This window comes from Clavelina lepadiformis, chromosome 1 (genome assembly GCF_947623445.1).
Source record: "Clavelina lepadiformis chromosome 1, kaClaLepa1.1, whole genome shotgun sequence".
Taxonomy (NCBI): Eukaryota; Metazoa; Chordata; class Ascidiacea; order Aplousobranchia; family Clavelinidae; genus Clavelina; species Clavelina lepadiformis.
In genome coordinates this window covers 27,770,994-27,881,692 of record NC_135240.1, presented here as the reverse complement: position 1 = coordinate 27,881,692, position 110,699 = coordinate 27,770,994, and the positions used below count along the sequence as shown (strand labels likewise).

The following is a 110,699-nucleotide window of genomic DNA, read 5'->3' as shown; positions in this document are numbered from 1 at the left end:
AAGGTATTGTGCAATTTTCTTTCCCAGCGGATCGTTGGTCTTCAATGCATATCGTGTACGGTTAATATTGACATTATTTTGTAAATGTAATGTTCTACATGATAATTAATGCATTCTTGAGTGTTCTTGGCGATGACTATACGCACTTGGCCATGGCCATAGGGAGGGGTTATGTGGAGGGAGGGGTTATATGTGGAGACCTTAAAGTTGTGTCACTTTTACTCGGATTGCAGTTGGGTTACACCAAGCATATGTGTTTTCTCTGTCTGTGGGACAGTCGAGACGATGCAAACCACTATAACACAACCGAATGGCCAATGAGAACTAACTACATTGTTGGAAGATTTAATGTTAAGTGTCAACCCCTAATTGATCCCAGCAAAGTGTTTTTGCCACCACTTCATGTTAAACTCGGCCTGATCAAACAATTTGTGAAGGCAATGGATTTCAATGGAGATGGATTCCTACATATAAAAGAAAAGTTTGGTGCAATACTAAGTGATGCTAAACTGAGAGATGGAATATTTGTTGGCCCCCAGATACGTGATTTGATCCGTGACGCAGTATTTCCATCCAAGTTTAATTCAAATGAATTGGAAGCCTGGAATGCATTTGTACAGACTGTACAAAGTTTTCTTGGGAACTATAGGGCAGAAAATTACTTGGATCTAGTCGACAATTTGCTGGATTCATATCGCGAAATGGGCTGCAGAATGTCACTTAAACTGCATTTTCTTCGTTCACACTTGGACTTTTTCCCACCAAACCTGGGTGATGTGAGCAACAAGCATGGTGAAAGATTTCACCAAGACATGTCTTTGATGGAATCGCAGTATAAAGGTCGATTTAACCCTAACATGATGGGGGACTACTGCTGGTTTCGCCAGCGTGAAACTGACACTGAACATGCTCGAAATAGCAAGTGTATAAAGCACTTGTAATGAAAAGTGGTTTATGGTCCCTTAACCTGTAAGGTTTACCCACTTACACTACAAAGTCTGTCTACTTGTGTATATCTTAACAGTGAACTTTGATAGACTTCAGCAATAAAGACACAGGAATGACTACTGTATAATCTGATTATATTTGAAGCTTCTTTGAACGAATAAATCAAAATAGAACATTGTGACAGCAACAGCACAAAGACATGTTGCGGCGTTGAACGTAAAAACCAAAAGAGACTGAATGAATCAAAATGCACGCACAGGGCAACAATCGATTACGTCACGCAGTGTTATGCTTCACTGATTCGATAGACGAGAATTCTATGTCGTACACAATTTTATATTATATTAAGTGATATATTTATCACATAACCTTCCGCAAGAAAATTTCGTAAGTTTTGAAAAAACTCACGATATTTTCTGATCATGATAAAAACAATTCTCGGTGAACAATAATTAAAACAATAGTGTGGATAACAAAAGTCAATATAACACGTTAAATGTAGATCACATAACAATAAACGTTGAAACATAGTTACAATACAATTCATATTGGCAATACATTCGCAAAAAGGTGGTAATATGTTGTCCTTAAGTCAGAAAGCAAAATTGGTGTACAAAACAAAACAATGTCACGACTTTAAATAGAAAACAGAACACAGGATGTCATTTGACACACAACGCATTAGCTTGTTTGAGCAGATTCGCAAAATTAGGAAATCGTCAGCAAATTTTTCATCTCACGTTTCTTGATGCTGATTTCCGTAAGCAACTTATAGTACAAAATTCTCTTATGCTCACGCGATTTCAGCATCTGGTTTTACCAGTATAGCTGTGTGAATATTTCACTTGGAAATACGCGTATTACAAAACATATATATAAAATTAGTCAAATACGTATTGTAATTGACATTCAACATAGTGTATCGGTGTTAGCCTTGGGCATTTGTTTAACCTTCGAAAACAACCGCTATGTTTTAAAGCATAACAAAATAACACAAAGAAATATTTCTCCACGGCATGACTTAAACCGTTTAGAGAGTATGGCAACTAAGCCACCATCAATTAAGGTAAACTACACAATAACGCTATAATATATACTACATAGAGAAAAAACAAACAAAAAATCATTACTGAATGTCCAAATACCGACAAAGTGTTTTCACTGGAGTGCTTTGTTCGTCGGTCATTGTTGCATTCGAAGTTGGTTGAAGTCCAGGCGATTCTTCGTCACCGTCGTTGTAGTTGATTTGTTCGAATATCATATTGTCGAGATGTCCGTTGGCTGGATCCAATGAGTGTTGCATGGGTTTTAGACGATACATATCTTCGAAACTTCTAGTCTGAGATCACTAGACTTCTCTCAACCTCAAATTTAATTGTTCATAGGTTGCTCAAAAAAGAAAAGCGTAGTTCTCAGCGATTTCGGCTCCACCACACTTGTAATGGAAATGTCTTCTTTTTATCGTCAATTCGTCCTCACTCGGCTGCATCAGTTTGTAATGAAAGTGGTTTATGGTCCCTTAACCTGTAAGGTTTACCCACTTACACTACAAAGTCTGTCTACTTGTGTATATCTTAACAGTGAACTTTGATAGACTTCAGCAATAAAGACACAGGAATGACTACTGTATAATCTGATTATATTTGAAGCTTCTTTGAACGAATAAATCAAAATAGAACATTGTGACAGCAACAGCACAAAGACATGTTGCGGCGTTGAACGTAAAAACCAAAAGAGACTGAATGAATCAAAATGCACGCACAGGGCAACAATCGATTACGTCACGCAGTGTTATGCTTCACTGATTCGATAGACGAGAATTCTATGTCGTACACAATTTTATATTATATTAAGTGATATATTTATCACACACTTTTGAGGGGATACAATGCTATTTTGGTTTGTTTTAATCATCCTGGGTTGTGTTAAACTGTGCAATATGATAATGCTGTTATTTTCACTAGCAATTACTGTGTTGATTACATCTAATGTTTTGTTCTGCACAGCCAAAATTAGCTGAAATGACAATTAAGGGTTGTCGTGTGCATACATCAAATCTCAAAAACGTGATGTGTTAGAAAAAATCTAAGGCCAGATTTGGATTCAGCATGGCCACATTAGTCTAGACTCTAGAACACTCTAGATAAAGTTGAAACGAGCAAGGAATAAAAAATAAGTTGAAAAATGTTGCCCAGTGTTATGCTTTCTTTATGACGTGACACTAAATTTCACTTGTGCATTTTACGAGTACTGTAGTTGAAAGTATAAGACAATAGAAGTGTGAAAAAAGGTTTAATTGCGCTCAGCGGGAGTCAGCCTCTACGTAACAAAGAATGTTCAAACTTACTAAAAAGTGTAAAACGCATTAGCAATGATACTCTTTTAGCCGGTTAACCGGCAGAATTATATCCGGATATCAGATAGGAAAAAAATGCGGTTAATTGGTTAACTGTTATCCGGATAATCCAACCCTAATTGGTATAAATGACGTAGTTGAACAATCTGGCTAAGTTTCAGTTCCAGGTTTCTCAAGCTTCAGAATATTTTCTACGATCATGATCAGGAAATTAATACCAAATTTATCAACAAATTGTTATAACCAGTTTTCGATGTACGTGAGAAATGCTAGCCAATTAATTTATTGTTGTAGTACGTATATACATATTTGTACATTTTGTCCGTATACTCATGATTTCAAATATTCACTCATGCGGTTGTTCTAATTCTGCTAAGTCTATAGTTATCAAGAATTCTGTAAGCTGTACTTATAAATAAAACTATTGAAAGAACAGTTTCTGGGTGGAATTAAGATCTATCAGTCATCTTATCATAAGACGCAACCAGATCGGAATTGAAAGTTGACGCTGATGTTTCAATATCGTTGGAATTGATCGACTATCCCTACATCAGTAAATGAACCAAGCTGTGATTTTAAAACGGGTGAATCAAGATGCATTATGTAGTCGGACATTTGATCATTACAACGCCATAGACTTGACTTAAAATGTTTTTGCGCCAATGGTTGCTTAGCAACTATAAAGTTGTATGTAAATGAAACTGTTATGCAATGAACTTTAAATTCTACAAATCAACGAGCTATGCACAGAACTAAAACATTGTTGCTTACGATCTGCACAGCGCACTCAAGAAAAACCTTTTTAGTTTTTAATTACACCAAGGAGTTCATGTTTTAATGATTGGTTTCCTATCTACTGTATAGTGTTCGATAGTCGAGTGGTTTACTGTAGTTAGTGCACACTGGACTCATCAAAGTCATGCAAAGATTTTCTCAGACTGAAAATAGAGTTTATCATCTCACACCATCCTAAAAACGATGATTAAGCAAAGAAAGCTGATAAAATTCCGACCATGGACAGATTTGTGAGAATAGCTTCTTCATTATATAACATGTCTCCAAAGCCCAGACTGCAGAGTTTGGCATAGGCACACTAAGTACTACTTATTGGATTATAAGGAAAAAAGTTTAAAAGATTATTCAAATATCACACAATTTTTGTAAAACCATTGCAAACCTAAACCGGCTGGCATTTTTAGCTGGCTGTTGCTACACTTTCTACTATGGTTTGTAGTCTATAAAATGATTAAGTAATTGCTGGAATTTAATGTTGGTAGGCTTGTATGAATTAGCATATGGTGAGTGTTTTACTGTCAGGTACATGATCTGTAATGTGCGTTGTTTGAATAGCTTGACCATCACCAGTTGGAATTACTTTAAAATGGACTGGGGCGATATGCTGCCTGTGGAAGGAAGCAGTCAAATGACGAGGTCCATGCTGGAGATGAGAAATCCAAAATGTTTTGATCTTTCTAAGGAAAAACATCTGGAGGAAATAAATATCAATGAGAATGAGGCAGACAAAGTGAGTGTTCCAGGATGCCTTTACGTGGAGCACAGCCTTGAACTTGTACATGGAATTAAAAATAAAGAAAAGTTACTCGACGAATGTGTCGATATGAATTCAGCAACGATGACTATCAACAAAGTTTCAGAATTCCGAAACACAATGAATGATCCAGCTAAGAAACAAAATTTTAACAACACTTCCAGCTGCCTTAGTTGTTCCGATGTTGATGACGCTATTGAGTGGGGACTTTCTAGGATACTTTTCTGTCACGGTTTCGAAGTTGCATCAAAATCAACTCTCAGCGTTTTGCGTGACGTCATTAAGCATTACCTGAGTAACATGTGCACCACACTAAAGAGTTTGATTGACAACGAAGCATTGACAGGTCGCACTGGTTTCTATGATTGCCTGGATAAACTCCTTCACGACATGAACATCGGAGACATTCATGCACTGACAGACTTCTACGAGAAAGACGTTATCCAGTACCACAAGCAATTGAAGAACAAATATGACAAAGTTCAATCTAATATGGGGGCAGGGTCAAGACTTAACTCCACACACTCAAATGTGAAAGTCGAAGTGATTAGTTCATATGAAGCCAGCGGAAGTGGTAGATGGCGACCGATAACAAAAGCAAATCAACCAACTCGTCACTGATGTTCTAAATGCATTTTATTTGCATAAGATCTCTTACTTGTAATTAATATATGTTTATTCTAATATTATTCGTTGTTTTCAGAAGCAAGTGTCACCTATTGGCGTCATTGGGTAGGGATAAACCATATCATTGCATCAAAATTTCTGCCACTAGGAACAGACTAATTCCAGAAAAACCACAACTTACAAAAGAATTTCATCTGAAAAAAGTCGAGACGAGATTTAATTGCACAATTATTGAAAAGCACCTTGAAATTTATAGTGACAACTTGAACAATCTAGAAGATTTTAATTTCCAATCAAATCCATAAAAATGTCTTTAAAATTATACGTATCTCAGTGGTGCGTCGTTACTTTAAAAACAATATTTAAGGCATCATCACCTTCATGGTTTAACATTTTCATGTATATTTAATAGATACAATACAATAGATAATTTAAGGCTGACACAAATAAAATTGATCCCTTGAGTGAAACAAATCTGGCAACAGAATTGAGTTGCGATGGATTAACTTTAATAAAGATTTATTTATATGTGCCTTGTAATTATGTAGTATACCATGCCTATGACTGCAAGGAATGATTTTTTCAACCAAAGCAGAGTGTGGGTTGAGATGATGATGCATAGTTTTAGCACTAAAGATTCTTCATGGCATCTTTAGACACCAGTTAAAATTTTAGCTTTAGTTCCAACATCAGCATTTCCACCACAGAGAACCACCCCAATATTCTTGACGTCATCGTGCATGCCTTTCGCTTTTGAAAACTTCTCACTGACGATGGCTGCAATGCCCACACCTGATGTTGGTTCAATTACAAGCTTAGCTCTTTCCCAAACTAGCCTTGTTGCCTCTATGATTTGCTCTTCTGACACAGTGATGACATCATCCACCAGATCTCTTATAATGGGCCAGGCATTTTCACCAATTGTCACTTTAACACCATCGGCGATTGTAACCACAGGATGGTCCACTAGTGTGATGTGACTGTTACATTTTGATATGTAACAATCGTTTGCTTTTTCTGGTTCAGCTGCATAGATCTTGATTAAAGGTTTGATGTGTTTTGCAGCGATGGTGATGCCACTTATCATTGCTCCTCCTCCAACTGGAACTACAATTGCGTCGAGATCAGGATTTTGTTTCAACATTTCAAACCCGATTGTACCTTGACCACTGATTACTTCGGCTGTCTGATTTGCGTGGATAAAACATCCCCTTTTTCACGACAATCTTTTTCTGCTCCTTGCTCTCGAGCTTTCTCAGTTGGTGCGCATTGCACAACGAAACCGCCATAACTCTTCACTGCATTTTTCTTGCACTCCGGGGCATTGCTTGGCATCACAATATATGCAGGAATGTGGAAATTGTAAGCAGCTTTTGCCACGGCTTGTCCATGATTTCCACTGCTGTGTGTGACAATGCAGTCAGGTTTGTTTTTCCTTTCCACAAGATAAGCGACCGCATTCGTTGCTCCTCTGATCTTAAATGATCCGAATTTCAGGAAGTTTTCTGTTTTCATAAATACATTTCTTCCACATAACTTGGAGATGGCCCGCTTGTAAAAGGATTTGGAACAAACGTCGCATTGGTATGGCTACTCTCCTTTAGCCAACATTTATTGGAGAATGGAGACTGCTTAACCTTGTTAGTGTTGCGTTTATCACTTGATGTACATTTATCCAATCGAGATGCGTTAAATTCTACCAGTGAGTTTCTTTCATTTAAGTTTTCAAAATCCGAAAACTTCATCCTTGATTGTGACATTTCTTTCAATCTCTGACTGATGGACAATACTTTTTATCATGGGAGCAGTTTTATCACCAGTGTCAAATCGTGACATCTCCCAATCCTGTAAAGGTTCTTCTTTAGTAGGCATAAGATGACGACAAACTGACGCCTTCTCTGAATAAACTTCTTGAATACAAATACCAATATCAGTTTCTACATTCGATGGTTGCGATAGTTCTTCAACTGGCATTACATTGTTTGTGGTTTCACATTTTTTTTACTTCTGCAAGAAGCTTTGAATACATATCTTTCATGTTTTCTTGCATTTTGGCAAATCCCAAATTCAGATCATGTCGCATTGATTTCAATTCTTGCAAAATCAGGTCGCTAAATTCTTTTAACATAATGGCTACTGGCAAACCACTTGGATGACACTCCATACTAAATAATAACACTTTTAAACTCCTATTGTAAAAAAACAAAAAGTACGCTGTAATGTCAAGTTTGAAATAAAACATATTTGGACACATTGCGCACCGTGTTTGAATAACACAGCATAAGATGATAAACAAAGACCATAACAGTTATGCTTAGTGTCGTAGTTTGCAGAATTTCAGAGTTGCATCTCATGCAAAGGTTAAGAAGAAAGAACAAAGAATTCAGCATTAGCAAAATTTAACAGTAAATCACTTGGATAACAAACCATGTAAAGAGCTCCCTTTGGAAACAGCATAATAATAATTAATCATCAATCGAACATTTGACAAAAAACATTGTTAAAAGTGTTATAAAGTTAATGGATTATAAATATTGACACAGACTTAAAGTTTATAGTTCGCTGGTTCAGGCCATAAACGCAGATGATATATGAATTATAGAAAGATCATGAATGGGAAAAATCTAAAAACATTCCATTTGACAAAACGTAAAAAATGTGAGAAACAGATTCGTAAAAATATCCTTTTACTGTAATTCTTGTAAATAAACAAAATGTTAACAATATGTTTCCAATATAATATATTAAAAACATAAAATTAACCAAATAACACTCAGACCAACTTTGGAAGGCAATCAACAATAAAAGTAGTAACTAGTTAAAAGTTCTGACAAGAACGCAAATTACTGCAGTTACACGCCGATAACTTTCCTCTATCATTTATCATAGTTCTATCAGTACAACATTTTTTCAAGTGAATGTTGTACAAAGTTTAGGCAAAGAATGCTGTTATTGCATAACATAATTTTTGCTAATTACATTTTAGAAAAAATTTTTACTTGAAAAACAAAGTTAAACAAACGTGTAAAACAACTTAACTGATGTCTATGTCGTCATGGTTAAGCACCTATACAGCATACAAAACAAAAGAGAGCAACACAAAACAATAACTTAACATACGAAAGTGAAAAATGTTAAAAAAAAAAACTTATAACAAAGTTTTTAACAAATTCATCTCTAGCTTTGCTGATTGAAGCTCAAGTTTTTAAATGACACTCAATTACTTACATGAAAAAGTAAACAAATCTAAAACTAAAAATATTGTTACAAAATGTATGTTGACTGAAGCATTAAATATCTATCTCTTGGCATTAAGAAAACAATCTTAAAATGTTGTAGCAAAAATGATTTCAAAACATGAATCATTAAACAACAGAATCTTTAAGAATAAAATGTAAATGATTTTTAGAAGTAAATTCATGTCCAAATAGCTTTTTAAAATGTCATCATTTATCTGGTGATCTTGAGTTGTAAACTTTCCTGTGACCTGATAAATTCGACTTCAATCCAAACGATTTCTCACAACAAGAACACTGCTGTCGTTGTTCTCCAGTGTCGCAAAAAGCTCCTATGTGAAAGTAATTTAAAGCAAGCCCCGCGTTTATAAGCATTCTAGCCAGGGTGTACAGTCATATGACTTCGGGGATGGCCGGCTTGTGAAAATAATTTGAAACAAACCTCGCATTGATAAGGACGTTCTCCAGTGTGGATTTTCATATGACGCTGCAAATTGCTGTTGTGTGAAAATGATTTGCAACAAACCTGACATTGATAAGCACGCTCAACAGTGAGAACTTTAATGTGAGTTCTCAAACTGTTATTTTGTGTAACTGATTTGCAACAAATCTGACATTGATAAGGATGTTCTCCAATGTGGACTTTCATATGACGCTGCAAATTTCTGTGTCGCTATCGCTATTCAGTGTGAGCTTTCATGTGAGTTGTCAAACTGCTGTTTCGTGAAAATGATTTGCAACAAACATCACATTGATAAGGGCGTTCTCGAGTGTGGACTTTCATATGACGATGCAAACTGCTGTTTAGTGAAAATGATTTGCAACAAATCCGACATTGATATGGCTGCTCCCCAGTATGGACTTTCATATGATGCTGCAATTGGCCGCTTTGTGAAAATGATTTGCAGCAAACATCGCATTGATAAGGGCGCTCCCCAGTGTGGATTTTCGTATGACGCTGCAAACTGCTGCGTAGTGAAAATGATTTGCAGCAAACATCACATTGATAAGGACGCTCTCCAGTGTGGACTTTTATATGAGTTTTCAAACTGCTGTTTAGTGAAAATGATTTGCAACAAATCCGGCATTGATATGGCTGCTCACCAGTGTGAGTCCTTGAATGAGAATTCAAGTTTGATTTGTTTTTAAAAGATTTATCACAAACTTTGCAGCAAAAATATTTTTCTTTGTCTTTTTCCTTAGTTGCCATCAAACATCCAATATTGCTTTTAATGTTTTTACAATTTGTCTTTTCTTTATCAGAAAACTTCAAAGCTGACATGTTGCAATCGTTGTATTTGTGTACAATCTTTTGATTTAAGTTTTCAGACTCAGCAATTGTTGATTTTTAAATATTTATTTACACAATCCTGTAAAATAACTTAGCTAATGTCTATGTCGTCATGGTTATGCACCTATACAGCATACAAAACAAAAGGAGAGCAGCATAAACAATAGCTTAACATAGGAAAGTGAAAACTGTCCAGAAAAACAAGGTATAACAAAGTTTTTAACAAATTTATCTCTAGCTTTGCTGATTGAAGTTAATTGACACTTAATCACTTACATGACAAAGTAAACAAATCTGAAACAAAAATATTGTTACAAGATATATGTCAACTATGGCCTTAAGAACTCTAGTAGATAAATTACGCATTATTGTACAAAAAGTTAAAATTTACTGTAGTAAAGAAGAGCAAAAATCTGAACACAGACCTAGCCTATTCTGAAAAGGGAAATGAGCTAATTACAAATCACTGCCAAAAAAACTGCAAATAAGACACAACAAAAACTGTGCAATACATTTATCTAAACTAAAGATACATAAAGTATCTAAAGCAAAACCGAAGCAAGAGCTGATTCATAATAAGTAGACAATGGGCCATTTACAACAGTATAAAGTAAGCTACAAGGTGTACAATGTAAAATGACAAGTTCACTTACAGTGCAACCTCTATGACACCACGACAATGCAGTTTGTAAACAATTTTGACAATTTTTGACTTAACGCTGTAAATTTGTAAATTGACAAGTCAAAAAATAATCGCACTAGTGATGAGTGTTGAAAATTCATTGCAAGCGAACGTGTTCTTACATTTTTTACCAAATGAAGCTCTGAAATGCGACATTTTCTTCATTCTATAACTAAAAGACAGTACTATTCAACATGGGAGTTGAAGAATTTTTCACCATCAAGGTTTTGACATATAACCAGCATTATACCAAAACTGTGATACAAAAACACAAAATTGGTTGGCCGGCAAAAACAAACACGGCCGGCCAACAGAACAGGATCCATCAAAGGAGAGCTCCAGCCACGACCCAAACGAACTAACCCCAGAACAGCAGAAAACACAAAGAAACAAAAGAAACGACATGAGCGGGGACTCAACAGAAAATCAGAAGACACAGGAAACACAACGAAAAGTAGATGAACCGCGACGTGGAGCAAAGGAGAAGAGCACCTGGGGTAGGAGCCGAGCAAAAACAAGGACTCCACGGGAAGAGAGCCCGGAGCTCAACTCTAATGCGAACCAAGGGAACAAGAGAAAGGATATCAGCGGGGACTCAACAGAAAATCAAGAAAAACAGGAAACACAAAGAAGTAAGATAGATCATATGGCATATGACTTTGCCGAGTTGCCAATAGACGAAATTACAGAAGTCCGATGTGCGTGCAAGAACTACGTTCAAGTCCGGAGAAGCAACGACCCAGCGAAAGAGGCTCCACAATTTGAAGAACCGGTTTACTGTGAGGGATGTAATGGAGCTCTAATACGATGTAATTGTACAGATTTCTCGTTCCAATTCGTAACAATAGATACCACCAATGTTATTTTAAATGCTGCGACATGACGTATAAACCGAACCCCAGTGAACTCAATAACACTGCTTTCTAATCTAGAATGCCTTTGGAAGTACTCTGTGTTTTTTTCAGAAACTTATACGATTGTTTTTTTTATTTTATTAATTTTTATTAAGCGTACCTTAACAATGTTTGAGAACGTTTAATAAACAAAAAATACAACAGTATGAAGTAGGCTACAAGGTGTACAATGTAAAATGACAAGTTCACCTACAGTGCAACCTCTATGACACCACGACAATGCAGTTTGTAAACAATTTTGACAATTTTTGACTTAACGCTGTAAATTTGACAAATTTTTGACTTTTTTTGACAAGTCAAAAAATAATCGCACTAATGATGAGTGTTGAAAATTCATTGCAAGCGAACGTGTTCTTAAATTTTTTACTCGATTTTTACTGAATCAACCGATATTCAAGATAATCCACAACTAGCAATATTTGTTCGATACATTTCATCAGATATGACTGTTAAAGAAGAATTGTTAAACTTGGTGGCATTAAGAGAAACGACTCGTGGAATTGATATTAAAAATGCACTCAATGAAGCTTTAGCAAGAGCCAATGTGCCACTTAATAAATTCGTCAGCGTCACAACTGATGGTGCACCAGCAATGGTGGGTAAACATAAAGGATTAATTGGACTGATGAAATCTGATCCTAACTTTCCAGAGTTCTTTCCTTTACATTGCATTATCCATCGCAAACATCTTGTAGCCAAATATTTCAAATACGACAATGTCATAAAAACTGTCATCGAAATTATAAATTTCATACTTGTTAATGCGAAGAACCATCGACAGTTTCGAAACTTCGTTGAAGATTTGGAGTTGGAAGATGCCCCAAGTGATGTCTCTTTGTATGGTGTAACGACACTTAATCACTTGGACATTTAATCACGGAACTTGGACACTTAATCATGCGACACAAAATCACTTTGACGCGACAGCACTTGGACAGCACCTTTGTCTATACAAATTTAAATGCTTGCAGCAACGCTATTTTAGTAAGCTCATGAAGGCAGGCGCCGTGGCAACTCAAACTGTGTATCAGTGTAAGCTCAGGAAAAGCGTTTGTATTCTTAGTTCTCTGCATCAGTTTGTTGAACTTGGCACAGTGACAAAAAGAAACCGGAGACAGTTGAATTTTATAACAAGACCAAATGTGGTGTTGATGTGGCTGATCAAATGGCCAGGCAGTATTCAGTCAAAGCAGGTACACATCGTTGGCCCGCTGCTGTCTTCTAAAACATGTTGGATTTAGCAGGCATCAATGCTTATGTGCTGTATAAGTTTCAAGCCGGGATTGAACAGCTGACTAAGTTTCAAGCCGGGATTTCATCTTTAAGCTGGCTACAGAACTACGTGAAGACTACATCGTTGAAAGATCAAGGAGCAACGCTACGATTGCAAGACCTCAAACACCGCCGAATGCTCATGAAAAAAGATTTGCCAAGAAGAGTAAACAGTGTGAAATAGCTGGAAACTAAAAACAAAACCAAGAAGCGTTGTTTGAAATGTAACAAAATCGTATGTGGTAACTGCATCGCTATGGAGCTTTTTGAATGTATTAGATGTGCGACAACGCAAATGTGAAAATTTTCCAATTTTGTGTCCAGATTTTAGCCCATTCCTTGAAATAAAAACTTTTTGGTGGATAGATTAATGGAATTATGTGACTTAAATATAAATTCAATAATTAGGCTGCAAACACGCAAAGCAATTCTTAGATAAAACAAATTTTCGGAAAAGCGATCAAAATGACCGTTAGCGGCCGTTGACGGCTTATCGCAACTCTGGCCGTTCTAGTGTTAAACATGACAAACTGAAAAAATCTAAAACAAAAATATTGTTACAAGATGTATGTCAACTAAAGCCTTAAAAAACTATGTCTTTGTATTAGCAAAACAATCTTGAAATGTTGTAGCAAAAATTGATTTCAAAACAGATTCAATAAACAGCAAAATCTTTAAGAATAAAATGTAAATGATTTTTAAAACTAGATTTATGTCCAAATAGCTTTTTAAATGTCATCATTTCTCTGGTCATCCTTTGTTGTAAACTTTCCTGAGTCCTGATCAATACGACTTCCCACAACAAGAAAACTGCTATCGTTGCCCCCAGGTGTGAATTGTAAAATGATTTCGCAAATAGCTTTTATGTGAAAGTAATTTAAAGCAAACACCGCATTTATAAGCATTCTAGCCAGTGTGTACCGTCATATCAATATGACTTTGGAGATGGCTTTGTAAAAATGATTTGCAGCAAACATTGAATTGATAAGGGCATTCTTCAGTATGGAGTTTAAAAAAGTTTGTAAATAGGCAGTTTGTGAAAATGATTTAAAACAAATTTGACAATGATAATAACCCAGCCCAGTGTGTGCTTTCATATGACAAATTCGAGATTGATACAACTTTATACTCATGTGAGTCTTTAAATGAACTTTCATATTTGCTTTTTGTGTGAAAGATTTATCACAAAACAGTCCAACAGAAATGTTTCATTTTGTCGTTTTGTCATTGTTTTTTGTCGTTTGTGTTGAAGCACGTACACAACAGAAGAGTTCTTGAGATGACCACAGCTACAGCACAAAAATTGACTTCCATACCTGGCTTTAATTCAAGTCAAAGACCGAGGGGGTTTAATTACCCCATCAGCAGGTGTTGTAACTGTGGTCAGACAGGCAGAGAAGCTCTTTTGAGCTGCTGTTTGTGGATTTAATTCACTAAATCCTAAAATTTGCATCAAGGATCATCTCAGTCAAAACCTGCGTGAATTAATTTATGAAAAAGTTAAAAAATATGATTCATTTCTATCCCTAAGAAACCATGATGACGATTTTGAGATTTGACGTGAAGATCTTCATTGTTTACAATTAATAAAGAAAATTATTACAGAATTTTTCACCATCAGGTTTTTGACCTGTGACCAGCAGTATACCAAAACTGTGATACAAAAACACAAAATTGGTTACCGGCAGCAATCAAACAAACTTGTTTTATTTAGCAATGTCTAAGTCATTACTCATGATGATTACTTTCTGAGAACATCCGAAAAATGTTTGAAATGTATGAAATATATTAGATATATATGGTTTGTATTAGGTTTCATAATATTTCATTTCGTGTCTTTCACATATATTTCTTTCACATTAACACCTAATTTTGTAAAAAATATGCATCAATCATTTGCTTTGAATCATGCAACTCTTACTCGAATGAAGGGCTACCCCATTCCCTTATGCTATACGGTACCGGTAGGCAATTAGTCTAGGCAAGCTTATTCATCGATAACGCTAAAATACAAATATTTACAAAAACATTCAGTGATAGCGCAGTGCGAACACCTCGGTCTTTCGAAAAACTTTCATAGAATTAGGCCTATACAGAACTACTCCAATTTACAATATTGGCTAAAAGCCCTTTCCTTCACTCTATCGGTCTATCCCAACGCTTTTGGGCGCACATGTCGTCGCAGGTTTGGTTCACTCAGAGGGAGTTGGATTGGATCATAGATATCTTATATACAATAACTAGATATCCAACTACCTATGCTTGCGCTTTAAGAAGTGAAGCCAGTATGGGTCCGCCACTTTGTCAACATATGCGACCAGAAATGCTCTGGCGCATATGTGTTGAATGCAACATATGAAAGGATTATGTGACATTGGCAAATATTTATGAAATGGAAAGACGTTTTTTGATGCAGACGAGGCTAAGCAATATTGCTAAAGCTCAATTGCATAGTTAAAGGGTGTTTGGCGTTTAAATATGGGCCCAGGTACTGAAACGGCTCGTACCGTACCGGTATCATTAGCGAGCAGTTTATGCGAATGGTAGGATGGTTTCTGGCAATAAATTGTTGAAAGTAATTTTTTATGTATCAATCATTTGCTTTGGACCATGCACCTCTTACTGAAATGAAGGGCAACCACATTGCCTTATGCTAGACCTATACGGTACCGGTAGGCAATTAGCCTAGGCAAGCTTACTCATTGATACAGTAAAATATAAATATTTATAAAAACAATCGGTGATAGCGCAGTGCAAACAGCTCGGCTTTTCGAAAAAATTCAATAGAATTAGGCCTATACCGAACTAATTTACAGTTGGCTATTAGCCTTTCTTAGCTTTTGTCTCACTCTCTCCCAACGCTTTTGGGCGCATGTGTCATCGCAGGCTTGCTTCAGTTTTCAGCGAGAGTTAGATACCTAGTTATTCTATATAAGATATCTATGGATTGGATATCTTGTTGTTATATATAAGATATCTATGTTTCTCCAGCTATAAAACATCATCCATTAAATAGACATCACAAAAAATTACCATTTCCAGTGGAGATTAAAAACGGCCATGCTTGTAAATTCATAAAACCCGGTGCTTGGATCTTTGTAAAACTCGGTGCTTATAGAATACCATTAAAGACCGGTATTGGCATATTCGTAAAACTCGGTGCTTATCTATAACAAATTATGGCCGCTACTTACACATTCGAAGAACACGGTTCTTATAATATACATAATAAAGCCGGTGCTTGTATATTTGTATTCAACATTCGGTTATCTTTGCCCCGCAGAAGACAAACTAGGGAATGAAAGTTTAAAGGTTTGGTATTCAATGGCTGAACAGCATGATACTGTAACTTTATGGAATGCCTATATACTCGAAAAGAAAAAACACCGTCTACAAGTCACAGATGTTGGCTAGGGCTACCGTATGTCCTCTTTTAGGAGGATTTGTCCTCTTTTCTAAAGAAAAATGAATTGTCCTCCGAGGACACTGAAAAATACCCAAATGTCTCCTTTTTTGCATTTTGTGCTTTTTTGCTTATGTATTTTCAAAAGAATTATATATTTATGTAACTTTTTTATAGCCTTTATTGTAACAGATGTATTAAGAAGGTTGTTTGCTAACTGTAAATAGCGCCAATTGTGGTTAATCTCTACCCAAAATGCCTCAGCTTGCTTCTCAATGTCCGAACATGCCGTTACGCATTCATTCCAGATTATCTTATATATATGCGTGTTCTCTTTCCACTTACTCTTTTCACTTAAATATGCTGTTAAAAGCCTCAAAGCCTGAGTCATTCTAAGCAGGAACATTACATTTATAGCCTTTTATAGCCTTTATAGTTTATGACATTTTGGCATGAAACCTAAGTCAATTCAAACGACTTTTCAGTGACAGCATGAGGTCTAATCATTTTTCTTATCATTGCTTTAATTTAGACAAACATAAATCTAAATAAAGCCAAGCAATAATGCGAAAGAGGAACACTGTGTTTTCTGATGAACTGCGGCAGTAGTATGATTGTTTTAGAAAAAGACGTAATGATTTTGAAGCTGAATGCATTACTTGTGCATATGCGTATAGGCCTAATTATAAAAAAACTTATGATAAATTGTTTAAACGTAAAATTTTATTTGCATTGTAGGCTACTTGCTGGAGAAATTGTCCTATTTTTTGGCATTGAAAATACAAAACAGCTACAAAACCCGTGTCGTGCCGCATTAGTTCAGGACATTGTGACGTAGATAAATCGCATGCCTCTGCGTTTTCCGCTCAAAAACCTTGGAGATTATCGTCGGTTTGAAAGAAAATTTGCAAGTTAAAAAACTTAACTTGCAAACAAGAAAACAAAACATGCAGGTTAAGTTAATTCTAAATCAGAGAAAATTTACGCTTGATTAGGAAATGGGCACTTTTTCGTCAAAACACTCCACATAGCCTACATTTTTCACTACACCGGTAGCCTACTGTTTAGCTCGCGTTAGTGATTAAATCTTCAGTTACGAAAAGCTTGTCTCCAATGAAGCGGAATATGCCCTACTAACAAAATGAGAGCTATTTTGTAGAGCTCAAACAGTTGTGGATAATTTTTCCAATATTAATTATTTTCCTTGTCCGCCATTACTTTTACCATTTCGCTAAGCGAAGTAATGCATAGATTTTGTACAGAACTCACTGTAACGTATATGTCAAATTGCGATCACATTAATGCAAAACCTATATCATAAAACTTGGACAGGTATGAAAGCTGCTCTTGGACTAAAGTCGAGGCGACTTCTGAAAATTATCGTTGAGTAAGCGGCTCAAGCCGTAGCTACCTGATAGTATTTGAAAGGCAGTTCCTTTTTTGAAACTTTGTAATTTTGTCTTTCCACTCATCGGCGCTAACAAACTACAAGCAATCTATTTTATTCGTAACTTTTACTGACTGTTTAATGAAGTCATTCGGCATATCCCAGTAGTTCATTACACAGGTCTTCAATTTTTATTCGTATGCAGAGCTCAGAATAGACACGAATAAAGAGCTATTCGCTCAAGGTGTCGAAGCTCCTAAAATTCACATCAACTGACTTTGTTTATTCGATAGATCGATAAATGACAGCGTCAATCAATGTATTTCCACTATAAGCATACAGCGCATTAAGTAATTTTAAAATGTTTTAGTTTTTCAAGGAAGTTGTCAAAAATGGGCAATTGCAAATCCTAGCATCTATGCATTCTTACTCCTATCATGACTTGTTTTATTATGCACCTTGTTTCGTAGCTCACTTCTGATGCGATGTGGTTGTTGCGGCGTGCTACTGATGTTTTAAACATTTAAAAATTTGTTGTCGTGCGCTTGCTTTTTATTTCGTTGTATTTTATGTACAATTCCTTTCGGGCATACATACGGCGAAGAAAACAAAGAAGATAGCACATCTTAGTGCGAAAAATCTGATGCAATGTTTGAACATTTCATGTTAAACTTTGTACAACTTGATTGCAGAAAGCGGTGCTGGTAGGCGGAAGTCAAACTGCGAACGTCTGTGTTTTACCGCTTCCTATAACATCCTCCACCTGCCTTCGTCTTCAAACTTCTTCTCTCGATCTTAGAGTTTATGTTGGAAGGTTAGATCCCTGTCGTGGAAAACGCGGTAATGACGTCATCATACAGAGGGGGAGGATCGCTTGATGACGTAACGCAGTATTTGTCCAGAGACCGGATACTTCCTGTGTCCATGTAGAGAATGCTTCTTTCAGTGTTGGTACACATGCCGCTGTCTTCTGATTGGTAGCCTGGCGATGACGAAATAATGAGCATTTGTGCGTAAACAATAAAGCTTTGTACCGTAACAGTTTCAAAGCTAACCTTCAATGGTCAAGGAGTTTTGAAGTTCGATATTTTCCTCTGTAATCTCAATCATGCTGTCGAAGCTATCCTGGGGGACCTCGTCACTTCCAGCTACGTCACCTTGCTCCTGGAAATTGTCTCCAACTTTCTTGATCATGTCCGAGTCTATTTTCTGAAGGATTCCCGCCTGAAAGATTATTTTTGCTTTAAACAATTGTATCAAAATGTCTGTTATGTTGTAATCATGAAGATGACAATGTCTGCTGACGTCACACTGAAGTAATCCTCAATCAATCAGCAATCATCTTATTTTTCGTCAAACACATGCTCATGTTTCATTTGATGTCGAATCGCGCAATTGATTACAATAATTTACTCTTACAAAGCCATTGTTTAATTCCGCAGATGAGAATGGACAAACCGCTGCGCAAAATGGACAAAATTGTCAAATCACCTCAACATCGGTGTAAGTAAGAGACGAACTCGTGCATTGGTCAGTTTTTTTCTCTTGGACTTTCAATTCGAAAGTCTCTTCTGGCGTCTGCTGTGGAGCCACGCCACGAAGAGGTGGCTTCCCTTCCACTGAAACGTCCAGTATTTTCATGATGTCGAGATATTCCTGTTATTAAAAAAATATTATGTCTATGTTGATGGAAGAAAAGCAACAAGCTTTAAAGGGTAAAGTGTCGTGACATAGTTGTTGTCTAGCCTAAAAGCTGTCGAGTTTCCGGATTGGACAGCTCAAAAACTTTGTGTATGTTGTCGCCTTTACAACTCAATCGACCACGTTTAAAGTTGACTTGTAAGAAGTTAAGTCAACAAGTGTCAGTAAAGTTCAAAATATATTTAAATCAACTTACGTGGCCAGCTTCCGCTTGTAATACGTCACTGATTTCTTCACACAACTTGGTGAAAGTCGGTCGTTCGTCGGGCGAGTCCTGCCAACATGCAATCATCGCCGAATATCTGAAAGAAGACTTCAATTTATAAACACGCCAATGGCATCACTGAAAATATCTATGACGTACAGTATTTGACGGAATAAAAATCTTTTTAAAAATTGTTTCCATTTTTATGCAAATTCAAATATAACACTGACAGTCATCACCAAACATCGCCACCGTTTATGGTTTCTTTTGCAGTGTGACATATAAAACCTGTTGATACCGTACACGTTTCACAGGTATAACTGCACTCCCAATTTCAAACGTTCTAGATTAACCTGACATAAAGCTTTTTTATGTATAAAGAGCCGAACCTTGTAGTACGCGTGGTGGCAGGCTTAGACTAAAACTCTTAAAACACAATCGAGGAATATTCCACGCTAGTCTGCTTACACGGCATCATTGGCGTATTCTGGTTTGCTCATCCGGACCCCGCGCCTGAGTTTTTCACAGAAATCTTCATCAATTTGAAGTCCTGGATACGGTGATCCCCCTAACGTGAAAATCTCCCAGAGTAAAACTCCGAATGACCATCTGAGAAAACAACGCAAATTTAGCAGGTTATAAGATGTCTGTTTTCAAACATGAAGGCAGACATGTTGGTGGACAACTTACACGTCACTCTTGGTTGAGTAAACTTTGTCAAAAATCGACTCTGGCGCCATCCATTTTATTGGAAGTCGCGCTTCTCCGCTTCTGACGTAATCAGGATCCTTATATACGTCACGCGCCAAACCGAAGTCGCAGATTTTGACAACCTGGTAGTCGGAGAGGAGAATGTTCCTTGCGGCCAAATCGCGATGTATGCACTGTAATGTGAAACACAGAAGCATTGAATTTTTGAACTCATAAAACATCCGAAATGGCCGTTGAAGCTTTAGTTTTTGGCTGAACTTCCAAAGAAAGTTTCAACTTTCAAAGCGCTGTGAGAAATTGCTTTTATCTTTCACCCATCTGGGTTCCTAGTCCAAAGAGGCGACAGCGATTTGTTTAAGAAAACGGAAGAATTTGGAGAAAGGGGAAACGCTTCGCCAGGAATTAGTGATTTTCATAAAGTTTGTAAACAAGCGGGGCTAGTAAAAGCGCATATGCAGGCTTCAAACATAAAGTCATCAACCTGCAACATCTTGTAACGTTCGCGTCGAAAAGGCCCATTCAGGAAATGCCGGGCGTCTCCTCGTCTCCAATTTTACGCTGTCGATGCAATATTGATATAAATAGAAGATCGCCATTGTAATTAATATTAGCGAGTTTCGGTGCTCCTGATTAATTACGAACTCTCCAACGCAATTCATTGAAGTCATTGAAGTTACGAACAGGCGATTTATTTCTTTGTTCATTTGCAACCGAACTAACCTTTTGATTGATTAATGACTCTCCACTAGCCTGTATGGTTCGCTGTAGCGACATCTCGCGTACCGGTGGTGTCAAATTTCGAAGATTCCCGATAATTTAACAATGCGACGTTTCCCCAATTAACGAACTTACTGGGAAAAAATATCGAAAAATGTTCCGGCGTGGCGCCGCCTTGTCTGAGGGTGTCATGTTAAACATTAGGATGCCACATTGGTTCAACTATCTATGGCATCACTGCCGCTAATTATATTCGCAAATCAGGGAACAGCGATTTTAAGAACGATCTATTTATGACACAACAAGGAGAGCGGAAAAGAAAGCAAAAATAGAATTAAGACAAAATAGGTTGGAACCAATAAAACGAATTCGATAAAATGCGCTTAAAATATCGAACCAGGTTTGAAATATGACTGGTTTGATAAAGTGAAGAGCCCCACCTTCTTGGATGCAAGGAATTCCATCCCTCTCGATACTTGCAGACTATATGAGAGAAGATCGCTCGCTGACAACTGCGTCTTCTCCTTTTCGTGCGACTCCTTGTGGTCACCGCCTTTCTTGTCTTCACAAAGACTGAAACCAAGGTTTTGTGTAAATTATTGGTTCAACACTGACTACTAACTAAGTAAATTTAAGTCGTTGTTTTTAGTTTGAAGTGCAGAGAAATTAAGTTTTTGCGTACTTTGGAAACCCAAGTCGGTCGCCATTGTCACATTCTTGTGACGTAATAGTGTCAGCGGCACTGGTACACGAGCTGCGGCTTCTTCGCTTATCGGTCATCCAGCTCGAGCGATCAGTGTCTTCTCCGCCGGTGATAAACGCTCCCTCGCCGGCGGAATCGTCGCTTATGAGTTGTTTCTTGGTGTCATCCTGCCTTTCCTCGTTTTTGCTGCCGACGTAGAAGTCCCTCATTTCCCGCAGATAGTTGGACAAGTTGCCGTGACGGCAGTACTCGACGATAATCATGAGTGGTCCTGCCATGATGGGATAAGTCATAAGTTAACAATTGTTTGATATCGGTGATTTGAGCTCCAGAAAGTTGATCTATACCTTCCTTTGTTGTGCACGCTCCGAGCAAGTTGACGATGTTGAGATGTGGACCAAGATGGATCAATATCTTCAGTTCCGACATCAAAGCGTTGTATTCACTCGATCGGGAGCCAACTGCATGAGAAATGGAGACATTTAAAAAAATTGAATTTAGTATTCTGATGCCAATTAAGTCCGATATTCATCTACCGTCAATACAGGCTGTTCTTTGAATGACTAAGTTCGTAATTAGTAGTGACTTTGCAATTGGGCCTACTACATTAGCATTAGTGATTATTGCGATTTGAATTTTAGTTTGATTCCAGAATGAAACAAATTGAAGAAACTTGTTTTAGAAAAGTTAAATTTGGCAGCTGCTTCGGTGGCGACGGTTAAGCGGTGAATCATTGCTCGGTCTTGTTTGGAAATAGGAAAGAAATTGAAAGAACAACTTCCACATTTCTCGTTGGGGCAAGCGCTGTTGGGGATAATTCGTGGCGCCACTCCACGACTGACCTGATTCTGAGAGTCCAGAATTATAACTTACACGCGCATGATAATCGACGTTGGTCTTATTAGATTGAATGGAGAAAAATAATTCGAATGATCGAGTAGCTCAGGAAATTGGAATTCATTTTCCCTAAGTTTTGATGTCAATTCACTCATACAACGCTCGCACTAGGACAGAAATATTTCTATGGTTCCATTATGATGTCATTTGTCACTTTAAGAGAAACTATTTATAACAAATGTATTCTGGGGTTGATGTTTTTATGCATTCTGTCAAATTTCAAAAAAGTTTTAAATAAACCATAAAAAGTGTACAACTGTGTTAGTGAAAACTGCAACGTTAAAACTTGCGCATAACTCCAGACATGTACCAACCTTTCAACATTTTTACGGCCACTGTTTTACACGATGAAGATTTCTCCAAATCAAAAGCGGTAGCCTGGACAACTTTTCCAAACGCTCCTCTCCCCAAAGTCTTTCCAAACCTCAACCTATCACGGGGGAATTCCCAAGTCTTCAAGTCGTATTTCTCAGATGCGGCCAGTTCATCCAAGGGCATGTCTTTTGTGTTTAGAATGGGTAGCAGGTAGCGTTGCTCCAGTCTAAGCTGCTTCTTCAGCTAAAAAACGAAGTGTAGCGGTTCAGCAAACACACCGCATTATTATGTGCAACCAAGGGCTTGTATTTTTTGAGAAACTATCTGAGTCTATCTGAGAAACTGAGGAACTGATTGAGCCTTACCCTGGTTACTTTTCTTATTTTAAAAGCAAGCAAGCAAATTGAGCTGGCAACAGCGACCACCAGGAAAGCCCCCAATGCAAAAAATGCGGCTTTATGGACAACGCTAGGATCTAAAGATTTTCAAATAATGAAAATCAATGTATGATGTCTATATATGTTGTATAGGCGTCATTAAATCATACTTTCAACGATTTCGCATCCTTACAGCATTTCAAGACTCCCTTGGTCTTACCTTCTAAATTGACCGTGAAGATGAACGCATCCTTTCCATATTCGTTCTTAGCATAACAAGTGTACTGGCCCTGGTCCGACATTGTGGCGCGCAGTATAGACAATTCCTTTGATGTTTCTTTGAAAGAAACGAAAGTGGTAATTTTGGAGCTAAATTTTATAAAAACTATACAATTAAATTTAAATTTACCGTCCATTTCGACGTCATCATGATACCACAGAATTGAAGCTTTCGGTGTACCTCTGACGTCACAGGTCATTGTGAGATCATCACCAACGTTTTTACTGATAACGCTTTCTGAATTGCCGACTATACGTGCTGGCTCCGGTTCTAAAAACGTCCAATGTAGTCATTCAAAAAGGTTTGAAGCTGTTTAAAAGGGTTTATGTTTTGATTATGTGACGTATCTCCGTACCCATCACAACGAGTTCAAAGGTCTCGTTCCGGGTCATGACCCTGTTGCTGATCTTCAGAGTGTAAATCCCAGCGTCGGACATACTCGCCCTTTTCAGGAGAAACTCGCTCTCGCTTATTCTCACATCACTTGAGTCGGAGTTAGTTTCCGCCAATTTTGTGGACCCGTGGAACCAATTAAACGTAAGGGGTGTGGGAAAACCGTCAACACGGAAGCTAAGATTCACTACTTTTCCGCGGATAACGGAAACAAACCCGACCATATTGGGTCTGTGTTGGATCTCGATGAAAGGAGATTCTGAAAGAGTAGGGCGTCATTACTTTAAATGGCTTTGAAGAGTTTTCGTACAAATTTTTCTTCGGTGTTTAAAGGCTACCAACAGTGTCACAAGTTACATTCGGCTAAATAATTAATCATGAACCATGAAACAAATAAATCATTCATGAAATCAGTCGGCTTATCCTTACAAGAACAAAGCATACAAAAGTGCACGTCTAAACATGATACCTTGACTACAAAAATGACTAAGATTGTTATAAAGTGTGAGCGTATGTTAAAGTCAGTCGTTTATTCACCGATCACACTGAGATGAATTTGAGAGGACTTCGATCCATCTTCGGTTATCACGTTACATATGTAAGTTCCGGAATCTTCAAATCGTGATTTTGTGATCAGTAACTTGCTCCACCACATGCTCTTAGCTTCTCCTTCACCGAACGTCTATGATTTATGGTAGGAAAAGGTTAAGCACAGTCCGGACAAGATTACAATAAAGTCTATTAGTTGGAGGATGTGACGCGACAATCTCGAAATATAGCGCTTCGTACTTCAAATCAAACGAGTAATATGATTTATGACATGTTCACAGCACAACTATGAACTGTTACCGGACGAAAGGTTCTATTCCCCGGGATCGTCCAATTAATGTCCGCGATCCTTTTCCCTCTCGGCACCGGTACCTTGCAGGTGACCTCAATAGAATCGTTGAGTAAGAAACGTGAAGATGGAGCGGAAATTGTGACGTCGCCAATTTCTGAAGAAAGGGAGATTGTTACGTAATCGATTCATTTTACTTGAACTTATCTCGGAGAACCGACCTTTGATTCCGGCATCTTTATTAGCGGGGAAGACCCATATCTCTCTGATGAAGACACTTCCTTCGAACGATGCCTGGCATTTCCACAAGCCTTCGTCAAAATTGTTGAAATTGCTTACAACAAAGCCCGTTGTTGGGTCATAAGGAATCTGAAGAAAGATTGCTATTATGACCATCAACTTTACCGTGATCAACGCAGGTGATGCCGTACACGACGTCCATAGTGACGTCAGAAGAGTTTATTATTATGTAAAGCGGAAAATAAATCAAAGTCAAATGCCGCCGTTGACATTTGCCTCAAATAGTTTGAAATATCAAGAAGTTAAAAGGTTTCAAAATGCTTGATTGAATTCCCTCTGAATACACTCAGTCACAAAAAACCGCTAACAGGAGTTCCTGCTGATCAAATTTCCCACAAAACGCTCAAAACTTCGTCACTCGCCTCGACTCGTTTCGGGTTAGGTTGCCTCTCCATCGTGACGTCAGCATCTTGGTGAGTTGGACGGCAAGGAAGAATAAAATTGTCCCCGAGTTTGACCTCACTTGACAACGGAGCATCCAGCAGCAGAGGAGACTTGACATCTAGGAAACCAGATTTCTATTTCATGATTTAATTTCAATTCCATTTTATTGTAATTCTAGATCAAATAAATCGATTTAAACACCGCGCTGGTGTTCATATGACAAGGAATGCAAAAGTCACATAACACTTTCATTTGCAAGAAGTACAATAACTGGAGTATAAATAATAACTTCAACAAAAATGTACAAAAACACGAATTTCCTGTTAACTGAATTGGTTTCAGTTCTGCTAGGTTCGATCAACCATCTGGTTCTGGTCAGCAAGGAACTCACCGTAAACAAAGACGTACACTCTCTTCAACCAGATCTCTTCTTTACTGTTCGATTCATCAAAATTCAACTCTTCACCTTTCCTCTCATCCGGTCTATGATCAACCATGCATGAATAAAATCCCGTGTCACGTGATGTTGCGGCTATGACCCGGATGACGCTCTTGTGTTTGATCTTTCCCCCAACTTTGATTTCGCTTGATGACGTAGTAAGACGATCGCTGTTCGAAAGAGTTTGTGGAACTTGCCATCTTAGTCGTCCGCTCGTCGCCTTTGTGTCGTCACAACGAAGCTTCAGGGTTTCCCCGGCAAAGATTTGTTTTGTTTTCAAACCGCTTCCAAGTTCTAGAAAATATTAAATAACTTTTATCATTTGGCTTTTTCTGAAACAAGAATCGTTACATCTACGCTTTCAACGCGCATGCGCAAATTCAAGTTGAATTGCAGACCTTATTTAACTTTTTGAATGGCTAACTATGGAAAGTTGGTTTTGATGGCGGTGCCAGTTGTTACCAGCAAGTTGTTGTCATTATTATTTAGCATTTTCTTGCACGTTTTAAAGCCTTTTTGACTTTCTTCTCCCCCCCACACCCCCCATGCATTGACAAATGCTAATGGAACCTGGGCAGCTGGCATGTCTTATGTCCCTCACTCCCCGCGCGCTAATCACGAAAAATACGATAATGGTAACGACCACCGCATAACGAAACAGCGAATAAAATAATAAAACTTCGAAAAGTTTAAGAATTTTATTCGAAATTTGTAAAATAGTGAACTAAAAACTTTTACAGTGAAATAATTTTTCCGAAAGCTTAAAAGTTTTTGCCGGTCCATCTTTCACAAGCGGAATAGATTTCACAGTTTTAACAAATTTTCGTAGAGGACTTCGCGGTTAGGTGAAGTGTATATGTAGCAACATAGCAATAACCATAGCGAATAACAACATACCGTAATGGATTGACAATGCAAGGAATCCAACTTGAATCCACCAAATAAATCCCATGTTTCTTAATCCGAATACGCAGAAGCAACTTTTAAATTCACCAAATGCAAATCTTCTTACAAGCACAATCTTCAGACAAAATTTCACTTTTTAGCCTAGTTGGATGTCGTTGAAATGCCAAAAAAAACAGAAAGTATCGGCAATTTCATCAAACTTCTACCCGACAGTCGAAAACTCTAGAACACTTGTCCCCGCGCGATATCTTAGTATTAGGTTTGTTGACTGTGACGAAAGCAGGCCATATACTTGGCCTTATCTGGATGCAAGGCTTCCACTTGGAACTTCCAAATAATTGCTTTCGTCTTGTCACACTCACAACTACTTGTTTGACGTCATAATGCACGTCGCTTTTTTCTCAATCGTTCTCGCGCCTCGATTGTGTCCGACTTCAGGAAACGAATTTGATCTGGCGGTTTAACGCGCGCGATGAAATCTGGGTAAATTGCAATAAATGTTTAAACGAAGGGGTCATTGGAAGTTTCTGAATCGAGTCTTTATTGCTTGTAGGTTCATTTTATACGAACCAGTGGTCGTAGGGAAGCGGTATAGTGTCTGGCAGTCTAAGACCAATTCAAAATTGAATAATCTCTCTTTTTGGTTGCTTGTTGTGTGGGTTTAAGATCTCTATAGTTTGTATGATATGTCCCAACCTTGGCCTTAAACTCCAAACCTATTGTTCTTTTCAGGTGGGTAACTCTGTTATTTCTCAAGGAAAGTTGGTTTTGAAACAAGTTCATTTCTTAAATGACTAAACTAAAAACTACAAACTTTAATCATAAAAGTATTGCATTAACTTAGGAATCAAACAAGCCAAGTTACAAGAAGATCCAACGCTGCTGGGTTTCTTACAAACAATGGGTGATTGCGCACTGGTAATTAATTGCGTAATTCAGTAACTGAACAAAATTTAATTGTGGTCGTACCAGTCACGTTCTATTGACCTGCAGATCATAAATTGACTCTATAACTTACAGTACCGTAGTCAGCTCTTTGTGTCCGGCTAAATAAGGTTTTCATCATATTTTGAACGAGATATCGAAATGAAAGTTTTTGCTTGATTTTGATCTTGAGCGCAGTTTTCGGAATCTTGAACGTGCCACGTGTTTTAGCCCATGACGGTTGAAAAATAAACAGAATTTTAATAAACTCGTTTGCACCAAGAATCGCGTAGAAGTTATAAATCTTCACAAGTCAAGTCACCTTTCGAACGCGATCTATATATTGCCACAAATGCCCTTAAATGTCTTTAATTAAATGGTATGCTCCCAAATCTTTACGTAATTGCGTAAAAAAGTGTCGTGGAACAGCAATTGACGTCGGATACAAGAAGAAAGTGTAACGAGGAAAAGAGCTTCCTATTCTGGGCCTTCCGTGAGAAAGAGTCGTCCAGATTGTTGTGAGAAAAACTCGACGATTTTCAACCGGAAGTTGTTCATATCTAGGATCAGTTAAAAAAAATCGCGTTCCACGCGGCCCAAGGTGCAAGTATGGCTGCTAATGCTTGCAGATTTGGTGAGTTGTGGGCATGCTGCCAATCAAACAGGACAAAAGTTCAGAATTTCGACCAAAACGCATCGTTCGTTTTTTTGTAGGCAGGCACTTTAACGGTTTTCTTTGAGAAAAAAAGACATAAACATTCTTCAACGCCTTTCTGGTCATATAATGGGAACAAAACATCGCTTTTAGTTGAAGTAAAATTCTTCCTTATTTACCAGTCGTGAATGTTGTCGTTCTTCTCGTCGATCCGCGTGGCGCCAGTGATGTTATAAAGCCCTTTCACGATGTCACAAACAAAGTAATTATGACTTGACACAAGAAGAGAAAGTCCGCAGCCGCCTCAATCGAGATTCCGATAAGAACGTCATGAAACGTGGGAAAGTAACATTTCACCGCGATCCTTGCAAAGACGATCGCTGTTGTCGTTATCACCTTTGAGTGGACGACACGCTCATAGCGTGTGCGCTGGTTCTGCTTACAAGCCCTCCGCTCGAACTCTTGATTTTTGTGATGTCATGATTGTTGATATGGTTGCGGAGTGGGGCTCAGCATTGAACAATAGAACTGTACAATGAGTCGAATCAACTTAACTCCAGGAACTTTTACCGAAGTTTACTCAAATGACTGGACTCGAGTCTATTTTTGTTGAAAGAGTTTTGCATTGAGCTAAAAAATCGCTTTAATTCGCATGCCTTTAGAAGCAACACGCTCCACAAAATTTGAGTTGAACCCGGGTTTGAAATCGTAATTAACTTGACTTGGTGGCTACTCTGGTGCACACTCTTGCGGTAAATATCACGACAATCGATTGTTCGGTATTTCTGTGCCAATTCATAGCAACCGGCTTGAATTTAGATACTTGCTATTGGATCATCTATTCATCGACGTTTCTTTAAATGAATTTATTCACCGATGATAATGAATGCAAGGAACTGAATGTATGACCAAGCAATCGACTTCACACAATGATCCGCAGCACATGACCACGTTGATTTTCATTTTCTAAAATTTTTTGCGCCACCTTGCGATAAGTTTTTAAAGCAAATCCAGCCACGTATTGCAGCGCCAGTTAAATTCGTTTCAGTCGCTGGGAAAGGCATTCTGAGAGTCAAGCAATTGCAAAACAAGTCCGATACGTTGCACATTTATTAAAACAAACAGAAAGAACATGAAGTGTTTGCATGATAACATACGTAGGTCTTACACCGCTATAACTGCATAACAAAATAGATTTCCTAAGCAAGGGAGCGCACAAGCAGTACATGATAGGGTGAGATGTCATTCAAATTTCCTCTTAAGAGCGTTCTTGAATATGACCGGCAGTATGGAGATAACGGCCAGCACCGCCATGACCAATATCCCGTTCCAAGAAAAAGCATCACCAGCAGTGGTTAGCTGGTACAACGTGGTACCGGCCTAGAAAAATAAACGACACGGAGTTAGTGATTATGACGTAATAATGCTCAGCGCTCGGTCGTAAACGGGCCTCAGGTAAACAACGGACACGAAATGAGCTGCTTTCACCTGAATCGCGATGAATGAAAGCGGAGCGACCCCGATGAAGGTTGCGGAGAAGAATAAGGAGACGGGAATGTGAATGACCGGGGACACGATGTTGATGAACCAGTTGGGGAGGAAGGGGGTGATCCGCAAAAATAAAAGATAATTAAACAAATGCTCGCGTTGTCCATCGACCTATGGAAAAAGTGATATTTAAGCACAAAAGTGTAAAGTTATTATTTTGTGCCGTTGAGACGCTGCTTCTAGAATAGCGCACGACTTGTCGTCACGAATCTGTGCAATTTATGTTTCACTTTTAGTTCTGTACATGAGTGGTGCGTCCGACATAACTGGTTATGCAAGTATGTAACGCCTACATTCTTTGCACTATGAGCAATATTTGCCAGGAGTACAGCAACCACTAACCGGCCAACATCAGAAACACGCCTATTACTCCAATGTAAATACACACAGTGTTTGCTTGTTGTTAATTTATAACTGTGCTGATAAATTTACCGCTTCATTCCACTTCTTGACTCTCTCGCTGAGGTATTTGTTGACTAAGGGTTTGCCAATAAACAGCGAAATCATGTAACATCCGGTTGCTCCGATACCAGAACACTGCAATAATGAGATGTCTATTTATCGGTGGTGTTTAGCAGTGTCCTTATATTATTCATAGTATTATACTACAGCATTTTATATGATTATCACTATATAACATGAGCATACATACAGTGTTGCTCGAAATACATTCGTTTCCATTTCCTTATAAGCTGACACCTGAATGGTGTTAATACGACAATATACAAGTTACGTAGCACTCTGTTGCTCACCATACAGACCAGGAACAGGGCGAGGTAGAAGGGATATAAGAATCCTGATAAAATGCTTAAAAACACTGATCCTGGGATTGCGAATGTTTGTAAACTAAACGAGGAATTGGTTAAGGGAAATTTTTAAGTGAAAAGTCTAGTGAGATACACAGAAATCTAATTAAAACCTACGGTAATTTTTATCTTTGATCGAAAAAATTCATTTAGAAGGATACAAAATATAGGTGATAAAGAACGCAGTGATGACTTCATAGTAGTTGCTATCTTTGTATTTTGATAAAACTCTCCCCAATTCTTTGGCGTCTTCAATATTTTTGGGCAGTTTCACTTTAGAGTATTCATCTCTGCAGACAATAAAGACCAAATAAAGAATATTGGTGAAAACTACATCGCACATTATGAAATATATGCGATTAATAGCTTCATTTGCAAACACCGGCACTTATAGCTGATCAAAGCACAAAGTAGTTAACAAAAAGCTGAACAAATTCACTCACTCTTCAAGTTCTGGGAAGTTTTGGTAGACATTCACCAACAGAGCAACAGCGCCGAGAAAAATTACGACGATAATAAATATGGATGTTTTCGTTGAGTGTCGGTTCACCTCTGCATAAGATGATATAAAACATGTTAAATAAATCACTGATGACTTGCACTCAGTTTCTTCACATCAGCTGAGAAAGAAAATCGACGACTTATAAACTTTATATAAGCACAATAAGCTTGAAAATAAGCAACGATTAAAGGTCATATAGCTGACCTTTGTTAAGTGGGCTTTGGTTTTCAAGATAACCATACAAGGCACCGGGTACTTTAAAAGCTTTCATGGGAACAATGGGCACCGGCAGTTGCTTATTGCCGTGGCCTAAAACATTGTCCTTAACATTGGTGTCTGCCGCTGTTTTAGGCAAGACAAGCCGTGCTTTGTGCTTATTAGCAGACATTGACTCCATTGTACGCTCAAGGCCTTCCAATAAGGACGACTTTCTCCTCGTCCGGTACCACGGCGACCATAGACCGGATGAGCCGTTGTTGAGGTAAGCTGGATAGGACACGGCGATAAGATCCTTAGTACCAGGTGACGAAGGAGAAGATGTTGGTCGAGATGTCACAGAATCACTCCCATCCTCATCTTTGTAATTCTCAGATGCAGAGCGTTTCCAGAATCTCTGGCGAAGATACGACAAACCACTGCATAAGCCTTGAAAGTTGGGCTGAATGTCGGAGTGTACGGTGGTGGGCAAGATCGAGTCACTTCTCAACCATATCCAGTTTTTATGCCACTCCATTGCGCAATCCGATGAAACATTTCAAGAAATCATGACCTTTCAACTAATTTCTATTCAAAACAAATCGAACATCAACGCTTTTAACAATGCAACGATTCCTACCTGCTACAGAAGTTTTTTGTCTTGTTCTACTGTGCTGTTGTTTATTTAAAAGTGACCACATTCAGTGTCTCTCACCTGTGCCTGTCATATCTGTTTAAGTTGCACCTCATCCCATCTCAACCCGGATAGAGTTCTGTTAGCTGACATTACTGCAAACTTTCCCACTGACCTTTGGTGTATAACTTAATGCAATAAAGCAGATAAACCTACAATCTAGGTTCAGAGTCCAGGGTTATCTGAAGTGCTTGGTTTTGAGGTGAAAGAAAAAAATTGGACTTTGGTCAGTAAAGTTATTTAGCCGAGCAGGAAATAAAACATATTGTAGAACAAAATAAGCCCGATATAAAAATGGTGTTAGCACTTATATAATTATATCTTAGGAAGCAAATTATGAGCATTTCATGTTACTTGTTGCAGTAAAAATTCAACAAAACGTGCTACGTAGGTGTGCATCCTAGCAACAAAATGGCAAAAGGTGATTTATAAGCAAATATTTACATTTACGGTAAATCTTTGACAGAACAAACTAAAAATACAGAGAGGCATATTGCAAATATGTCCATTTATATTAGAAATAATAAACTGAAGCATATAACTTATAAATATAATTCAGATGAAAACTTTAATTACACCTGACCACTAAGTTAACATTTACCACTACACATCACATGCTTTAGTGAACTGACTGAGTATGTACAAACAATTTATATATTAAGGTCAGTCTACTAGACGAATGATTTAGACAAATTTATGAATTTTCTAAATTTATTATCCACCCAAGATCCCAAGTTACTCCAGATAATTGGTACTGAACAGTGTAAGACGGTACAAAAATTGAATTTGAAGACATTTTTGGCTAATCTATTATTTCAGCTTTATGCTGTATATAATTCGTCAATTGCCAACAAGACCGAGTAAAAAACCTGATTTGGAATTATTGTGAATTTTATCGTCGAAAGCAATTGGGATCAAATAATTATTTGAAAGACTAAAAAACTACACGTTTTTGTGTCTCTGTTAAACGATAATAATAAAAACCTCAACATTTTGGTTTTGCAACAATTAGCTTTGATGCAGTCACAGATTAAACTGAGGTTTTTACGATGAAAAATTTCAGTTTCAAATTTAATGGTATAACTACAAAATTTTTTCCAAAAAAACTATATATATATAACACACATTTTTAGGGTAGCACTAAATACCGAATGGGACCAAATAGAAGCAAATTAAACCGATTGAGGACGTCAGACTTGGAAATGTGATTTTGTTGCATGAACCACCTTCTTTCTTAAGCAAGTCTTGCTGCATTTTTTGCCCATAAAAAGACGCAGTGTCATAGAAAGGACTTTGGGCTGTAGTGGCCTGGGAGCCACTACCAATACCAATATATCATTCGTGGGAAAGTATTCGCCAGTTGTTTATTGAAATGTTGTTTGTTGATGAAACTGCAATTGTCGCTTAATATTTGGAAACTTTCTCTAAATAACTTTATGTGAAAGCGCCGTTTAGTACGTTACCAGGTGATTTCATAACATCCGAGTTTTAACTGTAAATAATCCCCATTGCCCAAACGCTTATTTCATCGTTTGCAATTTCTGACTTTTGTGTATATTGTGTTGAATATTTCCGCTCACATCGCTCCGCTTTATAAACTCGAGCTGATACGCGAGTAACCGCGCAGACAGAGATATTGAATCGTACGAACGTATTACGTTAGTCGTGTTAATTGTAATCTGTTAGACTTGTGTTAAATGGTAAATGCTAAGTTTGTGATTGTGTAACATTAATCGGAACTTGTACAGTTCCTACAATAAAGGATTGTTTCTGATAAACAGTATATGTTAATCGTAAGGGCTTTCGGCTAGTAACACGTTAGGTTAGAGAATTCTAACCGCACGCAACCACGGAGTCAGATCAATAATTCGGCAGGTAAATTAAGACCGAATAGTATAAGTTAAGACTGATAAACAATGCAATCCTCTGCAGGGCTTTGTTCTGCAACATGGAAACACCTATTGCCTATACGACGTGTTTTATAAATAAACTAATGTGTTACATATTAACTAATTAAAAAAACTTCAGACCAAACAAATAACTTGTTTAATGTCTTCTGCTTTACAAACAGCTATATGTTGCAATATAGTCAAAACACCTTTCTTATTTGTTGATTTGTTTATGTGTCATATAACTGTCGTTATATTTGTCTCTTTATTATGTTCACACCTATGCATAAATGAACGCGAGCACACACCTCGGTCCATAGACAAATGCCAGTGACTATAGGGATCGGTACCATGTCTATCGGATGGTAGTGAGACCTCGTTGACCCGAACCCAGAACAACCGGAATCCCCGTTATCCGACACAAAACTGCCTGGAACGGATTTCTTCCTATGCATTTTACGTATTCATGTATAGCGTATTCCATCCATTTTTTGTGGAAACTTTCCGTACGTATATACGCTGTACTTTGAAAGCAGGGTGGACATTAAATTTATAGCTTACGGTAAAGATTTACTTGCTCAGTCGTGAAACATTTAGAAGCCATCGAGTAAGGTAGTCATATAGTACTCTGCACATAGATCGTGGGCCAGATGGAAATGATAATTATCGTAAACTCAGTATTTGCTATAAAATTGTAAGAATTATTTCATCCAAAACAATTTTCACTTCCAACGTTTGTATTAGCTCTCCATAACTTAAGACTAATCAATCAACATATTAACGAGCATTTTAAGAAGCTAATTTGGGTGTTTTGTGCTTAATAATTGTTACACTTATCCCTTAATATACACAACACCATATACAGGACTCAAATAAAATTCATCTGTGAGGAAAACGTAAATATTTAATAGCGCTAGAGAGTGATTTAAGTTCAACCTCAAGCAAAATTTTATGCTTAAAATAGAAACAATTTATTGTTCAAATTAGCCCTCTAAAAATGAACGCTGAATTAGGACGTTACACAACTTCTTTTCAAGTTTGGAACATTGTATGTTTAAAGAAACGTGTAAAGGGCCACGTGACGTAATAGGCCAGAGCAAAAACCACCCGAAAGGTCAAAATTATAATTATAACAACGGTTCGTCCACAGCAGCACAACATGATCAGTTCAGCGTCGATTATTACTTATTTATCTACCAAATTATACATGGACATACTAATCAGTTTATTTATATACTGTATAGATCTTACCATTGTGACGTTGCAGATTTCTTTACAATGTTGCCGAATTTATTAGCACAGAAACAGGCGTTTTTCAGCTTTTTATTTGGGATCCTCTTTTGTTTAAAAAACTTCAAAAGTTTTTCCATCGTAAGGTCGATGTAGCATATAATTAGTAAACACAATCTTTATTTCATGTAAGATTATATTCTAAAACCCATCGCATTTGTCCACCTTTATCCTAATCCTTTTATTTAGCACGTGCCTGTATTATTGCAACGTAGTTAAGAAGGCGTAAAGTTACATGAAATGCTGAGGCAGCCACGTTTAAACTGCATAGTGGTATTTATATTATTCAATGTGACCACGCATTCACATACTGTTTCATTTCATTACATTTGGTCGTTTTTTTGTTTGATTCTACTTGAATTCCCTTTCTTAATCAGCCGCATCCACCAATTCGATCTTGATCAGTCTCAAAGCGGTTTCATTCGATCGCATTCGGTATTTAGAGCTACCGACATTTTTACAGCAAAATTCAAACCAGTTTTCACAAGAATCAAATATGATATTTCTTTTATAATTATATCTATGTATAATATCTTCAACACTCACCATCTGCTGTAGATTTCCCGCTAATTGGTTCATTTGTTGTTTCATTAGAAACCGGGCTTGTTCGCTTCCGCTGAGACATTCTCACAATTTTATTAATAAGTAGACATAAAAACTATCATATAATTTCTTTTGTTCCATATAAAGATAGAAAGCAAGTTAATGGCACTAAAAGTACAGTTACCAATATTTTCAAAATACAGTTTTGGACATAATCTAATTGCTTTAATTTTTTATGAAATGTATATTCTTTGTAAATATTTTCAAAAAAGCAGACTGAGAAAGCTGATCATTGCAAGCAACTGAGTAAAACTTTATGATTGATACCGAAACTTCCCCGATAACTCATCTATAGACAAAGATGGACTGGAATGTTAGATTGCAATAAGAATTAGTACCGGTATCCTACGATGAAGAAAAGTCTTTTGAGTTTTAATTATTCCAGTTTACTGACGAACTGTGTCTTTTCCACATTTGGGTTTTCCTTAAATCTGGTAATGTTTAAATGTTTACCGAAAGAATTCCTGTGGTTGTGCATTTGTGTGCTAGACCCGAGCTCTTGTCACGTCTGGGAAGCTTGTGCCTCTTGATTTAAAATTGAATATAAAATAAACACAGCTCTTTAAGTTGCATAACTTCAATTATTACTTATTTTAATATTCATAGGATATTTCTACACTTCCATACGTCATAGAATGAACAAAAACTGCTTAGTAAGAAAGAAAAAAATTGAAAAACGACTGTGCAAACCCGCTAACTCAGGTGTACAACGTGTGCACCTATTCAACCAAATGACGTCACAATTACAATATGGGTTGCAGGGGTTTAGTATACAAATGCATCACGCGGTTGCGCACTACCACTACAGTACTACACCCAAATATTCTATGATTGAGCCTAAAATACTACAAAATAGTATTTTACTGCTTAATCTGTGACTTGAGCGACAGCGTTTTCACAAGCATTCGAGATTAGATCCTAGCATTAGTGCAGAAGATGCATAAACATCATATACTCTGGTTTTGCCCAATGGAAGAAGATTCCTGACAACACAAATGCTGGAATAGATTTTTGTGAATCTGATCCACGAATTTTTCTCATTGGCCGGAACAAATTGATGCTTGAAGCTGTCACTTCATTGATGGGTGAATATAATGGATTTGTTTTATCGAATTTGATAAACATATCACCGACGTGAATGTCAATCAAACTCGTTGAAACTTCGAAATCTGCTTTTGTTAATATTTACTTCCAAAATGTAGAATCTGTCCGCAAGATTCGGATTCGTGAGAACAACAAAATGGGTCGGTATTCTTGCGTAACACGTTTTCGGTTAATTCTTATCATCATTTAAAAGCCCAGCTACAAGCGAGTACCCTTCACAATTGTACATGGCTGAGTGCGTGTAGCAATTGACCTGTTTGGATTGTTCATTATTAAGCTGAGACGTTACGGGGTTCCCCGCAAGTGGACTTTACGCTTAGCTTGTTAGCACGGTTGTAATACCCTCGGGCATGGCAATAACGACGATTGCTCCTGTTCAGTGGACCCGGTGGACAGTTCTAAATTCGGGCACTGCTATATTAAAAAACAAAATCAAAAATGTGTGACAATCGAAACTTTTACAAACGGAGTGGCCTGACAGAATGCAACTTTTAATTTTAATCTTTGAACATTTATTATAATTTCTATAAAATCTAAAAAAACAACAGTAAAAACGTAATAAAGTTCTCTGTAAAAAAATTAAAAACACAAAACATAAACCTCTTCAAGTGCCCGAACAACACAAGTAAAACTAAACAAATTTTAAGAAGTTAGAGAAGAAAAAAAATAAAAACAACAACATCATTTTCCAGCGTCAAAGGCGTTGTTGCTTTTAAAACAAAAACTTAAAAATAAATCAGAAAATCATAGAAGTAGAATGGGAATTGATCAGATAAGAACTTGATTTTCAACATTACTCTCTTCAATAACTTTGAAAGTCGCCTTTCCGATCCCGTCACTGACAGGCGAGGTGGGCTTCATAGGGTCACTCACCGCAGGTTCATTCACCTCATGGTTGGCTTCCATCGCCCACTTCATGTCGGAACGGTCAAGCAAGGAAGTTAAAACTTCGTCGCTAATCACACTTTCCTTGTTCTCTGCCACACTTAACATCAAGCAATAGCATATTTTATCATCTGCTTTCACTATACTGGGAGTGATGTGGTCAATTTATAATGATATATCAATGCATTTTATCTGAAGACACAATTCGTACCCGTCCACTGCGTTGGATTCGAGCAAATTTAGAAGTTCTTCAGGATTGATCGACTTGCAGTTGTCCAAGTCCTTTTCGAGATCCCCTTTGAATTTGCTCTGCATGGTCGGTATTTAATAACACACGGAATAACTTACCTTTTAACTACTTTTAGACAGAAGTAATTATGGGCAAAGATGCTTCAGAATTGATTGGCTTAAACACTTTTACCAAAAATAATTGTTAAGATATTTCCCATCACAAATTAACGACTTAATAAAAGCGAGGAAAAGTTAAACTGACAATCGCATCATAAATATATTCCACCTCGTGCATGACCATCCTCTCCAACTCTCTCTTCCTCGTAGCTCGCTCCACAATCTGCTGGTCTATCGTTCCCATGGTAACCAGCCTATAAACAACCACCGGACGCTCCTGACCAATCCTGTGGCATCGATCCTGGGCCTGGAGGTCGTTCTGAGGGTTCTGGTGGAAACAAACAGGTGTTGGAGCAACAGAAGTTTAAAATTATTTGTTGCTCGAGCTTCAGCGGAAAGATAACAGCGGCCATGATACTGCGAAGTCATTTCAAACTCAATCCTGTATTTGGCGTCAAATTATCTGCCATAAATTACCCAGTCAGAGTCAAAGATGATGACGGTATCTGCTCCGGTCAAGTTGATGCCAAGTCCTCCAGCCCGTGTTGATAGGAGGAAAAGGAAAAGCTCGGGATCAGAATTAAACTTCTCTATCTGGTGAATTTTGAAATATCAATGACTGAAATACATGTTATGATTCGACAATATGCACGGTACATAGGCTAAAGAACACGACGGTGTGGATTATGTTTGACATCATATATCTTATTGTTCTCAACACTGTGCTAACTTCAAAACAAGTGAACCCAGTTGCATAAATCATCTTACATGTTGATGTCTTTCATCACACTTTGTTGACCCATCAAACCTGACAAACGAATAGTGACGAAGACCGCAATAATCTTCAAGAACATCCAGCAGTGATGTCATTTGGCTGAATAACAAGACCTGGAAAATCAATTTAAAACAGTTTCAACTTCAGCACAGACTTAAGTAACAACGCGTGAAATAAGCACAACGAGCATCCAAAAACTTTACTGAGTTATGACCATGTGTTACCTGGGTTAAACATACCGAAGTGTCCAACATTTGTGCTCCACAATTTTAACGCCTGAAGTCACAATGTCAGATTTTTTTAGTTCATATTTGACCGTAAAGGCTAACTGGCTGTTCAGGTTCATACACCTTTGCAAAAATGCAATACCCTCCGAAACTTTTAATAAACATAGAAAACTACTGCTGCTGTTTTGCAAGGGAACCATGATGAATTGGATTTTACCCAATTGTGTTATGATGGTATTGACCTCAATAATTCTCCTAATCAGAAAAGTCCCATGCAACAAACTATTCTTTACTGGCAACTGCAATTAACTTAATTAAAGCAACGTTTTACAGACATCTGAATGCACAATGCTTTATATGCCACCGATACAAGTTGCGGTCAAAGACTTAAAATGGTCTTAAATAACTTTCTTTAACACCAAGAAACTACTAACTTATATCTCACGCTCAAAGTCAAGAAGAACTGCATAGTTTGACACTTTAACACGCCTGCACAGAACATGTATAATTGTGTCTTCATTAATATAATGCAAATCTCACGACATTGTGTAAAGTTATGGATTAAACGAAAACTCATTCTAATTTTAACAGTACGAATTGAATGGAACCTTATGATTTTGCTCCTTCAAACGAGGCAACATACGGTCCAACAGCATCATCTTTCCACAGGATAGCACTAAATCCTCATCAATCTAAGACACAAAAACTAAACGAATATTCTTCGCTTGATATCAGGAAATCTGCGAAGGTTTGACAAGTACCTTGAGCTGATCTGTGTTGGGCTGAAGAGGATATCGAATTAGATATGGATGGTTGCAGCATTTTCTTAATTGCATCATCATGTTGTTTAAAGTAACGTTCACGACAAAATCGTCAATCTCAACGTTGTACTTCTCTTTCAAATATTCTACCATAGAAATAAAATAGTAAATTGTAGTGTTTGTTACAATTGTTACGTTTAGTGTCAGGTTAGTTGTAATAAATAAGTTACTTGGACAAACACACTGCCACTACACAATGTAACAACTCGGCTTGCAATGAAATGAAGTTGGAAAAGTCTATTTCAATCTTTCAGGAACTTTTGTCTGACCTTTCTGTTTGCTTCTGGTGGCAACTGTCTGTCTAGACTTGTCACAATTCGCAAGTAAGTCAGGACTTGTTACACCTGGAGTTGCTTTGTAATACTAGAATATGAATAAACGCTAATGATATCAAGTCACTAACGTTTATAAAGTTACTTTGGTGGTGTTGGGTTTTGTATGGGTGAATAACTTTGAGGAAAAGTGCTTTATACCATAATTTTGTTAATAATGCAGCTCACTGAGAAGCAAAGTAAAACTGCACCGGCCTCACAATATATGGCACGAGTAAAACCACCAACCTCCTTGTACTTGACCAACTGCATTATCGATCGATCGACGGTGGCACGATAGAATTTATCCTGCAGCGAGGCCATCGGCGCCATAACGAGGATTTCTCGCTTTGGGGGAATCTTCATTTCCACATCAGACTTTACCCGGCGAAGTAGGAATGGGGTTAGGATCTAAAACAAAGTAAGAATTACCCAAGAACACCTTTGTCAGAGGTGATGTTGGTGAAAGAGTAATTGTCGTTGTTATTTTGTGCTAATTCATTATTCATTTATAGCTGCTTTGTAATTGTCATTATGTGACGGATAATCTTGCAAGTGTATTGCTGGTTATGATCAGTGCTCACCTGATGCAAGATGGCCAGAACTTTTTCATTGTTTTGAATTGCTTCAACATCAAACCAGCCGCTAAAGCTAAAGGGAAATAGTAACTGGAGCAACATTCAAAAACAGACATTTCTTTGGAGAACCACCAATAAACATCACTTAGATAAAAGCATTGTGAGGTTTTCCAAACATTAATTCAATAGAGAAAATGTGTTGAGCAAACAAAATTACAACACAATCAATTACTTTGCACTTACGCTCCAGCGTCATCAAATACTTCGGGAAGAAGGAAGTTCAAGAGAGACCACAACTCCATCAGATTATTTTGCAACGGCGTTCCAGTGAGCATCAACTTGGAGCAAGTCTGAACACATTTGTAAAAATTTCTATCTATCAGGGCTATATCCAACACACATCCTTCTTCATGGTGAAGCTTACACATGACATTATAAATAATAGCAAAAACATATCACATGTTAAAAGATGAATAATGGATTAGGCTGTAATGGACATACCGAAAGCCGCTTGATGTATTTCAGAATCTTGCTGTTTAAACTTTTCAATCGATGTCCTTCGTCCAGTATGAGATAGGACCAAGTGTAGGACTAAATAGTAAATATTCACACAACAAAGTTTGAAATTATAGGTATTGTTATCGTAGACACGCCCTCATTCATGAAGATAAATGAGATTTCCATGGCAAATTTAAAGATATACATAGGTTTTAAAAGCTTGGTTCTAATACTACACAAATATCACCAAAAATATACACTGTGGAGGAATAATTGCAACCAGCAGCTAGAAGAGCACCTCTAAGAAGACTCTGTCTCTCATGAGAATCTCGTATGAAGTTATAACAACAAGTCTTTGTCCAAGCTCTGTCTGTTCCAACAAACACTGCAGCAGATGAACACGTTCTGAGGCCGTCCCATGATACAAGAGCACGGCAACCTGACACACAGTGAGGATAATAATTATGATGTAACAATGCCTGAATTTGACACCATTTATGTTGTTAAGTCAAGCAAAAGGATATGAGCTATGCTACAATACAAATGAGGGTGGTAAATGTGCCAAGTGTCTAAATTAAGACGAAAAATTATTCAATGAAATATGTTATATCATAATGTATTTTCTAAAACAAGTTCAAGGAAAATGGCGAAATCAAATACTTTAGGAGCAAATCTCTTGAATTCAGCAAACCAGTTGCCGATAGTAGAGGTGGGTGTACAAACGAGAAAGGGCCCTTTAACTTTGACTTGTATCAACTTGCATATGATGGCAATGCTTTGTATCGTCTTACCCAAGCCCATTTCATCTGCAAGGATTCCACTTTCCCCATACTCAAACAATATCTGCAATGATAATAAGCAATTAGAGCTTCTACCCATCACCAAGCAAGTTCACATGGATTAAATGCAAGCATAAGATTCCCTTTCGTATTTCATTCATTATAAACGTTATTCTTTTAAAGTAGAAGTGATGGTGATGCTAAACCGAAGAATTAACTCTATTCACTAAATTATGTTCCACAACAAAATGGAAGAGAGCTAAAAGCGGCATCAGACAGTGAAAAGTACCTTGAGCCACTGATAGCCAGTTATTTGGTATTCTCTTAAAACTCCGCCAGTTAAATATTTAGGCTGTGCAGGGTCGAGAACTTGTCCATTCAGGTAACTGCAAGTATTTAACACGGTGTTTGATGAAAGAAAACGTGGTAGATGAAGGCGAGAGACAAGGCCAACTCACCTCACTCCATTTTGCTTCGTGATCAAGCTCGGTAGATTGTCAACATCGGGGTTGTAAAATTTCCTTGATAGAAGTTCGTCAACATCAATATCACCCGATCCAGCCTCCTTGTCAAAGTGTTTTTAAATAAACAAATAAGGTTCAGCATATGAGGTAAGGTCTACTGTACATGAATGAATGTGTATATACCCGATTGAATGTACATGTGAAAGGTGCAAGTGAGTAAATGTAAGCTGAAACACTGGTACAGAAAGACATAAACTTGGTTTAAAATTGTCACCTCATTGTCATCTGAACCAGATTCTGCATTGTCAGTCTTTAAACAAGCACCGTTATCTCCTGAAAGTTCATAATCTACAAGCAAATCATTTAAAACTGTAGTACTATACTGTTGTTTATCACTCGTACATCCTTTTAACTGCATGATTGTCAGAATTCTACAATGTGTTCACCATCTACATATAAGTGACAATGGCCAGATAATGCAAATATAACAATTTAGGCAAAGTCGTTTAAATTTACCTTCATCTGAATCATTGTTCTTCTTCTTCATCGACGTCTCTTTTTTCCTCTTTTTCACTTTCACCTTGAAAATGAAAAGACAGCTGCGTTCCACCAGTGCTGGTTATAAAGCAGCAAAGTTAAAATGGTTTTGCCAATTCACCTCTTGCTCAGTCGTTCCGTCATCCTCAGATGAGTTCATCTCACGGTATGAAATCTTGGATCTTGTGCTTCTTATTGATCTCCGAACCGGTGCATGGGAGGCGATGTCCTGTGTTTCTTCTTGTTCAGGTTCGCTCTCTGATGTCTCAAAATCATCAACATGACGTGATGCAACAGTTTTAGACCTGTCCTTCATTTTTACCGCACCACTTTGTGAGGAACTATTCATTTTTTCTAATTCCTCTGCAGCAGCTATTTTAGCAGAAGCGGCTGCCTGTGCCATGAACTCATTTAACCCTTCATTTCCTGTGACAGCTTTCACCAGAGCAGACTTGATGCTTTCCATGCCAGTCGGCATCCCGGATACTACAGTGTCCTCATCATTATCGCTCTCCACAAAATCCGGAATCTTATTTCCATGACTGGTATCTTTTGTATTGACATTTTGGTTCTCTACTTCGACCTCAGATTTTCCTTCATCTACAAATACAAGAAAAATATGCAAAAGTGCCACAAGCAACATCCAACAGTTGCTTAAGCGTTTGTCTTGAATGTATTTCTAGATCCAGCTTTCATCTCAATGCAGAGACCTCCAATACGTTGGTCTTCTTTTTCTTGGTTGTCTTTTATTTCTTGTACTTGATGATGGTTGCTATCTATGAGCTGATTGTTGTCCTCTAATTTAACAGCTGACTTCTTCTGTACTAAAAAGATAATAACAACAGTCATACATGATCGGAACAATCATATTAATTATAACACTTTACAAATTACAGCTATTTATCACTCCTACCTTTTATTTCTGTGCAGTCATTCATAGAAACACTTCCTTCCAAATTTGTTTGCGTGTCGTTACATTGCAATACAGTTGCTGCTTCTGCAATTCATATAACATATTGCTCCAAACACATTTTAATAATCTTGCCATCTTACAGCTTTACAATACCTGTTGCTTGAAAACAATCACTGGCTACAACTTGTTTTTGTGAAGTTTCTTGAAGCGGAGTCTTGTTCTGCAAAAATGTGAAATCACCAATTTAACACGATGCATAAATGTTCAACACATGTCTGTCCATTTTTATGGAATAATAACAGTCTATATGAATAATATGTATATGAATGACTTATATGAATGATAACTAGAATAAGGTCTGACATACTGAAGAAAAGTTCTTGATTAAAGAGGGACTTTCGTTGGAGGAATTCGCTTCGTGGATGTCTACTTCCTTTTCTTCCACATCAGATATGGGAAGTGACTTTCTACGAATTTTTCCTCTTACAGTGTTGTCCTTTTCAGGGCCGGCTCTAAATAATTAAAACTTTTTATTACGCCTTAGTGTTACTTAATAAAAATAAATTTTAAGTCACAATAAAAGACGCTTACTATAATCAACAAGTATTATACAAACACAAAGTTGCACATTGCACATGACGACCATAAAATACCTCCTTCTAAGAGCACTTCTTCTTTGGTCACTACCAGTGCAAATGTCAAGATGTTTGTTGATTGTTTTTATACCAACCAAAGCATTACAAATAGGACATAACACTGCAAAACACGTATCAAATGTCAACAAGCAACAATCTTGAGAGAAAACAAACATATTAAGCACGGACCATTCTTTATTAACCAACATAATTCCATTGGAATGCTTTTTAGACAGCAGTCTTTTACAAGAGCAACCATCTCACCCCTATTTGGCTGGTAAAGACATTTTTCCAGGTGATTCTTCAAAATTCCCAGTGACAAGTCTTCAGTTTCATTGGAACGTAAAAGTGTGCAGGAGTCAGAATTTGGTTTATGACAGGTTTTCTTTTCAGGTGAACTTGGTGCAGATGATTCAAGTGTGGGCTCTGCAGTAGTGGAATGTGTGTCAGAAGCATCATGTTCTGTAGGTCCATCTTCTTTGGAAGATGTTTGCGATGGGATTTTATCTAGCTGAGATGATGGAAGTATATTTGGATCCTGGAATGGTCCAGTTTTCTGAGAAGTCAATGTGTTGATATTCTTTTGTTCAGGTGAAAGAAGTTCAATTTTCATGTCTTCCTCAATAACAACTTCTTCTTTAACTTCAGGAGGTTTTGGTGAGCTGCACAATCCACGCCTCAATCGAAGTGATCTCAAATACTCCGCCTCGGAACATAGCTCAGCGATGTTGTTGTCATTCTGCAGTGACATTGTCTGCGACTCAGCAACACTTCCACTTTGCGAATTACTAGAACTTACACTGCTTTCAGCCATAAAAATGTCGGAAGTTCCAAGGCCACTGTCAGCAATGAAACTGCTTTCTGCGAAAGAAATATTTTGTTCATCTACATCAGAGTCAGAATTGTCATCAGAAGCAACTGTCTCTGGATTAGATTCATTTGGTTGTTGGGTGGCTTGCACTTCAACTTTCGTTTCTACCGAATAATCTGCAGTTTCTGACGCATGACAAGTGTTTACTGAAGGCTGCTCATGTACGGCGTGGTTTCCATCAACGTTTTTGATAACTCTTTCAACCAATGCTCGAACAACACTTTGTACCTGTGCTTCATCACTTATTGTTCCATCACTTCGTGTTCTGTTGGCCTCATTTTTGGCTGCTAGCGTTCTCTGTAATTTAGTGATAATTGAAACCTTTGATAAGCTTTGTACAGTCGAATCCGCTTAATTCGGACACCGGATAACCCGGACAACCGCTTTATTCGGCCAAAATGCTCGGGAATGGAACAAAAGTAAAAATTGAACGTAAAAAACTCCTGTTAATTCGGACAATTCTCCGCTTAATTCGGACACAGGTTCGCAATTCCTATCGTTACATCGTTAGGTTATGAAACAATAAACAGTACTTGGTTGGTTTTAACACAAGATGCAGTTGCATTATGAGTGATTATGGTGAAACAATGACGATTGATGCGGTAACAATCGACAATGAATTCATATAAGGCCGTGCCAGCTTCATAGTCGCTTTTACTTCGGTACAATTGCGTCCATCTTGTAGAACAGAATGGTACAGAAAAGTTTAGAAGAAAAAGTGAAATTGCTCACTAAAGTAAACGAAGAAAAAAATGACGACGCTTCCTTGACAGTTCGGCAGTTAGTTGCGTTGGTGGGGATATCAAAACGTACTTTGCAAGATTGGCAGAAAAATGATGCAAATCTGCGTGAACAACGTGAAGAGACTATGCTTCGTGGACGAGGTTTAAAGACAGAGAGGAAGCGGCTCAGAATGTGCGTTTTATGCGTACTCATTTACTCGTACTCTTGTGCGTTTTATGCGATCAGTGCCAATTACTGCAGTATAGCACAGCTGCAATTCATTTATTACGCAACACTACAGTATTTTAAATGCGTTGTTTGCCTTTACGCATGACCATGAAATGAACAATCGATTTTCCGCTTAATTCGGACAAAGCCGTTTCTCCGCTTAATTCGGCCAAAAGTGAGCGGAACCAAAGTGTCCAAATTAAGCGGAGTCGACTGTATATAATAAGTTTGGTTGTTAACACAACCTTAAGCAGGATGACGTTAAATAACTGGTGATTACTACTCGCAAAAGTGATAAAATTATACACAGAGAAGCCCAAGAAAATTTCATACTGTAATTTCTTGTCATTTTAAATTGAAAATGCTGTAATTAATGTATTTACTTTCAGTTTCTTTTTATATTTTCGCTTCTGTTTTCGTTGCTTTTCTTCAATGAGAGATAGCAGAGCACTTGCATACAAATTGCTCCGAATCAACAAATTCCACAAATGCTGGAATCTTTTTATGCCACTTTGCTCCGAAAGAAGCCATCCCTGTATATTAATTACCACAAGAGTTGTTGAACTGTTCGCAAGAGAAGTGATCTTAACAAACAGTTCTATGCTTGCAAATATGAATTTGACTTATTACACCACTGCCCAACACATTGGGGCTCATTAAAATGATGACAATGCTGAGCTGAAATTTAAGTCAGTCAGCCCGACTGAAAAGTACGCCAGATTTCGACAAGACAAAGTGCGTAAAAAGACGCAAATTTTATCGTTCTGGCGTGCAGTAAAGCCTTAAATCTTTGTTTATTTATTACAAATTGACATTCAAACAGGCAACTCTTCTTTGTTTAGTAATTATAAATAGGTGTGGAGATAAAAAAGTTCGGCGTGCAATTTAATGAATCACGTCTTACACTTACAGGTTTAATGAGTCTATACCCTACAGGTGCCATACATGTAGCGTCAGCAATAGCCTAGACCCACTACAAGACTTTGAAGGCCATTCGTTAAAGATTCCAGCGATTAGAATTTTGTTGCTTCTATTTCAATGTGTTGGAAGATGTGTAAAATGCTCGGAAGCCATCGACAATAACTAAACTACTGATGTTTTTTTACTCTCAGCAACTAACTTACGTCTGAGTCGTCCAAATCCAGTTCATCGAAAGAGCAATCAACCATTTCGCGATCTTTGAAGTCCAATATGTAAAATTAGATACCGGTATATTTGATAACAACTGACAGGTGTCACTGTTTTTGCTTGCAAAACCAGGTTACTGCAATACTAGTGCTGTAGGCAGCCGCCAGAAAAACAGAATGATGTCGACTGACAACTTCGCGCCTATTTTGTCAACAGTAAACATCGAAATAAAACAAAACTGGTGCGTTATTTCACAAAAAGTATAGCATTAAAGAACCTATTATGCGACTGTACGTCACCACCTTTTGTGCCATTCTGCCTATATGCCGTAATGGTTGGCGTGTACTGTACAGTGTAATGCAGTACCAGTAAATCGATAGATTTTCCAATTGTTTGATGATGTTTAATTGATTTTGTATTTGTACAAGTACTAGGCAGTTCCTCTGCCACCTGACTGACCGAGCTAGATCTCGGGGCAGTAAAGAGGTTACTGGGACATGGTGTTGCGGCCGATCTGGTTTTCTGAACACGATAATGAGGCTTCATCTGATTCCTAACAAAATTGCGTCTTCTTCTTGGAAAAGACAACTAAGTTATTTCTTCTTGAAGCATGTTGGCTAACGAATAAAATCTGATAAAAATTTTTTGCAAACAATTCAACGTAATGTGAAGCAAGGTACTGTGATGATATTATAAAATTGCTTGCAAATCGAATGCTGCATAGAATTCTTGTTTACGGAAATCGGCAAAGCAAAGCATTGCGTTACGTAATCGATTCCTCTCTGCTTATCGTATTAAGTCGTGACAAAAATGTCGTGCATGCCTGCTTTGCGTGTGTTGTTATTCATAGTTGTTCAATGCGTTACAGTCTACGAAGTTAACCCTAGAAAGTGGTCGACTTTATTATGTAGCTGTCCCAATGTCTTATTTAATGTAATCGTTTAAACAAGAAACAATATAACCAGTTTATACAGTTGTCATGGTGTACAATTGATTCTAAGATTAAGAGAAGCGAAACAACGACCTGAGACTCATTTATCATCGAGGACAGACAACAATTCTGCAGACAAACTTTGTAATTGAAGTGGTCGTCCTTACAGGCTAAGGAACGATAAACAATCATTTCATTACAGTACTAAATAAAGTTGAAAACGCAATGGTATATAAAATAGTAATCAACGAAGAAATGTAAATTAAGGAAGAAAACGAGAACTTGAAACGAAATGTCCAATCGTGTCGCTTGCCGCCACACTGTCATCAAAATCACGTGTTCCATGAGGAACACGTTCGATGAAACAATCTGGTCATAAGAAAGGATAGTTGTGGTGCTAGTGTGGTGCCCCGCACCACAATCACAAGCCGCAGAGTTTCTTACTCCCTTTAGTGGAAAGCTGAGCAGAATCAACCGATACCAGTAACTCAGGCAAGTTACTGGCAACAAGCGGTTCAGCCGTACTCAGGCCTTACCGGCAGCGATGTTGCGTTGTACTGGGATGGGGTAATTATTTTCAAATACATGTAACGTTATACAGTATTTTTCGCCACTACGTTGGTATGACGTTTAATCGTAATTGTTATGTCACAAGCTGTTGCCTACTGGCATGTGACCGTTGTGACATCGTCATCCAGCACCCATATCCACTTGCTGGCGCATTGCATCACAACACAATCACGGATGTTGGCGCTTTGTCTCTTTATCATTGTCCCGCCGTCAAATGGCTGCAAGTTACTCAGTTTGTAACATGGACTAAAACTCCTTTTCAAGATTTGTAAAAAATAGGCCGTTACAAGGGGTTAAGACAAGACGTAATTATTCATGTAGAGTAGCCTATAGATATTGGTTGCATTAAGTCTGATGAGTTGTGAAGTTTCTCGTCATTGCGACAGATAGGGCCTAATTGTGTTAATAATTCTAACGCCACGACAACATGGAGTTTATAATGTAGCACTAGTCTGCGCCCTGCGGGTAGAAAAATTTGCAAGGAAAGGGCAATTTTGCATCGGTGAATTGGCTTACTAGCTGCGAAACAAACTTTCTCGAAGGTCGTAGGATATTACAATTTTTAATTTAGGTTTAAAAGGAAAACAAATGTAGCCTATCATTCTGTTGTACTTGCAAAATGGTTAAATCAGAATAAAACGAGTTAAGAATGTTCCCAACAATATTTATTACCCAGAAACATACATAACAAAGTGTAGCAAGTAGTTCTGAGTGAAAAGTTCTGACATGACTGTAAAAAAATAAATGAAAAAATCCTGAAATAGCACAGCAATATGCTAGGATAGGAAAATGGGCTGTAGTATACAAGTTCACAACCAGGTGACGTCACAATCTGAGTAGCTGGGGTCTAGTATGCAAAGGCATCCTCATACAGTATACTAGACCCTGAAAATGCACGCATACAAGCTTGCAGGCTAATTGTGTAACTGGGGCTTGAATGGTCAGTGGTGGGGGATCATCACAGATCACAATCATGTTTCCGTGCACACCAGAATTTTTCATCTGCATTCCCGAGATCTCAGCGAAAGCTGCCATACTCTGCATTCCGGCACAGATATGTGCTCTTTATGTAGGTGTCTATGTAGACATCATGAAAAGGCGTTCCTTCCAACTCTACCACAACTGCAAATATAAGCTTAGTATATAACCTAACAGTGCAGCTTGCTATTTTTATTCAATAGAATAAGTGTAATTGCATGTACTGCAGGCTCTTGCTATACTCTTCCATGATTTACAGATTTCGAGCAATAGTATTACATTAAATGTTTTTGGAGAAGTCACTATGTCCAGCCAAAGACCAAAACGATCTCGCAAAAAAGTTGATTATGGTGAAGATCACCTTCACTGGGTGGAAGAAACACAACTGCAAAAAGCTCTCCTGCGCTCTCTTCATGATAAAGACTCCCCTCACAAAAAATTGAGAAAAGAAAACACTCCGAACACTGACGAATCGGAATTCTTGGATAAGACTCGAGAAGCATGTGATGAAAAATTGACTGATGTGTTGACAGATAGTGACAGTGATTCAGAGAAGGAAATAATTCAAAAAAGAAAAAATGAATCTGAGTCGAGTGTGCCACGGCCAGAGGATTCATTTGGGCTTCGTCTTACCAGACTGCAGTCGAAGTTGCTTGAAGAAGCTGGGATGCATGATCCAGATGATGAAGAGACAAAGAGCACTAGATGTCAAAGCAACTCCAAAGATGACGAGACAAAGAGCACTGATCAATCATCATCCGGTAGCAACAGCCAGGAGAAAACATCAAGAAAAACACTTTTCCCAAACAATGCGGACACCAACGGTACATCTTCCAAAATTGACAGTTCTGATCCAGAAAGTAGTTCAATCTCGACAAGGTTAAGAGCACAGCGCAAGTTTGCTTGCAACGCTTCTCCACCGAGAACACGTAGTAACAGTCCAGTGAAAATGCACAGACAGAAGGTAAACACTTGTGAGTGGAATGTCAAGGAAACTACTCGCGGCAAAAGTCGTAGAAGGTGGACGCGGACAAACAAACCAATGCGAGCAGTTCGTGCCAGCACCAGTGAAAGTGAGAATATGGACTTACCTCGACAGAGCAAGCAAAGATCGAGTGAAAAGAAATCCAACCAAGGTCAATCTGAGAAGGCAAGACCTCCTTCGCTCTTTGAATGCATTCCTAAAACTGACACTTTTCTATCTTATTTGTGTTTCCGAAACACATCTGTCAAAGTGAACTTGCATGACTTCAAGAAATGAGGACATCGCATTTCCTTCATAAACATTTTCGTTATCAGCCATATTGCAGTTGTTTTCTTGGTTTAACCAACATGAAACATGTAAAAATCCTGCTTTGTTCTACTATCTAAAAATCCTACTCTCCAATATTTTGTCCATTTATTCAGTGTTTTGATTTTTCTACACAGTTGTTTTCAAGTTTTTTGCAATATTCACATCGTGTTCATGTTGAGCAACCATACTATGGAGAGTGAAAGTGAAAGTCTGGAGAGTCAATTGCAGACTAGATCAAGGCTTTCGAGGGAATTAAAAAGATTAATCTAACCAATGCTAATCACTTCACTGAAGACTTTTGCTACGGGTTTTATGTTAGTAAGACCATTGCTGTAATGACTCAAGTCACCTTAAAATTGATAAGAGGGCAACAAGTTTGACCTTTATGTAACAAATGGATATTCGCACAATAAACGATACATATCTGAGAGAAAGTAACAACAAGATGAAATGAAGTGTGAAGTTACTGGCATTATCTTGACTTGGGTTATAACTTAATTTGAATCGTCTGACATGGTTGCAACTTTAAGAAAGACACGATGCTGTTGTTTTGCTACGTTTACTAGAAAATAACAAAACAATGAAACAAAAGCATAAAAAGTTTGTAGAGCTGAGCAGTGAAGCCAGCCTTGCATGACCGGATCAAACCGATGCAGCTGGAATGAAATATTGCAGTGAGATGTCGTCATGGATGAGGAAAAAATGAATTGCCGACTGATTTACTATGTCTGGTGAAAAAACATTTCATAATTTCCACAAATATCTTAATAGAAAGGAAAAATCCCCTAACTTGAAACTTACTACAGATAACTTTAAAAGGGTTGATTTGTTGCCCGGCTAAAAATTGCAAAAACTTCCTGATGTCAACACGGGCGCTTGCCATTTCAGTCGGTGGCCATAATTTGGAAGGAGCTTGTGATGCGATGTCATCATCTTTAAAAGGTGGAAGCTCAAGGTTTTGAAATCTTTGAAAAGAAAAACATTGAAAAATATTTTCCAATAAATTCAGATCCACCTGGAAGTTAAATCAGTTTGGAGAACCTTGTTGCCACGGTAACAAGTTCTGTTTCCACCTTCATTACCATATCTCCTTCCTGATTGGCCGATAGCGTTAAATACGTGCTAAGGTTTTTCATCCTCTCAGCGATATTTTTCAACTAAAGAAATAGTCAAAAAGCAAACAAGAATTTCATTGAAAAGATTCACAAATAATGATTGCAATAAATGAAACTTTCTAGCTGAAAAGCTGTCCAAGTATCGCCAATTTTCTTGCATATTTAATGCACTTAAGGTCAGTAAAAATTATAGCATACAAGAAGACTACAGATCAATTGAAATTGTGATCTTAAAATAATATTTCTGCATAAAAACCTCACAGTTTTCAGTGGTGGCATGCAGATGCTGACATGAAACTCGGGCATAGTAGGTTCTTGGTACTCGTCCCACAATCTTCGAGGGATCACTGACACTGGAATGTCGTGGGTGACCAAACGGGAACTGCTGTTTAGTGAAGGCTGCGTAGAAGTTAATTTTGTTACTATGTAAATCATCTCTTGAGTTTCATCATAGTTCAAAAGATGTTCCTAACAGTGTCGTAATGACTTGAGTCAGTTTTTTGCAATAACTCGGCTCGATTCGGTCTTTGTTGAGTAGATTTCAGTATTAACATAAAAAGATTTTGTCTTTCTTATGTACAAACCAATTGACTTGACTCAAGTCACTTCTTCCAGAAAAAACTCAACTTGTGTCTAAATTGGTAAATGACTTGACTTGTGACTCGAGTTTGATGACTTGGTTCTTAGACTCACCAGTTCAATCTCCACCGTGAGACACGGAGTTTGCTTCTTTGTCAACTTTATCTTCATCGACTTTGCGTTATGAGCAGACTTCAAAGCTCTAACGATATTCTCAGCGATAATCTCCATGTAGATTTCATTGTGTTCACTGCTCACTCCGTCCATTTGATACTCGTCAAAGAAATTTGCCTGTGTTTAGTATCAAATGCATAGTAAAGTCACATCCATGCAGAGTCGAAGTTATATTAATGCAGAGTCGAGTCATATATTAAGTGTCAAATTTAAGTAATTGAACAACGTTGTTTACTTGTTTCAGTTCACACCACATGCTGACTCCCCCATTAGAAACCTGGTCTGGAAGAATGAAATAAAGTTTGTCCGGAGTTAGACGCAAGGTGCACTTCTTCAACAACTTGTTGATTGTATTCACGACATCTAGAACAAAAAAAAAGAAATGTTTCATGAACGTAGAAACACTGCTCAATGCTCACGCCGCTGACGTTGCATAGTCACACTCAGCACAATTTGTTTGCAACAACTGATTTGGCTCAAACAGATGAAAAAGTTGGTTGAGGGAAATTTGGATCAAGTTTAATGACCAAATTTTGCTTTCTAATTTTACATGTTTTCAAAATGATGGTAAAAAGCTTGAATTCTAAACAGATTCAATTTGTAACCCAATTAATTAATTCACTGGAATTAATTAATTCACTGGAAAAAAACGTATGTTTTAAGTTATGACATATTATCTAAACCTAACCTAAATTGTTCATCTAATCTAAATCTAACTTCAATTAAACCCTAATTAGCTTAAATTGACTTTTTGGGTATCCATTTTCTTAATCTAACCACTTATCTTTAACAATAAGCTGCGTGACTTGAACAACAACTTGCGGTAAAATAGTCACTCTGTATGCTTCAAATTATAAATGATTTTGGCAACAAGTGGGCCAAACTTTTTCTCCAGCTTTTTACTAAATTGAAAAGGAAGACTGTGTGTTCATTTGTAATATTTAGTGTTATCTACTTAAACAATACACAAAAATTAAGTCTAGTCATGCAATGACATGTACCATGAAATACTGTGATCAGCACACGATCGTCATTGTTATATAAGAAAACATTAGTTTGAATAAATTCAAACCTAAGTGGATGACATACTTGTAAAGTGATGAATACAATCAATATTGAACACTTTTGTACGGAATCTCATTCTTTGCGAGAAGCTTAATTCATAAAAAATCTCCAGTCACTTTTAATCTCCTCAGAAATCTTTATAGAAGGCATATAGGCTATAACAGCTTGAAGTTTTTCACTACATAATCTGTTTATAATACGTGAAGCCTGAGACATATGATCAAAAGACAAACTATTAGCAGTATATTATACACAACATTATTATATTATACACAACAGGCTATTAGCCAACACAATACATCAAATACAAAAAAGAAAATATTTTGGGCGTCTCTTTTACTTTTGCACTCATAGCCTATATCGGGATTGAGAATTGAGGAATTATTATAACACAATTTCTTATCTATTACCCCAGACTGGAAAGTAGGCATTGAGTATATGTATGAATATGAATAGGTACTAAGACACGAATTTTTGGCGCGCATCGAAGCCTCAATTCTTTGTTTTTTTATTATAAATTGGCGTTCAAAGAACCAGATTTGTTTTGTTATTTATTACAAATCGGCTTGAAGGTAGAAAATTCGTCGTGCACATAGATAAATCTGCCACACTTTGCAGTTCCACTATCTATGAATGGTCTTGTTTCAATTAACTCAGAAAACTAACTGCATTTGATACCAAGTCAACAAAATTAATGTCTGCTCCAATCAACCAAAGATTAGGCTATAGCTTAGACCAGTGGTTCTCAACCTTTTTTGGCTTATGGCACCCTGCAAACAACCAAAAGATTTGGCGGCACCCACAGTCAAACTAAAAAGTTTCTGCATTAAATAAAAATAATTTACGCAACCGTTTTCCTGGACTAGTGATTAGTGCGCAATAACTTGCGGCACCCCGGTTGGGAACCACTGGCTTAGGCCTACCCTACTATCATTCCTAGTTAACTTCGATTTTACTTTGTAGTCATCTAGGCCTAGTGGATGCTGAACATACTGAATAGAAAATAGCGCGCTTTTCGGACTTACCCTATCATGAAACTGTATCTTGACTTTCTAATCACATTGATACCAAATAATCGTCATCTTAAGCACGTTTTGTAATTTCACCTTCAGGGACTATAAACGTTATAGGCTTAGTTGCTATAGCTAACCCGTATCGAATAATAAATAAAAAAAAGGTGCACAATTTAATGCATAATATGATTTTAAAGCTTGTTGCCTTTTACATTCAAATCGAGTGAATTTAAATTAGGACGCTCTCGACGTATCCGATGATGAAGTCAACACAATCGGTTGTTGTTGAACGTCAATTTTTTCCTGGAAAGCCAGCTAGCATTTTATTCCAATAAATAGAGCTTGTGCTTGTCTTTCGAAATTAGTTAACCATCGAATAGCTTTCGTACCAACTATTTAAAACAATTCTCACAATGCTAAATTTTTAACCCAAGTAGAACAGAATTTAATCATTTACAGCTTTTCAGCATTGTCAGCGTCAGGTGAAACTTTTCCAGAGCGATAAAAGTTAGAATAAAATAAATAAAAAATTAACATTATTGTATAGGTTATTACCTACCTTACTTTCTGTTTCATATTTTACTATATACTGGGTAAAAACGGTTCAGCGACCATCAATTTTTTTATAAGAGTTACAATGTAATGCACAATAAAAATGAACGTCGATTGTTACAGTTCAAGGCTACTTGCTTTTTGTATGCCAAACTTTTAGCCGTCCACTATAGTCTGAACGCGTCTCCGCAAGTTTTTTTGAAAATCAGCGACAGCATCTTCACAGACGAATTGGAAGACAACTGGCCGGACTTTGATGATTAGCACCGGCAGTGGGCGCAAGGTTCCGAGGATTGATGTGTCCGACCTCAAATTAGCTTTTCATCATACTTCTGCTGCGCTTTTTTCTCCGCTGGAGTAAGCGGGGGCGGTTTTGTCGCTCGTAGTGCGACCCTGGTAACTTGTCATCACAAGAATTTTAATTGTTGGATCAAGACTGGACTATCTTAGAAATTTGACTAAAATTACTGGTTCACAGATTTTTGAGCAATGTTCTGGAAGGAGCAACAAATGCTCAAGAAAGCGACCCCTTGTGGTATACTTAATCACAGCGCACATTGAGCGCAAGATTTCACTGGACAAATTGATCAACCAGGTAATTTCTTGTCAATTTCAAGTAACCGACACACTTGATTAAATTCAGTGTTGTATTAATTTAGCGCAGGGATTAATACAAGTGGCGGGAGAGAGTGACAATAACAACAAGTAGTAGAACAAGTGATAAAAGGTCGAGCAAGTGCAGGAAAGGACGGGGCGCAATTGGGGCGAGAAATGTGCATGCTAGCAAGCGCTGAAACACTTCATTCTTTAATAAGCTACGAAATACGTACACTCTTGTAATCAGGAACTGCAAAGCCAAAAGGCGCCCGACAAGTATGAAGGATTACTTTGGCACCGCGCTTGGTTCAAGCGAAACCGATAAAATATTATTCAGCGCCAGCACTTCTGAGTTGACCAAAAATAAAAAAAGCATAAAAACGGTTCGCGAGTTCTTAGTTTTTTTCTAGTAAACAGCGGGTAAATGCAACGGCGCACGTAAAGTTACAGCAGTGTGTCACTAAAAACGTAATGCAAGACAGCAACGTAATCATGTTAGGTCTCTTTTAACAAAAGACAGTACTTAAATAGGGTTTAAATACAAAAGTTTATATTGGCGGCAATTTATGGTCGTTCATCGAACTTCAGCGCACTCATCCAATCACTTATTGTGTACCGGATCCAATCTACTGATTGCATAGCTCCGAAGCCATCTCTAGCTATACACAACCCATACAAGCGTGATTGTAACGTCGTAAAGGAATCAACAAAAGCTATTGAAACATCACAATCGGGCGTGCTCTGCTCATATTCGCTAACAATGGTCGACAGGTCTCAATTCTGCTTAAATACAATCGAAAGTCTTAAAACAAAGGAGGCACAAAAACTGGATCGTGCTTCATATTCGATCTTCCACGTCTGTCATGGCGGTTCGGGGTCAAGACGCGGGTCGCACAACAACAGCAGAGAAGCCAGTAATTGTGTGGGTGTGTATAGCAGCCTGGTCTAGACAAGGTTAAATCTTTCTAAGAAAAGTATCAACAGCACCGTAGAGCGGTTGAAAGAATAGCGTCAGTTACCGACACCTGGCGCTGTTTCGTATCTTCGTGTGTGATGTCAACCAGTTCTGCGCGATCCTGCGCGCCAGGTGGCGGCAAAATTTATAACTGCCTTATTTGCGTGGCGTTTAGCCACCTCACGTTGACGTCCAACCTTGAAAAAGACTGACGGAGGTGGCGCCATTGCCACGAGTTGAATGCATCAATTGCTGTTGCACTTGGAAATGTGACGTGGCCGTTTGTGGAACGCTTGGAGAGGCGGACCTCGTTGACGAAGCCATGAGGTTGTGTGGCGTCGGCGCCGTCTCTGCGCCAGTTGCCGTGGAGCAGGGCGTGCCGCTGTACATTCCAAGCATGTCGACAAGATCGTCCAAACTGAATGTCTCCCGCCGATCTAGGAGGCTGAATTCCCGGACGAAATAGGTAAAATGCCGGAAGACCATGTTAAGATAGCGGTGGAGATCGAGCTGTCGGATCCTGGCGAAGTGGGCGTAGTACATGTGGGATATGACGTGGAATAAAAAACGAAGCATTTTCTTTATCTCGGTGTGAAAATTATCGGAAAAAGTTTGGGCTGTGAAGTAAAAAAACAACAAAAATTTAACTTCAAACCGTCACAAACGCAATATTTTGTTGTCCTGGCTACAAGACTTACCATATTTAGTGGGGAATAGTTCTTGATTGGTGACGCACTTCTGGCAATACGTCATCACGTAATCGATGTATTGGGGGGCGGTGCACTTTAACTTTTTGCCCCTCTCCTCCACCCAAGTGTACTGCCTGCGTAAATGAGAATAAAGCAGCTTTAACGCGAGGAGCTACTAACCTAGGATTCCAGGTTGTGTGTTTCTTACAAAATTAAACAAAATTAACAAATATTGCAGCGAATTCACAGAATAAACACGACCAAATTCTAGCTGTTGATAAACGCATCACCACACACAACTACATCATTGCTGAAGTGCATGAAAACAGTCGCAGTTATAAGAAGTGTACGCTTGGTTGGTCGACTTACATTTGGCATGGACCTTGCATGATAGGACAGGACTCGGCGGTGCAAAACTCAGAGACGGTTCCATATAAAAGGTTCGCATTGTGGAAGAGAGATATCGCTGAAAATAAACACATGCTTACAATGTGGAAGCCATTCTATGCAAAACTACACAGATTATAGAGCAGTGCGAGTGCGCCGAAACCTCGCTCGTGTAGCTTAACTAGTAAGGCGATCCACACTAGTACTTATGGGAATTTCAGCGTACATGGCAAACATGGCTTGAATGTAAACCGCGTATGGAAGAATGTCGATTTTATAGATTGAGTTTTTATGGCATTTCTGACATTTTTCTTCTGCTTAAGGCGTCTTTCAGCAACAAATTCGCTCAAAACATTCTCCTAAAGGTTGAAAGCACCGAGTTATATGAGCTTGTTACTCCACCGGGAACTTCTATGCTAAAACATTAACTCTTTTGCTTGTATTGATTTTTGTAAAACTTGTGGCAAAGCATTAAAAAACTAACATAGGCAAAAACCAATTTGCGGCTTGGACGAGTGACGTCAAGGCCAAACGATGGCGCCCTACCCACCAAGAACCTTACTCCCAGTTAGCAGCAATGACGTCACGGATCTTGAACCTTCCCGGCAATTAAACTTGAAATTCTGGCGGACCTTAAATGCCGACACGTTTCCAGGCCAAGGATCGAACGAATTTGTAACGAAAGCCGCAGACATTTCGGCGAACCTGTCGGCCGTAAAAGCAAATATGTGGACACAAAAATTTAATAAACCCGAAACACTTTCTCAATCGACAACTTGCCTGAATCAACACTTTTGGAAACGATTTCGATCTTAATTATTGTGAAATCTGTCGCAATAATGCTCTGAGAAAATTAACTTGCCAGGCTTTCAACTCATGTATTTTAATGGCAGATCTATGACGTCACAAATCGATATCGATTGAAAGCGAAATCGATTTTAGAATCGCGGTGAAACATTTGCAAAGATTTGAACCTGGAATTAGAAGGTCGGTCAGTTGCGACCGAACCAGCATTCACATTCGCCGGGCAACAGAGACTACAGCGTTTAACCGATCGACCTTGAACCGACAACGCACGCGAAATAAATTGCAATATTGGTCACGCTGGTCACTTGAGGCGCACGACATACCGGTCACGATTACCCAGTCTAGGTGATAGAAAAAGTTTCATTTACTTCGCCGACGGATTGATGACGTAATCGCAAAACGTGGGAAAGAAAGTTCCTTCACTAACGGAACCTTTGATAGAAATTGTCGAAGTAATTAACGTCTGTGTAAAACTTTTTCATTTAAGCTTTTCTTTCAAAGCGCGACGGAACAAGATCGTTCACAAAAGAAAGCTCAGACGGGGGACGGTCATTCGATCGCGTTGCTGTCCTCATACAAGTGCTGTGACGTAACAATAGATCATAACAAAAAGATAACAAACGCCATATAAGGCGAAGTTATTCAACGGCCATGGAAGTCCCGAATGATGAAGTGTGATGATCCGGATCAGACAACATTTTGACAGCAATCAACAAAGCTTACAAGATACACATCGAGACTGTGTCAGGCGCATAACTTCTCTACATTTATACCGACCTTATAGCAACAGTGGTCGCACTCAATTATGTTTAACTTATGACGTGGAATTATGTTGATCTCACCAAGCGGCTTATTCATAAGTTCAATTTATTTTCAATGCGCGCACAGTCGTTGTGATTAATAACAAGGTTTATTATTTTGGTAACTCCTACCATCCTTCTATCATCACACGGTTATGACGTAATAATCATAAACGTCACACTGGAAGATTTCCCACCAACCGAAGGTGGAAACCACCGTCTACGTTATGCAGTGAAGCATTTGTGGCACCAAGGTCGTCCTATTTGTGAACCAGCAATGCTGTCTCAATGCCGTCACAATGTAATAAATTAAATAATTGAAGTTCCCCCAGGAATGAAATCATTGGATAAAACAGACATTTAATAAAAGTGTTTCCCCACGAGAAAACAAGAATCCTTCAATCTTAATTTGCACGAAATTGAACAATGCAGCATTGAATGAAAGCAAGGGGCTTTGGATAAACACTTATCAAGCATGACTGCTTGTGTTATACACAAATACAAATCACCGCTGGGAATCCAGCACACACAACAATAATACGTGCTGTGATGTCATAAAAGAAATTTGGACGCGAAAGGTGACAGAAATAGAATTATCATAAATTCCTTGATGGTCGAAGAATGCTGGTAATTTTATGAAGCAGAAAAACTTTTGATAACAATCTTCTGATCGCGCACCTTAGCAACGTCACAATGGAACTCATCGTCTGTGGTTGTCATAAATCCCATTGTGAAGTCATAAATCAGTTTGACCGAGTCGAAAGCGAAGTAAGCTTAATTAAACACGAGAAAAGGAAACGATGTGGAAAGTAGAAATTATCAGCTTAAACCCCGAAAATGGAACGGAAAGATAAAAAAAGCAAATTTGCGAAAAAAGCGTATTAAGACTATCGCGAAAACACCTTTTGTGACGTGGTTAAGGCATTGTGACGAATCAATGGGCGATTTTACAAACAAGAATCGAAGTGGATCATGGAAATAACGCCAACCTAAAGAGGCTGCGGCTTCCCGGTCACTTCACTTGTTTGTGGACGGCGCATGACACGTCACTTACCCAAAGGATTATCTAAATATACTCGGTGGGAGGAAAACATTCGAAAATTGACCATAAAACGCGCGGTTGGCAAACAAAATAAATTGCGCGCGTAACCTGGTTATCAAAAGAAAGGTTTTTATTTGTTCTGAGGGCGTGGCACCGCGAAAATCGCTTTTAAAAATTACAAGACTCTTTCCTCATTTGCATAAGAAAAGCAAGAACTCGCGCGCGCACTATCACGTGACAACAAACCAGAATATCGCCACCGGAGAACAATCGAAAACAAACCAGCCAGTTTATGGCGTGATGCGGTTATTTTCGACCACTTTGTCACATTTTAAAAGTCAAGGCGATTTAGAGCACGCTGCACGCACGGCGGCACCAGTAGTGGTAACGCGAAGTCATGGAGTTGCATGCGAAGGCCTAACGCAGAAAGACTGCGGCATGGGACGGTAAAGATAAACAAGTCCAATGGTACAGAACTTCAGCTTACAATATCTACTGCAGTGAATACACGAAGCTGATTGTGCCTTACACTTCAACACCGACAATAGTTTTACGCCTTTTGTCGCGTTCAATTTGCGAGCGGACAACGCGTCATTAAATAACATGTTATCTACAAATAGTGGTGAATCGTTCCAGTCGCCTCCTGCCAACAAGAGCTTGGACGTTTTACAAGCAATAAAGTTTACTGATCCAGGTTTAAGAAATAACTGGTTTGCAAAAGTCTATTTAATGTGGTAACGGGACGCGATATGATGACCATGGGAATAACTACGTCGTAAATTTCGTGATAATTGAAGAAAATTGGCCGGTTTGAACATTAAGGGGAGCAGAGGACATTGTGAGCTCACAAACGAAATACACGTATATCCGGCCATGTTGATTATAATCTAATTTTCACTTCAACTAGTCAGGGGAATTCCAAAGATTTTACTATGCTATGGATAAGTAGAGCTTACTGTGTGTGGCGACCCATTCTTTTGTGTCAACGTCGGCCGGCTTGTGTATAATCTTGGACAGGTCGATTGCAACGCTGGGCTGTTGGCAAACTTCAGCTTCTAGGTAGGGTTTCTTCTCTTCAATCACTGGTTTCTTGTCGTTCTTCTTCCCTTTCCTGCAAAACAACATAGATGTTAACCACGGCCTCGTGTAATAGGAAGTCAGCCTCGATATGTTCGCTGGCCGCATCACAGACGCCACAAAACATGACGACTGGCACCACTAAACATTTGCGACATGGTTCGAAGTGAACGAAATTTCACGCAACCCGATACAGAGCGCACTCAATTTACAGGATATTGTATGCAAATTAGGTGCCGCTCTTCCGCAAGGTCGCGCCCGAATCTATTTGTACGTGACGTCATCGTAGTTGAAATGTTTTTGAACGTGACATAGTGAGGACGTCACCAACATAGAATTTCTCTCTATTCGATAATAATGAAAGATGTTGACGAAAAGAGCATCGCCGACCGCATATATCAGGCAGCTGCATGGGCCGGTTGCTGGGATACGTCAAAAGTTAATCAGGCGCTGTATCACTGCAACGGCAAACAGAGCATAGCTGCACTCTTATTACTCCCCCATCGCCATTGTTGAACGAACAAACAACAATGAGGCGACGTAAATCACACGAACGACTGCGATGTAGTCGGTGTTGCTGCTGAGGCGACAGTAACCTTGGACCGAAAGTTGATGCAAGTCGTCCCGGTAAATCAGGTAAATTTCCCCCTGGCCGCCATATTTCACGGAGCAAGAAGGCCGCTAAAGCGACATATGGCGACGAGTGTCAATGTTAACGCGTTGCTACGGATTTGGCGTTAAATCACAAATTGAATCAAGTCAACCAACTATAAAATGATTTCGGTTTGTGCGAGCAAACAGCAAATATCGACTAAAATATTTTAACCTTTCTACAAGAGCCACACAAGACCAGTGGTTCGAGCCAGCCTTCGTATAACCTAAGGCTGGAAATATGTTTACTGGCTCTTGCTTTACTTGAAACAACAAAGGCGTAATTCACATGACGCTAATGTCATGAAGTTTTATGCTTGTTTGGATGAGTGAGCATTATGCAAGCTAGTCAGCAGGCGGTTGAGTCAGTATCACGTCATTATTTGCATTATTACGTCATTTAACAAATAGGAAGCGGTGTCGAGGAACAAGAAAAACGGAAGAGTTGAGACAAATAATTTCTCAGTTTCTTCATATTTTGCTCAAATTTCGCAAAATAAATGCTACGTCGTACTTTTTGGCTATTGTGACGACATAGTAGCCGGTTATTGAAGAAAATATCGATTAGTTGCGCAACAACGATTGAAAAGAAATTCCAAGTAAAAAGGAAAATAACTCATCTTTTTTCGACCAAGCAACTGCACGTTCGACCGAAACTATTCCGAGCGAGCTTCCACAGGTCACTGAACTTGACCGCAACCATGATTCTTAACTCACTCTTACGAAGGTTAAGTCAGTATTTGAGCGCAATGACATACTCGCGGGAACATTGCAATTTCTGGCTGCAACTAACATCAACAAATTTCAAAAAAAAGCACAGGATTGTGCGGTGAAAATACATCTGAGGCTGCTGGATTAAATCATTTCAAAACGCCCGAAGCTTCGACAGCTAGCCACCGTTTTATTGCAGCGAAATATACAAGGCGACCATGTAAAAGGCCCTGATTAACTTCTAAACTAGCGTTCATAGAACGACGATAAGTAATCGTTGAAAACCCCTGGTGGCGTAACTCGTGCAATAAATTTTACAACTTTGTTATTGCCAGAAACACAGCCCAATTGGGAAGCACTGAAATGTCAAAAAATGTCGCAATAAACGTCCAGACACACTGCAAACTTATCAGAGAAATCACCTTATGATGTAGCTGATCATATCTGTTCGGTTCTATTTCTTCTACAGATTACACATAATCTACTTCCCGCCGACAAATGCTGAACTTGAGCAGAGTCTGCCTGGGATACAAGTCGATCCAGCCCAGTGCACTCGCCAAACAGCGCAGTAAAGCTTTTTTCCCGGCTACACTCGCAGCATCTACCACACAGTCCTACCCGTTCAGTAATGCGAAGCTGGTGTGCATGGATTTAGTTCGCATCTAGAACGGAACTAATCTATCGCAGTACAACATATAGTGCGTGGATTAGGTGGTGACGTAATGAGAGGAAGCGGTCTATAAGCGCCCGCCGTGCAAACGCAATAACCGGACGTGATGGTGACGTCACACAACGATGGAAAAATAGATGGTAATGATTGCGGAATTTGCATCAGCATCACCGTATCATGAAAGGTGTAGATGGAGCAACACGCGGACACATGACTTACTGGTACAAAGGCTAACCAAAGCATTTCCGGTCTAATCCAACGTTGAACCGGCCACACCAGTGCACTTATTTTAGACGAATGAGTGTTGATTGACAACAATCTGCAGAGTCAAAAACACTCAAACGCGAAATGACGTAATAAGCTTTAAAAGGCGGCAACAACAGAAGAAAACGATCTTCGGTTCTCAATTAAGCAGCACAGACGGTAAAGCTGCAATATTTCACACGCGAGTTTAGACTTGGTTCAAAGAACACGCGGCGCCCAGGTATTTGACCCCTGTTAGCTAGCAGCAAATAAACCAGGTATGGCGTACTCAAATTTGACAGCTTGTGCCGCTAATGAATTGCAACAGAGACTCACGGGAACACACTGCGAGCTTTCCGCAACCATACAAGTACATTTATGTTGAAAGCAGATCTGTATCTAGACCTCAGTGACACAGAAACCACGGGTTAACGGGACAACATATGGCTTTTGCCAGATTGCGACGTTCCGGTCCCAAACATTGAGTCTATTATTCAGCCCATTGTAAGCCATCTGATCACAATCGCGTGATGTGACATCATCGCACGAATGCAGGGCTCGAAACAGAAACTTTCATAGATTGAACAGGGTTAAAGATGAAACGGCGCAAAACAATTTTCAAGGATTTCAAAACAACATTTTGCAAAAAATGGTGGGAATGATTCCACAAATAATAAGTATCGAAGTTCAAAACGTGATTAAAGCGAGATAAAATGATCCAAGGATTGCTACAAAACACGGGGTAGACAAGTGCAATTAACGTCATTATCCGAAACACTAACGACCCAATTACTAAGCGTTTCTGAAAGTGAGTCCTAATAACCAGATGCGCAGTAGAACTGGGCCTCCAGACGTGGTTATTATGGTGAGCGTGCGCATACAAGATAACATTGCTTCCCTAGCAACTACACAATTAATTATGGCGACTACTAGAAAGAGCATCTCGGTGTGTGAAGCATATACACTGTAGTTCATTACTTCCACGTAAAAACTACTTGAGTTAACTACGTGCTGCAAGAACATTGTAACTATAGAGGATTTTGCGGAATTTTAAGAAATGAAATTCAATCCAATTAGGCGGTCGGCATTACATCATGAAATCAATCGCTGAAATGCTACAACCGTGATGAGATAATTCCATAAATAGCATCACAGAGAAAGAATTCTTACATCACAATCAATAGGCATATATCATCGTAGCAGCTATTATCACGTTACAAACTTCTTAGAGCAGTGATTCCCAACCGCGGCTCCAAGCTAGCCTTCTTGCGGTTCTCATTGGCCCCTGAAGATCCCACAAAAAATATAAAAAATCTATTTATAATAATTAGGGCGATTATTTTTTGACTTGTCAGTTGGAATTGGAGTCAAGTTGGACATTAAATAGATTTGTGTTATTTTTCTTGTTAGCGTTGCTATTCGTTGGTACATGCTTTCATGCTTTAAAATTTTCGTTATAATTACTTTGTTTTCATGCGGCTCCATACGTACTGTGAAGTTTGAAATTCGGCCCCGACAACAAAAAAGGTTGGGAACCACTGTCCTAGAGTGACGTCACCAATTTGTAGAGATGTACAAAAGATACGAAGGTGGGACCACATTAAAGAAACCCTTGTTTTGTTTAGCCAACGAACGACATTTGCGGGATATATGACCACCTTTGTTAACAGACAGTGAGCGAGCTATCACCATTGAACGTAAAACGTTAGCGAGCCATTAGTAGCGCGTTGAGTGGAAATGAAGCTATGGGATGAATGAAGGCGTGCTTTCCATTCAATGTATCCATCGATACAGATCACCAAACAACAAAAACAACTGTGACTGCTCATTTAAACTGAATCGCGTGAAAAGATCGGTTGGCGGCACGTCATCGTGTCGTACGAAACTACGCCAATTTACGTTAACAATATATCGAACACCGACATTTAATTTTATAATTTAACTAAATTTTACTTCTTTGATTTTCCGAATTTATGCTCGGATGAACTTGTACTTGGATTTCTTCTCGACCTGTCATAATCCTTTTGTGGAGAGAGAATCTGCAGCAATTGATCCAGCATTGTCATTTTTGTCCCCGCAAAATCAGGGTTTTGATTAACAGAATTTTGTCTTAGACTTTCTTGAAGTAGACAAAAATATTTAGATTAGAAACTCGCCACACAAGGCTTTGTTGAAACAACTGACATTAAAACAAAGCTGTAACAAACGCATTAGAAGCCATTTTCACTTAAACATACTTTCCTTTTACTGACTTCGACACAGTGACCTGACATCTACAACCTGACACATAGAACCTACAGGACGCAAAATGAAGGAATTCTCTCGAATCGAGTTCTTCCCATCTGCTCTTCAGCGAGAGAAGGAAATCTTGAAGCACGGTGGTTCACTTTTACTCGTTTTAAGATTGATTTACACCGACGCAGTTTAAATACCACTGTGGACGGAGCGGTTGCGTTGTCGGGCGCTTCATAAACGGATTTCACTCATCTTAAGATTTTTATGACAAATGGCGAAATAATCGCTCGAGATAGAATGGCGCAAGTCGCCAGCGCAGTGCTTGTTAAATCGATCCGTCTCTGCTAATTTTGTTGCAAGAAATCGATTTCTACTGACGTCACTCTGTTACATCCACCCTGTTTGCTCACGTGCTGCGAAACCTTTCAAGTTCTTCTCTTTAGAACGCGTTCATGACGTCACAGAAGGCGTTCTAATGCGTCATAATGCATCAAATGAATCTGTAGTGATGTATCTGCGGCAGGGTGTTAAATTTCTTAAACATAATTCACCCAAAGTGGCAACGACACGAAATACGAAACCTGCTGCCGATTTCACGACTTCCTTCTAATTAGGACGAGACAGGTCCTCTTTAATCGTCACCAAGGTTCGACAATACGGGCTAGTGACGTGGACACAAACACAAAACTGGAGACGTGAGTCAGACAACGGCAAGTTGGTTAGGACGGTTACACGGTACCTATGTTGCGGCGTACCTCGAAAACCTGATAACAACACACACGAGTTGGACAACTGTGCTAGGGAGTTGATCAAAAAGATTTAATGCAGCCAACCATACTCTGCCAATCATCCCATGTCAACCAACCTAGCAACAGATTGCTTGCCTTATTTGCCTTGTTGGCTGCAAACTATAGAGAAGTTTGACAAAGCGGGACATGAACCAACCCAGTCAATCGGCGCAAGGGATCGAGAAAAATAATGAGATAAACAGAGTTAGATAAAAACTACAACGCCGCTTATAACTCCACGCTCGCGGGAAAGCAACTGTGAGAAGGGTTACAGCAGCCCTAGGATTAACAGGTAATAACTGACATCCTGTCAATTAAGGTTACAGCTGTTCCTCTGCAACGAACAAACCACACAGCCATTCAACTTGTTAGGGCAATCAACATTGAAAGCAGTTTGCTGCTTGCTCGCCTCCGGCTACTTCTATTTATACAGTATTGTACCAGTTAAAATAATCTAATCGTTGTAGCTCGGTAAACTACTCGCTGAATTCAACTTATTCAATTGAACGGAAGTGTTAGAACAGAAAAGACATTTTATGAATTGACAAATGTTGGGTCAGAGGCTTAGAATGGATCAGTTTATCGAACTACGTAGTGTTCAGGGTTTTAAGCGGAAGGTCAGTTCAACTAATACACTTTCACAGTAACAACCTGAAACACTTTCCCCACGCAAACACATCTCGACCACACTGTTCATAAGCGCACTTGTCACTTGTAACACACGCAGCTGCTGAATAGAGAAGAACGAAACACGACTAACTTGATGCGCGTGTCCAGTTCTTCTAAGTTGGGACAGAAACGTGTGACCAGCGTCCAAGAATTAATCGCTTCGATTGCAACGAAGTAATGGGCGGTTTAAGTGATAACAACCATCTATTGTTTGTTACAAGTTGTGGTGATTACTTACGCGTACTAATTATAGGTTAGGTAAAAATGGCCGCAATCACAGCATCCTACTAAGTTAAGCATTTCCTATCTAACCAACAGCTAACCCTTTCCTGCACCTACTTGCTCGGTAAACACTAAATAGCGGGGAAAAAGGGAAGAAACCTCGGTATTCTGCTGTTTTTGGTCTCCGGAATTTTCCCAAAATAGCCTCGAAATCCCTGGTAGTTTTACCGCGTGACTGCACGCCATAGCGCTGCACGGTCTTATGATGGAGGTTCAAAGTAAACAAAATCAACTCAAATAAGCTTTCGACGTAGGCTTAATACCCAACAACGGGCTTGTCGGTGAATGATTAATCCAATATACGCCCCTGTTCTCAATTGCATTAGCAGGCTCACCCCGACTAGGCAGCGGTGGACAGTGAAGCTAAACTGGTTCTAAAATGTCCTTTTAACCACGGAAGTCTATCAACCGTCGTATGGCATCCATCAATCCTTCAGCATACCAGCAATGGCAAGCACAGCATACGAGAGTGCGCGGGGCTTAGTACAGCGGCCAGACATAATCCACAGCATGACTTTGACCGCCAACCTGAATCATTCCCTCCCTTCATCGACGAACTCGCACGAGGTCCAACCGCTCAATGCTTTTCTCTGTCTACGATGGGTTGGAAGTTTCCTAGTTTCGGGTTTCCTTTAACGCTCAACACTTCCGTGGCTGTCGTAACCGAGTCAGCGTTTCGTTCAACCTAAATAAATTAAAGATGGACGCGGGCTGGTAAACACGCGCGAATTACAGAAAACGTCATCCAACCCGCTGCTATGACGTAATCGGGCTAGGTTAGCTTAACTGCTTCATAAACAATTATGAAGATATTAATAGTAATACGGGCGCGGATGAGGACGAATAAGGCCTCGCAGTAGCAGCATCTTATGAGAAAACTCTCTGCACAACATCGAAGCGAAACCACAATTTGAGCATTATACTGGGTTAATCGATGACGCTACAAGGCGCGTCCTAACTACTCCAAAACACCATTTAAGCCCAATACAGGTTATGAGATATAACACAACACCACCTCAACTAACCTGACCTGTGGCGCAGTTTGAAATAAATACATCGGCGCAAACCACGCTTTCTGACCTAACCGCGCCGTCTAACATTCTATCAGCACTTTCTTTGTCCACTTGCTGACGAGCATGTCTGTAAAGTTGGAGAAATCTGTCGCTCACAAGAACGCGTGTCGCAGATGGCTGCACTCGCCAAATAAGCACCCGCGCGATGTTTTCGCGATGGATAGACAAGAAGACAAAGCTCACTTGTCACACTAGATCGGTGCGAGTTCAAGTTCACATCGGCAAGTTGCAGGTGCGGACGCGGGGGTTTCCGTATTAACAGCACGACTTCAACATTGGGCGTTGAATTTAATTTCGTTCAAAATTCTTCAAAAAAGTAACAACCGTGATGATACATACGATCATGGGTTTGTCGTCTTTTCTGGGTCGGTCTCGCACGAGTGAGAAGCGAATCTTGCACAAATAATAACCGGAGTGGCGAAATGGGCGCCACGGGACATGAAACGCGGAAAACAGGTTGTCTTGGTGGTGAAACCAACCGTGCTTATTTCCTCCCAACATAAACATAACTTACATCTGTGTACATTAGGCTACACGCGCTGATGATTTCCTAATGCAAGGTTACACACGAGCATGTTGCGATGAACTAGGATCGTGCACTTTGCAAACAGCGCTGTTTACATCTTAGACAAAGCTGTAGTGCTCTTAACCATCTATATACAGCGACTAATATTCGAAGATTTAGCGAATCCTTGGAGCATCCAAGTGCGAAGGCGACCACATGTGCTTAGTGGGTTCCACTGTAAGTTCGACTAAGTCAGAACCACTTACTACTGCTATATTAGTTACTTGAGTATGATATTTTACTGACTACCATCGGCTACGTCATCGGTAGCGGTTGTTTATTAATTCACGATTCAGCGTTTTTAAGTGACGTCATAATTCTTTTCTCCTTACTTTTTCTGTCACCGCCTTTGACTCACAACATTTGTTTTACATTCAATTTTTTTCATCAACTGTTCGCTCATAGCCACTTCAACCCACGTGACAATGACCATGGAGAGAGGGCAGACAAACAAACTTGCGAATTGATCCAATAACAGCTGATGACGAGCTACCGTGCCAAGCAAGGGATGCGCAGCCTGTTTATTAAACCAGGCGCCGAATATCGAAGTTGAAAAACACTTCAAAAGTTAACAACGCGATACAAGACAACCCACGCCATATTCAAGTCTCATTCATTCGGAAAATGAGATGATTTCCTGCCCCTCATTTTTCAGTTAAGACCAGCGCTGGCTGAGTCACGCTGGGAAAAGGCCGCAAGCCACGCCAAAGTAGAAATTACAGCGTGGTCCATCATTCATTTTCACGCCATAAAAAGTCTGGTGATATTTTAAACAAAAACTCAGCTTCTGTGTCTCACCTCAAATCAATGGACTTGGTCGCCCACTGCGACTATCTACACTCTACAGTCTACAGTGATCCTGCCCACAGCGATTCGTCGCCGTATTTCTACGACCGTTTATGACGACATAATTAATCTGTTAATAACTTCGGCGATAAAAGAGTCGGAGATAAAGATGTCTACGTCGCCGTCGGCACTTTGTAGAAAATCTCGAATGTTATTTGGCGGGTCTGCGTCCAGTGAACGATCGGCGAAATTTCGGATTACGAGCTTTCAACGCAATAATCGCGTATTTTTAACGCAAAGCATGTTGGACGGGTGGTCAAAGTACGTGGTTTAGTATCAATTAGCTACAGTATGAAAGGAGATTGGCAGGAATCGGCTAATGCGACGACAACTCCATTTATTTTTATTGAAACGTGCGGTTGTGATAACAGATGAGGTTCTTTATAATTGTCAACAAATGGGACAATCTGCGATAAATTTGAGCACCTTCCTAAGAGGGCTGCCTACAAAATATTGACAATATTTATCATCAAAGATGTTCGAACCGTACCTGCAAATATTCGTCGCTAAGACTATTATTATGTCATAGTCCAATGGCTGTCGATCCCAACTCACGTCACTATCGGGTTTAAAGGACACAAAGAGGTGAAGTCTCAGAAGGACGGGCGTGGATTCAGAAATAGCGACCGACTGTGAAAATAACAGGTTTCGCAAACACGCCAAGCTTTGAGCGCAAGTTGAGTTCATAAAAAGAACGCAAATTGGTAGAAAGAATCCTCCCAGAATAGAAAATTCCAGAATGCTTTGTACGTAGCGGCAAATTGTCCCTGACCCTAATTTCCGTTTTTTTCTGCAGCGTTGAACACAACAACGTTGTTGAACAAATAAGCAGCAAACGCCAAAGAAGTGGCCTAAAGTGGAAAGAACACAAGTTGAGGGCTGCAATTACTGGAAGATTTCAAAGTTATTTCTACCTAATAGCTGTAAAATTGTTGTGAAGGCAAATTGTTAAGTTGTTAACAGCGTATGCTTATGTGATGCTAAGGGCATTCAAAGTACGCAGATGCGTAACATGTGAGGCGCTTCCAGTGCTGGGTCGGGATTGCCTCTCCGTGTTTTACTGCTTTGCGCCCACGTGCGGTTGAACAAACTGCGTTGAATAGAGCAGAAAAATATTTGCAGAAAATCAATCACTATACTGCAAAGGTGCATTAGGTTAATGGTGCTTGAGCTATGAACATAACTGTGTGCGTTTGAAATATTTTCAGTTAATTTTGTTGGATAGATGCAAATCCATCCTTTAGTACAAAACTGGCCAGGTAGCAAATTGCGAGATCAACACTTGAAGAGGAACTGGTTTCGCATGTGCTCAGTGAAGTTTCACGACACCAGAAAAGCACAAAACAGAAAATATGGTCCAGGCCACTTGATACCGTACCAGAAACCAAAATCTTGTTTAAACTAAAAACACAAATGTAATTACTTGGTGCAATCCGACACCGCGTGTCTCGTTGTGAAACCACGTCACGTGACACGTGGTGGTGAAAGAAGGCGCGGACGGATAAAGCTTCCTATATAAGCGGCTGGAGTTGTCGTGATCAGAAGCTTAAGGTATGCAAAGTAGGCGATATGGACCACGACAGGCAATCCTGAACGATCCCTTACAGGCTTACAGCTAACGAGCGCCCAATAGCCTGAATAGAGGTTATTTTTTATCAAAACACACGCATTTAAATCACAAGTAATCACTAGAAACACTGAACGCGTAGAGATGGCTAGACTAAAGTAGCATAAAGCATAAAATAACCAGGTTCGTACCACAAAGCACATACAATTCACGACCTTGCAAAGTCTAATGAACAATTTAAGAACAGACCGGCAGCAGATGAGCATAAGGTAGCAACGCGCCGCTAGTGGTGGCATGACTGGTTGGATTCATTCCAGATTACGAGTCACACATCACGTCATCACTTTCACGGAAGTCAAAATAACGGCTTTGATGACGTCTTCTTTCTGGTTATGACGTCAGATATTTTAAAAGTTTATCAGCGATTAAACAAAAATCAATCGACCTAGCAAAAAGCAAGACATAATTAGAGTCAAGTCCGAGGCAAAATTTTGAACCACACAAAACACTAATGTTGATTTCCCTTAACTAACCGAGTCTGCTCACAACATCACAATCTACACTGTACAGGAACTTGCTTAATCATTTCTGGAGAAACATGATAAAAAACTGTACGTGGCTAAGAATCTGCGGCTAGTTGGTGGTTTAGTTTCAATTTCTACATTTTTGCAAATATGCGTCATAAATCAATTACAGGTTTACTCCAAGAAACTATCTTCGTTCTGCTGCTAATGTCGCTTAAAATCACCACTGCCTAATTCGATTAAATATAGAATACCTGTGATAGTATGACGCCTTAAGTACAGGATTTGCCTTCGTCAACGACTTTTAACACTGAAAAAATATTAATTTCATGGCGAGTGGAAAGTGGACCAGGGAAGGGGATTTCCGGAAACTAAACAGCAGAAATGTTGAAACGCAGAATCGAGATCGAAGCAGCACGTGATAAGACAAGCTCTTGCCAAGCGTTGTAGTAATATCTTGTTACAACAGGAATAAACTACATGACTTGCATCGTGTCTCAAATTTACTTCAAGACAATTTCACGTGCAAACAACCAAATTAAATAATTTCTTCTACTTCCATGGAACTGACCTAGAAGCTCGTCTGGCGGGTACGGCCTAGTTGACCATACAACATGAAATTCCACTTCAGCAACAAAACTTACTTTTCTGAAGCGTATTCTACACAACATATTTCGAAATGTGCAAAGGTTTACAGAAACCGACACCGAGCGCAAATAGGAAAAACTCAGACCAAGTGGGACCAGACGGGAGGCTTAAACATAACAACCAGGCTGAGAAACCGTTTTCACCGTCGTAAAATCAGCAAAGTCTCCAAACAAAACGCTCTTCTTTAAATAGCAGAAAGCCATTAGGGCAAAACTCAAGTCATCGTTCGTTTACGTTGAGTCAACGACTTGGCAGTGGCGTGATTGCGCCGAAGCAACATTGTAAGTTTAGCGCCTCAAACACGCGATGCACTGCTGTATGTCGACCAGACACGGCTTCAGCGGCAAAGCGCGAGTAACTGCTATACAGGATATTTGCTTTACAAATAGCTCAAAGATTAAATGAATGGACGCAATCGTGATGATCAACCGCGAGGTCGAAAGAAATGCAACTCTGTGATAATCTAAACAGGGATATTGTTACGTCATAACCGAAAATCGTCATCAATCATGTCACATCGTCATCAGCATCGTCTCATTACGCTGACAACGTTTATTTACGTTTAATGTATTGTCACGTCACAAAACAAGAAGTTGTTATACGCACTTGCTTGAATAAACTATTGAATGTGCAATGCGCTCGCATGTGGTAGAAGTAATATGCGCGTATGAGCGTGCGCGAGTAAGTGTTATTTAAAGTGAACAAATTAAGCCGCGCATTTAAAAGGTAAAGCTCATGAACTCTTGAGTCTGAAGGTTAACATTCAAAATTCTCGTGTGCGGGGAATCCCCATATAAAGGTGGTTACGTAATGGTTTGAGCCATATTGCAGGACAGCGCGATCAAAGCAAAGCAAACGCCGCACTCTATTACGCGACTTGAGAGCAAACAGAAACGCTTGTATGGACTATGGAGTACTGCTATTATCCTTAAGCACAAGTATTAAGTTCTGTGCAAATCAAGTTGATACCATTTATGAAAATGGAATATAAGCACATCTATTAATTTTATCAATGCATTAATCTCTGCAGCTTTGCAAGGGTTTTATAGCTTGTTAAGTACCAGTACAGACCATAACATGTAGTACTTTCTGCAAATGTGGAAAAATAAAGGGTGAATGAACAGTTTACAACAAATCCAATCCCTTCATCCAATCCCTTCAAGGACCATACCATGTTACCTTGAAAAGTGATGATACGTTGTAGAGAAACAAACCCATAATTTTGTCCAATTTTGATCCTTGAACCCGTGTATTTCACATGACCACATTATTACCGCATGCTACACAAAGCACCACAGATTTACTGTTACTCTGTGACATGGCAAGCTAGCAGGAAGTATCGCTGGCAAGTTACAAATAGGGGTATATCCATACTCTACCCAGGCTTGTTTCTCTTCCAAATACTTGAATGATGACAAATAAAAAACATGTTGAGTGTTTGAAGAAACTCAGCTGTTACACAGCATCAAAAGTACCTTGTGAAGAAAATCGTTCCACCTCTCTTTATTAGTTCAAATGTACTTTGCAAAACCATTGTTATTTTTCAATGTACATAAATGTTTATATCTGTTATTTGGCAACTGTGTTTATGTGGAACATTGTCCATTGCACCCATCAAGAGCAGGCACTTAAGTAAGAACCAATTACATCTCTTTGTATTAAAAAAACATAAAAATTTTCTAAGCTGAATTGTATTTTGTAGCAAGTGTGAAGTCCTTGCAACCAGCCATAATAATCTTTGCAATCGCAGGTTTGCAAACATTAAACTACAAGGTTATGTAACACCAAGTTAATGCATCTAAACATAGCACAAAAAAACTTCATCAAAATTGATTTTGACATAAATTTACAAAACTTATTAGGATAGACATCTTTATCTATTAAAGATATTTTATTATTGCACAAAAATCAGTTGAAAATAAATTAACAAAAACAGGTCATGATATGTACAGATATGTTATATATAGCCTGGGGATACAAGCTCTTTTGTACAAGGAATAATTTAAAAAATGTCAAATATTGAGGAACTAGTTGGATATTTACGCGATACTGCAAAAACACATTACTATGCATGTACTTGTTAATTAGCAACAACAATAGCAACGGATGAAACAAATCAATCACAGCCAACTCACCCCATCAACCAGTCCATTTTTCATCTGTGCTTATAACACAAAAACAAGGCTGTCTTTCTAAAAACATAAAAACAGCGATAAACTAATATAATATATGTAATGAAAAATAAACATATCTGTTTGCAATAACTTTGTGGTCGTAGCTCATCTCAAAATGCCACAGATCTTCCTGTTATTTAAGATTAATTTGAAATACTCGGCAATGGTATCGGTGAAGAGATCCCTGATTTAACTGGGCCATTACCTTCCATTAAGCTAAGTGCATTTTGATTATAACGGTTAAGAAATATTTCCTGGTGACAGACATATATACACTAATAATTATTCCTCAAAGAATAACGTTTTAATAACAGTTAATTAAAATGCCGCAAATGCTTGGATACGTGCTGATACTTAGTGAGAAGTTGTATTAAAATAGCTCAAAGTAAATAAAATAACCTGCAATTGTAACAAACAGATAACAAGCAAAGCTGTTGGAAACAGAATACATCTCTTCATACTAATTTCGTAAGCTTACCACTGCAGTTAACGTAAAGCAAAGTCTGTCCCAAGGAAGGAGAAAGATCATCAGAGTTGACCCTTTTGTGATGGAACAATCTTGTTTCACTCATCAAACACAGACTGAGCAGTTAAATAAATGTTACATCAATTTTCATCTGAGATGTATATAAACTCTTCTATAAGAATTATGTAAGAAAATGTAAGAGCATTATAACCTTCCTTCCACTGTACTTAATAAATCTCTCACAGTAATAACAATAAATCCCATAAGCCCTCACTTCCATTATGTCAACTTTCATAACAACCCGTTATGCATCATGCAGCGAAATCATTGCAACACGTCATCCAAGCATAAACACGCAAATTATTATATACCCAACACATAACAATGAGACAGTGAGGTCAGAGAAACATTAAGGCAAATGGCAGAAGCAAGTGGTGGTACTTAACATCTGTCTTATCATAAAAGTCAAATTAGGCTGACCTGATTATCAGTTTTATCTCTGAGGTTCAGTTAAGGAACATGCTGCTTATCACTCACTTTAAACCCTAATCACAGAAACAATCCTGCACCCCTGGGTCATTGGCACTCACACTGCGCATCACAATTAGTTTAGAAATTACATCCTGATGAACAAAAAAGTTTTAAGATTAAACCATTAACCCTTGGCTTCCTATAAAAGCAAACAACACCAACTCCAGCAATTAAATAGTGTACAGCAGTATTGATCTGTAACACTAAAACAGCATAATTCTGGCGAAATCACTCACAGGACCTAGCGATCAAAAATTGGAACTATCTTACCAAGCACTTATCAGTCAAACACGCCCAAAAAAACACTTCACCTCAATGTATGGTTAGCTGGTTAAGGAAGTACTAGGAGAGGATTTGCAGCTAAGCCTGATAATCAGAAAAAGTGCACAAGTCAAATTTCTTAAGGATATTAAAATTAGTAACGCTTTTGACTGCAATGAAAGCTGGTTAATTAAATTTTGCACCACTGAAAAAAAAATTACCATACCTAGCAAAATGCTCATAATAGCTTAAAGTAACGAGCTTCTACTGTACCTTTGCGCTCATCACAAATAAGATGCAGAGATATTTGAAACCTCAGCAAAACACTGTGCATCTCAAAATTAAGGGTTAGGTATTCGTACAACAGTTACGAAGTGCAAGGCATTGAGGCCTATTCTAAATGGGACATTAACAAACTTAATCTATGGGCATGAGATAAATTGCACAAACGTTTTTATTATCTTATTTATTCATATTTTGAACCATAGAAGTTTTGTAGAAGCAACTTGCAAACCACTGCATGAAGTGAAAACTAAGAAAAAAATCTCCTTTGATAATATTCATTCCAATCAATCCTGTTTCAATTGCATTACTAATATCAAAATGCCGAACAACTATTAAATGAACAATACATGCCCGTAATCGAAGGAGTTATGATGTACTACAATGGTTCCCGACCTAGGGCCCACGATTTATATTTCAATTCCTCATAAATAGTCTATTAAGTAACAATTTAAAGTTGGGGGTCCGCAAAAAAGAAGTTGTTGCAGCTAGGGTTAGCAAAAGCGGTGAACTAAGGTTTGAAATAAGTTAAAAGGGAATAAGATTGAACTAGGTGTGCATTCTGCTACTTTAATAACGCATCAAACAGCAATAAACTGTGTAAGTTTAATACGTTAGACAAGTCGGTATGCACTATAATAACAATTGGTGAAATATATCTATATACATTTTTATTTGGTATATATTGCCCAAACTTAGAACTGTCCTCCAAGACCACTGGACAGGAGCAGGCGTTGTTAATGCTATGCCTAATGGAATTTAATTATAAAGATATCAAACATGGGCCCAGCGCGTTTATGATTCCATTTTCAAGCCAACAGAAAAAAAATTGGGGTCTCTTTGACCCCAAATGGAAAGTTTGCTTACAGTGCACGAGATAAATGCGCCAATAAATGTAATGCCAAAATCTATAGTCTATCTATCTGTAATTCAAATCCACGCCAACATATACATACAAACTTTCCAGTAGGCTTTTGTACTTTGACTTAAATGGAAAGAGCAGCAGTTTTCGACGAGAAATAGTGTGTGTAAGCACACTATTTTGGCATGCACTGAAACTTCAATTGTTTTGTTATTTATTATAAATTGACGTTACAGCAACCAGTTTTTCTTTGTTTATTTATTAAAAATTGGCGTGAAGATAAAAAATTCAGCGTGCATATTGATGAGCCTAGATATGCACGTGCTACATTTTCTATTATGGTACTTTTGCATTCCCACATAAAGGCCTGAATAAAAAGGAGTTATGAGGTAATAGAGATGTTATCATGTAATAATCTTACAATACTCAATCCCGATTTGGGAGTGCAAAAGTAAAAAAGACTTTAACATTGTAAATATGAGTACATGGAAAATTGTTAGCTATTCTATAGGCCTATACAGTTTAGATGGCAAAATGTTGAAGTTTGGTATCTAAACCTGCAGTTTTATTAGGTGTTGTATCTACACCATATACCAACTGCATCCAGTTGGTTTTCCACCATTAACTGAGAAGGTGGCGAATGTAAAATACTAGTAGCCGCAAAAATGATTTAGCCAAATGAAAGCATCAGCAATTATTGACAAAGAATTGCAAGCTATTATGAAATCCCAGAAACAACACAAATCGTAGGAAAAAAATCATAAAATCTCAGTAGGCTACTTTTAGTTGCAGCATTTCTACTGCGGAGAACTAAGACTTAAATGTTTTGCACGTAATTATATGACAAGATCAAGATGTTGCATTTCATTTGCAGGCCAGTTTAGAAGTTACCAGTATGCCCGATCAAAATAACAAAGTCGGTCACCGCACTTTTGTTTGTTAAAGTATATAACTCTGGCACTAAAGCATCAAGGTGGCACAAAATACCCTAATAAAACGTCATTTTATTTGTAGGCTACATCCTATAGTCCTATACCATACCCCAATGGAACAAGGCCTATGCAGGTTATCAAATCGTCAAATGAAGCTGTCCTTCTTGAAGTGGGCGCTACCGCCACCTGTGGGCGAATAACGTGCCAGGAACTAGGGAGGTGTTCGGGAGAGAAGGTTCGATGAAGAAAAAAGGAACCAAAGCTGATGCAAAAAATAAGAAAGCCAGTAAAAATTAAAACAGAGAAAATTATTAATAAGCTAAGCGAATCTGGGCTGAGTGCTAAAAAAGTCTTACAGAACACCTACTACTGCTTCTACGTGTTTGAGATCACAACTTACAACAAACAAAATACTTGGTATTTAATACAAATACTTCTATACACTCAATGCTGAGTTTTTATTCAAAAACATGACAGACAACCGCTACTGGTCAGTACAGAATACTTTTGAGACACCAGTTTGATTATCGCAATTTTAGATAAACTTTGCATACACGTCTGCGGCAACAAACTGTGATCTACTAGATACTAAGTATTCTGGCTACCCTAGATTGTGGCAATTGGACACAAAAAATATTCATTCCAGTTAAGCGGAACTTTGGCTTAATGCTGAAAGAAACGCGGTGAAGGCATGATAGCGTTACCAGTCACTGAGTGAAAGTTGAGCGGTCGAACAAAAATTTGTTTTACGAGTTGGACTATGAGTTTAGGAATTGTTTTGTTGATATATAATTAGGCAGCTATACGCCTGATACTATAGGCCTACTGTTTTATTTAAAGTATCTTTATTTAACCTTAGCGTTTTTGGATAGCTAATCATATTCACTCAGATTTGCAGAAAACACTGTAGCAAGTATAGCGGAGACTTCAATCTATCAGCATGCAGGTACGCGATTGCAATTTATGTTGGATTTTTCTCACTTGCTCAAGTAATCGGGTCGTTCAAGCTGTTTCAATGACACAACCAGCACCCGTTGTTGCTCAATGTTTGCAATTTACAAGAGTTCATGAAATGAAACCTAAACTTTCCCTACAAAATCAAGATGAGGTTGAACTATGCGCGGAATTTAACTTAGGAAGAATATTGCATAATTCAATGGCAACTTTGTGTTGATTGTTTTGGCAAGTTGCAAGTTATTTTCGCATACTAATGACGAGGTAAGATTTGAATTGCAATACAACGTGTTTCCCTTGCAGCCAATTAAGTAGGACAAGACACAACAGTACGTCAGCAATTTACTTAATGTTTAATCCAAGATAAAGCAAACTGCCGTTCTTTGTGCTGTTTGCTTTACTCTGCCCCATTCTGTATGTTATCATCGGTGACACTTCATCTCAAAGGCTTTTCTAAAGCGCTGCAAATTTCATGCCAGACGTGTTTTGCTGTCACGTAGACAGGTCTGCTGGCGCAGTAAATTATCAGTTAAAGAGCAATTAGCTTAAAAAGCAGGAAGGAAAGGTTGCAGAAGCCAGAGAGCTTAGAAACTTTGCATATGCTGTTATAGACATTACGACCTGTCGAATATGTTGCCTACTAAAGGTCTAAGTAAACGTTTTTGTATTCGCTCTATATTGTGATTAGGAAAGAGTGCAACTTAATTTGAGGTATAAATTGAAAAAAAATTTATATGACTAAGTGTTAATTATGTTATTTACAAGTTATTAGATGCATTAGGACACAAAGCTAATAAGTGTTTGTATATGTTTTGTTCATAAACATTGCAGCAATTTTTCTGAATAGAGTTTAGTTGTAAAAGACAAACATGTCCGGCAACGACAAAGAAATTTCTTCCAAGTATTTCAAGCGACTGGGAGTGTTAGTTTTACTGCTTCACTGCGTCCTATACAGTGTGTTGTACCTTGCCATTTACCACAGGGACGTCGTGCCCTACAAAAGTCTGGGGCCAGTCGGATCTTTTTATCACTACATCTCGTACACCTATCCCAGCATTGCATTCTACGTCTTCTATTACTTTGTGGTTGCACACGCCATTGAAGGATTCCAGTCCATGTACATTGCTCATGGGAAGGGGGTCACTGACACGGTAGCCTTGATGAAGTGGTTTGTACAGACAATGATTACTGGTCGATTTTCAGTGGTGCTCATTAAAGCCTACGAGCCGAAGACAAAGAACAAATAGACATAAAGATTGTATAATATAGCAAATAGCAATAGCCTACCTGCATATGGCCAAACTGTTTTAAATGTTTTGCTCCTGATTATTATTATTTTCGTAATGAAATTTAGGCAATAATCCATTTTGTGAGATTCGGCCAATAAAGATCTCATGACTTTTCTTTTGATTGTAAATGTTTTCAGTTTTAAAATAAAAGGGTATAATAAAGTGATAACGGCTCCGAAACACGTTTGAAACAGATTTTATTTCATGAAACCGAGCATTATTACGCAATCAAGTTCTCGAATGTTCCACGACCCACGAAAGCAAAGTCATGAAAATAATTGAAATCTAAATTCTGATCGGGAGAAGAAGCCGAAGAACCAGAACTTTCCTGCAAAAGGAATAAAGACTGAGATTGAACTGCGTCGAAAATTTAACATGAACAAATTATCTCATAAGTGTTCATATTCTCAGTGGGTTGCCGGTTATCTTCACATAGAAATCATGCATGGGGTAAAAATGTGAAACGAGAGACAACGTGCTTCGTTCAGAGGAAATTAAGCTGGACAAGGCCAAGCCGTAATTTAGCGATTAAGTTAATCTGTAATTTAAAGTAAACAAACTGGAGACAAGTACGCCCACCGCTGCAAAGCCTGTTAAAGACTATAAGAAGAAAGACAACTTTTGGAGAGGGAAAGAATATTTTTCTGATAGCAGTTTGCTCGACGATGGCACATAGACATCCCACCTTGACGGTGACAGCAATTGATTGCTTTTTTACCTCATTATTAAGTATTTTATGATTAGGAAGAGATTTTCAGTTATAACAGATCCAAGACATTGAAAGTGACTATTTCTAGATTTGTTTTGTCAGCGAAGAGAGGGTAGGAGATGGAACATTTTGTCAGAGTTTAAGTCTAAGACTCTTGGCTTGGTTCAGGCTGATAGAAGGGTCAAATTCCTTATCGGCGATAAGAAAAAGCGTCCAACAAAGCCTTAAGATGTTGCGCTTTGCTCCCTGGAATTGCTTCCACATGAAATTATATCGGTGTGAAATTTATTTTTACATACTCACCTGATAAACTTTTAATTTTGATAATAAATGATATAATTAACGAGTATAATAAGAGTATTAATTTAATAGTTATATAATATTTACAAATAAACCAAATAAAAATGCGACCACACGACAAATTGTGCCTAAGGATACCGATTAGGACATCAAGTCGAAAAAAACAGCTACAAAACATGTTCATCTCACGCTCAGAGTATGGAACAACTCGAAGCGGGCCACTAAACCCAAGATGGCTGCCCGCATAGCGCCTGCGTCATCCGCAATCATTTGCATTGCAGTAGGTTCTGCCACTTGTTCGCATCAAGGAAAGAGGTTGGACCACCAGAGAAGTCTTTGCAAGATCATGTCACAAAACCGACCTGGGATCTCAAGCTGGTCTTCCTAGCATGTACTCTTTTCTAAAATAGCACAGGTTGTTTTGGTCAAGTCACAGTCATGGAATGGATTACCGACAGTCGCATCCCGAAAGATATCATGTATGCATACGGGGAGCTCGCTCGGGGTGAGCGCCCAATCGACTGTTTTCATCTGGTTTTAAAAATCGCGATCAAACAAAATCTGGCATGTATGAAGATCGACGTTAATTCCTGGAGCTGCTGGAAAGCGTTGCCTTAAAACTAAATAAAGCACAAAGAAAGAAGAAAACACACAAGACTATCAATAGTTATGCCAAAAACAAAATTTGGGGAAACGTAAAGGACATAGGAGGAGGAGTTGTACGACTTGTAGGGCTTGTTCATGCGCATAGGATGGTTAAAATAAAACCACACCAAAAAGAAACACAACGTCAGGGATCGGAATCCCGTTTCTGTGGCCAGGGTGAAGGTACAACATCAGGTCCCCGGTTGCACAAAAACGGTTGTATATCAGCTGAGTGACAGTTCATTTGAGTGACATAATTACAGTTCATTTGAGTGACACATTGATAAGTACTGTTTAATTCATTTGAGTGACACATTGATAAGGACTGTGAAATTCATTTGAGTGACAGATTGACATTTGTTGATTAAGTTGCAGTTGCTGTTAATTAGTAAATGCACAGATGACAACACACACAAGACAAAGTTTAGAGAAAAAACAACTAAGAATCCTCAACCATCTCGTCCAATTCTTCTGTTAGTTCCGCAGTTGGTCCGATCTTCAAATTACGCGCAATTCGGCGGAGAAATACTTCCTGTTGAAGGTCTTCTTGCTGGGAAAACAAATTTCCAATGCGGGTTTCTTTTTGCCTTGTCATACGCAATCGGCGCAATGGTGTCGATGCACCAAATTCAAGGCGAAAGAGTTCTTGTTCATGTTTTCTATTGCGTCGGTGCGATGTTGTGTGAAATGCAACAGATAAGACAAGATAAGAGCAACGGAAACCATGTTTTCTAGTGCGTTGGTGTGATGTTGTGATAACATGGTTTCTGTTGTATTTGTGTGAAGAGCATCGGAAACCATGTTATCGGTTGCATTTATATCGTATGTGCCATTCAATTCTCAACCATTACAGTAGTTTGATCAGTACCCACCAACGTGTCACTCAAATGAACTGTCACTCAGTTGAGCATGAATTATTTGTCACTCAAATAAACGTTAAAAGAATGTGTCACTCAAATGAGCTGTCACTCAAATGAAATGTCACTCAGCTGATCAACTACCCACAAAAGCATGTCAATAAACGCAATTCTTTGAAACAACATACATTAACGTTCCGGAAAACAGAATAACATAGTAAGAGAGATAGACAATATGCTGACTGTAACGTATAGACCTACACATTGTATTTAACAAATGTCAATTACTATGTCACAACAGTATATTAATATGCTACAAAAATATATGTATATCGATCATTTATACATTTTTACCAATACAAGCTACGAAATTATGAGACTACAAAGCAAAGTTGGATTATAAGTTATATTACAGTTACATTACACTCAATTGTTTTACTGGGTGGGGCTGAACAAGATGCGGTTGCCGCCAATATTGAGTGACACAGAAAATGCAGTTTCACTGCCCCCATCATCAGCGGCCGGCTCGAGGTCTAACATATCATCAAACAAATTATACCCGACGTCCTTTGCAAAGACGTGCTTAATACTTGAGTAAAGCTTCTTCATGTTTTCGGAAAGATTTTCATTTGAAGCAGCAACCACAGTGATGAGAGTCGGCCCAGCAAAAGCAGCATTCGCCGTTCCTGCCACCCCAACAGCCACAGCGCCAATACCAGCAGCAACAGCCCCAGTTAGCAATGTTCCCAGTGCTAGGCCAAAAATGATGCGATTTGTTTTGTTTTTCGTCTTCACGTATTTGCAAAGCCATTGTACTTGTTCATTCAGTTTTTCTTGAAGCTCACGTTTGCACCAGGGTGGAATTTTTTTGCTTGTTTCTATATTTTCCAAAGCTTTTTTCATGGCTGTTTTTCCGGCCTTTTTTAGAGCTTCATTCCCTTTTAACTGTACACCCTGCAAGCAAGTATCAAAAATGAAAACGCATCCCAACCGAAAATGTTTTTATAATAACATTTCGAATACAACAGCAACACTACAAACTTTAGTCGAACTCTAATACCAAGACTGGATTTGGTGAACTTATAAATGATTGGTTTCACCTTTTGCAGTTGTTTGGAAAACTCCGCAAAGATCTTCATAAATTCATTTTCGGCCGAAATCTTCTCCTTTAAAAAGGAATAATAAGATGCAATTAACTAAAAAGAACTATCTGTGTGTGTAATATTCTAAATTTTGTCCAAACAAAAACCCATTTACAAATTTAAGCTATTTAATTGACTGCATTGATTGGTTGTGAATGGACCACTATTATTTCTGCAAATTTTCATCGGGGCCCGCAAAAGAAAACAACTTAATTTTCAAGTCATTTTTTTCAAAGACTTGTTTCTATTGAGCTATGTTTTACGAAACAAAAATATTTGCCTTAACTTGTTGTTGCAGCTGCTATAACTGCGTTCACCTTTAGCATTTCATACAACTGTTGTAGAACATCTTTCACGTTATTTCTCCATTCCTGCTGAAATTCTTCGTCTCCTGGCTTAGCTGTTTCGTCGTAATCAACCAGCACTTTCTCTGCAAGATCTTTGTGTTCTTTGTCAAAATTATTTTCGCTTATTTCTTGTTGTTTTTTATTCTTCAATTGGTGGCGCTGAAAAGTGAACCCAGAAATATAATGCACGTTTGATTAAACCTTTTGCTAAATTTACCAGACGCCACAAATTCGATTTCTACTACAGCTGTGTAGCTAATTAACGCATAAATTACTTTAAGAGAATTCGAGCTTGGAATAGTGAAAGAGAATTCCACACTGATACGTTTGATGCGCTTTAAACTTTTTTCGATATTTCCATTTTAGAAAATTTTGTTTTGGTATTTTTTGCTAAAATTTTTCAGCGTGCCGAAATGTGTAGTTGACCTGCTTACTTTTACATGAGAGCACATCTCCTTCCAATAGTAATTCTCGAGCTGCAGTGCAAGATCAAGCATCTTCATATGATGAACACCCTGTTGAAGTATATCTCACTGGTTTATTGCAGCTCATAAGGGTTAAAAATATTCAAAGCCTATATAGAATGCAGGATATGACTTTGCCAATTTATTATATGGTCGAAAAAATTATATAGGAAAGTATTAATACTTTCCTATATAATTCAGTTTATAGGCCTACAAGTGTGTTTGGTGCACAACCGTCTACTCAGTAGCACAGAGCTTCAGTTATCTAATTATTCTCTTTACCGACCTCGACATAACCTTTGGCTAGTTGCACTTCACCGTCTTTAATTTTTTCGGCTATTTTGGATGCAAAGTCGTTAATCATTCTTCCGTTCACTACTTCTCCTTCTATTTGTTTCGTCATAATGTTGTTTGGTGAGCAAAAGTGTTGGAACAACTCCGTAGTTTTTTCCATGAAAATGTCTTCGATTTCTAAGAATTTTTTCAGTTGGTATGATTGGATTGGAAACTCTCATTTGCGGTGTATTATTCCAATTATTTTTTAAATAACTTGCCAAAGTCAACAGTTTGTTCTGCTCCTACATAAAATGTACGCAACATTGCCGGAAAAAACATAAGTTCCAGAACCATATTCATTCCAATTCCCAAGATTTTCTATTCGGTCGTATCCAATCGACAGAAGTTTAATCACTAATAATTAATTAATCGAAAGTACCAAAATGGCGGCCAACAGCATGACGTTCGGACATGCGAATAGCTACCCTAATGTCCTATGGATGGTAGCAGGGTGTCAAATTCCCACAAATATTTCATTATCTTAAAATATATAGTAAGCTACTTTGACAATTTTCATAAGACAAAAGCAAACAAAAAAGAATAGCTACCCTCATGCCCTATGGATGGTAGCAGGGTGTCAAATTCCCACAAATATTTCATTATCTTAAAATATATAGTAGGCTACTTTGACAATTTTCATAAGACAAAAGCAAACAAAAAAGAATAGCTACCCTCATGCCCTATGGATGGTAGCAGGGTGTCAAATTCCCACAAATATTTCATTATCTTAAAATATATAGTACTTTGACAATTTTCATAAGACAAAAGCAAATAAAAGAAATACCTCCCACGTTACACGGATCATGGTTTCCTTTGTATTTTTTCACCGGTAGACCTGGAGGTGGTAAGATGAAGCCTGTGACCTTGTTATTAAATTTTGTAAGATAGTTTTGCAAAGCTTTAAACTCCTTGGATCTTTCGTTCGAATTGTCAAGGATATCTTCAATGTATTTCTGCCCACCATTGATTCCGAGGGGATATGTGTCCTTTTCATAATCTCGAATAAGAAAATCTAAATGCTTAAGAAGAAAAAATTTAATTTCAATACCATCGAGCAAAGCATTGGAATTCAATACAGAAAACGTTATCAATGTTGTAGATGTCTATGTCTATAGGAACACAATTTGCCACCAACATTTTTTAATATCGTTTAGTTTTTTTTCAGGATTTAGCTTAAATAAAGCTTAAAACCGCTGGAAGTCGTTTAAATTCTATCCAAGTTGTAGCAATAGAAATCATAATAGTTTAATGTACTGCCGTTAGCGATTCTGTAATTGAAGCTTAACCTGGTAAGGAGGACCTCCTGATTCAGCCTGTAAGGATTGTGCAAATTCAGAAAATCCCTGCAAAATAACGATCTAATTTACAAAAGAAATGTTTAGAGTTATAACAAGAAATTAGGAATTGTAACAAGTATATTTATCTCCGTGAACCGTGAACCGTGAACCGTGAACCTCCGTGAACCATTTATTTTTGTAGAATTTTAGCGAAGTCGCTTGATTTGTGCTCAAACTGTCTTAAAACAGTCAACACTTTGTTTCTATGTGAAACATGTTATTATTTACAAGAAAGTATTTGCCAAATATTTCAACTTACGCATAAAAATTCGATGTGACTTTTGTCGATCTTTCCAGGAACATTAAAAAACTGCAAAGAGCTCAAGATCAAACTGTAGCCGACAATCAAACTGCTATGTGACGTACTGTCCTCGAAATCAAACATTCCTTGCGTGTCCATGAGAAACAACGCAATCTAAGAATGACAAGATCAAGGAAATGAGCGTTCACGTGCATCAGTCCATTTAATATTCTGCAGTTCTACTCGATTAAACCTGATGTCCTTCGCCGTCTTCCAAGAGATGAGGTTCCTTGCTGACGTAGATACCCTTAGTGCAAGATGCTACCTCTCCATCTCCAGTCTGAAAGACATTTTGAAGGCTGTTTCTATCAAGCAACTCATGATTGTGTCCAGGAGTCTGCAAAAAGACGTTGTGTTAGTCAAATACAGCGAAACACTAATTTACAGAACTGAAGAAATGAGGGATCTGAGGAATCACAAAAATACCAATTGCTAAAGTATTTACAGGCCAACTGATTACGGGGAATTAGTTTCAAATATCCATTTTTTATGGAAGTGAGGCCGAGCAAAGTTTAATATTGCATGAATCTGCTGTTGACTAATGTTTCTGTTCAAGAAGCGAACGGTAGGAAACGTGTGTCCTCTCCTATTTTTTGTTGAATTATTATTGGCTTATAGTCACACGACGTCGATTTTTGTTAACATAACATTAGCAATAGTCGCATCACAATGCTATCATTGTTCACCACGACCCGTTTACTACTTGCAAAAACTGGTAAAGCTGACTGTTGACCGTCATATCTTTGAATAAGTTTCACTTTCCCAAATACATTCCAAATAGTTATTTCTTTTCATCGCCTTGATATTTTTTATGTGAATCCATCTGAAGATTGTCAAAATGCCGATAAATATTTCGTGCATCAACCAAAAGGTGCAAATGAATAAGAAAGCCGCATAATTGCTTTGTAAGGTTTTGGTAATTAAAAGTGTTATTTATGTGAAGCTGTCCCCTCCTCTTTAAGTAGTTTCCTGCACCCTTGCTCTAGAGTCTAGACTAGACCTCACAAAGTAGACAAAAGAAACAGAAACAGCACAAAAACATCAACCACAGAGAGAAATTTAACGCATAAGTCTTAACATATTTCAAGTCTGGATTCTTCAACTCACCTGACACAAGCCGTGATCATGAAGATAGTGATGAAACAGGTTCAAAAAGAATGACTTGCCTGAACCGAAAGGCCCAGTGATTGAGTAAATTGCGACCCGATTGTCAATCGCATGCTCGCCGAGAAAAACTTGTTCCAAGGCATCGATGTCGATTGTTGTTTGTCCATTCTCTCCTTTCGCATCGTTTACAAGGTTTATCACTTGATCTGCTGAACCAAGGCATTTCAGATGTAAATTGTTGTTGATTTAACTCGAAAGTAATGTAATTAAATATTTTCAGCATTACAATTTATGGCAAAAAAATAAAATATAGCTTAGAATTAACCTGCCATTTTTGATAAGCTTCAAAGACGATGACAAAAGCCTTTGTTTGGTCTAAAACCTATTCTAACAATTATACCACCTGCGATAAAATGTTTAGCAAATTTAGGATGTTTAGCATAAAAATGTAAACCTTTACAGTAATAAGACAATTTGATGATACTTCAGAGGTTACTAAACTTCTACCCTTCAGGTAAGTTCCTATAACAAGCGAACAGATAAACCACCCGTCACATCCTGGATTGGTTTCAAGTAAATGTTTGCTCAAACTAAAAATGCCAGAGTGTTGCCGCTTAAAAAAAGCTAAAAACAACACATCCCAGACAATAAATTATTTTAACGTTGGATCTGTGGTTATTCTTTTGTTGCTGTTAATCTGTTGGAAGTTTGCTCTGTCGTCGGTTTTTCACGATTTCATTTCATTTTTCACTTTAGACGAATCGATCGATGGTTATGCGGTTTATTATCATAAACATTTTTATAACTTGACCTTTTATTTTAAGACTCATACGATCATTAGAGGCGCCACAAATACTTAAAAACAATTTGTTTGCACAGTTTATATTTTCAGATTGTAATTGCAGAATCTGATCATACAGTAAAGTGTGTTTTAGATAAAGTTTTTTCATTTTGTGCATTTTAAAACACTGCACTCGCATGACGCTGTCTCATGAATTCTTTAATTTGTCGCCATAAGCTGAGACTCAACCATTTCAGAAACAAGGTGAAGAAAATTATGACCTACGATGCACACAATGCTTTGCAAGTCAGCTTTTTTCCAATTAGGTATATTTTGTTAAAGGGGTCCCTACCCTTTTCAAAGAGATAGGCTTTTCAATGCAAAGTACATTAAATCAAGACGCTACTGTCGCAAATTCACATCATAAACCTACACTGAATTTTTGCTTGCAACGATATCTAGGTTATGACTATTTGCAGTCCTAATTTGGACAAAATCCATGTACTCAGTTTTCTATAACAGCTACCTAAACTTTACAGCAAGTTTTAAACTTAAAAATTCAGCACAAATTCTCCAAAAAAGCAAAAACTCAAACCCACAAAAAATGTACAACCTAGCCTAGACCTGCGACCAGCTGCCGCCAAAATAACAACAAAACTTGTTCACAGCGACGTCACATGCGCATTGGACCGGAAATTTTCTTACTTTTTTTAATATGACGCATTGAGTACGAACACGTAATAATCAATGTGTTGCCGGCTCAAAATTGTCTTTATATTGGGAAGTGAGCCCTTATAGGGAATTTTTTAATCCGACTGTCTAAGGTTAAAGACACTTGCATTAGAACATACCAACTGAAAGTCCATCGTGCGCGAAAGATTGGCAATCTCTATCGAAAAGAGCTTGAATGTTTATTAAATAGATCAAATTTACACTATCCGCTAGATGGCGATTAGAGCACAGACATCCTTAATTGGTCAAAAGACATCAATTAAGGTTAAAATTCTGGACCAATTACAAGTAATTTGGTCCCATTGAAAATCTATGCGTTGTGTACGACATGGCGAAACGCAGTTAGCCTGGAACAAGATTATAATTCAACAATACGCTAGCAGGATCTGGCAAAAAGGCGATTTCATGTGTTGCCAGATTATCTTAGGAGCGCTCGCAGGAAAGTCGTAGGAAGACGACGTCTAGCAGTAATATAGACAAGACACACCTACTGATAACATAAAAACTGCGATCGTATTTATTTCCGTTTTGCAAACCAACATGGCGCGCGACCTAGGGTAGAAGCTTGCCAAAGATTTGCAAGGGATGGCTTGGTCGTTAACGTTCTCACAACTGACAACGATTTAAAGGTATTTAACGGCTTTTCCAAGCAAATGCAATCAACTCAAGAACAACCAGTAACACGTGAGACAAGCTGTGTTCATACCTTTCAATTCCTTGGTCGGCGTTTTCGAAAGCTTTGCATAGGTAAGTTCTTTACAAAAGAAGACACTAGCAGCGCGATGAAAGCACGTTCGCGAAAAAACTTTGCCATTCATTTCCAGTTGAGGTTGTTTGCTCAGTACGAAGCCTGCATCGAAAATCACTTGAAAAGGATCTTCAAACTGTGACAACTGTGACAAGTCTGCTAAACAACGCAACAGAAGCTGTCTTAGCCGGCCTGCAAGATGATCACAGCGAATGAATGTCGACGGTTTTCTTTCGTTCGCCGTGGTAAATCGCGACCACTGTTATGGAACAACAACAAAATACGTCTTGTACTAAATGACAAATCATAATTGCTTTGCAAACAGACCGTTGCCAAATACTTCAATCAATGAATTTTGGGTGTAATATGTTGAGGTAAAAACACCAAAAATGCAAAAGTGTAAACGATACATTTTCGAAAACGCTGCCGACAGGCAGCCATTTTGAAAACACAATACCTGGTCGATTGCAGCTTGCAGCTTTATGTCGAAACAATGGTTTTGGTAGCGCCCCCAGCAGTACCAATGGCTTGCGATGCATAGGGCTTTCGTTTACAGTCAGGCTTCCCAGCAACAAAATGGATGCAGTCGCTCGTCGAAGACGGAAATTCTGAAATAAAGGGCCATTGAAATAGCATGATTTAGGCGGAAAAGTAGTAGAAACTTACAAAAATAACCATTGCAACTATTTTAAAACCTAATGCTCAGAGCCTGTAAAGGCAATTTTTAAAAAATCATGGCCAAAACAGTATTGATGATGGTTGCATCACTAACTTGAAATGTCCACGTTGGCTGGCTCTAAAATGAGGCGATATGGATCGACGCAAAGCCGGAAATGACTTACTTGCAAATCACATGCAAGCGGTAAAATTGATTTATGTACTACTAGCATATATGTCAGTCAATGATCGTCCAGCCCCTGGCCGTCAAGGTTGATGCTACCATTCCGTTATCGGTCATTGTGCTAATCCAGAGAGACAAGACTCGTTAGAAGCCAGCCAAACCATGTCCTTTCACTCCTTTGTTAAATTTTCTATCAGCTTTTTCATCGTTTGTCTGCGTACATTTTAATAAAATATTAGTGCTTTATGCTTTTATTAACTTAAAACGCATCCATTCTGTCAGAAAAATACGTACACTTCATTATAGCACGAAAACAATAACTGTCCTACCAGTTTTGCAAATAAAATGAATAAACAAAGAATTAAACGCCGTTAAATACAAAAAAGCCAGCCAAAAGTATTTCTGGAAAGTGTGCAATCAAATTTTAGTTAATAGCCTAGCCCAAAAAACAAGCTAGCAAGTTAAGTAAGCCTAAAAACTGAGTTTTACATTCATAATAAATATTTGGCTTAAGGGGTCCCTACCCTTTTCAAAGAGATAGGCTTTTCAATGCAAAGTACATTAAATCAAGACGCTACTGTCGCAAATTCACATCATAAACCTACACTGAATTTTTGCTTGCAACGATATCTAGGTTATGACTATTTGCAGTCCTAATTTGGACAAAATCCATGTACTCAGTTTTCTATAACAGCTACCTAAACTTTACAGCAAGTTTTAAACTTAAAAATTCAGCACAAATTCTCCAAAAAAGCAAAAACTCAAACCCACAAAAAATGTACAACCTAGCCTAGACCTGCGACCAGCTGCCGCCAAAATAACAACAAAACTTGTTCACAGCGACGTCACATGCGCATTGGACCGGAAATTTTCTTACTTTTTTTAATATGACGCATTGAGTACGAACACGTAATAATCAATGTGTTGCCGGCTCAAAATTGTCTTTATATTGGGAAGTGAGCCCTGCATTAGAACATACCAACTGAAAGTCCATCGTGCGCGAAAGATTGGCAATCTCTATCGAAAAGAGCTTGAATGTTTATTAAATAGATCAAATTTACACTATCCGCTAGATGGCGATTAGAGCACAGACATCCTTAATTGGTCAAAAGACATCAATTAAGGTTAAAATTCTGGACCAATTACAAGTAATTTGGTCCCATTGAAAATCTATGCGTTGTGTACGACATGGCGAAACGCAGTTAGCCTGGAACAAGATTATAATTCAACAATACGCTAGCAGGATCTGGCAAAAAGGCGATTTCATGTGTTGCCAGATTATCTTAGGAGCGCTCGCAGGAAAGTCGTAGGAAGACGACGTCTAGCAGTAATATAGACAAGACACACCTACTGATAACATAAAAACTGCGATCGTATTTATTTCCGTTTTGCAAACCAACATGGCGCGCGACCTAGGGTAGAAGCTTGCCAAAGATTTGCAAGGGATGGCTTGGTCGTTAACGTTCTCACAACTGACAACGATTTAAAGGTATTTAACGGCTTTTCCAAGCAAATGCAATCAACTCAAGAACAACCAGTAACACGTGAGACAAGCTGTGTTCATACCTTTCAATTCCTTGGTCGGCGTTTTCGAAAGCTTTGCATAGGTAAGTTCTTTACAAAAGAAGACACTAGCAGCGCGATGAAAGCACGTTCGCGAAAAAACTTTGCCATTCATTTCCAGTTGAGGTTGTTTGCTCAGTACGAAGCCTGCATCGAAAATCACTTGAAAAGGATCTTCAAACTGTGACAACTGTGACAAGTCTGCTAAACAACGCAACAGAAGCTGTCTTAGCCGGCCTGCAAGATGATCACAGCGAATGAATGTCGACGGTTTTCTTTCGTTCGCCGTGGTAAATCGCGACCACTGTTATGGAACAACAACAAAATACGTCTTGTACTAAATGACAAATCATAATTGCTTTGCAAACAGACCGTTGCCAAATACTTCAATCAATGAATTTTGGGTGTAATATGTTGAGGTAAAAACACCAAAAATGCAAAAGTGTAAACGATACATTTTCGAAAACGCTGCCGACAGGCAGCCATTTTGAAAACACAATACCTGGTCGATTGCAGCTTGCAGCTTTATGTCGAAACAATGGTTTTGGTAGCGCCCCCAGCAGTACCAATGGCTTGCGATGCATAGGGCTTTCGTTTACAGTCAGGCTTCCCAGCAACAAAATGGATGCAGTCGCTCGTCGAAGACGGAAATTCTGAAATAAAGGGCCATTGAAATAGCATGATTTAGGCGGAAAAGTAGTAGAAACTTACAAAAATAACCATTGCAACTATTTTAAAACCTAATGCTCAGAGCCTGTAAAGGCAATTTTTAAAAAATCATGGCCAAAACAGTATTGATGATGGTTGCATCACTAACTTGAAATGTCCACGTTGGCTGGCTCTAAAATGAGGCGATATGGATCGACGCAAAGCCGGAAATGACTTACTTGCAAATCACATGCAAGCGGTAAAATTGATTTATGTACTACTAGCATATATGTCAGTCAATGATCGTCCAGCCCCTGGCCGTCAAGGTTGATGCTACCATTCCGTTATCGGTCATTGTGCTAATCCAGAGAGACAAGACTCGTTAGAAGCCAGCCAAACCATGTCCTTTCACTCCTTTGTTAAATTTTCTATCAGCTTTTTCATCGTTTGTCTGCGTACATTTTAATAAAATATTAGTGCTTTATGCTTTTATTAACTTAAAACGCATCCATTCTGTCAGAAAAATACGTACACTTCATTATAGCACGAAAACAATAACTGTCCTACCAGTTTTGCAAATAAAATGAATAAACAAAGAATTAAACGCCGTTAAATACAAAAAAGCCAGCCAAAAGTATTTCTGGAAAGTGTGCAATCAAATTTTAGTTAATAGCCTAGCCCAAAAAACAAGCTAGCAAGTTAAGTAAGCCTAAAAACTGAGTTTTACATTCATAATAAATATTTGGCTTAAGGGGTCCCTACCCTTTTCAAAGAGATAGGCTTTTCAATGCAAAGTACATTAAATCAAGACGCTACTGTCGCAAATTCACATCATAAACCTACACTGAATTTTTGCTTGCAACGATATCTAGGTTATGACTATTTGCAGTCCTAATTTGGACAAAATCCATGTACTCAGTTTTCTATAACAGCTACCTAAACTTTACAGCAAGTTTTAAACTTAAAAATTCAGCACAAATTCTCCAAAAAAGCAAAAACTCAAACCCACAAAAAATGTACAACCTAGCCTAGACCTGCGACCAGCTGCCGCCAAAATAACAACAAAACTTGTTCACAGCGACGTCACATGCGCATTGGACCGGAAATTTTCTTACTTTTTTTAATATGACGCATTGAGTACGAACACGTAATAATCAATGTGTTGCCGGCTCAAAATTGTCTTTATATTGGGAAGTGAGCCCTGCATTAGAACATACCAACTGAAAGTCCATCGTGCGCGAAAGATTGGCAATCTCTATCGAAAAGAGCTTGAATGTTTATTAAATAGATCAAATTTACACTATCCGCTAGATGGCGATTAGAGCACAGACATCCTTAATTGGTCAAAAGACATCAATTAAGGTTAAAATTCTGGACCAATTACAAGTAATTTGGTCCCATTGAAAATCTATGCGTTGTGTACGACATGGCGAAACGCAGTTAGCCTGGAACAAGATTATAATTCAACAATACGCTAGCAGGATCTGGCAAAAAGGCGATTTCATGTGTTGCCAGATTATCTTAGGAGCGCTCGCAGGAAAGTCGTAGGAAGACGACGTCTAGCAGTAATATAGACAAGACACACCTACTGATAACATAAAAACTGCGATCGTATTTATTTCCGTTTTGCAAACCAACATGGCGCGCGACCTAGGGTAGAAGCTTGCCAAAGATTTGCAAGGGATGGCTTGGTCGTTAACGTTCTCACAACTGACAACGATTTAAAGGTATTTAACGGCTTTTCCAAGCAAATGCAATCAACTCAAGAACAACCAGTAACACGTGAGACAAGCTGTGTTCATACCTTTCAATTCCTTGGTCGGCGTTTTCGAAAGCTTTGCATAGGTAAGTTCTTTACAAAAGAAGACACTAGCAGCGCGATGAAAGCACGTTCGCGAAAAAACTTTGCCATTCATTTCCAGTTGAGGTTGTTTGCTCAGTACGAAGCCTGCATCGAAAATCACTTGAAAAGGATCTTCAAACTGTGACAACTGTGACAAGTCTGCTAAACAACGCAACAGAAGCTGTCTTAGCCGGCCTGCAAGATGATCACAGCGAATGAATGTCGACGGTTTTCTTTCGTTCGCCGTGGTAAATCGCGACCACTGTTATGGAACAACAACAAAATACGTCTTGTACTAAATGACAAATCATAATTGCTTTGCAAACAGACCGTTGCCAAATACTTCAATCAATGAATTTTGGGTGTAATATGTTGAGGTAAAAACACCAAAAATGCAAAAGTGTAAACGATACATTTTCGAAAACGCTGCCGACAGGCAGCCATTTTGAAAACACAATACCTGGTCGATTGCAGCTTGCAGCTTTATGTCGAAACAATGGTTTTGGTAGCGCCCCCAGCAGTACCAATGGCTTGCGATGCATAGGGCTTTCGTTTACAGTCAGGCTTCCCAGCAACAAAATGGATGCAGTCGCTCGTCGAAGACGGAAATTCTGAAATAAAGGGCCATTGAAATAGCATGATTTAGGCGGAAAAGTAGTAGAAACTTACAAAAATAACCATTGCAACTATTTTAAAACCTAATGCTCAGAGCCTGTAAAGGCAATTTTTAAAAAATCATGGCCAAAACAGTATTGATGATGGTTGCATCACTAACTTGAAATGTCCACGTTGGCTGGCTCTAAAATGAGGCGATATGGATCGACGCAAAGCCGGAAATGACTTACTTGCAAATCACATGCAAGCGGTAAAATTGATTTATGTACTACTAGCATATATGTCAGTCAATGATCGTCCAGCCCCTGGCCGTCAAGGTTGATGCTACCATTCCGTTATCGGTCATTGTGCTAATCCAGAGAGACAAGACTCGTTAGAAGCCAGCCAAACCATGTCCTTTCACTCCTTTGTTAAATTTTCTATCAGCTTTTTCATCGTTTGTCTGCGTACATTTTAATAAAATATTAGTGCTTTATGCTTTTATTAACTTAAAACGCATCCATTCTGTCAGAAAAATACGTACACTTCATTATAGCACGAAAACAATAACTGTCCTACCAGTTTTGCAAATAAAATGAATAAACAAAGAATTAAACGCCGTTAAATACAAAAAAGCCAGCCAAAAGTATTTCTGGAAAGTGTGCAATCAAATTTTAGTTAATAGCCTAGCCCAAAAAACAAGCTAGCAAGTTAAGTAAGCCTAAAAACTGAGTTTTACATTCATAATAAATATTTGGCTTAAGGGGTCCCTACCCTTTTCAAAGAGATAGGCTTTTCAATGCAAAGTACATTAAATCAAGACGCTACTGTCGCAAATTCACATCATAAACCTACACTGAATTTTTGCTTGCAACGATATCTAGGTTATGACTATTTGCAGTCCTAATTTGGACAAAATCCATGTACTCAGTTTTCTATAACAGCTACCTAAACTTTACAGCAAGTTTTAAACTTAAAAATTCAGCACAAATTCTCCAAAAAAGCAAAAACTCAAACCCACAAAAAATGTACAACCTAGCCTAGACCTGCGACCAGCTGCCGCCAAAATAACAACAAAACTTGTTCACAGCGACGTCACATGCGCATTGGACCGGAAATTTTCTTACTTTTTTTAATATGACGCATTGAGTACGAACACGTAATAATCAATGTGTTGCCGGCTCAAAATTGTCTTTATATTGGGAAGTGAGCCCTGCATTAGAACATACCAACTGAAAGTCCATCGTGCGCGAAAGATTGGCAATCTCTATCGAAAAGAGCTTGAATGTTTATTAAATAGATCAAATTTACACTATCCGCTAGATGGCGATTAGAGCACAGACATCCTTAATTGGTCAAAAGACATCAATTAAGGTTAAAATTCTGGACCAATTACAAGTAATTTGGTCCCATTGAAAATCTATGCGTTGTGTACGACATGGCGAAACGCAGTTAGCCTGGAACAAGATTATAATTCAACAATACGCTAGCAGGATCTGGCAAAAAGGCGATTTCATGTGTTGCCAGATTATCTTAGGAGCGCTCGCAGGAAAGTCGTAGGAAGACGACGTCTAGCAGTAATATAGACAAGACACACCTACTGATAACATAAAAACTGCGATCGTATTTATTTCCGTTTTGCAAACCAACATGGCGCGCGACCTAGGGTAGAAGCTTGCCAAAGATTTGCAAGGGATGGCTTGGTCGTTAACGTTCTCACAACTGACAACGATTTAAAGGTATTTAACGGCTTTTCCAAGCAAATGCAATCAACTCAAGAACAACCAGTAACACGTGAGACAAGCTGTGTTCATACCTTTCAATTCCTTGGTCGGCGTTTTCGAAAGCTTTGCATAGGTAAGTTCTTTACAAAAGAAGACACTAGCAGCGCGATGAAAGCACGTTCGCGAAAAAACTTTGCCATTCATTTCCAGTTGAGGTTGTTTGCTCAGTACGAAGCCTGCATCGAAAATCACTTGAAAAGGATCTTCAAACTGTGACAACTGTGACAAGTCTGCTAAACAACGCAACAGAAGCTGTCTTAGCCGGCCTGCAAGATGATCACAGCGAATGAATGTCGACGGTTTTCTTTCGTTCGCCGTGGTAAATCGCGACCACTGTTATGGAACAACAACAAAATACGTCTTGTACTAAATGACAAATCATAATTGCTTTGCAAACAGACCGTTGCCAAATACTTCAATCAATGAATTTTGGGTGTAATATGTTGAGGTAAAAACACCAAAAATGCAAAAGTGTAAACGATACATTTTCGAAAACGCTGCCGACAGGCAGCCATTTTGAAAACACAATACCTGGTCGATTGCAGCTTGCAGCTTTATGTCGAAACAATGGTTTTGGTAGCGCCCCCAGCAGTACCAATGGCTTGCGATGCATAGGGCTTTCGTTTACAGTCAGGCTTCCCAGCAACAAAATGGATGCAGTCGCTCGTCGAAGACGGAAATTCTGAAATAAAGGGCCATTGAAATAGCATGATTTAGGCGGAAAAGTAGTAGAAACTTACAAAAATAACCATTGCAACTATTTTAAAACCTAATGCTCAGAGCCTGTAAAGGCAATTTTTAAAAAATCATGGCCAAAACAGTATTGATGATGGTTGCATCACTAACTTGAAATGTCCACGTTGGCTGGCTCTAAAATGAGGCGATATGGATCGACGCAAAGCCGGAAATGACTTACTTGCAAATCACATGCAAGCGGTAAAATTGATTTATGTACTACTAGCATATATGTCAGTCAATGATCGTCCAGCCCCTGGCCGTCAAGGTTGATGCTACCATTCCGTTATCGGTCATTGTGCTAATCCAGAGAGACAAGACTCGTTAGAAGCCAGCCAAACCATGTCCTTTCACTCCTTTGTTAAATTTTCTATCAGCTTTTTCATCGTTTGTCTGCGTACATTTTAATAAAATATTAGTGCTTTATGCTTTTATTAACTTAAAACGCATCCATTCTGTCAGAAAAATACGTACACTTCATTATAGCACGAAAACAATAACTGTCCTACCAGTTTTGCAAATAAAATGAATAAACAAAGAATTAAACGCCGTTAAATACAAAAAAGCCAGCCAAAAGTATTTCTGGAAAGTGTGCAATCAAATTTTAGTTAATAGCCTAGCCCAAAAAACAAGCTAGCAAGTTAAGTAAGCCTAAAAACTGAGTTTTACATTCATAATAAATATTTGGCTTAAGGGGTCCCTACCCTTTTCAAAGAGATAGGCTTTTCAATGCAAAGTACATTAAATCAAGACGCTACTGTCGCAAATTCACATCATAAACCTACACTGAATTTTTGCTTGCAACGATATCTAGGTTATGACTATTTGCAGTCCTAATTTGGACAAAATCCATGTACTCAGTTTTCTATAACAGCTACCTAAACTTTACAGCAAGTTTTAAACTTAAAAATTCAGCACAAATTCTCCAAAAAAGCAAAAACTCAAACCCACAAAAAATGTACAACCTAGCCTAGACCTGCGACCAGCTGCCGCCAAAATAACAACAAAACTTGTTCACAGCGACGTCACATGCGCATTGGACCGGAAATTTTCTTACTTTTTTTAATATGACGCATTGAGTACGAACACGTAATAATCAATGTGTTGCCGGCTCAAAATTGTCTTTATATTGGGAAGTGAGCCCTTATAGGGAATTTTTTAATCCGACTGTCTAAGGTTAAAGACACTTGCATTAGAACATACCAACTGAAAGTCCATCGTGCGCGAAAGATTGGCAATCTCTATCGAAAAGAGCTTGAATGTTTATTAAATAGATCAAATTTACACTATCCGCTAGATGGCGATTAGAGCACAGACATCCTTAATTGGTCAAAAGACATCAATTAAGGTTAAAATTCTGGACCAATTACAAGTAATTTGGTCCCATTGAAAATCTATGCGTTGTGTACGACATGGCGAAACGCAGTTAGCCTGGAACAAGATTATAATTCAACAATACGCTAGCAGGATCTGGCAAAAAGGCGATTTCATGTGTTGCCAGATTATCTTAGGAGCGCTCGCAGGAAAGTCGTAGGAAGACGACGTCTAGCAGTAATATAGACAAGACACACCTACTGATAACATAAAAACTGCGATCGTATTTATTTCCGTTTTGCAAACCAACATGGCGCGCGACCTAGGGTAGAAGCTTGCCAAAGATTTGCAAGGGATGGCTTGGTCGTTAACGTTCTCACAACTGACAACGATTTAAAGGTATTTAACGGCTTTTCCAAGCAAATGCAATCAACTCAAGAACAACCAGTAACACGTGAGACAAGCTGTGTTCATACCTTTCAATTCCTTGGTCGGCGTTTTCGAAAGCTTTGCATAGGTAAGTTCTTTACAAAAGAAGACACTAGCAGCGCGATGAAAGCACGTTCGCGAAAAAACTTTGCCATTCATTTCCAGTTGAGGTTGTTTGCTCAGTACGAAGCCTGCATCGAAAATCACTTGAAAAGGATCTTCAAACTGTGACAACTGTGACAAGTCTGCTAAACAACGCAACAGAAGCTGTCTTAGCCGGCCTGCAAGATGATCACAGCGAATGAATGTCGACGGTTTTCTTTCGTTCGCCGTGGTAAATCGCGACCACTGTTATGGAACAACAACAAAATACGTCTTGTACTAAATGACAAATCATAATTGCTTTGCAAACAGACCGTTGCCAAATACTTCAATCAATGAATTTTGGGTGTAATATGTTGAGGTAAAAACACCAAAAATGCAAAAGTGTAAACGATACATTTTCGAAAACGCTGCCGACAGGCAGCCATTTTGAAAACACAATACCTGGTCGATTGCAGCTTGCAGCTTTATGTCGAAACAATGGTTTTGGTAGCGCCCCCAGCAGTACCAATGGCTTGCGATGCATAGGGCTTTCGTTTACAGTCAGGCTTCCCAGCAACAAAATGGATGCAGTCGCTCGTCGAAGACGGAAATTCTGAAATAAAGGGCCATTGAAATAGCATGATTTAGGCGGAAAAGTAGTAGAAACTTACAAAAATAACCATTGCAACTATTTTAAAACCTAATGCTCAGAGCCTGTAAAGGCAATTTTTAAAAAATCATGGCCAAAACAGTATTGATGATGGTTGCATCACTAACTTGAAATGTCCACGTTGGCTGGCTCTAAAATGAGGCGATATGGATCGACGCAAAGCCGGAAATGACTTACTTGCAAATCACATGCAAGCGGTAAAATTGATTTATGTACTACTAGCATATATGTCAGTCAATGATCGTCCAGCCCCTGGCCGTCAAGGTTGATGCTACCATTCCGTTATCGGTCATTGTGCTAATCCAGAGAGACAAGACTCGTTAGAAGCCAGCCAAACCATGTCCTTTCACTCCTTTGTTAAATTTTCTATCAGCTTTTTCATCGTTTGTCTGCGTACATTTTAATAAAATATTAGTGCTTTATGCTTTTATTAACTTAAAACGCATCCATTCTGTCAGAAAAATACGTACACTTCATTATAGCACGAAAACAATAACTGTCCTACCAGTTTTGCAAATAAAATGAATAAACAAAGAATTAAACGCCGTTAAATACAAAAAAGCCAGCCAAAAGTATTTCTGGAAAGTGTGCAATCAAATTTTAGTTAATAGCCTAGCCCAAAAAACAAGCTAGCAAGTTAAGTAAGCCTAAAAACTGAGTTTTACATTCATAATAAATATTTGGCTTAAGGGGTCCCTACCCTTTTCAAAGAGATAGGCTTTTCAATGCAAAGTACATTAAATCAAGACGCTACTGTCGCAAATTCACATCATAAACCTACACTGAATTTTTGCTTGCAACGATATCTAGGTTATGACTATTTGCAGTCCTAATTTGGACAAAATCCATGTACTCAGTTTTCTATAACAGCTACCTAAACTTTACAGCAAGTTTTAAACTTAAAAATTCAGCACAAATTCTCCAAAAAAGCAAAAACTCAAACCCACAAAAAATGTACAACCTAGCCTAGACCTGCGACCAGCTGCCGCCAAAATAACAACAAAACTTGTTCACAGCGACGTCACATGCGCATTGGACCGGAAATTTTCTTACTTTTTTTAATATGACGCATTGAGTACGAACACGTAATAATCAATGTGTTGCCGGCTCAAAATTGTCTTTATATTGGGAAGTGAGCCCTGCATTAGAACATACCAACTGAAAGTCCATCGTGCGCGAAAGATTGGCAATCTCTATCGAAAAGAGCTTGAATGTTTATTAAATAGATCAAATTTACACTATCCGCTAGATGGCGATTAGAGCACAGACATCCTTAATTGGTCAAAAGACATCAATTAAGGTTAAAATTCTGGACCAATTACAAGTAATTTGGTCCCATTGAAAATCTATGCGTTGTGTACGACATGGCGAAACGCAGTTAGCCTGGAACAAGATTATAATTCAACAATACGCTAGCAGGATCTGGCAAAAAGGCGATTTCATGTGTTGCCAGATTATCTTAGGAGCGCTCGCAGGAAAGTCGTAGGAAGACGACGTCTAGCAGTAATATAGACAAGACACACCTACTGATAACATAAAAACTGCGATCGTATTTATTTCCGTTTTGCAAACCAACATGGCGCGCGACCTAGGGTAGAAGCTTGCCAAAGATTTGCAAGGGATGGCTTGGTCGTTAACGTTCTCACAACTGACAACGATTTAAAGGTATTTAACGGCTTTTCCAAGCAAATGCAATCAACTCAAGAACAACCAGTAACACGTGAGACAAGCTGTGTTCATACCTTTCAATTCCTTGGTCGGCGTTTTCGAAAGCTTTGCATAGGTAAGTTCTTTACAAAAGAAGACACTAGCAGCGCGATGAAAGCACGTTCGCGAAAAAACTTTGCCATTCATTTCCAGTTGAGGTTGTTTGCTCAGTACGAAGCCTGCATCGAAAATCACTTGAAAAGGATCTTCAAACTGTGACAACTGTGACAAGTCTGCTAAACAACGCAACAGAAGCTGTCTTAGCCGGCCTGCAAGATGATCACAGCGAATGAATGTCGACGGTTTTCTTTCGTTCGCCGTGGTAAATCGTGACCACTGTTATGGAACAACAACAAAATACGTCTTGTACTAAATGACAAATCATAATTGCTTTGCAAACAGACCGTTGCCAAATACTTCAATCAATGAATTTTGGGTGTAATATGTTGAGGTAAAAACACCAAAAATGCAAAAGTGTAAACGATACATTTTCGAAAACGCTGCCGACAGGCAGCCATTTTGAAAACACAATACCTGGTCGATTGCAGCTTGCAGCTTTATGTCGAAACAATGGTTTTGGTAGCGCCCCCAGCAGTACCAATGGCTTGCGATGCATAGGGCTTTCGTTTACAGTCAGGCTTCCCAGCAACAAAATGGATGCAGTCGCTCGTCGAAGACGGAAATTCTGAAATAAAGGGCCATTGAAATAGCATGATTTAGGCGGAAAAGTAGTAGAAACTTACAAAAATAACCATTGCAACTATTTTAAAACCTAATGCTCAGAGCCTGTAAAGGCAATTTTTAAAAAATCATGGCCAAAACAGTATTGATGATGGTTGCATCACTAACTTGAAATGTCCACGTTGGCTGGCTCTAAAATGAGGCGATATGGATCGACGCAAAGCCGGAAATGACTTACTTGCAAATCACATGCAAGCGGTAAAATTGATTTATGTACTACTAGCATATATGTCAGTCAATGATCGTCCAGCCCCTGGCCGTCAAGGTTGATGCTACCATTCCGTTATCGGTCATTGTGCTAATCCAGAGAGACAAGACTCGTTAGAAGCCAGCCAAACCATGTCCTTTCACTCCTTTGTTAAATTTTCTATCAGCTTTTTCATCGTTTGTCTGCGTACATTTTAATAAAATATTAGTGCTTTATGCTTTTATTAACTTAAAACGCATCCATTCTGTCAGAAAAATACGTACACTTCATTATAGCACGAAAACAATAACTGTCCTACCAGTTTTGCAAATAAAATGAATAAACAAAGAATTAAACGCCGTTAAATACAAAAAAGCCAGCCAAAAGTATTTCTGGAAAGTGTGCAATCAAATTTTAGTTAATAGCCTAGCCCAAAAAACAAGCTAGCAAGTTAAGTAAGCCTAAAAACTGAGTTTTACATTCATAATAAATATTTGGCTTAAGGGGTCCCTACCCTTTTCAAAGAGATAGGCTTTTCAATGCAAAGTACATTAAATCAAGACGCTACTGTCGCAAATTCACATCATAAACCTACACTGAATTTTTGCTTGCAACGATATCTAGGTTATGACTATTTGCAGTCCTAATTTGGACAAAATCCATGTACTCAGTTTTCTATAACAGCTACCTAAACTTTACAGCAAGTTTTAAACTTAAAAATTCAGCACAAATTCTCCAAAAAAGCAAAAACTCAAACCCACAAAAAATGTACAACCTAGCCTAGACCTGCGACCAGCTGCCGCCAAAATAACAACAAAACTTGTTCACAGCGACGTCACATGCGCATTGGACCGGAAATTTTCTTACTTTTTTTAATATGACGCATTGAGTACGAACACGTAATAATCAATGTGTTGCCGGCTCAAAATTGTCTTTATATTGGGAAGTGAGCCCTTATAGGGAATTTTTTAATCCGACTGTCTAAGGTTAAAGACACTTGCATTAGAACATACCAACTGAAAGTCCATCGTGCGCGAAAGATTGGCAATCTCTATCGAAAAGAGCTTGAATGTTTATTAAATAGATCAAATTTACACTATCCGCTAGATGGCGATTAGAGCACAGACATCCTTAATTGGTCAAAAGACATCAATTAAGGTTAAAATTCTGGACCAATTACAAGTAATTTGGTCCCATTGAAAATCTATGCGTTGTGTACGACATGGCGAAACGCAGTTAGCCTGGAACAAGATTATAATTCAACAATACGCTAGCAGGATCTGGCAAAAAGGCGATTTCATGTGTTGCCAGATTATCTTAGGAGCGCTCGCAGGAAAGTCGTAGGAAGACGACGTCTAGCAGTAATATAGACAAGACACACCTACTGATAACATAAAAACTGCGATCGTATTTATTTCCGTTTTGCAAACCAACATGGCGCGCGACCTAGGGTAGAAGCTTGCCAAAGATTTGCAAGGGATGGCTTGGTCGTTAACGTTCTCACAACTGACAACGATTTAAAGGTATTTAACGGCTTTTCCAAGCAAATGCAATCAACTCAAGAACAACCAGTAACACGTGAGACAAGCTGTGTTCATACCTTTCAATTCCTTGGTCGGCGTTTTCGAAAGCTTTGCATAGGTAAGTTCTTTACAAAAGAAGACACTAGCAGCGCGATGAAAGCACGTTCGCGAAAAAACTTTGCCATTCATTTCCAGTTGAGGTTGTTTGCTCAGTACGAAGCCTGCATCGAAAATCACTTGAAAAGGATCTTCAAACTGTGACAACTGTGACAAGTCTGCTAAACAACGCAACAGAAGCTGTCTTAGCCGGCCTGCAAGATGATCACAGCGAATGAATGTCGACGGTTTTCTTTCGTTCGCCGTGGTAAATCGCGACCACTGTTATGGAACAACAACAAAATACGTCTTGTACTAAATGACAAATCATAATTGCTTTGCAAACAGACCGTTGCCAAATACTTCAATCAATGAATTTTGGGTGTAATATGTTGAGGTAAAAACACCAAAAATGCAAAAGTGTAAACGATACATTTTCGAAAACGCTGCCGACAGGCAGCCATTTTGAAAACACAATACCTGGTCGATTGCAGCTTGCAGCTTTATGTCGAAACAATGGTTTTGGTAGCGCCCCCAGCAGTACCAATGGCTTGCGATGCATAGGGCTTTCGTTTACAGTCAGGCTTCCCAGCAACAAAATGGATGCAGTCGCTCGTCGAAGACGGAAATTCTGAAATAAAGGGCCATTGAAATAGCATGATTTAGGCGGAAAAGTAGTAGAAACTTACAAAAATAACCATTGCAACTATTTTAAAACCTAATGCTCAGAGCCTGTAAAGGCAATTTTTAAAAAATCATGGCCAAAACAGTATTGATGATGGTTGCATCACTAACTTGAAATGTCCACGTTGGCTGGCTCTAAAATGAGGCGATATGGATCGACGCAAAGCCGGAAATGACTTACTTGCAAATCACATGCAAGCGGTAAAATTGATTTATGTACTACTAGCATATATGTCAGTCAATGATCGTCCAGCCCCTGGCCGTCAAGGTTGATGCTACCATTCCGTTATCGGTCATTGTGCTAATCCAGAGAGACAAGACTCGTTAGAAGCCAGCCAAACCATGTCCTTTCACTCCTTTGTTAAATTTTCTATCAGCTTTTTCATCGTTTGTCTGCGTACATTTTAATAAAATATTAGTGCTTTATGCTTTTATTAACTTAAAACGCATCCATTCTGTCAGAAAAATACGTACACTTCATTATAGCACGAAAACAATAACTGTCCTACCAGTTTTGCAAATAAAATGAATAAACAAAGAATTAAACGCCGTTAAATACAAAAAAGCCAGCCAAAAGTATTTCTGGAAAGTGTGCAATCAAATTTTAGTTAATAGCCTAGCCCAAAAAACAAGCTAGCAAGTTAAGTAAGCCTAAAAACTGAGTTTTACATTCATAATAAATATTTGGCTTAAGGGGTCCCTACCCTTTTCAAAGAGATAGGCTTTTCAATGCAAAGTACATTAAATCAAGACGCTACTGTCGCAAATTCACATCATAAACCTACACTGAATTTTTGCTTGCAACGATATCTAGGTTATGACTATTTGCAGTCCTAATTTGGACAAAATCCATGTACTCAGTTTTCTATAACAGCTACCTAAACTTTACAGCAAGTTTTAAACTTAAAAATTCAGCACAAATTCTCCAAAAAAGCAAAAACTCAAACCCACAAAAAATGTACAACCTAGCCTAGACCTGCGACCAGCTGCCGCCAAAATAACAACAAAACTTGTTCACAGCGACGTCACATGCGCATTGGACCGGAAATTTTCTTACTTTTTTTAATATGACGCATTGAGTACGAACACGTAATAATCAATGTGTTGCCGGCTCAAAATTGTCTTTATATTGGGAAGTGAGCCCTGCATTAGAACATACCAACTGAAAGTCCATCGTGCGCGAAAGATTGGCAATCTCTATCGAAAAGAGCTTGAATGTTTATTAAATAGATCAAATTTACACTATCCGCTAGATGGCGATTAGAGCACAGACATCCTTAATTGGTCAAAAGACATCAATTAAGGTTAAAATTCTGGACCAATTACAAGTAATTTGGTCCCATTGAAAATCTATGCGTTGTGTACGACATGGCGAAACGCAGTTAGCCTGGAACAAGATTATAATTCAACAATACGCTAGCAGGATCTGGCAAAAAGGCGATTTCATGTGTTGCCAGATTATCTTAGGAGCGCTCGCAGGAAAGTCGTAGGAAGACGACGTCTAGCAGTAATATAGACAAGACACACCTACTGATAACATAAAAACTGCGATCGTATTTATTTCCGTTTTGCAAACCAACATGGCGCGCGACCTAGGGTAGAAGCTTGCCAAAGATTTGCAAGGGATGGCTTGGTCGTTAACGTTCTCACAACTGACAACGATTTAAAGGTATTTAACGGCTTTTCCAAGCAAATGCAATCAACTCAAGAACAACCAGTAACACGTGAGACAAGCTGTGTTCATACCTTTCAATTCCTTGGTCGGCGTTTTCGAAAGCTTTGCATAGGTAAGTTCTTTACAAAAGAAGACACTAGCAGCGCGATGAAAGCACGTTCGCGAAAAAACTTTGCCATTCATTTCCAGTTGAGGTTGTTTGCTCAGTACGAAGCCTGCATCGAAAATCACTTGAAAAGGATCTTCAAACTGTGACAACTGTGACAAGTCTGCTAAACAACGCAACAGAAGCTGTCTTAGCCGGCCTGCAAGATGATCACAGCGAATGAATGTCGACGGTTTTCTTTCGTTCGCCGTGGTAAATCGCGACCACTGTTATGGAACAACAACAAAATACGTCTTGTACTAAATGACAAATCATAATTGCTTTGCAAACAGACCGTTGCCAAATACTTCAATCAATGAATTTTGGGTGTAATATGTTGAGGTAAAAACACCAAAAATGCAAAAGTGTAAACGATACATTTTCGAAAACGCTGCCGACAGGCAGCCATTTTGAAAACACAATACCTGGTCGATTGCAGCTTGCAGCTTTATGTCGAAACAATGGTTTTGGTAGCGCCCCCAGCAGTACCAATGGCTTGCGATGCATAGGGCTTTCGTTTACAGTCAGGCTTCCCAGCAACAAAATGGATGCAGTCGCTCGTCGAAGACGGAAATTCTGAAATAAAGGGCCATTGAAATAGCATGATTTAGGCGGAAAAGTAGTAGAAACTTACAAAAATAACCATTGCAACTATTTTAAAACCTAATGCTCAGAGCCTGTAAAGGCAATTTTTAAAAAATCATGGCCAAAACAGTATTGATGATGGTTGCATCACTAACTTGAAATGTCCACGTTGGCTGGCTCTAAAATGAGGCGATATGGATCGACGCAAAGCCGGAAATGACTTACTTGCAAATCACATGCAAGCGGTAAAATTGATTTATGTACTACTAGCATATATGTCAGTCAATGATCGTCCAGCCCCTGGCCGTCAAGGTTGATGCTACCATTCCGTTATCGGTCATTGTGCTAATCCAGAGAGACAAGACTCGTTAGAAGCCAGCCAAACCATGTCCTTTCACTCCTTTGTTAAATTTTCTATCAGCTTTTTCATCGTTTGTCTGCGTACATTTTAATAAAATATTAGTGCTTTATGCTTTTATTAACTTAAAACGCATCCATTCTGTCAGAAAAATACGTACACTTCATTATAGCACGAAAACAATAACTGTCCTACCAGTTTTGCAAATAAAATGAATAAACAAAGAATTAAACGCCGTTAAATACAAAAAAGCCAGCCAAAAGTATTTCTGGAAAGTGTGCAATCAAATTTTAGTTAATAGCCTAGCCCAAAAAACAAGCTAGCAAGTTAAGTAAGCCTAAAAACTGAGTTTTACATTCATAATAAATATTTGGCTTAAGGGGTCCCTACCCTTTTCAAAGAGATAGGCTTTTCAATGCAAAGTACATTAAATCAAGACGCTACTGTCGCAAATTCACATCATAAACCTACACTGAATTTTTGCTTGCAACGATATCTAGGTTATGACTATTTGCAGTCCTAATTTGGACAAAATCCATGTACTCAGTTTTCTATAACAGCTACCTAAACTTTACAGCAAGTTTTAAACTTAAAAATTCAGCACAAATTCTCCAAAAAAGCAAAAACTCAAACCCACAAAAAATGTACAACCTAGCCTAGACCTGCGACCAGCTGCCGCCAAAATAACAACAAAACTTGTTCACAGCGACGTCACATGCGCATTGGACCGGAAATTTTCTTACTTTTTTTAATATGACGCATTGAGTACGAACACGTAATAATCAATGTGTTGCCGGCTCAAAATTGTCTTTATATTGGGAAGTGAGCCCTGCATTAGAACATACCAACTGAAAGTCCATCGTGCGCGAAAGATTGGCAATCTCTATCGAAAAGAGCTTGAATGTTTATTAAATAGATCAAATTTACACTATCCGCTAGATGGCGATTAGAGCACAGACATCCTTAATTGGTCAAAAGACATCAATTAAGGTTAAAATTCTGGACCAATTACAAGTAATTTGGTCCCATTGAAAATCTATGCGTTGTGTACGACATGGCGAAACGCAGTTAGCCTGG

General features: G+C 38.5%; 7 protein-coding genes and 1 pseudogene across 13 annotated transcripts; 1 reads left to right on the top strand and 7 right to left on the bottom strand.

Moving 5' to 3' along the window:
- Positions 1–5,745: 5,745 nt before the first annotated feature.
- LOC143448242 (serine racemase pseudogene) lies at positions 5,746–10,965 on the bottom strand (annotated as a pseudogene).
- A 7,245-nt stretch (positions 10,966–18,210) lies between these two features.
- Positions 18,211–27,146, bottom strand: LOC143465854 (vascular endothelial growth factor receptor 1-like). Its single transcript, XM_076964367.1, has 20 exons — positions 26,823–27,146; positions 25,878–26,219; positions 25,465–25,604; positions 25,024–25,171; positions 24,814–24,959; positions 24,502–24,646; positions 23,927–24,223; positions 23,701–23,841; positions 23,512–23,628; positions 23,280–23,389; positions 22,914–23,157; positions 22,050–22,163; positions 21,682–21,973; positions 21,440–21,572; positions 20,262–20,455; positions 20,040–20,180; positions 19,563–19,668; positions 19,157–19,321; positions 18,721–18,889; positions 18,211–18,647 (listed from the first exon to the last, which is right to left on the bottom strand). Exons 1-20 carry the CDS (start codon positions 26,875–26,877, stop codon positions 18,481–18,483), a joined length of 3,366 nt encoding a protein of 1,121 aa, XP_076820482.1. The 5' UTR covers positions 26,878–27,146; the 3' UTR covers positions 18,211–18,480.
- Positions 27,147–29,502: 2,356 nt separating this feature from the next.
- Positions 29,503–36,031, bottom strand: LOC143465010 (transmembrane protein 41B-like). 2 transcript variants are annotated; one of them, XM_076963159.1, is made up of 8 exons: positions 32,177–35,870; positions 31,471–32,049; positions 31,208–31,316; positions 30,926–31,054; positions 30,711–30,804; positions 30,391–30,495; positions 29,899–30,069; positions 29,503–29,790 (listed from the first exon to the last, which is right to left on the bottom strand). In XM_076963159.1, the coding sequence occupies exons 2-8, from the start codon at positions 31,997–31,999 to the stop codon at positions 29,653–29,655; spliced, it is 1,275 nt and encodes a 424-aa protein (XP_076819274.1). In that variant the 5' UTR covers positions 32,000–32,049; positions 32,177–35,870; the 3' UTR covers positions 29,503–29,652. The 2 variants fall into 2 exon arrangements, with proteins under 2 accessions (XP_076819274.1, XP_076819358.1); XM_076963243.1 differs by lacking the exons at positions 31,471–32,049; positions 32,177–35,870 and adding an exon at positions 35,881–36,031.
- Positions 36,032–37,517: 1,486 nt separating this feature from the next.
- Positions 37,518–49,266, bottom strand: LOC143464888 (uncharacterized). 2 transcript variants are annotated; one of them, XM_076963047.1, is made up of 27 exons: positions 47,759–49,266; positions 47,018–47,167; positions 45,077–45,980; positions 44,831–44,933; positions 44,545–44,689; positions 44,331–44,397; positions 44,178–44,261; positions 43,975–44,088; positions 43,386–43,864; positions 43,244–43,307; positions 43,002–43,075; positions 42,722–42,825; positions 42,553–42,649; positions 42,145–42,327; positions 41,783–41,923; positions 41,488–41,577; positions 41,230–41,336; positions 40,993–41,059; positions 40,658–40,819; positions 40,367–40,460; positions 40,038–40,183; positions 39,885–39,968; positions 39,043–39,162; positions 38,752–38,868; positions 38,444–38,602; positions 38,138–38,235; positions 37,518–38,026 (listed from the first exon to the last, which is right to left on the bottom strand). In XM_076963047.1, the coding sequence occupies exons 1-27, from the start codon at positions 47,801–47,803 to the stop codon at positions 37,810–37,812; spliced, it is 4,215 nt and encodes a 1,404-aa protein (XP_076819162.1). In that variant the 5' UTR covers positions 47,804–49,266; the 3' UTR covers positions 37,518–37,809. The 2 variants fall into 2 exon arrangements, with proteins under 2 accessions (XP_076819162.1, XP_076819083.1); XM_076962968.1 differs by having other exon boundaries at positions 42,722–42,828; positions 47,759–49,265.
- Positions 49,267–49,560: 294 nt separating this feature from the next.
- On the top strand, positions 49,561–51,722 carry LOC143465147 (uncharacterized). The gene has a single exon (XM_076963350.1). The coding sequence runs from the start codon at positions 50,546–50,548 to the stop codon at positions 51,500–51,502; it is 957 nt and encodes a 318-aa protein (XP_076819465.1). The 5' UTR covers positions 49,561–50,545; the 3' UTR covers positions 51,503–51,722.
- A 356-nt stretch (positions 51,723–52,078) lies between these two features.
- LOC143465227 (checkpoint protein HUS1-like) lies at positions 52,079–55,349 on the bottom strand. Its single transcript, XM_076963454.1, has 7 exons — positions 54,493–55,349; positions 53,639–53,766; positions 53,344–53,520; positions 52,912–53,049; positions 52,577–52,692; positions 52,337–52,500; positions 52,079–52,263 (listed from the first exon to the last, which is right to left on the bottom strand). Exons 1-7 carry the CDS (start codon positions 54,542–54,544, stop codon positions 52,178–52,180), a joined length of 861 nt encoding a protein of 286 aa, XP_076819569.1. The 5' UTR covers positions 54,545–55,349; the 3' UTR covers positions 52,079–52,177.
- A 1,317-nt stretch (positions 55,350–56,666) lies between these two features.
- Positions 56,667–76,680, bottom strand: LOC143464710 (MOB kinase activator 2-like). Of its 3 annotated transcripts, none has more exons than XM_076962846.1 (6): positions 76,512–76,680; positions 75,995–76,051; positions 62,267–62,421; positions 58,644–58,740; positions 58,284–58,408; positions 56,667–58,202 (listed from the first exon to the last, which is right to left on the bottom strand). In XM_076962846.1, exons 2-6 carry the CDS (start codon positions 76,009–76,011, stop codon positions 57,766–57,768), a joined length of 831 nt encoding a protein of 276 aa, XP_076818961.1. In that variant the 5' UTR covers positions 76,012–76,051; positions 76,512–76,680; the 3' UTR covers positions 56,667–57,765. The 3 variants fall into 3 exon arrangements, with proteins under 3 accessions (XP_076818961.1, XP_076818882.1, XP_076818795.1); XM_076962767.1 differs by lacking the exons at positions 75,995–76,051; positions 76,512–76,680 and adding exons at positions 64,172–65,883; positions 66,202–66,548; XM_076962680.1 differs by lacking the exons at positions 75,995–76,051; positions 76,512–76,680 and adding an exon at positions 66,616–68,899.
- Positions 76,681–83,367: 6,687 nt separating this feature from the next.
- Positions 83,368–89,573, bottom strand: LOC143472380 (atlastin-like). Of its 3 annotated transcripts, none has more exons than XM_076969975.1 (11): positions 89,481–89,555; positions 89,156–89,364; positions 88,242–88,385; positions 88,007–88,162; positions 87,697–87,753; positions 87,195–87,429; positions 86,361–86,545; positions 86,045–86,125; positions 85,581–85,769; positions 85,222–85,284; positions 83,368–85,075 (listed from the first exon to the last, which is right to left on the bottom strand). In XM_076969975.1, exons 1-11 carry the CDS (start codon positions 89,485–89,487, stop codon positions 84,557–84,559), a joined length of 1,845 nt encoding a protein of 614 aa, XP_076826090.1. In that variant the 5' UTR covers positions 89,488–89,555; the 3' UTR covers positions 83,368–84,556. The 3 variants fall into 3 exon arrangements, with proteins under 3 accessions (XP_076826090.1, XP_076826087.1, XP_076826089.1); XM_076969972.1 differs by having other exon boundaries at positions 83,371–85,075; positions 85,222–85,287; XM_076969974.1 differs by having other exon boundaries at positions 83,372–85,075; positions 85,222–85,287; positions 89,156–89,361; positions 89,481–89,573.
- Positions 89,574–110,699: the final 21,126 nt, after the last annotated feature.

What these genes read in the sequence shown, in the direction of transcription:
- LOC143465854 (XM_076964367.1), bottom strand. Translation starts at nt 26,877, where the DNA reads ATGGGATTTATTTGGTGGATTCAAGTTGGATTCCTTGCATTGTCAATC. An exon ending in CTTTGAACTCGTTGTGATGG is followed by an intron (nt 23,842 to 23,926) that starts GTACGGAGATAC and finishes GGACGTTTTTAG; the next exon opens with AACCGGAGCCAGCACGTATA. An exon ending in TTACTTACACCGATGTTGAG is followed by an intron (nt 18,890 to 19,156) that starts GTGATTTGACAA and finishes ATAATCTTTCAG; the next exon opens with GCGGGAATCCTTCAGAAAAT.
- LOC143464888 (XM_076962968.1), bottom strand. Translation starts at nt 47,803, where the DNA reads ATGGTTGATTGCTCTTTCGATGAACTGGATTTGGACGACTCAGAC. An exon ending in AATACATCAAGCGGCTTTCG is followed by an intron (nt 41,337 to 41,487) that starts GTATGTCCATTA and finishes AAATGTGTTCAG; the next exon opens with ACTTGCTCCAAGTTGATGCT. An exon ending in GTATTTGATGACGCTGGAGC is followed by an intron (nt 41,060 to 41,229) that starts GTAAGTGCAAAG and finishes ATTTCCCTTTAG; the next exon opens with CTTTAGCGGCTGGTTTGATG.
- LOC143472380 (XM_076969972.1), bottom strand. An exon ending in CAGGAGGTCCTCCTTACCAG is followed by an intron (nt 87,430 to 87,696) that starts GTTAAGCTTCAA and finishes TTTCTTCTTAAG; the next exon opens with CATTTAGATTTTCTTATTCG. An exon ending in TGATCCGTGTAACGTGGGAG is followed by an intron (nt 86,546 to 87,194) that starts GTATTTCTTTTA and finishes AAAAATTCTTAG; the next exon opens with AAATCGAAGACATTTTCATG.
- LOC143465227 (XM_076963454.1), bottom strand. Translation starts at nt 54,544, where the DNA reads ATGAGATTCCGTACAAAAGTGTTCAATATTGATTGTATTCATCACTTT. An exon ending in TGTGGTGTGAACTGAAACAA is followed by an intron (nt 53,521 to 53,638) that starts GTAAACAACGTT and finishes TACTAAACACAG; the next exon opens with GCAAATTTCTTTGACGAGTA. An exon ending in GCATGCCACCACTGAAAACT is followed by an intron (nt 52,693 to 52,911) that starts GTGAGGTTTTTA and finishes CTATTTCTTTAG; the next exon opens with TTGAAAAATATCGCTGAGAG.
- LOC143465147 (XM_076963350.1), top strand. Translation starts at nt 50,546, where the DNA reads ATGTCCAGCCAAAGACCAAAACGATCTCGCAAAAAAGTTGATTATGGT.
- LOC143465010 (XM_076963159.1), bottom strand. Translation starts at nt 31,999, where the DNA reads ATGGAGTGGCATAAAAACTGGATATGGTTGAGAAGTGACTCGATCTTG. An exon ending in TTCTTTATCACCTATATTTT is followed by an intron (nt 30,805 to 30,925) that starts GTATCCTTCTAA and finishes TTCCTCGTTTAG; the next exon opens with TTTACAAACATTCGCAATCC. An exon ending in TCAAGAAGTGGAATGAAGCG is followed by an intron (nt 30,070 to 30,390) that starts GTAAATTTATCA and finishes CTTTTTCCATAG; the next exon opens with GTCGATGGACAACGCGAGCA.
- LOC143464710 (XM_076962680.1), bottom strand. Translation starts at nt 66,728, where the DNA reads ATGACAATGCTGGATCAATTGCTGCAGATTCTCTCTCCACAAAAGGAT. An exon ending in AAATTCGGAAAATCAAAGAA is followed by an intron (nt 62,422 to 66,615) that starts GTAAAATTTAGT and finishes GTTGTTTTGCAG; the next exon opens with GAAAGGGAAGAAGAACGACA. An exon ending in ATGCAAGGTCCATGCCAAAT is followed by an intron (nt 58,409 to 58,643) that starts GTAAGTCGACCA and finishes TCATTTACGCAG; the next exon opens with GCAGTACACTTGGGTGGAGG.